Source organism: Magnolia sinica, chromosome 5 (assembly GCF_029962835.1).
Source record: "Magnolia sinica isolate HGM2019 chromosome 5, MsV1, whole genome shotgun sequence".
In the NCBI taxonomy this organism is placed as follows: domain Eukaryota; kingdom Viridiplantae; phylum Streptophyta; class Magnoliopsida; order Magnoliales; family Magnoliaceae; genus Magnolia; species Magnolia sinica.
Window position 1 is genome coordinate 2,502,498 of NC_080577.1, and position 144,179 is coordinate 2,646,676.

Below are 144,179 nucleotides of genomic sequence, written 5' to 3' on the forward strand. Positions count from 1 at the left end.
GTGGCAAGTCTTCATTTGTCTTAATCCTCTATATGATATTTCCTGGATCTTTGGTTTATCATAATGCCTGTTGTTTGTTGGTACAGGCTGGCAGGTCCACCAACTCAAATGAACGCTGTTGAAGGTGGCTTTGTTGGAAGGGTATGCAATTTTTATTTTTTATTTTTGGGTGGTGTGGGCTTATTGGAACTCCAGGATCAATAACCCTTGGATTGGAGGTCTTTTAGGGGGAAAAGGGACAGACAGAGGAACTTTGATGGATCTTATTCAATTCATTTTCCCTTCTATAAGAATCATCTGATAGAATGGTTAGGAGTATTTAATCAGTGTGATTTCCAATCATCCAAAGTAGAGTCACATGTTCCCAAATAAAGAAACTTGCAACTTGTAAATGAAAATCTTCCATGATTTCTAATCAAGAAAAAGCCTACAACAACATCTCAACAACAACTTAACATTATGTCCCCTCTTTTTTGTCTTCAAATGAAGATATACTTCCACACCCATCTTCATTGCCTCCTTGAAAGAGGAAGCTCCTACAGGAAGGACCATGAACTCCTATAAACAACAAATTGATTAGAATGCAATTGAGACGAAAGTGGTTTCAAAATAAAAACAAGGCCCAATTGAAAGGACTAGTGAACATCACAAGGCAAAAGAAGATGAACTGTATTTGATACACTAGGCATACAGACATATCCAAACAGCTTTATTGGGCCCTGCTTTATACGGTGTACAAACAAAAAAGAGTAATTCTTTGATATTATAGCAGGATGTGATGGTTCATATGCATGCACTTGAAGATTGTACATGTGGCTTACAATTAATTAAAATTAAACAATACAAATCATGGGTCCCACCTTAGATGGGTCTAAACAAAATATTAGACTAATCCAATGAATATACCAAATATCCACTAAATTAAAGATTAGGATCATTCAATCAATCTGATTGGGAGTTTGTCCAAAGTGGGCCCTACTGATTTGGACGATTCAACTTGAATTATAAAATGGAAGGTTAAAGTAAAAAGGGGTCAACGGTCTAAATTCAACGAACAACTGTCTATCAATGATTTTCGAAGCGCCTCCCAAATCCAAAACTGGGTAACTCAAGACTCTAAAAAGTTGAAACAAAACTTTCCCAGATAGAGAATATATCAACATCGGAACATAAAGAAGGAAAGAAAGCTTACAAAATCCTTGAAAATGCTTGACGGTTCTCTTGGAGAGTCCACTGATCTTTGACCAATGAACTGGGTAGCTTTAATAAACTCTCCAATGTTGGATAATGAGTCCATTATGTCCTTGTTTATTTAAGAATCACCAACATCATGCTGTCCACATTCGTTAATGTGAAAAAGGAACCGTGATACAACACAAACTCATTGTTAAGAAAATGTAAATACGACAAAATTTAAATTAGATATGGTTTAAAACCATTTAAAAACCAAATCCTTAGCCGTTCCATATCCATGACTTTGGTGTAGTGCCCGCCTGTCTGCATGCAAACGGGCGTGCTCTTTGGATTGGGTGGACCTCCTTGAAAATTTGGCATAGCCTAGAGTTGGGACAGGCACCTATTTTAATCAGGCTCTAAAACCTTGGCCAGGAATAGCCCGTGGACCGCCTGGTCAAGGGCCTTATTTTTATGGATAAAGTGAGTTTGGGCTTTTCTTTTTTTTTATACACGCACACACACTCACACACTCACGCTAGTGGAATTGCACCACTTATGATACTCGAACCCTTGACTGGGTGTTGAAACTCCTGAGAGTTTACCAACCGAGCAAGAATGAGGATCCAAGTGACTTTGGGCTTGATTAGAAAGATCCATAGCATCTCTTATACAGGATATGATAGGTGGGGCCAGTTTTTTTTTTTTTTCTCTTGCCAGCATGTCTGCTTCTTGTTTCCTCTGTTATCAATCAAATGCACATAATTTTTATTTTTATTTTATTTATTTTATTTATTTATTTTTTTTTTAAAGTATAGCCAGTGGACCGAACCGTTACGGCCCCGGACATAAAACGTGGGCCGTATCCAATACGTACCCTACTTGGCCTGATGGATTGCATGGCATGTTCTCGTGGGGCCCATATATCAGTGATCCGAAGCGTTGATTTTTTATGGGACTTTACTCACATGGCCCATGTTCCAAAAATTCCTAGATTAATTGAAAGATACCTAGGTGTATTTATTGGTTGAATTGCTGCCTACTAGAAGGTTTAAGGATTTCACACCGGGGAGATTTTGATGAATGGACCACTGACAATGGAGAACAGGATATCAACGGTTTGATTCATTGGAAAATGGTTCCCGCACTTCTGGAAATGGTAAATCGGAATGACCACGGTGTATTAACTGCTCCCTTTGTCCTGACCACGGTGTATTAACAGCTCCCTTTGTCCTGAGTGCCAAGATGCTCTCACAAAAATACGAGAGTGGTTGAACGGTGACAAACTCACAGGTTGAGGACTTGTGAGGAATCTCGAAGCGGATATTCTGCAGCTGCAACCGTCGTGGGTGTGAATTGCGGGCATCTCGCTCGTGGAGGGACCACCTTGAGGTTCAAAAACAACTTGAATGAATGGATCGGATTGAATTTTGGGATGTTTCATTTTTACGATGGTAACACACTGATGGACCGGTTGATGCCATAAAAATACCACGGAGGGCTCCACAAGGCATGTAGGTGTACGAAATTCTCCTCCACATGCAGCAGTTGTAGAGGAATAGGCGACTTTTAGAAAGAAAAGAGAAAATGACCACTGTAGATAAAACCTTTTACCCAGCGGTTTTTATGAAGGAATACAAACTTAAGTTACCAACTTAGACTAGCACGTGCGGACAGTAAGTTTGAGGACGAAACTGCCCCTCCTTTTTACTGCCGTTGCTTTTCCTCTCCCTCCCCTTCCCTCGCTCCATTTTCGAAAAAAGGAGGACGAAAACTACTGCACTACATCTGCTGCTTGGATCGCACCACGCTCTAGCTGGATCCCACCGTCTCTATTCAGCAGCGTTATCTCGTTTTGCTGAAAATGGTCCCTCCACGGAAGAAAGTACGCACTACAGGTATTATGGAGTACATTTACCTAAACGGTGTAAATTTTTTGTGGGCCATTGAACTGCTGGATGAAGCTCGAATCTTAGTTTTCGGTACATCCATGCAAAAATCATCATATGAATATGATGGATTACAAGTAAAACATCATTGTGGGGGCATAACAAGGTTTCTACGGTGGAACCACTGTTTCCTGTGCTGTGATTCACTTGATATTTCGATATGCCACCATTTTGGGCTAAAACCCTTACTTTAGATGGAAAAACGGATGAACGTCGTGGATAGTCCACATACATTCAAGGCAGGCCCAACTCAGTTTTTGTAATTTTTTTAAAAAAAAATTATTATTAATTTTTTTTAATTTTTTATTTTATTGGGTTAGCTTGTTAGTACACACCCATGTCAGTACACACACTCCATGTTAGCCACCCCTGCTAGGGATCAATACCAAGACTTCAAGTGTTTGACATGAGGTATCTCCACTCAGTCTGCCAATTGAGCTATGGACCTGGGTGTGCCCAACTCAGTTAACTCAGCACTATAAGTGCGTACTGAGCAAACTATAAATCCAAATTGTGAGAGGTTTTGGTCCATTTGACCTACTTCTCGGGTCACGATTGGTGAAATTCCCTGAGCAATTCATAAATTTGACGGAGATATCATAAAAATATGATGGGGAACTTCCACGGATTCATGTAATGTAACGGAAAATTTTATGAACCGCTCGGTCAATTTCATTAATTGCTCGATCAAATTCACCGAAGAGAATTTCATGTAAATCTCGATCAATTTCATTAACTGCTTGGTCAAATTCACTAAAGAGCAAATTGTTAGGCTAGGTCAATTACATTTAAAGTTCATTCCAATTCATGTTAGCCTCACCCAATTTCAAGCTTGCCTCGCTCAAATTCATGTTTCCCTTGCTCAATTTCTCAGTTGTCTCGTTGAATTTTTACGTTGCCTTGCTCAATTCCAAGTTTCCTGAGTATATTGATCTCCTTCATGAGATTTCTTACGCCATGCCAGACCCAACAACTCAGGATAATCTCATTTGGCTCAGCGACAAGTTCAGCGCATTCTCAGTCCGTTCCTTCTATTCTCTCCTCCCTTCCTCTGGTCCTCCCTTTTTCAGTAGATGAGATTAGGATGAAAGGTATTATCTCAACACTTCTTTTCTCTGTCTTGCTCTTAAAAATCGTTGAATCCTAAGCCCTCAAAGAAGAGAGATCTCTCCTGATAAAAAATGAGACGGATCTCTCTTCTATATTATATCTATGAGAAAAGATATAAAGATCTTCTCTGTTTTATCTATTCCTCTATCTATGAGAGGATAGATAGTCTCTCAAAATAAAGTCGTTCTCATCTTTGTTGATGATTTAACTAGCACTCAATCTATTGGTTGCCTTGCTAAATTTATACGTTGCATCGCTGAATTTATAGGTTCCTTCGCTCAATTTCTAGCTTCCCTCGCTCAATTCTTAGGTTGCCTCGCTGAATTTTCACGTTCCCTCGCTCAATTTCTAGGTTGCCTCGCTCAATTTTTAGGTTGCCTCGCTCAATTTCTAGCTTCCCTCGCTCAATTCCTAGGTTGCCTCGTTCAATTTATAGGTTCCCTCTCTCAATTTCTAGCCTCCGTCGCTTAATTTCTAGCTTCTTCTAGCTTCCCTAACTCAATTCCTAGGTTTCCTCGCTAAATTTTCTTGTTGCCTCGCTCAATTCCTAGGTTGCCTCACTCAATTTCTAGCCTCCCTTTCTCAATTTCTAGCCTCCTTCGCTTAATTTCTAGCTTCCTCTAGCTGCCCTAGCTCAATTCTTAGGTTTTCTCGCTGAATTTTCACGTTGCGTAGCTCAATTCCTAAGTTGCCTCGCTCAATTTATAGGTTGCCTCGCTGAATTTCTAGGTTCCCTCGCTCAAATTCTAGCTTCCCTCGCTCAATTTCTAATTTTCCTCACTGAATTCCTAGGTTGCCTCGATCAAATCCTAGGTTTCCTCACTGAATTTCTAGGTTTCGTCGCTGAATTTCTAGGTTTCTTCGCTCAATTCTTAGGTTACCTCGCTCCAATTTTTACGTTGCCTCGCTCAATTCCTAGGTTGCCTCGCTTAATTTCTAGGTTCCCTCGCTTAATTTGTAGCTTTCCTCGTCAATTCCTAGGTTCCCTCGGTTGCCTTGCTCAAATCCTACGTTGCCTCGTTGAATTCCTACACTGTCTTGCTCAATTCCTAGGATTCCTCGTTGAATTTCTACGCTGCCTCGCTCAATTCCTAGTTTCCCTCACTCAATCCCTATGTTGCCTCGCTCAATTTCTAGGTTGTCTCGCTCAAATCCTAGGTTCCCTCGCTCAATTTCTAGCTTCCCTCGCTCAATTCCTAGGATTCCTAGCTGAATTTCTACATTGCCTCACTCAATTTGTAGGTTCCCTCGCTCAATCCCTATGTTGCCTCGCTCAATTCCTAGGTTACCTCGTTGAAATCCTAGGTTGCCTCGCTCAATTTCTAGGTTCCCTCGCTCATTTTTGCTTTCCTCGCTTAAATCCTAGATTGTCTTGTTGAATTTCTAGGTTCCCTCACTAAATTTCTACGTTGTCTCACTCAATTCCTAGGTTCCTTCGCTAAATTCCTAGGTTGCCTCGCTCAATTTCTAGTTTTCCTCGCTCGATTTCTAGCTTTCCTTGCTCAAATCCTAGGTTGACTCGCTCAATTCCTACGTTGCTTCACTCAATTTTTAGGTTCCTCGCTCAATTCCTAGGTTACCTCATTTGAATTCCTACGTTGATTCGCTCAATTCCTATGTTGCCTCGCTCAATTACTATGTTCCTTTACTTAATTTCTACCTTCCCTCACTCAATTCCTAGCTTCCTCGCTCAATCGATAGCAGTTGCCTCGCTCATTTTTAGCTTCCTCGCTCAATTTCTAACTTCCTTCGTTCAATTCCTAGGTTACCTCATTTGAATTCCTCCGTTGCCTCGCTCGATTCCTACCTTGCCTCGCTAATTTCTAGGTTCCTCGCTCAATTTCTACATTCCTTCACTCAATTCCTAGGTTACCTCGCCAATTCCTACATTGCCTTGCTAAATTCCTACGTTGTCTTGCTCGATTTCTACCTTTCCTCGCTCAATTTCTACCTTCCTCGCTCAAACGCTAGGTTGCCTCGCTTAATTTCTAGCTTCCCTCGCTCAATTTTTACCTTCCTTCGTTGAATTCTTAGGTTACCTCGTTGAATTCCTACATTCCCTCGCTCAATTTCTAGCTTCCCTCGCTCAATTTCTACCTTCCTTCGCTGAATTCCTACGTTGCCTCGCTCAATTCCTAGGTTACCTCGCTGAATTCCTACGTTGCCTCGCTCAATTTTCTAAGTTGTCTCGCTCAATTCGTAGGTTCCTTCTACCTTCCCTCGCTCAATTCCTAGGTTACCTCGCTGAATTCCTACGTTGCCTCGCTCAATTTCTAGGTTCCCTCGCCCAAATCCCAGTTTGCCTCGCTGAATTTCTAGCTTCCCTCGCTTAATTTCTACCTTCCCTCATTGAAATCTTACATTGCCTCGCTCAATTACTATGTTGCCTCGCTCAATTTCTAGGATCCTTCTACCTTCTCTCGCTTAATTCCTAAGTTCCCTCGCTCAATTTCTAACTTCCCTCGCTCAATTCCTACGTTGCCTCGCTCAAGTCATAGGTTGCCTCGCTAAATTTCTAGGTACCCTCGCTCAATTCATATTTGTAATAAAATTCATCGACATACTATGCAGCGGTTGCACCTTAGAGGGAACAGATATGTAAAAATTCACTATACATTAGAGGAAGTCGATAGCGTATGATTGTTTGTCTGTAACCTGTAAATGATACTTGTTGTAGGCATGAGATATATAGTGTTGTATGTACCCCACACAATTTGTATTTCAGAAAATTTACAATGAATTAAATTTCATAACATGTAAATGTTTCCGTCACTCAACTTTCATGCTTGTTTTGTTTAACTTCTAGTTTGCCCCGCCTAATTTCAAGTTTTCCTATCTCACCTTATACTTACCCTCGCTCAATTCCTATGTTGTCTTGCTCAATTTCTACGTTGCCTCGCTCAATTTGTAGGTTGCCTCGCTCAATTGCTAGGTTCCCTCACTCAATTTCTAGCTTCCCTCGCTCAATTCCTACGTTGCCTCGCTCAATTCATAGGTTGCCTCGCTGAATTTGTACGTTGCCTCGCTCAATTGCTAGGTTCCCTCACTCAATTTTTAGCTTCCCTCGCTCAATTCCTACGTTGCCTTGCTCAATTCATAAGTTGCCTCGCTGAATTTCTAGGTTGACTCGCTCAATTTATAGGTTGCTTCGCTCGTTTTCTACGTTGGCTCTAGGAACGGTGACTATTAATTGCAAATCGAAATCTTGCGATAAATCCCCACATCCGTTTGAGTTTAAATATTGGATAGTCCCTTATCTGACCATGGGGTACCCATTTCATAACTCAGATGGGCCAGGGGCCATCAGGGCAGCCCGATTTACCATATATGGGCCCAAAGGGCCATCTCAGCTAATAAGTGGCACCTAGGGCCAACTGAACTAAGCTGCAGGGTATATATAAACCTTTAAACCCTCTCTCCCTAACTCCCACAGCAAATTTACAGCAGCTGAGAGAGAGAAAATAGAGAAGGATGGGTTTGAAAGAGAGAGAGGATTGGGGAAAGGGTGTGAGTGCTTGGGGAGTAGGAAATTGGAATTCCCACACTCCTACATCCGTCATTCGCTGGAGACTGCGGCCCTACCGCCATAAATGCGAATTGTGGCTTATAAAAGGTAACAAATTTGAGCTCTCTTCCATTTTTCTTAGCTATGGCCGCATGCATGTGTCCTGACATGCGATTCCTTAGGCACAGGGCCCTTGCAAAAAGAACCCTAGGACAAAGAGGTGAGATCCGACCCTTGACCCAAACCCTAGGCTAGTCGGGTTTTCTCTTTCCAAATATCCTTATAAACTCCACATGTTAGATAGGTTCAGACGACCCAAAAACCAAACCATATGTTAATCGGGTTTTCTCTTTCATAATTCCTTTATAAATGCTATACATATGTTAAATTTGATGATTATATAAATGCGCAAACCCACCGATGTGTTTTATGTTCGACGAAATCCCTGTGTGGGCCCGACAATAACATTATGCTAGTATCGCAGCGGTTGTCAAGCCACGGAGACACATAATTTTCAAAAATTTCATGGGAATCTCAACTAACCACCTGAATTAAGGAGCGGCCTGATCCGAGCTGGCCACAATTGGCTTGTTCGATCCACTTTAGTTGAACTTGATTGACTTGTTTGACTCCATTTCCAGATAAGAAAAAGAGGAGTACCAGGTGGCATAAGAAGCCTGGAATAAGAAAAGAATCCTTGGTAAGTCTTAATCCATACTCATTTGTTTGACCTCACTCACATCATGCATAAGCCACCAATAAAATGAGAACTTAAATCTTCTAGTTCTGACACAGTTGCATCTCGAAGAGGCACACATGTGAAAGCAAAAAATCAACATGCTAATTTGTAGCAGTGTAAATAATATAAAAAAGAATTGATTTTCTTGAGGTTTTAGGCAAGTGAAACACAAAACTCATACTACTAACCCATTCACTAGGGCTACTTACAGGATTTCTTAACTCAACGATGACATTCAACAACCCTTGCTCCTAAATCCCAGGATCAAGCTATCCTTTTCTTATCAGTTGTAGCAGCCACAAGCCACTTCAAGCATAATTCCTCGTAAATCATTCAAAACGTCAAAACTCCCAACATTTATGCTTATTAATAGCCCTTGACCTTGAGTCAAAAATTGAAATACGAAAAGATTTCACATACACCAAAGTTGGTTTTTGCCTTATTTTAAAAACTTGTTTCTCCAGTTTCAATTATTATAGGAATAAAAAACGATCTCAAATGTTTGGGGTGTGAATGCCATTTGCTGGAGTCGACCAGGTTTCCTCGCTCATTTCTAGGTTGCCTCGCTTAATTTGTATGTTGCCTCGCTCGATTTCTAGCTTCCCTCATTGAATTCCTAGGTTTCCTCGCTCAATTCCTATGTTCTCTTGCTCTATTTCTAGGTTGCCTCGCTCAATTCCTAGCTTGCCTCGCTCAATTCGTGGTTCCCTCGCTCATTTCATGCTTGCCCCGCTCGATTCTTAGGTTGCCTTGCTCGATTTCTGCTTATCTCGCTCGATTTCTAACTTCCTCGCTCGATTCGTAGGTTGCCTCGCTCGATTTCAGGTTGCCTCGCCGAATTTCTAGCTTCCTTGCTCAAATCCTATGTTCCTTGCTCATTTTCTAGGTTTCCTCGTGAATTTCTAGCTTCCTCGCTCGATTCGTAGGTTGCCTTGCTCAATTTCTAGCTTCCTTCGCTCAATTCGTAGGTTGCCTCGCTTAATTTTTAGGTTGCCGTCAATTTCTAGCTTCCTCGCTCAAATCCTATGTTCCTCGCTCAATTCGTAGGTTGCCTCGCTCGATTTCTAACTTTCCTCGCTTAATTCGTAGGTTGTCTCGCTCAATTTTTAGGTTACCTCGCTCAATTCCTAACTTCCTTCGCTCTATTCGTAGGTTGCCTCGCTCGATTTTTAGTTTGCCTCAATTTCTAGCTTTCCTTGCTCAAATCCTATGTTCCTCGCTCAATTCGTAGGTTGCCTCGCTCGATTTCTAGGTTTCCTTCGCTCGATTCGTAGGTTGCCTCACTCGATTTTTAGGTTGCCTCATTGAATTTCTAGCTTCCCTCACTCACGGTCAATTCGCTTCACTTCACGGTCATTTTCATGCATTTAAGGGTCAATCCTGGCGATTCCGTTTTGCTTCACGGTCATTTCCATGCATTTCATGGTCAATTTTCTTCACTTCACGGTCATTTCCATGCATTTCACAGTCAATCCTGGCGATTCTGTTTTAATTCACGGTCATTTCCATGCATTTCACGGTCAATTCCCTTCACTTCACGGTCATTTCCATGCATTTCACGGGCAATCCCGGCGATTCCGTTTCATTTCACGGTCATTTCCATGCATTTCACGGTCATTTCCTTTCACTTCATGGTCATTTCCTTTCACTTCATGGTCATTTCCATGCATTTCACGGTCAATCCTAGCGATTCCATTTCATTTCACGGTCATTTCCATGCATTTCATGGTCATTTCCCTTCATTTCACGGTCATTTCCATACATTTCATGGTCATTTACATGCATTTCATGGTCATGTTCCTTCATTTCACGGTCATTTCCATGCAGTTCCTGGCAATTCCCGAGACTTCAACCCAAGCCCAACCCAAGTTTTATTGAGTTGTTGTTTGTATGACCCAACCCCAAGACCAAACTCGATACATCTTGACCAAGCCCAACCCAATGTCGGGTCGGTCACAGGTTGGTCGGGTTGAGCCTGCCCAACCTTCAGCCCTAAAATTATATATGGTACGTCAAGTAACTAATTTTGGTTTAGAAAATATTCTTATTATATGAATAAAGAAAGAAATGAAAAAAAAAAAAGAGATTTTTTTTCTATGCTTATATTTACATATTTATATAAATATGTGTTAGAAAAAAAATGTAGGTAGAATAAAATTCTCCATGTATTAAAAAAAAAAAAAAAAAGGTGCGTTGGGATACGGCTATAGCTATGGTTATAATCCGTAGCCATAGATCGGGGGTGGAATCGCGAGGTTCACGATTAATCGCCGATAGGGACAGCAACTTGCGGTGGCTATAGCTACGGTTATAATCCGTAGCCATAGATCGAGGGTGGAATCGCAAGGTTCACGATTAATCGCCGATAGGGACAGCAACTTGCAGTAGAATCATGGAATCCACGATTGATCGCCGATTTACTGCTATAGCTACGGATTATAACCGTAGTTATATCCGTATCCCTGTCCACACGCCATTACCATTCTACTTGAACGTCTACCGTTGAAACCCTTTTAGGGGCCACACAAGTTTTGGATCATTACGAAAATTGTTTTGCCTCTTCATCCAGGTCTTTGTGGCCTTATGAATAGATTGGATGGAAAATAAATGTTATGGTGGGCCCTACAAAAGTTTTAACGATGAAAATCAATTTTCCGCTGCTCTGTGTGGTGTGGCCCAGTTGATCTTTGGATTTGACTTTTTTTTTTGGATAATGCTCCGAAATGATCTCAAAATATGGATGAACGTTGTGGATATAATAAATACATAACTGTGGGGCCATGTTACTTTGATCTCTTTTAAGCGTTTAATACATCTGTCAGTTGGAGGTGTGTCAGCGCTCGTCTTCGCAGTGAAAAGGAGGGGTAGTTTCGTCCTCAAAGTCGCTGCCCACACGTGCTAGTCTAAGTTGGTAACTTAAGTTTGTATTCCTTCATAAAACCGCTGGGTAAAAGGTTTTGCCTACAGTGGTCATTTTCTCAAATAAAGTTAAAATATTTTAGAGGACCATGCAAAGCATCTTCCGTATTTTCCGTTTGGAAAGTGGGGCCCATGCTTTAGCTGACCAGACCGTTGATCTGATGGGCCCATAGAAAACCCTGGCACAAGATCTCACTAATCTTTGACATTTTTCTAAGAATCAAGGATATTCCTATAGCTGAATTCCTTTTCTTAACCGTTTATCTGCAGGAGATTTCATCACATGGCCATCCATAGTAGACCGGTTGGATGAATGGTTTAGATCACCAAGCAATCGGGCCCACTTGCACCAGACTACATACAAGGTGCTGACGGTGCCATGACTCTTCTCGGTCCCACAGGCGTCTGTTCCGTTTGATTTTACAATGCACTGGTAAATACGGAGTAAAAGAGTAATAATTATTTCCGGTGCACCGGTAAATACTAGGTAAGAGAGTAATTATTATTTCCCGTGTATTTACAATATATCTGATTTGACTAGTAACTTTCTTACAAGGAATCCAAAAGCATTACAAAATATATGTGGGTCCATTGTGATGCATTTGGCTTATCCACACCGTTCATTTATCATGTCATTTGAATTTATAGTATGAGGAAAAAAATGAGTTATCCAAAACTCAATTGGACCATATCATACGAAATAGGGAATCAAATACTTATTGTTAAAAACTTTGTAGGCCATTGTTTCTTTTGATGTGGGTCATTTGAGTATTGTATTACTTCATTTTTTGTCTCATGCTTCAAAATATTGCAGTAAAATAAATGGACGGAACTGATAGATCATATACATTATTATATCATTCAAAAATTAAAATTACCTTTTTTAACCAGTTTCAATGGCACAAATGCCTACGAATTTTCAAACATGGTAAAATGTAATAATTACCTATTTTCAGGATAAACACACGGGCTTTCAAAAAAGAGAAACGTTCACGTGAAACAAGGTACATATGGAAACTTTAACAGACGACACTTTCTTTCCCACCAATGCATACCTTAGTTATCAAATCTGAGCCGTTCAAAAGGTGGGATGAATAATAAAGATTACCTTGTTCGAAAATCAAGATGGTTCATTCTTCAAATAGACTACACAGTCGAGATCAATGAACAACTGATGGATTATTAGATGTGAGTTTATGCCCCATCCAATCAGTGGATTATTTGTATTTTTCTTCAGCATGGTCTTCGTGATGTGGCCTACCATTTTCACGGGTCAGATGGTCCACCAAAGCGATGCATTAGCAGAAATAAGAGATCATATTGATTATGGTTGCTGGGATGTTCCTCTCACAAGTGATACGGACAGCACGCTTACCAGAAAAGAAAGGATGCTTGCTAAAATATTGCTAAAATATAGCAATGGTTGGTGATTTAAGTGCATGGGAGGCTAACTGCAGGTAAACCTTCCCATGCAAGTAGTTGCATTTGGACCCTTGGCATCCACGTGTCCTATCTGAACCGTCCATTAGGTGCAACCCCCTTTCCATAGCCTGTCAGACAAAAATCATACGGATCAGATGATCCAAATCATCCAAATTCGTGGTAATTAGAAAAAGAACGGATAAGATCATTCACAGAAAGAAGTTCGATCAAGAATGACTAGGGTCATTTCATTGCTGGCTGTTTTTGCATGGGAGTGACAGATCATGCGATCAAGTGCCCACCTTGCGTAGATGTGTTGGTGAGTGTGTGGCGTGGATGTATGTTAAAACAAAATAGATTAGTCCTTTAGCAATTAAAATATGTAAGTAGGATTAATATAAATAGTAGAAACGGGAATGCATGAAACCAAGCTTAAGTTGTGTTGCTAATCTCCAACACTAATAACAATGAAAGGAGTCGTGTTCTGCTTGATTTCGCTCTTCCTTGTTTTCATAGAAGGCCGCGTGGCCCAAAAGAAGACCCTCAAGGTCCAAAGCACATGCAAGCGGCTCGTGCTCTATTACCATGAGGTGCTGTTCAACGGCACGAAAGTGGCGAACGCGACATCTGCCACGGCCGCAAACGCGACCGAGCTCGACAACTTCAAGTTCGGCAAGTTGGTAGTCTTCGACGATCCCATGACAAAGGACCACCACCTTCTCTCCCCTCCGGTGGCACGTGCACAAGGCTTCTATTTCTACGACATGAAGAAAACATACAACGCATGGTTTGCGTACACACTACTGTTTAACTCGAGCGAGTACAAGGGGACCATTAACCTCATGGGTGCAGACATGATGGATCAAGAGACCAGGGACATCTCGGTCGTCGGTGAAACTGGGGACTTCTTCATGGCTAGAGGGATCGCCACCCTCCGGACGGATACCTTTCAAGCGGCAGGATACTTCCGTCTCCAGATGGACGTCAAGTTGTACGAATGCTACTAGATGATGATCGTCGTTCTTTGATTGGTGGTGGGCCACTTACGTTTTGTTTTTTTTTTTTTTCAGTGAAGTGGAATTGATGGGCCCTGATGCTGATGCACCAAAACATGAAGAGTATCCTGATGCGCTCATTTTGTACCAAAGAGGACGATGGATCAATGATCCGGACCATTGATTAGGTGGCCTTATGATAGATGGGGAGCCCCAGAAATCTTACAGAGTGGAAGATCATGACCATCCAATCTGAAGGAAGGGTTAGGCTCTTCCAGTCTAGGAGATTTTTCACTCCCATGTATCTTCGGGCCCATCAGAACGACGGTCAGGATAACGAACCGTGGGCCCTAGTTATGAGTGCATCATGACACTACAATTCCCCTTTAGTTATCAGGAGTGTGTGTTTGCTCTGAGAAAAATAATGTGAATTAAACCCTAGTCTTCAGACAGTAATAAAATCCATGCATGTATTATGCAAACGCGTACTCAATATCTGAAGCGGCTGCTCGTGAATTCAATATTACTAATACTCTCTATGACTGATCTGGGCCTGATCCTAGAGGTCCAATAGGCCCGAAAATTAATGTTCTAAACCAAGACCGCCTGGTGTTGGCCGAGCTTTCATGAGCCCAGGGGTCCATGTGGGAACTAGGCCTGATAAATAAATGGATTTGAGCCCTGGGCTCTTGTCTGACTGGTTGTCGCGGTTGTTGCAACCCGTTTAGATAGATGAGCTTGTGTGACTCGTGACCTGTCCATCAATCTGGTGGGTCCAATAGATGGACTGACCTTGGATGTGCCACAACGCGAAAATCACATCCACAGTTTAAAAAACTGACTCGCCCAAGTCAACTCGACTCGACCATACTTCATCACGACTCGATAAAAGCTCCATCTGGTCATGACTCATTCAAAACTCGAGGAGAACTCGACTTCATTAGGTAAAACTCGACAAAAACTTGAAGAAATTCGATAAAAGTAAACTCCGCGCGACATTGTGTTCGTGTTTCTAAACCATGGTCGCTTCAAAACACGTTTTAGCCGTCCACTTGTGCAGATTCCTGTCATCCAACCTGATCTGATCGATGACTACATCAACGGAAGCGGATTGGTGGTAACCCCAACAGCACCTATGAATGTTGGGGACTGTGGGGCCCACCATGATGTATGTGTTTTATCCATTCCGTCCATCCATTTTTCCAGATCATTTTGGGCTAGCAGATGAAAATCTCAAGTGGATCACACCATGGGACGCAGTGGGGATTAAACGCCTACCATTGAAAACTTCCTAGGGGGCCATAGAAATTTCGGATCTAGCTGATATTTGTATTTTCCCTTTGTACATTTCTGTGTAACCTTATGAACAGGTTGGATGACAAATAAATAACATGGTGGGCTCTAGTAAAGTTTCAACGGTGGCCGTTATTATACCCACTGATTCCTGTGGTGTGGTCCCCTTGAGCATTAGATCTGCTTCATTTTTGGTTTAATACTCTAAAATGATCAAAAAAATGAATGGACGGCGTGGATAAAACTAATACATCACAGGGGGCCCACAGAATTATGCCACCTAAAAACTGTACGGAAGTCGGTGCTGTGTTCTACACTGCAATACGCAAGCCGCGCCCCAACATAGCTGTTAACCCGACCTCACCCACTCTGCACCCAATGTGCATGGGAGGCTACAGGAGAACCTTCTCATGCAAATAGTTGCATTTGGACGGTTGGCATCCACATGGCCCATTTGGACCGTCCATTAGGTCCAATCCACTCTTCATAGGCCACCTTGCAAAAATCACACCCATCGGATGATCCAAATCATATCCAAGTTCATGGTGATTAAAAAGGGCGAAAAAAAAGGATGAATAAGTCCAATCAAGGATGACATTGGCCGTTTGATTACCGGTTTTCAGCATGGGAGTATAAGAAAAGTGGACTGGATCTAATGGACGGCCAAGATAGGCAAGGTAAATACCAACGAGTCCAAATACAACTACGTGCATGAAAAAGTTCTCATACAACTACCCCAATAGACCATTGGCAAATAAAATATGTAAATAGGTTAACATAAATAGAAGAACTAAGAGAGCATGCAACCAAGCTTGGGTTGTGTCCTGATATCCAACAGTAAAAACAATGAAAGGAGTCATGTTCTTCTGCTTGATTTCGCTCTTCCTTCTTTCATCGCAAGCCCGTGTAGCCCAAATGCAGCCCCATAGGGGCTACACCCCTTGCAAGCGAATGGTGCTCTACTATCATAACGTGTTGTTCAACGGCACGAACGCCGCGAATGCAACGTCCGCCATAGCTAGAAACCCGGTTGGGTTCGGCAACTTCGACTTCGGCAAGTTGGTCATTTTCGACGATCCCATGACCAAGGACCACCACCTTCTCTCTCCTCCAGTGGCTCGTGCGCAGGGCTTTTATTTCTACGACAAGAAAGATACATTCAATGCATGGTTTGCATACACACTAGTATTCAACTCGAGCAAGCACAAGGGGACACTTAATCTTATGGGAGCAGACCCGATAAATCAGAAGAGTAGGGACATTTCAGTCGTCGGTGGGACCGGGGACTTCTTCATGGCTAGAGGGATTGCGACCCTCAGTACGGACACCTTTCAAGGGACGGCGTACTTCCGCCTTCGGATGGATATCAAGTTGTATGAATGCTACTAGATGATGATTGGCCGATATCTGATTGTTGGGCCACTTAATTAGGTAGTGTTTTTTCTTTTAAGTGAAGAGGAGTTAATGGGCCTTGATAAGGAGTTTGTGTTTCCTCTGAGATGAATAATTGGTGTATCAAATGTTGAGATTTAATCTCAATTTTGAAATTAGTTAAATTAATATAATAGAAATGTTCTTTTAAAGTTCATGGACTCGCATTTTTTTTATTTTTTTGCTCTTTATTAAAAGATGTTTGAAACTTAGTTTATAAAAATGATACTTTTTAAAAGTTCTTTAATCCTATATTAATTGGAGAGAAAAGGATAAAGGAGTTTATAGGCATTGAGTTTTCTAATATTTTTATTTGAATTTTGTAAAAAGTAGGCTAGCTTGCGTTTTTTAGTGTAGAGCACTAGAATGCATGCGCGCATGAGGTGTAGGCAATAAGGTTGTCGTTGTGAGAATCGGTTTGGCCAATCAATTGCGTCTCTTCGTTCAAAATGAACGCCCATAACCATTTTGAACAGTTACAGAAATAACTTTTCAGAAGCATCTTTTTAACAAAATCTCGCAGCCCTTTATAAAACTTAATAAAAATGAAGGATTAAACATATATTGCATTACTCTTTCAAGAGATCAAAATTTTAAGTTTATATTCCCTATCATTTTCTCTCTACAAGCACTAGAAGGGAGTCATCTGTTTTAAAAAACACAGTTTGCCAGGATTGAAAAACTACGTTCCTATCATAGGTTTTTTTTTCCTAATTGCTACATGCAGAATTATCAAGTCTTGTTATATTCTTGAAACGGTTTGCTAGCAACTCGACAATGATCTCATACTGACAAGAAGGGCTGAATAACGCTTTAACAAAAATGCACCAAACATGTAATTCGAGCTTAGTTTGGAGTTTTTTTTATTTTGTCAACATCAAACCCTAGTCTGCATCCAGTAATAAAACTTATTTATGCGTGTTATGCAAATGCAGGCTCATTATCTGAAGTGGTTTTTCGTGTATTCAATATCACTGACTCTTTATGACTGAGCTGGGCCTGATCCCAAGAGCCCAATAGGACCGATAATCAATGATCTAAACAAAGATCGGCCTGAGCCTAGCCTGGTATCACCTATTCTTTTCATGAGCCCAAAGGCCCATATGGGACCCAGACCTATTTTTAGGCCTGATAAATAAATGGGTTTGGGTCCATGTTCGTTTCTAATCAACGGCCGAACAGCGCCGGCCGGGCCAATGTATTTAATACAAATTAGCTAAGTATAGGCTACTGGTCTGGCCCCAGCCCAGAACCTATTCCTAAGATCCAAACTTCATGAGCTGGGCAGGGCTTGTAATTGGGGCCTTAGCTCATGGATAAGGCATGGACGCTCCAGGTTGCCTCATCGAGTGCGCCATGCGCCATTTTTACAACCTGTAAATACGATCGATGTTCAGGATTATAAACAATCTTTGCTGTCCAACCGGTGCCATGCCCATCTATTTGGCGTGTCCAATAAATGTATTGCACTTGAACAGGCCACAATATGAAAATCACATCCACGGTTCCAAAAACTTGACCTTGACTCGTCTAAGTCAACTTAACTCGACCAGATGTCATGGGCTTATTTGACATCCTTACTCTAATTCAATAAGAGTTACTCTAAAAAGCTTTTTTAGTTTGTTCTAGCTTTTATTTTAAATAAGTTTGTTTGGTAAATTTTTTTTTTTTTTAAAAAACTATTATTTAAAATAAGCATGTTTGACAAAACATTTAAATAAGAGCTTTTTTAGATATACTTGTGTCATTTTTAAAAATTACAAAAGCTTCATTATAGGAGCAATTTAGATGGTTCTTTGTGTGGATCTCACCATAAATGGACCATACCCCAAATGGCAAAAGAGTAGATAACGACATACAATTTTCATGTTTTAAGACATTTAGGGCATCCATTATGTTGGCTATTGGATGTGGATCATATATCATATGGAGCCCACCTTTGATGTGGACCATTCATCGTGTGAGCCAAACCTTCAAAATGGGCTATCCATCATACAAGGCCCATCTTGAATGTGGACCATTCATAATGAGGGGCCCACCTTGATGTAGGCCATCCATCACGTGGGGCCTAATATCAATGCTAATTATCCTTTATATGTGGCCCCTCAGTGGTTACTACCCATCACCTATTACGTGAAGTCCACATTTGATGTGTCCATAGTGTGGGCCCTACCTTCGAAGTGGATTGTCCATCATGTGGAGCCCTCTTTTGATATCCACCATTCATGAACCATGTGGGGGCGCACCTTCTATGTGGATCATCCATAATATGGCCCACCTTGGATATGGGTCATCCATAATGCAAAACTTTGGATGTAGACCATCTATTATGTGGGCCCAGTTGATGTGGACCGTCCATTATGAGGGGCCGCACTTTGATGTGGGCCATCCATCATGTGAAGCTCACTCCGTCCGTTATATGGGCCCACCTTGATGTGGACCATTCATTGTGTGGGGCCCCACCTTCAATATGGGTCGTTCATCATGTGGGCCCACCTTCAATGATCATCATCCATCATGTGGGTCCCACCTTTGATGCACCGCCCATCAAATGGGCTATTGGATGTGGATGTTCCATCATGCTGGGCCACATTTTGATGTAGCCCATCCATCATGTGGGATCCACCTTTGATGCGAGCTGTTCATTATGTGGGCCTACCTTGATGCGGACCATACATCATGTGGGCCCCACGTTCGCTCATCATGAGGGGCCCACCTTTGATGTCCACCATCCATCATGTGGGTCCCACCTTTGTTGTGGACCATTTATCATGTGGCCCCCACTTGATGTCGATAGTTTGTCATGCGGGGGCCACATTTTGATCCGAGCATTCCATCATGTAGGTCTCACCTTTGTTGTGGACCATCCATCATGTGGAGCCCAACCTTTAATATGAGTCATTCATCATGTGAGCCCACCTTTAATGCCAACCTTCCATCATATGGTTCCACATTCAATATCTACCATCCATCATGTGGGCCCTACCTTTGTTGTGGACCGTCTATCATGTTGGGCCACACTTTGATGCAGGCCAACCATTATGTTGTGCTCACTTTCAATGTGATTGTGCATTATACAAGTCTACCTTTGATGTGGACCATTTATCATGTGGGGCCCCACCTTCAATATAAGCCAATCATGTGGTCCTATTTTAAAGAAATTGTAAAGAGGAGAAGAAGACAAGATGGGAATTACTTGAATAGTTCAAGGACAAACTTAATAAAAGAAACTTAACTAAAAATGTCTATCGGTTTAAGTCAAATAATTATTATTTTTTCAAAAAATAATGCCTCTCTAATCTATAAAATCAAAACTTACTTATACTTTCTAAATAAATAAGCTTTTAATTAGATTTTTACTAAATAGTATATATTTTTTTTTTAATAAGTTAATAAACTCGTATTCTGTAGAGGTGCGAAACGACCCAAGATTCATGATTCAATAAAAGCGTCATCCAGTCCTGACTCCTGAACTCGAGAACTGACTCCATTAGGTAAGACCCGACAAAAACTTGAACAAATTCCTGTATTTAAGCCATGGTCCAACAAAACACATTTGAGCCATCCATTTGTGCAGATTCCTGTCATCCAAGCTGATCTGATCGTTGATTACATCAAAGGAAGCAGATTGGGTGGGGACACCAAACACCCATGAGGTTGGGGACTCTAGGTCCCACCGTGATGTATTTTTGGGCTAGAAGATCAAAAGCTAAAGTGCACCGCAACCACAGGGCGCAGTGGGATTAAACGCCTGCCATTGAAAACTTAAGTGCCATAGAAGTTTTGGATCAAGCTGATATTTGTATTTTCCCTTCGTCCATTTCTTTGTGACCATATGCACAGGTTGGATGGCTAATAAACATCATGGTGGGCTCTAGTAAGGTTTCAACAGTGGCCGTTGTTATCTCCAGTGTTTTCCTGTGGTGTGGTCCGCTTGAGCTTTGGGATCTGCTTCATTTTTTGACTTATGCTTTAAAATGATCTGGAAAATGAATGGACTGCGTTGATAAAACACATAAGTAATGGTGGGGCCCACTGATTTTTGTCACCTGTAAACTGTACGGAGGTCCGTCCCAATACGCAATCCGAGTCCCTACATAGGGGCCTCATCCCGCAAGCTGTTAACCTGACCTCACCTACTCTGCGCCCAACATGCATGGAAAGCCAAGTGCAGGGCAACATTCCCATGCAAAAAGTTGCATTTGGACCGTAGGCATCCACATGGCCCATCTGGACCGTCCATCAGGTCCAACCCACTCTTCATAGGCCACCTTACAAAAATCATACCTATCGGATGATCCAAAACATCCAAGTTCATGTTGCTTAAAAAGAAAAGAAAAAAAAAAAAGATGGATGAAATTAATAATCCACAGAAATAAGTCCGACCAAGGATGACTTGGTCCGTTTGATTGCTGGATTTTCTGCATGAGAGTATAAGAAAAGTGGACTGGATCTAATAGACGGCCTAGATAGATAATGTAAATGTCAACAAGTCCAAATACATGTATGTGCATGGAAAGGTTCCCAACCAACTAGCCCAATAGACCACATCGTGTGAAGTTCTCACAGTAAAAGTAAAATTTTTGAATATATAAGTATTGGACCAATATCTAAACAGATTGGTAACAATATAGGCTCATATTAAAGCAAATCAAAATCAAGAAAATATGAGACCAGGATTTGGTGAATCCAGTCCCACTAGTTTCACAATTAGGACATGATAGGAAGAAGGGTGGAGATAGCTTTGATCGAGCAATTTTTAGATGCAGCATCGTCGTAAAGGTATCCAATAAGAGAGCATTAATGTTAAATTAGATATCTGAATACCATGATTTCATATTTATGAAAACCCCATATGGAAGACAAGATCAAAAATCCCATGTATGCGGAGGATCTTGGACCATCAAGGAAATGTATCAAAAGTTTTGTCGCCTTGAGAACCTATAGAAAGGAGTATGTGACGAAGAACTTGAGGACTATGCCAAACACAATCTAATCTTTACATTTATCTTTACATTTATCTTAAAATAACCTAGTTTTAGCATACATTGCTATTGTCCAACGCCATCACTATAGTACCATAGAGAATATTAAACATTCATAACCTTATGTTGTTGGACCCCGATCAACCAAGTTCTAATATTTGGTCAAATCCTATTGACCATCTCCCTGGATTATTTATTCAAGCGGATGAATTGGGCGTTTATTTTTTTTCATTCTCCCTATTTGTTTTTACTTTGTCGATTATAATGACTTTTATTCAAATATTAATAAAATCAATATTGCATAAGGGCCTGTTTGATTTTTTGGCTCAACTGTAATTACCATGCAAATGGGTAATAATTATTTACCTAAGTAATTACCACGTCTTTCCCAGTGCAAATGTGACAACTTATCCTTTTAACACTAAGATCGAGAAATTTACAAAATCAATGTGGGGCTCATCGTGATGTATGTGACTTATCCACACCGCTCATTTGTTATGCCAGCTAAATTTAGGGCATGAGCAAAAAAATGATACAAATCCAAAGCTCAAGTGGACCATACCACAGGAAATAGGGGGAATTGAACACCTACCATTAAAAACTTCTTCGAGCCCTTAAAATTTTAGAATCAATCTGATATTTGTGTTTTCCCCTTATCCCTGTCTATATGACCCTATGAACTGGTTAGATGATGAAAAACCTCAATGTGAGCCCAGTGAAGGAAATAAATTTCAACGGTGGACAAATTAAGGTCATTATTTCCTTTTGTGTGGGCCATTTGAGTGTTAGATCTGTCTCATTTTTCGGCTCCTGCCACAAAATGTTCTAATAAAATATATGAATGGAACGGATATATCATATACATTATGGTGGGGTCCACAAATTTAAGCCAAAACTTTTGTATCGATTTTTGAGGTGAAATTGCTCTCGAATTTTCAAACAAGGTTATTTTTAGTTTATTACTTATTTACAGGGATTTACCTTTACCATGGAAAATCAAACAGGCCGTTAGCTTTTTTAGTTTATCTGCTCATTTTCCTTCTTCCGAGAAATATATTGGTTACGATTAGTGGTGAAAGAAAAGTCCTTAACGTAGGGTAAAAAGAATTCATCAGAACTAATCCCTATCCTTTCGCAAACCGTTTGATCATCGTCACAATCTATGGTTGAAATGACAATTGAATTTTTTAATCAGGTTTTACTCAGACATCTTAATGAGGCACAAGCTTTCAATCAAACATTGAGTCGAGTATGACCCTGGCATACTTGCACTCTCTAATCGCACATATAAACCTGAGTATAGGCCAACAATCGACCTTGTGGAAACAATCACATCTAAACACATTTTAGCCATCCATTTGTAAAGATTCCTATCATCCAAGCCGGTCTGATCAATGGCTGCATGAATAGAAGCGGATTGCGTGGTGACCCCATCACCACTTAGCTAGGTGGTGTTGGGCATTGTGGGGCCCACCATTATGTATGTGTTTTATCCATGCCGCCCATCCATTTTGTCAACTCGTTTTAGAACATGGGCTCAAAAACAAAGCACATCAAAAGCTCACGGTGAACCACATGACAAGAAACATTGGTGATTGAATGCCCACCGTTAAAAAACTTATTGTGGTACAAAAGTTTTGGATCAAGCTGATATTTGTGTTTTTCTTTTATCCAAGTCTCTGTGACCTTATTAACCTGTTGGCAGGCAAATTAACATTGCGGTGGGCTCTGAAAAGGTTTCAACTGTGGGTGTCATTGTCCCCACTATTTCCAGTGGTCTACTTAAGCTTGGGATCTACTTCATTTTTTAGGCTCATCCCCAAAATGAGCTGATAAAATGGATGGACAGCAGGGATATAAAACACATACATTACGGTGGGCCCTACAGTGCCCAACACAGATCACCACCCAATCCACTCCCTTACATCAATGGGCCACAACAATTGGTTACACTTTCATATGATATGGTGCACTTGCAATGGGCTGGGATAGAGACCAGCACTAACAGGATTTTGATGGTGGCGTGTTCTTGTGTACCAGCTTACCAAACATAGTACCATTGGAATCTTTGTTTGGTGGACCACCCACAACTAACCAGGAAAGGACAAAGAACTATCATTTCTGATATTTGCACCCATAAATTGTTATGCATGCACCTGTTTATCGTTAATATCATCCTCAGATTCAATTGGAACCGATGGATCCTGAAGAGCACGGTGGACCCGCAACTGAAGTGTGGCACGGGGAGCGGTGGATCTGGATTGTCCAGGTAGTGGGTCATGTCCGTAGATGGCCTGCAGTTAAAAATCACACTGAATTGATGGTGCAGTCGATCTTGATGGTGGTCTTTAAACATACGGTCAAGATGAACATGAACTCAAATGGGCAATTGTTGGATAGGATCATTATCCCTGTGTTTTTCCAACCAAAGGATGTCTACAGACAGGAGTGGACGGCCTAGATCAGCTCCCCCACCTAACTTCTCTTCTTAATCCAGCTCCTATACACCCACGTACAAGTTCGCTAATGCACACATCACCACATATGCCCAAGTGGCAGACAAGTGCAATATCCACGCCATCCATCAGAAGAGTGACACTATGTAGAGTCCCTACCCAAAGAATCAGATCTGTTCACTAGTGGACAATGATCAATTGAAAAATTGTACGGTTATGAAAAAACATCCTAAGTATTCTTACCCGTCCACTTATTTCTAATTTCATGGCACACCTGATGAATGGACCGCATATACGTTGGGGCATAACACCTGCATAGTAAAGTTTATATGATGAATGGCTTGGATATTTCACATGTGTGCCACACTAGCTTTATATGGTGGCTCGAGCATTGGCAGACTTGTACAGCCATGTCGGCTTAGAGAAACGCGTATTGCCTAATGACCCCAACTCCACCTAGCTAGGTGCCGTTAGGACTATGGGGGCCCACCGTCATTTATGTGTTTTATGAACGGCGGTGCATCGTTTTTTTACCACAACACACAAATTACCAGCCGGGGTTGAATGCTTTGTATTTTAACACACGCACTCACATCCCGTACACTCCCCTACACGCCCACGCTACAATGGTTTTTCACAAAAATGGTTACCGGAACCCATAACCTTGTGTTGAAGCTCTCGTGAGTCTACTACCCTGAATGAAAGCAGTGGGTTTGAATGCCTAACAACTGAGGAATTATAAGTTTCCAATATTAGGCATTCAATTCCAAGTGTTTCCCTACTCATGCCTCAATGGGACCAGAGTCTCAACACTAGGTCATGGGTTCAGCTATTGTAGTGAAAAACTACTGTGGTATGGTATGACTGCTTGGGTGTTTGCTTAGGTGTGAGTGCATGTGTAAAAATAAAATCCCAATGTTTCATATGGTATGGTTTACTTGAACTTTGATTGTTATTAAATTTTTTGACTCATGCTATAAAATGTGATGGAATAATAGATGAACAGTAGATAAAACTATAAATCATGATGGGCCACACAGAGTCCTAATATCACCTAGCTAGGTGGTGTTAGGGTCACCACGCAATCCATCCATCTGTGCACATATATGCATTGAATAAAATATATAAAACACGGTGTGTCCCACGGAGTCCTAACATTACCTAACAAAGTGAATATGGAAAATACTAAATAATTTCCAGAGATGAGAAAATTAAGGATAGTTACCAGAAATACTAATTTAATTTATAAATAATGTATCATTATTTAATCAAGCATAGGATTTATAAATTATTTTTTAAAAAAAAATTGTTTAAGTATCATTTCCCTCGTGTTTGCTAATTACACGCACGTGTGAGAGCTCCCATCTGACGTCCACATACAGTAATGTGCTTGATCCGAGCTTTCCATAAGGTGAACTGCACTGTTTTGATCTTCTGTCTGAAATCTGACATTTCACACCTCAGGTGGGCCACGGCATAAAAAACAAACGGAGGGCTAAAAAATTGTTTAAACCTTCAATTAACTTGGAATATTTTTGGTTCACATGAGAAGCGAAACTGCATGATGTCACATGTGCATATGAAAGAGGTTGGTGGCCGCCTCAAGGGACCATTCTGCCCTACGTGGATTTGGTGGATCTTTTGGGATTTATACAAATTAATGTATTTTTGTATAATGTGGAAACCGAAAAGTGCAAAATAATCAGAAATCAAGACAGGCTGAAGCACGTCTGAAACGATGTCCTTAAAGCGTTATTTGCCCCTACTCAAGTGAATTGAGTATGCTGGTAGGTTACAGGCAAATAGTTTTTAGGATACGACGAGCCTGGTGTGGGTCTGCGTTCAACAAACACGAAGGCCCGCCAAATAAAACTCAATTACACGCTTTCTGGCAGTATTACAGTATAAAGGAAAAAATTTCAAAAGAAGAAGAAAAAAAGAGAAAAAGAGTTTTGACTTCTGCACAGGTCAGTTCAAATCTTCAGCTACTGGTTCAATTGAACCATTGTAGACCACACCGCTGGTTTGTTCTTCAAGCTAAGGTTTAAGCCTTGCTATGTTGCTGGAAATACTTGAATATATGAGTGAAGAAGGGCTGGCTGTCTCAGTTCGTATGGGTTTGCTGGAGTGAGTTGAGATGGTTTGGAAACCCATCCAGATCCTCCTTTTATAGGCTATGATGGCTAGGGAGTTATGGTCCAGAGACTTAAATTCCATTAAGCCATTTCTGGCTATTGGAAAACTAGCCGTTTTATGGCCGTTTTCTGACTGTTGTGCATGGACCATTAAGCTGCTGCATGCTAACTGTTGTGAGACAACGGCTAGCCGTTTTCTAGCTGTTGGGCCAGCCATGCAGCAGTTACAGCTGGACCCTGCACTAATGGCTCAGCTGTTACAGTTTCTGTTGCAATAGCTCTTTTAAGTCCCTCTATTTATACTGAGAGATTTCTCTCTCAATCCTTTAGTCTCTCTGCTAACTAGTCACCCGCCATAGCCACTTAGTCGCACCGCGACTCGCACACGTCTCGCTCCGGTTCGCTCAAGGTCGCGAAGTGTAAAGTGCGCCACTAGCGCCTCTACAGCCACACTGCCTCACATGCCCACGCCCTCGCACCGAGCCCGAGACCGAGACCGAGACAGAGTCCGAGTCCGAGCCCGTGCCCGTGCCTGAGCGCGAGCGCGCACGCGGGTACGCACTGGAACATGTAAGGTCCATAGTCCACGGACTAGGTAGGTAAATATTATAATACTCTACATCCTTTATATAAACCACAGGTTTTTCTCCTCTTTTCCATGTAGGACTATTTTCCAAAACCCGCAGAAAAGTGTTTTTTCAAAATAACTTTTTATATTATATATTATTTTATTATTAAAATATATTTTATTAAAATCAATATTTTTTGCAACAATCCCCCACTTGATTTTATAAAATTATTTTCTCGGTTAAACAATACTGCCAGAATAATCAGCTTATATGCATAAAGAAAGATATCTTTCGATTTTAATCTTTCCTTAGTGTAAGTATTTCAAAACTCTGTCGAAATGACTGGTAGCCGCAGCTTTGAACCAGTTATTCCTAAATAACAGAATTGAAAATACCACACACATATTCGTTATGTGTTTGTTAGAGTTTCCACAATCTTGCTCAGCACAATTAATGGCCATGTGCTTATCCTAATTCGTGAACGATCCCGAGAGAAAACTCCTAACTCTCATGAGAGACGGCACCATCTCTACGTTCATATAGGTGAAATCCTTCCAGTGTCTCCGTTACTATAAGATACTTGTCCTTATAGACTGGATTTCATTAAGAGTTCTAAGACTCAACCCTCTATCGTAACGCTCAACACTTATCTATTATGGATGAGGTTTTATAATTTAGTGCTGAAAACTTTCCACATATCAGTGACTTGTTCTTACCCATTAAACCCAAAATTAGAGATTTTCTGACTTTAGGTTGGGTTACCATCACTGGTGGAACTTTGGTTGAAGAGTTTCAACCCCATCCCTCTAGATGTAGCCTTTACTACCTCTCTCGGTAGAGGTTTAGTGAAAGGATCTGCCAGGTTATTGCTTGATTTCACATAAGAAATAGCAATGATTCCATCTCGAATCAATTGTCTGACATAATCATGTCGAAGACTAATATGTCTAAACTTACCATCATAAGTGCCGCTATAGGCTCTAGATAATGTGGCTTTACTATCACAATGTAGTGACACAGCCGATATGGGCTTTATACAGAAACGAATTTCTAATAGAAGATCCCTTAGCCACTCAGCCTCTTTGCCTGTTGCAGCCAGGGCTATAAATTCAGACTCCATAGTCGAATGCATTATGCAAGTCTGTTTCTTGGATCCCCAAGATACTTGTTATCTCTTGTGAATACCCACCCTGTAGTAGACTTGTTGTCCCCTGCACTCGATATCCAGCTCGCATCGGTATATCCTTCCAATACGGTAGAAAACTCTGAATAAAATAGTCCTAAGTCTTTGGTTGCTTTTAAGTAACCAAGGACTCTACTTATTGCATTCCAGTGTTCAGTACTAGGGTTACTAGTAAACCTACTAAGTTTACTCACAGCATATGCGATATCAGGTCTAGTGCATTACATAACATACATAAGACTCCCTATAGCACTCGCATATTCTAATTGTGCAACTATTCTTCCAGTATTTTCTTTTAGCTTGATACTTGGATCAAATGGGGTCTTTGCTTCTTTTATATTTAGATGGGTAAACTTGTTTAGTAACTTCTCAATATAATGAGATTGACACAAAGCATAACTCCCACAATATTTTTTAACTTTGATACCAAGAATGGTATCAACTTGTCTAAGATCCTTCATTTTAAATACGGAAGATAGAAACTTTTTTGTTTCAGTTACATCTTCTATTTTATTATTTATTATTAACATGTCATTAACATACAGACAAATAATAACAATATAACTACCATCTACTTTAGAATATATGCATTTGTCAGCTACATTATGCATGAAACCATGAGAAAGTATTTTGGAATCAAACTTCTCATGTCACTGTTTTGGTGCTTATTTTAATCCATATAATGATTTGACTAATCTACATACTTTGTTTTCATTTCCTAGTAGAACGAATCCTTCAGGTTGTTCCATGTATACCTTCTCGTTGAGGTCACCATTCAGGAATGCAGTCTTTACATCCATTTGGTGGATGTGAAGATGATGTATTGAAGCTAGCGCAAATAATATTCTGATGGATGTTATCCTAGCTACATGAGAGTATGTGTCAAAGTAATCTATCTATTCTTTTTGTCTAAAATCCTTAGCTACTAGTCGAGTTTTAAAGGTTTGGATAGTCCCATCAGTGTGATATTTCTTTCTAAGTACCCACTAATAACCTATAGGTCTAGAACCTGGAGGTAAGTTAACTAGTTCCCATATTTGATTTGATAGTATGGATTCCATTTCATCATTTATAGCTTCTTTCCAGAAAGTTAAGTCTCTAGAGGATATGACCTCTTTATATGTTTTAGAATCATCTTCTATAGTCATTACTATAGGTATTTTTCTTATAACATTTTCTCTATCTCCTTATACAAGATGAAAAATGACACGTTGTGAGTCTATATAGTCATCTCCTAGACTCTTCTCTATTCTTGTTCTTTGACTCCTACAAGGCTCAATAGAAGCTTCCACTATCTGTGGAGCTGTGCTATCTGGTTCTTTGTTAGGAGTTTAGATTTCATTATCCTTTGACTCCAAAGATAGTGAGTTCTCAAAGAACTCAACATATCTTGATTCTATTATTGTATTAGACTCTATGTCTAGAAGTCTATAAGCTTTACTATATTGTGCATACCCTACGAAGGCGCATTTAATAACTCTTGGTCTTAACTTAGTTCTTTTTGGATCAGGGGTTATACAATATGCAAGACACCCCCACACTTTTAGATATCCTAGGTCAGGTTTTCTACCTCTCCATGTTTCATATGGAGATATTTTATATTTTTTAGATGGAATTCTGTTTATTATATGGCATGCTGCAAGCAGTGCCTCTCCTCATAAACTTAGTGGCAACTTTGCTCTTATCAGCATTGAGTTGACCATTTCTACTAATGTTCTATTCTTCCTTTCAGCTATTCCGTTTAGTTGAGGTGTGTATGGCGTTGTACATTTATGTATCAGTCCATGTTCTTCACAGAAGTTATCAAATTCATTGGAGAAGTATTCTCCTCCTCTATCGCTACGGAGAATTTTTATCTTCTTATTCAGTTGATTCTCTACTTCTGCTTTATATATTTTAAACATGTTTAATGTTTCATCTTTGCTCTTTAATAGGTACACATACACATACCTATAGCAATCATCTATAAAGGTTATGAAGTACCGTTTACCTCCACGAGTAAGAATGCCGTTTAACTCACAGATGTCACTGTGCACAAGATTCAATACTTGAGACGATCTTTCAACACTTGGAAAATGTTTCTTTGTCATTTTGGATCTTATGCACACTTCACATTTTTCGGTTTCATTATCTGTGTATGAGATTAAACCATTCTTAGCCATGAACTTCAAGGTACTATACCCTATATGGGCTAGTCTATCATGCCACAATCCAGCAGATTCAACCATATACGCAGAAGTGCTACTTTCATTCAGAAAAAACTTAACCATTCCGTTACAAGCATATCCCTTTCCGACAAAATTTTCATTTTTGGACAGAATCAGTTTACCTGACTCATGCACTACCCGTATGCCTGATTTTCCCAGAAGATCCCTAGAAACTAAGTTTCGCCTCATGTCTGGGACGTGCAGTACATTAGTTAGAATCACTTTCTTTCCAGAGGTGAATATCAGTTCGAAAGTTCCTTTGCCGACGACCTTCGATCGGACTTCATTACCCATTTGGACTTCTTGACCATCGGTCAATTCCTCATAGGTTTTGAAGGCTGATTTGTCGTAGCACATGTACGGTAGTGGCAGTATCATACCACCAACCTAGAACTTTGCCTTGGATGGTATTCACCTCAGTGATCATAGCCACGATATCGCCTTCTTCTACTGAACTTGCCTTTTTTTTTAGATTTGCGATAGCGGCATACTCGAGCATAGTGCCCGATTTTTCCACAGACATGGCATGGGCCCTTGAACTTTCCGTTATTCCTTTGGGTGTTCTTCTTGAATTTCCCTTTATTAGGTTTCAGAGAATCATCCTTCTCGGGATGTTTGTTATTGGTGTTTTCTACAGCATGTACCTTGGACGAGGTATTCCCATTATCATTTTTTCTATCACGGTTACGGGATTCTTCCTCAATCCTGAGGTATTTCTGAATTTGTTCCAGTGTGTAGTCCTTGGTTTTATGCAGCAACTTCTTTCTATAGTCTTTCACATCGGAGGAAACTTTGTGATAATAGCCCCGACTTAGAATGATTTAGGAAGATCAATCTTAATGACTTTAATTTTGTTTACTATTAGCCGCAATTCTTGGATTTGACCTAGCAACCATTTGTTATCTACCATATTATAGTCGAAGTACTTGGCTATCAGGAACTTGTTGGTACCTTCTTTTTTAGCTTTGTATTTGAACTCAAGGGTGGTCCAAATTTCTTTTGCAGACGATGTTTGTGTGTACAGATCGTACAGGCGGTCGGAGAGAGCGTTCAGAATGTGTCCTCGACATAAGAGTTCGTCTTCGACTTTTTTAATGCGGGCAGCTACTTGTTCAAGTGTGTCGTTGTTAGATGCTTCAGGTAGTGCTTGCAAATTTGGATCTAATCTGTAATAGATCTTCAGCGCCATCAGGAGAAATTTCAGCTTGTCTTGCCATCTTGTAAAATTGGTTCCATCGAACCGATCAAGACATATCAAGTCCTGATTCATCAACTTGATAGATGAAACACTGTCGGCTTCCATCAGAAAAATAACGCTTTAAGATTTTTGGGATTTATACAGATTAATGTATTTCTGTATAATGTGGAAACCGAAAAGTGTAAAATAATCAGAAATCAAGACAGGCTGAAGCACGTCTGAAACGCTGTCCTTAAAGCGTTATTTGCCCCATACTCAAGTGAATTGAGTATGCTGATAGGTTACAAGCAAATAGCTTCTAGGATACGACGAGCCTGGTGTGGGTCTGCGTTCAGCAAACACGAAGGCCCACCAAATAGAACTCAATTACACGCTTTCTGGCATTATTACAGTATAAAGGAAAAAATTTCAAAAGAAGAAGAAAATAAGAGAAAAAGAGTTTTAACTTCTGCACAGGTCAGTTCAAATCTTCAGCCACTGGTTCAGTTGAACCGTTCTAGACCACACCGCTGGTCTGTTCTTCAAGCTAAGGTTTAAGTCTTGCTATGTTGCTGGAAACACTTGAATATATGAGTGAAGAAGGGCTGGCTGTCTCAGTTTGTATGGGTTTGCTGGAGTGAGTTGAGATGGTTTAGAAATCCATCCACGTCCTCCTTTTATAGGCTATGATGGCTAGGGGGTTATGGTCCAGAAACTTAAATTCCATTAAACAATTTCTGGCTGTTGGAAAACTATCCGTTTTATGGCTGTTTTTTGACTGTTGTGCATGGACCATTAAGCTGCTGCATGCTAACTGTTGTGAGACAACAGCTAGCCGTTTTCTAGCTGTTGGGTCAACCATGCAGCAGTTACAGCTGGACCCTGCACTAATGGCCCAGCTGTTATAGTTTCTACTGCAATAGCTCTTTTCAGTCCCTCTATTTATACTGAGAGATTTCTCTCTCAATCCTTTAGTCTCTCTGCTAACCAGCCACCCGCCATAGCCACTTAGTCGCACCGCGACTCGCACACGTCTCGCTCCGGTTTGCTCAAGGTCGCGAAGGAGCGACCCTTTGCGACACGATGCGGACGTGCGAAGTGCGTGAAATCCAAAAATGATGTTGATCCAACAGCCAAATAATGGAACCCAAAAATAACGTTGATCCAAATCTCAAGTGGACCGCACAGTGTTGATTGAACGCCCAACATTAAAAACTTCTTCGGGGCCACGAAAGTTTTGGATCAAGCTGATATATATTCTTTCCCTTCATCTAAGTCTATATGACGTTATCAACAAGATAAATGCCAAATAACCATTACAATAAGCCCTAGGAGGTTTTAATGGTGGACATTCAATCACTAATGTTTTCCCATGGTGGGGTCCACTTAATATTTAGATATACCTAATTTTTAGGATTAAGCCCTAAAATTATCTTTCAAAATGTATGGATGGCGTGGATAAAACACATACATTATGGCGGGGTCCACATAACACCGACCACTAGCTACCTGTACGGTGACAGCGTCACTAGCCAAGCCGCGTCCCCAAAACGAAGAAGATCTGAATCTCAGGTAGACCATCCCACAGGAATCAGTAGTGATTGAATGCCCACCGTTAAAACTATCTATGGCCCACCGTAATGTTTATTTGCATCAAACATGTGGATAATGTTACACAGATTTGGAGCCCACAGGAAACAGTAGTGATTGAATGCCCACCGTTAAAACTAATTACGGCTTAGACTCAATTGGTCTTGACTTGAGCATGGAGCCCAAAGAAAATCTAGATTGCAGCTACCTCCCCTCAATTATATAATAATAATAGACACTTCCCTTCTATTTTTAATTATTATTGCAGATCTCCCCTCAGATACCTTCCATTGCGAGACTTGAGAGGAATTAATATGCCCTCCATTGGGTACAACTGTACAATCACATTAGATAGTTTGGGGCCTCTATGGTGTATGTTTGGACAATAATAGACAACCATGAAAATAGTCTAAATCTATGTGGTGGTCCACTTGATGGTTGGATTAACTTGGTTTTTTGTAGCGTCCCATTTTTATAGTGGGGTGACCTAGTTGAACAGTTGGCTGACAAACAAACATGAGGTGACCCCACATGTGTTTGCAACCATTTGGGGGTGAACAAACCAGACTGAGTCCTACTGAGTTCAGATCAACTCACATAAGATCGGACTCATCCAAGGCTCTACTAGTAGACATTGATTTCTTGCCTTGTGTATTTTCAGGTGAATCCATCAAACTGTAGGGAGGTTATCTACAATAATGCAGAAATGAAGGACAGGCAGATTACAAATAAGGGGGAGGTAGGTAGATGCAATTAAACCAATAAAACATTAGCACCCAGTTCATTAATTGCCACCTCCAGTGCTGGGCACTTTTCTCTCAATAGTAATATCCTATTATATATTGTTACTTCAATTTTACTGGAAAAGGAAAGACAATAAGGCCCACTATATGCACCAATGATCCATACACCAACGGGTCCTTAAAAGGCAAGAAATGATCATACCCATATGTTTAAAATTGTTAGGATAAGTGGACCGTGGAATAAAAATCACTCACAGATCTTAGTTATTTGTACCCATATCTTTAAAAGTGTTAGGATTGTTTGATCACTTTTATTAATGTTCTGTGGCCCATTCATGGTCGTCTATAATGGATGAAGGGTTTGGATCATCATACTAGTTGGGTTGTGCCTTGAGAAACCAATATTACGTTGCCTTTTTTACTTTAGTTAATACATGATACATTTATTTAGTCATTAATCATATTAATGTCTGGAACGTAAATATTCATGTTGGCTTTGGAAGGATTCCTCCGGCTGTACTTGGACACTTAAAATTGGATACAACGGCGGCTGCTAATACATGATGTTGGTTGCTTTATGTGAGAGGATTGACTAGGTTTTAAGATGGACGGTCTTCGCCATTTAAAACTTCCTCAAGTTGGTATGCCTATCACTATTTTACATGAGAGTACGAGTGTGAGTGTGTCATGTATATATAAATAAATAAATTTATTAGGCTCATGATTCCTTACATTGCTAAGATTAATTGCAAGTATTTGAATTGTGTGTTTAAAAAAAAAAAAACTTGTGAATGCACTAGCTCTAATGACTCCCTAGACTTAAGGAAGTGTGGATGAAGAAATTTTGATTGAATGTGCTCAAGCTTTCTCTACAAGTTTACCGTGTAATTGATAGAAGTGAATGTGGCTGGGCACAGACATTTAGGGCCTATTTGGAATTGTGTATAGTATTGTATTGTATTGTATTTGGGTACTGTTCATGTATACATTAGACGGTTTTCAAAATACATCCAAATCAAGCAAATACTAATCAATGTTTGAATTGTAGGTATTGGTAGACATAGTATACAATACCTTATATATATATCAATGTTTTGATAGGATGTATTAAAACTGAGTACTGTACAATCATACAAATTTCAACTCTACCAGTACGAATGGTCAACCCACGTTTGGGTAGCAACCCACCTGTGATATGTGGACCCCTAAACCCTAATCTACCCATCTTCGGTGCAAAATCTCAAGGACGGTCGATGACGAATCCGATGATGGATGAATTTGATGGAAACCGTGGGTCCGTCGGTGCACATCTTGCTTCACTTCCGAAGCTAACAACCTCAGATGCAATGCCATTAAGAGGCAGCAATTCTCCAAGTTGGGGTGATGGAATTGGATTGAATGATGGTGATCAAGGTCATTTGAAGACTGTCAATGAGAATTATGGGAATCCACAGCAGGTTAATAGCTGCAAGATGAACGTCACAGCATCGTCGTGTGATTTTCATATAGAGAAAGGGGCAGAGAATGCATCTTCAAGAGGTGAAGGTATGGTGGATTCATGGATCTATTCTTCTGATGAGAACAAGATAGAGCAAGCAATAGAGCATAGGAAAAAGAAAAAGAAAAAAGAAAAAAGAGGAGATGTTCGTCCACTTCGTTTTGCACCATCATAACTATAAAAATGCAATACTCTTTATTATTCTTCTACAGCAGGTTAGTAGCTGCAAGATAAACTTCACGGCATCGTCGTTTGATTTCCATACAGAGAGAGGGGCAAAGAATGCATCTTCAAGAGGTGAAGGTATGGTGGATTCATGGATCTGTTCTTCTAATTAGAACAAGATAGAGCAAGCAATGTAGCATAGGAAAAAAAGAAAAAGAAAAAAGAGGAGATGTTGGTCCACTACCGTTGAAAGCTTCCCGGGCCACAGAAGTTTTTGGTCAAGCTGATATTTTTGTTTTCCTTTCATCCATGTCTCTCTGATCTTATGAACGGGTTAGATGACAAATAAACATCACTGTGGGCCCTAGGATGGTTTCAATGGTGGACATCATTACACCCTATTTCCTATAGTGTGTGCACTTAAGCTTTGGGCATCCTTTAATTTTGGACTCTGACCTAAAATGAGCTGAAAAATTAGATGAACGGCGTGGATAAAGTACATACATCACGGTGGACCCCACAGAGTTTATTCAGCAGGCGATAGCGTGCGAAGTTACTCAGCACGCAATCCGCATCCATAAAGATGCGTGTGGAGTGGTTGTATCATGCATGTGGGGTTAGAAAATTTCATGATGGCCTGAGTAGTGGGTCGGAAGCAAAGGTGTGAATAGAAAATAGCAATAGAAGATTTACAGTATCTCGATGAGACATAGGTTCTCATGATGGCACACGTGGACCCTTGGTTCAGTTATCCATTCCATCGATCCGATGGGCCCCTCCGTGGATTGGATTCCCAAAAAGCTTCCACATTGCACGATACTAACCTTTTGATCGATTAGGAATAGAAAAAATAAAAGTGATGCTCCACATCCAATATAAAACAGGCCAAAGATTGAATGGATGTTTTCTTCAAACTGGGAGAATTTTAAGTAATTCCCCAAAAAAGTAGGGCCCATCAGGTTAACGGTCTGGATTGCTGGGCCATAGTGCAGAAATCAAGTGCCCTCAGCAAAACCGCACTCCACTGTAGCCGATGGCTCTATAATTTCTCCGTGGGGAGTAATTTGATACTCTGGCTGTGTATAGTACTTGATACGCAGGCAGTTAGAAATCATACAAATTAAACCGGTTAAATTAGGGAAACAACTTTCTTCAAGGAGAATGCCAAAGTTCAGATTTGTTGAGCAATTTTAACTTCTGATTTGAGGACACTTGTTTGGTGAAATTAGACCATTGGATATTCTCCATTATCTACCGTTCAATGTCTACTAACCTGATTCAATCAAATAATTGTAATTACTAGGTCATGATACGACTAACTTTTTAATTTGAATTGTTTGTATGATGTATGTACAATTTTAAAGTAATTTCTAAGTGCCTGCAAATCATATATCACCCGTATTCAAAGTTTCTCTTCCACTTTGCCCATTGAAAGGACAATGAAATGATATGATACCTTGGAAGCCAAGAATCACTATTAGTAATTCATGGTATTATGCTTCAATACAAGCATCGTAATTAAATAGAAGGTCTCAAGTCCAACTGGCTGGACCACAAGCTACAGTCCACTGAGCCAATAGCACTCAACATATTAAGTGAATACAAAATCCAACCGTCGAATAGGTTGGCTCCACCAAGAAGATCAAATTACATAAAAATCAGCCATAAATACTAACCAAGTGGGCCACAATTCGATTTTACTATTTATCAATGGCTAGAAATTATTGTTTGTGGTGTAGCCCAGATGAGTGGATGTTATTGATTTTTACACTTGGTAGTGGAAGCAACCTATTTGAAGGTTTAGATGTAATATGCAAATAACAGGTTGGAAGTTATTTACTGGATATGGACAGTCATTTGTGGTCCAACCGACTGGACTGCAGACCTTCTCGTCATACAAAACCCCATATATATTGTGAAAAGAGATAGCAAAACACCATCTCTCTCTTTCAACCAAGAAAATGGAGAAAGCAATGAAAGAAAATAGGCTAAGTTCCATTCTCTTCATCGTCCTCTTCTTATGTGGGTCCACATCTATGGCCCACAAGCCCTTCCGGCATCGTCCACAACCGTGCAATCACCTGGTATTCTACTTCCACGACGTCATCTACAACGGCAAGAATGCGGGAAACGCCACGTCAGCGATCGTGGCCGCACCTTCTTGGGGCAACCATACAATCCTAAGCAGACTTAACCATTTCGGCGATATGGTAGTCTTCGACGACCCAATCACCTTAGACAACAACCTGCATTCGCCGCCGGTGGGCCGCGCGCAGGGAATGTACTTCTACGATAAAAAGGAGATCTTCACCGCATGGGTGGCGTTCAGCTTCGTTTTCAACTCGACGAAACACAAGGGCACCATCAACTTCGCTGGCGCTGACCCATTGATGAACAAGACTAGGGATATATCGGTAATTGGTGGGACGGGCGACTTCTTCATGGCGAGAGGGATCGCGACATTGTCGACTGATGCTTTCGAGGGAGAAGTGTATTTCCGTCTTCGGGTTGATATTAATCTTTATGAATGTTATTGATTTTTTATGATTTTGGTATTTGGTTTATTAGCCTTTGGTGGTTTTTGTCTAATTTAAATGGTGATTAGACATTAACTTTTGTGTAATTAATAAAACGGGTTTGAGGTGAAACCTCTCTCTTTGGTTTGTGTAAGAAATGTCTTTGTTTGGTTTGAAATTTTCGGTATTTTCAGTTGTTGGTTTTTCTTTCTTTCTCTCCCAACGCGATTCAAGCCATAACATTGTAAAAGAAGATGCTTCCCTGTGAGTGAAATGTGTAAAATGCCTTCACTTATTATTTTCTTTGAAAGGTGATATAGTCAACAGATTGTGGCCCCCTGTCGTTGTTTTTTTTTTTTTTTTTTTTTTTTTTTTAAATTACATCTAAACGAATGCAACGTAATGTATGGTTTCTATCCACACCGTTAATCCATTTTTACCTATCATTTTAGAATATGGCTCCAAAACTGAGGCAGATCCAGGACACAGGTGAACCACACAATGGGGATTAAACTCTTACCGTTAAAAAATTCTAGGGGCCACAGAAGTTTTTGATCGTGCTGATGTTTGTATTTTCCCTTCGTCCAGGTCCATGTAATTTTATGAATAGGTTAGATGGAAAATAAACATAGATAAAACGTATACATCACGGTGGCCACTCAAAGCTCCTGCCGTTCCCAGCCGGAGACAGGGGTAGGACGCAATCCGCGTTCCATCTAACCCGTCCAAACTGTCAAGATCGTTCATAGAAGATAGGACCATCTGATTTCTGTGGGTTTTATGAAAGATGATTAGACTAGATCTAATGGACGGACCAGATTGGCAATGAGAAAGATGACAAGTCCTAGTGCAACGGCGTGCATGGTAAGGTTTCCACACACACATCCCAGGAGACCATTTCTTTTATCTCTGATCACAGTCACGTGCCAGTATGGGACGTGCGTGCAAGATCTGGGTCGTTCATCTAGTGAAACCCAAAACACGCCGGGCCAGTCCAGTCATAAGGTGGACCTTACAAGAAAATGGAAAGTTGAGAAGTAACCAATGGTCCGCACTCAATGTATGTGTGTGGCCCACCTGATGCAAATACGTCGCATATCCTACCAAATTCGCAGAAGTGGAGAGAGCAGGTGTGGCTCCTCTTGAAGCAGTTTAGATGGTTCGGCTGATACTTTATTCTTCCAGTTGTCGATAATTAGCTTGGAGTAGGTCGGGGCTGTTATGGTGGTTTGGCCTCGCGTTGTCGTTGATTGATGCCCGAAGGTGTTTTGATTTTTTTAAATTTGTAAATGACTGTAAATAAATCATAATTATTTACATTTGCAATCACATGATCAGCCTTCTCAGTGCTATGTTGACAGGCACCCTTTGTTTTAAGGTAATTGAGGCCATATGTGTGTGTGAGTGTGTGTGTAACTTATTCATGCTGTCCATCCCTTTCAGCAGCTCATTTTAGGGCATGGATCAAAAAAATGAGGCAGTTCCATAGCTCAAATGGACTACACTAGAAGAAGCAGTGGGAATTGAACACATTGAAAACTCATTTGGGCCTAAAAGTTTTAGATTAAGCTGATATTTGTGTTTTCTCTTTATTCACATATCTCAATGATACTATGAACAAGTTAGATGACAAACAAATGTTAACATGAGCCATAAGAAAGAAAAAGCTTTCCTTGTGGGATGTTTTTGAACTACTATTTCACGTGGTGTGGTCTACTTAAGTTTCAGATTTGCTTCATTTTTTGGCTCATGCCTAAAATTTTCTGGTTAAACGGATTAACAGTGTACATAAGTCACATAGATCAAGATGGGGCTCATAAATTTTAGTCAGCCCTAATCAACCAATTTTCGAGGAGCTTTCTATTTCTCACTAAATAGGTTAGAAATAATAATGTCTTATTTTTGTGTATTTTCTAAGAGATTGTTTAGATGCCTATAAAATCATTAAGTTATAATTCGATTATAGGTGTAAATTATTACAGCATGTCTTATTTGGCTTCAAGGTATAATCTAATTACGGGTAAATAATTGTCTATATTTGGATAAGTTATAATCTGTTTGCAACATGTAACTATTTATTCATACATGACAAAGCTTGGAGTAATAAGTCTTTTAAAAAGAAATCAAATGACATATAATGTGTTAATTTAAGATGTATCATTATCATGAGCCCAAGTTAATAAAGCTTGTGGCTGATCCTTATGCAAAACAAATCATTTGATGGACCACAGAAGTGGGCCCACTTTTTCAAATTCATTTTTATGATGAAAAACTATTGAATAACCAACACCAACATGAATACAATCCTCCAACAACATCCCCCACCCCAATACACACACACAATCATTAAAATTTTGTCGCACTTCAAGTACCTGTTAAAGACAAGCTTCCAAACTACGCTTATCCTCCGTTTTATCAAAGCAATCACCTGCAACAACCTTTGTCCTATCCACAAATCTATAGAGGCTCATAAATATAATACAAAGACCTTTTTACTCTACATGTCTTCCCAAAGCCAAATTCCAATCACCCCAACTACCCAAAAGCCATCAGAAACTCTCCTTATGCTTTACACAAATGCCAAAATCCAACAATAGGTGGTTTATGTTGTTGCGCATTGGTTGAACAAATTCCCAATTTAAAGTTTAAGTGAATAAAAAGATGCATTAAGTATGACAATGTGCCAAATTACACATGCAACCAGCCTGGGACTTTGTTAGTGATTATAGAATATACAATGGTAAAAATAAAATAAAATTTGAACATACTAGTCTTGTGGTATTGCCAAAGGCTCAAAAAATCTGACCTATCAAATATATTCCTTAGATGGCCTTCTAATTACTTTCTGAAAAATTAGTGAACAAAAATACTCATGCTTAGGAACTTGGTGCCCATGGAGAGCTTTTTTTGTTTCTTTCTTTGTTGTTTTCCTTGGATTCCTTCTTCCTTTTTACACCTCATTTTTGAGGTTGAGCCCAAAATTGAAGCATATCCAAAACTCAAGTGGACCACATCACAGGAAATCAAGGTAATAATGATTTCCTAGGGCCCACAATGATGTTTATTTGTTGTCTAACATTTTCACAAGATTACACCGACATCAATGAAGGGAAAACACAAATAACAGCTTGATCCAAAACTTTTTATGTGTGCCAATAATTCTTCAAATGTAGGCTTTTGATTCACATTATTTTTGTGATGAAGCCCACTTGAGTTTTATATATGATTCATTTTTGGGCTAAGCCCTAAAATTATATGATAAATTGGATGAACAATGGATAAAATACGTACATTACGATGGACCTTACATTATGTTCCTGAGCTGAGATGCTAAATAGGCCCATCATGACATTTGTCAGAACCATTTTTTTGAGCTCATTTTTGGTTATCCGAACAAAAATGAAGAGATACAAAACTCAAGTGAGCCACACCAAAGGAAATTAGGGGTAAAATGCCTTAATGTTGAAACCTTCTTTGGTTCCACCTTGATGTTTTTGTGTCATCCAATCCACTTATAAGGTCATTGCCATTAGGATAGAGTGAAAACACTAAAAATTTAGTCTTATACAAAAATTTCGTGCCCACACGAATGTTTCAATAGTGGTCATTGAATCCCCACTAATTTGTCTCATCTGGCCCACTTAAAATTTGGATCCTCCTCATTTTTTGTTATATCTCCTAAAATTAGATTACAAAATGGATGGGCCAAGTAGATTTCTGTGAGAAAAATCATGATGACCCCACTTAGCATCTTCTTTTGCAGGAAATCGTGTCCCATTATGAAAATGTCCTTGGGCAATGAGGGAAGTAGACACAGAAATGTTATGTGTCTAACCCACTTAGGAGTAGGCTAATTGGATACTCAAGTAATTGGGTAAAATTTTTTGAAGCCATTAAAAATCCTTCTGCTATATCCAATTTTCTCAAGTCCGGTGTATCAGGCAATGGATGAACAAATATCCATTGCTAACTTGTACTTTCATTATCACCGTCCAATGTAATTTTTGGGTTAATCCATCTATAATATTCCACCATCTATGTGATTTGGATTTGAAGTAAATACCATATATGTGGCAGGGAAGTCACTACTATAGTAGTTGTGGTGCAACATTGAACACAAATAGGCACTGTCATGCCTGGTGTAAGAAATTTGAGGCTGATAACTTTTCTTTTTTTTTACTACTTACGGACTCATTTGAATGACCCTGTCTACAACTAAGCTATAGAGACGGACCGAAGTTGATAACTTAGCTATAGGATATTAATTCAATTTATATATAATTAATTAAAAAAATAAAGACAATATATTCCTAAATTTTAATAGTTAATAAAAACAACATATTTATATACAGTATTGCATTGTATTATATGTTTGACTGTTTATATTTTGCAATTTTTGTTTTTTATTTTTTATTTTTACCAGCCACATGTTTCATTATCAATCTTCAAACTTATCATATATGCCACATGGATTAACAGGCATATGTGTCAAAGTTGTTCCATGTTCTATAATGTATCTTTTCTTTCTTACCCAATTAAGATAATAATATATAAAAATAACTAGTCCAAAACAATACAATTAGATGAACAAATTCATATGCCTTGGAAAGCACTTTTAAGTTTTACTCTATTAAGAACAAACCTGTATGTGAGAATATTGTATAAGTCTAAATAATTTAGCGGGCATTGTTCATGAGATATGAGAGTTATTTAGCTCAAAAGTTCATCTGGTCCGCTCATCAACTGAAAGGGGTATATACAGTTGCAAATAAGGTAACAATGGTCCACCTTCAACATACGCATGTAGCAACTTGATGTATATATAGGCCTCTCTGATGCTTGGATTAGGATACATCCACCAAGTGGCCCACCAGATGAATGGTCGTTGTGATTCTTATACGTCCTTTGATTGAGGAAGAATTGGTACTAAGTTAGATATCAGGCATTCAATATCCGTACGTGCATAACTGACACGTGCGAGATCCAAAACCTTTCATGTGTTGATGCCCACAATCGGTGCGCATGGCCCAAAAATTCACACCAGTCAGTTGATCAAACGCACTGATCGAAGGACTATTCAGATTTCAAATGGGTGGTTAGGAAGAAATCCAGCCAGCAACCTACTGAAAACTGGCAAAAACCTCTAAATAGATGGCTAAGATCATCAAACAGACTGGTATGATTTGTGGCATATTACCATCGAACATTTGGCACTGGACACGCGGAGGGTTGTTGCTATGCATCGACACGTGTGGGGGCCGATGTGACGTAAAGGGCCCACGTCCACTCTGTCCATAAGGTTTGCCCCATAAAGTTCTACCGGAAGACCAAAAAAATTCAGTGCTATCCCAAAGCTAGGTGAGTCATAGGGCATGGAACAGTTGGGAAGGGGAAGCCCACCGTTAAAACCTTCCAGATTGAGTGTTGGCCCCACTGTGCTATTTACATGCCATCCAATCCATTCATAAGATGTACCCCATTAGGATGGATGGAATTCCCAAAAATCAGGCCATTCTAAAAGTAAGGTGGGCCAAACAACCTGATTTTACATGCCATGGCCCACATTACTATTGGATAGGCCTGATTTTTTGAGATAACATGAAAACATGAATGTGATCACATGATGGACGGAGTGGATGTCCTTCACTCATAATGGTGGGGCCCACCCACGTACTTGTATATGAGCTTATCATACAAATGTTGCTGAAGAACAGGCCTCTTCAATATTCCCCGTGCGTTTTTTCTCTTTTTCTCTAGTATTGGGAGAACCAGAGGGTCTAGAGCATTGTCCATCCACACACAAGCACACGTGCCAATTTGGAGCGCGTGTGCAAGATCTAAGCTCTCTATCGAGCCTGCACACTTATTTGATCTTCAGGCTAAAAAAAAAATCATGCCTCTTCAGTGCTCAGATGAGATTCAATGTACATAACAAATGGACAATTCAAACAAGATTTTTTTCAGCCATCCATTTATTCTGTACAATGTTGTGGCCCAGATGAGGAGTGAAACGGCCGGTTCTTTAGGATCTAAGCCACATGGCCCAACTGATGTTGCTTCGGATCTCACGTATGCTTGTTATGTTGGGCACATGTGCTTGCATTTCGATGAACGTGGTTTTGTAATCTTTCAAATCATGTTCGAGAAACGTGATTTCTAGGAACAGTGCCGACGGTATCCAGGCTTGGAATGGATGGCAAGACCATTTTGCAGGAGGCCCCACTTATCCAACGGTCTACGATGACTGCAGATTCGCTAACCTGGTCCCACAAAGGAATTAATGAACGGGAATCTATCATATCATTTATTCTCCAGTGGAGAAATTTCTGATGCTGGGAGGCGCCTGTTTGTCAATGGAATTTTCAAGTACGCCTAGATGGATGGAAAGGATCACCGTCCACCCGCGCACGTGGAAACGTTTCAAACGTGTACAACATCCGAATCGTCCAAAATGCTGCTCGCACTGCACAGCTCATTTTTCATACATACTGTGTATTACGTAGACGACTGGCCGCGACTGTTTTAGAGTAATGGTATTCCGTCCACTGTTTAGGGGGAATGCTGTCTATTGGCGTGGGGAGAGATTGAAGAAGTGATTGGCGGCCAAAACGTCACAAATGTTGAAAGGTCCGCTTATCTCTCTATGTGGGGTCTATAATAAACATACAAGGGACCAAGATCAAGGTGTCCTACTCACCGAGCTAGAGCCCCACATGCGTGTGGAGAGTGCGCGAAAACCTCTAGAAATGCTAGCTTATCTTCTCAGATTTTGACTGCAAAAGGAAGTCTCAGTAAACGTAAGGTGGAGAGAGAGATCTACCCAATCACTATAAGTACTTTGTGTTGTGTTTTATATAATAAAAATAAATTTCAAAAATAAAAATTATTTTTAGAAAGTAAATAAATTTATTAATTATTTAAACTTTCCATAAATAGTGTGTAAGGTCAGTCGGTAAGAGAATGGGTTTTTGCTTATGCAACCAGGGTTCAAATCTCCTCGAGAACAGTGTAAAGCACCACCCACGCACATGGCGTGAGCTGTAGGGCTGCTTGGGCGCTTTTTGGCTCTTTATTAAGCGCACTTAGCACACGGTTCAAACTTTTTTCGGCCATGGTTCGACTGGTATTGAACGGGAGTCTACCCTGATGTTTTATTACCTTTTTTTATGATTGAGAGTAATTGTGACATGATTGTACACATGGCACCTATGCCACATGTCGCTTATGTGGATACAGTTTTTCCTATTGGATAACTGCTCTTGTCTGAATGAGTACAAAAATAATTGCCATAGGATAAAGAGTCATGTCCTTTTATGGAAAGACAATTATTTACTGTGAATGAGTATGGATTTCTTGAAGAGGCTCTTTAACACCTCTTCAGGAAGAAATCCATAACCTTTCAATTGATATAAATCTTGGATACTATAATCCAGAAGTAGAAACTCTTAATCCTTAAGGTTATATCATCTTCTGTGCAATTACTCTCGATCTGATGTCTTGCTGAGTTTTTTCTGAAGGTCTTAAGGCATATCGTGTCAAAACTAGAGATCTGTTCAACACTTAAATATGCAAATTTTTGTGTTGAAAATCGGATTGAGAGTTCATTGTATCCTGAAGACAATTTACGGATTTCCTTCGTTTGCACTTGCTGGAACTTCTAGAAAAATGGTAGCAAATTTGTCTTGAGAAATTGACTATTCAAGTCGAGCCTTGAACCCGATAGATCTGATTGTTTCGTTATCGTTTTCTTCTATCCTCCGTTGTGTACAAGAAACACTTACTTTACCAACACTTTGATGTTTGTTTCGAATAAGTTGAACATTCACTTTTTTCAGTTGTACTCCCTATCTCTGATTCTGGTTTTGTACACCCCAAGCTAGATTGTTAGAAGTATATGAGACTTCTCTTTCTCTAAGACGAAATATACCGTGTTTGGTGGAGTAGTTTGTGCTTGCAACCATTCACGTGCCCCACCTTCCCATTAACCAAACCAATCATCATCCAGTGTTCCTTCTCAACCGGGCCACACTCTAATAATTCAAGAACAATGAGCTGTTTCTTTATTGGGTACCCGAAAAGGTCAAAGGACTATCAATTCTACTGTCATTCCCACTCTATTATTATTGTTAAAACTGGGAATACCAAATTTATTGAGGACACTAAAAATAGTGGAAGCATGAACCGAACTTTGTATTTGAGGAAAAAAGAATTGTAATTACGATCATAGTCACTCCAGATCATGCGGATATAAATGCTGCAGTCGAGCCCGCAACCACTGTATAACACCACGTTGAACCTCCTGCACAACTCATTGATGTGGGAAATCAAAATCACACTCGAGAGGGTGATCCATTGAGAAGACCTAAAAGAGAGAGAATGTCAATAAATCGAGACAACTACATCATATACTTACAGGAACACGAATGTGACATAGGGGTGGAAAGAATCTGCACTAAGGTCAAAAGCTATGGATAAAAACCATAGCTAAATATCTATGGCTATGATTATCGTTCGTAGTACAATCGTAGCCATTGATACCGTAGCCATAAGTCTTAAAGATATAACTACGGTTTACATCCGTAGTGATATTTTCCATGTCTCAAAAGAAACGGCTTAGGATTATATTTGTAGCTAAAAATAGGCTGAAGTTAGTAATTGCTACAGGTTTCATGTGGCTACGGTCAATAACTATAGTGAATGCCTTGAAAAAAAAAAAATGGTATCTCTTACCATTGAAGTACATGCCCTAATAGAAATTATAGAATCATCAGCCCTACCAAGAACCCTTGGTCCCAACCATCTACCCCAGCAATCTGAAACAATAAAACATGCTAAGATCTACATACACGAGCCTCAAATCAAGACATGCATGCAAGGCTAGAAGTTAAGCCACAACGTGTGTACTTCCATTGTGCTTTTTTAAAGCAGGGAAGGTTCTTCTTGAAGCATGAAGCAATATCTCTTGGTGGATTCCAATTTTGATGCCTAGCCAAACAAAGAGATACCACATTTCAGTATTAATTTTGAAATTGCTCCCTAAAAAATGATAATTAGACCAAGACCAGTGGGGTACCTACATTGCTTCTAACCAAAACTCCAAGCTTGAACTTGTATCTGAGCAAGGAGCCCATCGGTAATCCAAAGAGATAGTAGCATCCTACATTTACAAAGGCAACTAAGGATTGCCAACCTGCACCTATTGCTACACCTGCAAATGGAAGTATTTGACTGTGTCAGATGGCAACAAGGAATTTCTAATGCCTGTGATGAATTATAGGACTCTCAACCTCTGGATTCGAAATGGTTTTCAGTTAGTTCATGTGGAGTGGTCCATTGCATTGTATGTCAGTCCTCTTATTAGCGACAGAATAAAGAAAAAAGCCCAAGATTGGTGTGGCTAGGATCTTCTAATCAATCAGATTTTTAGGTTATGTTCAATCCACGATGGGATGTGTTAGACCAATGATCTGGACCACTGAACAATGCGCCCCAACTTGAAAAAAACTGTGAGACGTCGAGTATATTGAAACATATCAAGGGCTGAAGATCATACATTTAATAAATGCTTAATCCCATCTGTTGGAGCTCTGTTTCTGATCTGAGTTCTACAGCCATGCCAGAAAAGTTATGTAGAACAGGTTGAATGCTGTTGAGAAAAATCATGGCTGCCAGAAGATACCCGAGCTTGATTGTTTCTCTTATGACCTCTGGTTTATCAGTGAACAACTTTGGGAAGTAGCTCCTGGGGATGAGAACTGCAGCTGTGAAGAGAATTCCAAACAATGCCAACATAGAAACAGCCACCACTACCGAAAACTCTGCTGCTTTTGGACGGCCAGCCCCTAAGTTCATTCGAGACACGCACACTGCAAGGAAATTGAAATTAGATAAGAATATTGACACGAAAATCATGAAAAGAGAAACTACACTGCCACAAAAAGGTGCATATACAAGGGAAACAAGACCACCCAAGACTTGTTTAAATGAATCCAAGCATATTAAGTTAGATGGTTTCAAAAATGAATCACAGCATGCTCAACTCATAATAAAAAAGCAACCTCAGGGGCAGGCTTGGTAGTACTAACTGCCGTCAGTTCTACACAAAAACATGCACTTCACACGTACGGCAGCAAAGCCATCTAGATGATATCTAAACTGAATTTGTGCTGGTAGAGACAAACCTGACTTATCATTTATACAAGATGCTTTGTTGGATACAAAAGTCATACAAGAGGTGCAGGTACATCCATATGACATTTACATGATTAATCGATCATTCCATGTAAGAGTCTTGCCAATGTTTTGAGTGCTATGCAGGGAGACAAGGGACACATTGCCGACATAGGCATAGACGAGGAAGTGCTGCCCATGCTTCACACAGTAGCCTAAAAGGTTTGCGATTTTTGGATGCCTTAAATGAGATACATTGCTAATTACATACAGAAATAGGTCTTCTTCACGTAGAGACAGCGGCACCATCTCAATAATATTCACAACCAAAATCTGGGAACCTAAAACCTCACAGTCATATCTATTATCTATTGAGAATACATCTTACAAAAAAAAAAAAGGCCTTCTTTACATATATCTTACAAAATAATACCTGGCCATCAGGGAACATGCCTTTGTAGATGGGACCAACAGTACCCATTCCAAGAAGGTAGTCTTCACTGAAGTTGTTTGTAGCAGCTTGCAGTTCTGTCACGTTGTATACTGTCGCAGTCATTGGTGGGGTTTTATTTCTTGTCGTGTAGTTTATCCTTCTATAGAATGTTTTAGATCTAACTTCTTGAAAAAAAAAAAAATCTCATTCATATATAACTGGACAGAAACTTTACAACCTCTAGACACATTCAGGCCTCCTCCCGGAAGGACCGGGAGGGACCTATCATAAAGGAGCAAAACATACAAAAGAAACAGAACAAAACCGCAGACCACCTTAAAGTGGTTGCTGTCTGATGGATCCTAGCCCTACCCTGTCCAGGAAGACCAGCCCGTGGATCCTCATAGGAAGATCTGAAAAATTGCTGAAATGGGTGATGGACCACAGTTCTGTCACGTTTTAGATCTAACTTGACAAGTGATGGGCAGAGGCGTTGGACTGGCCAAAAAAGAAGAATCAACAGACAAGTGCTCTGGATTCTCCGTTGGTGCTGCAAAAGAGAAGCCCACTGAAGCTACAAGATACAAAAACCAATTGGAACTGCTATTCTTTCTATTCAAACATTTCCCTTCAAAGAAAAAAAAACAATCATGAAATTTAATAGAAGACTAAATGGTAAGGGCATTACAAATCAATAGAATCGAGGCACATTTAAAGAGAAATTTAACTTTTCATTTAAAAGATCAAAGAGCAGGGGAAAAAATTTTAACTTTTCATTACAAATCAATAGAATCAAGGCACAAGAACATAGTCAGTTGCAAGATGCATGATTTAGTTCATGATCTTGCAATCTGTTGCGGGAAGTGACTGTTCCCTGGTGGATATCAGAGAGCAATCCTCACTGAACCTAACCAATGTCCACCATTCTCTTTTAGTTGTCAGCAATGAAGACGGTAATCAAGTGGCTTCCATTAGGGCCACCTTGTATAAGGCTAACAAGTCGCGGACGTTGCTATACGTCAAAAAAATCTCCAGGGCTAGGGTGCCAAACAATTTATTTCATCACTTCAGATACCTTAGGGCATTGGACTTGAGATTCACTAGCATTCAGAAATTGCCCCAAACAGTAGGAAAATTGAAGCAGTTGAGATATCTTGATTTATCTTGGACAAAGACGAGTTGCCTGAGGTAGGAAATAGATGAAATACCTCAACATTATTGTATTTCCAAAGCTTATGAACTCCATAATCAACTACCTGCAGCCAAAAACCAGCTCATGTCAACCAACAACTCTACATATGTCATTTTTTGAATAAGCATCCATGTAAAAATCAAATCGTAGTCGACATCGACGTCTTCGTCATAGCCTTGCCTCCCACCTATTTGGGGTTGGCTAATAAGTAAAAATCAAACCGATGCGAGCATAAAATCTAGCTTTATTTCTGGAAAGAGAGTTCATGAATCGGGAGTGGAAGAAAACTTTGCAAGTTAGAATCTGGTTTCAAGTTAGAAATAAGAGTACAGAACAAAAGATTGAAAAAATGAGGATGTTTTTCTCCAGGACATCATGATCCATACTTTTATGCAACGATGCAGGTTTCTCAGAGATGAATGGCTAAAATAATAGATTCAAATTTCCTATAGATAAAACAGAACCATCCTTAGAACTCAGAGAATATGGCATCACTTATCTCATGATTGGACTAAAATAAACTCTTTTGTACATGCAACTGAATGTATTAGAGTATCAAAATTCAAATCAACACACCTTGACTAGTATGTTGTAAGGGTCACTGATTGCTGATCAGGATGTGGCTTAAGCTAGAGAAAAAGAAGCCCAAAAAACAAGAACACAACAGGGATAAGAAGCTGGAAAACAACTGTCCTTCAGTCTTGACGAGCAGAGATCGCCCTCTTTTTTAGTAGAACACTGGAATGTTGCAAAAATGTAGACCATGTAATGCTTCCACAACTACAGCATTGAACGTTTAAGAAGGTTATGAAACTGAAAAATGTAGTAAAAATTATACAACAAACTCTTGCCACAGTAGAAAATATCACTCCCGAAAGCTTCTTATAATTCCCAAAAAGTAGTTTGAAACCGGGGGCCTTCTTTTGAGGATAATGATGGGTGGCTTCAGAAACCACAACATCAGGCCCAAAATGAGCTTTATTATGGTCAATGTTTTCAATCTCACTGAAATCACATCCTGCAACTCTCAGAAACAGCTCCTCCAATGTTGTGACAGAGACACCATAACTCTCAATACCAAAAGAGCATTCATCCTCATTACTGCTGCTTCAGAAATCACATCCCACTAACATACTTATGAAAATTAAACCACTGATCGGAATTTGAACTTGAACCACTAACAAATGAATAACACCATCTGCTTGTGATTTGGGCCATGAACATATGGATAATGAGAAGTACATATCATGAATAATGAGAAGCACATAAGAAAATCAAACCAACAAACTATAGAAGTGATTTTTTTAGGAAAGCCCTAATCCTTTTCCCATTACAGATTTTAGGAAACCGCTAATTCCAATATTGTTTCCTCTATAATCTGCGGATTTGTAGATCAGTAAATAAAAACCAAAAATCTCCATTTGAGAGAAATGATTACCTGCCAGGAAAGATATGAAGGGCGGGAGCTGCTGGCCGCACCAGATCTGGGGACAATAAAGGTGGCAATGGAGACGATGCGCCGAGAGGGAGGGAGAGAGAGAGGTATCACGAGACAGGGAGAGGGAGATGGAGCACGAGACGGGGAGTAATTTGATACTCTGGCTGCGTATGGTGCTTGATACGCAGGCAGTTAGAAATGGTACAAATTAAACCGATTAAATTACGGAAACGACTTTCTTCAAGGAGAATGCCAAAGCTTAGATTGGTTGAGCAATTCCAACCACTGATTTGTGGACACTTGTTTGATGAAATTAGACGATTGGATATTCTCCATCATCTACCGTTTAATGTCTACCAACCTGATTCAATCAAATAATTGTAATTACTAGGTCATGATACGCATGACTTTTTAATTTGAATTGCTTGTATGATGTACGTACAATTTTAAAGTAATTTCTAAGTGCCTGCCGATCATCCATCACCCTCCACCAGGTACTCAAGGTTTCTCTTTCACTTTGCCCATTGAAAGGGCAGTGAAGAATCACTATTAGTAATTTATTGTATTATGCCAACCATCGTAATTAAATATAAGGTCTCAAGTCCAACTGGCTGGACCATAGGCTACAGTCCACCGAGCTAATAACACCCAGCATATTAAGTGAATGCAAAATCCAACCGTCGAATAGGTTGTCTCCACCAAGAAAATCAAAATATAGAAAAAGCATCCATAACTACTCACCAAACGGACCACATTTCTGTTTTCCTATTTATCAATGGTTAGACGTTATTGTTTGTGGTGTGGCATAGATAAGTGGATGTTATTGATTTTTACACTTGGTGGTGGAAGCAACCTATTTGAAGGTTTAGATGTCATATGATAATACAGGTTGGGAGTTGTTTACGGATATGGACAGTCATTTGTGGTCCAACCGACTGGACCGCAGACCTTCTCGTCATGAAAAACCTATATATTGTGAAAGGAGAGAGCAAAACACCATCTCTCCTTCTCTCTTTCAACTAAGAAAATGGAGAAAGCAATGAAAGAGAAAAGGCTAAGTTCCATTCTCTTCATTATCGTTTTCTTATGTGGGTCCACATCCATGGCCTTCCGGCAACGTCCACAACCGTGCAATCACTTAGTATTCTACTTCCACGACGTCATCTACAACGGCGAGAATGCGGGAAACGCCACGTCAGCGATCGTGGCCGCACCTTCTTGGGGCAATCTTACAATCCTAAGCAGACTTAGCCGTTTTGGCGATATGGTCATCTTCGACGACCCAATCACCTCAGACAACAACCTGCATTCGCCGCCGGTGGGCCGTGCGCAGGGGATGTACTTCTACGATAAGAAGGAGATCTTCACCGCATGGCTGGCATTCAGCTTCGTTTTAAACTCCACGAACCATAAGGGCACCATCAACTTCGCTGGAGCTGACCCATTGTTGAACAAGACTAGAGATATATCGGTGATTGGTGGGACGGGCGACTTCTTCATGGCGAGAGGAATGGCGACATTGTCGACCGACGCTATCGAGGGAGAAGTGTATTTCCGTCTTCGGGTTGATATTAATCTTTATGAATGTTATTGATTTTTAATGATTTTGGTAATTGGGTGATTAACCTTTGGTGGTTTTTGTCTAATTTAAATGGTGATTAGACATTAGCTTTTATGCAATTAATAAAATGGGTTTGAGATGAAACCTCTCTCTTTGGTTTGTGTAATAAATGTCTTTGTTTTGTTTGAATTTTCAGTATTTTCAGTTGTTAGTTTTGCTCTTTATCTCTCCGAAGATGCTTCCCTGTGAGTGAAATGAGTAAAATGCCTTCAGTTATTATTTCTTTGAAAGGTGACATACTCAACGGATTGTGGCCCCGCCTAGTATTTTTATTACATCGAATGCGACCGTGATGTATGGTTTCTATCCACACCGTTCATCAAGTTTTACGTACAATTTCAGCGCATGTGCCCAAAAGTTAGGCAGATCCAGGATAGAGGATAACCACACAATGGGGATTGAATTATTACCGTTAAAAACTTCCTGGGGCACAGAAGTTTTCCGATCGAGCTGATTTTTGTGCTTTCCCTTCATCCAGGTCAATGTAACTTTATAAATAGGTTGGATTGCAAATAAACATCGAAGGGGCCCTAGGAAAGTTTCAACGGTGAGCATCATTATCACCGCTGCTTTCTATGGTGTGTTTCTCTTGAGCGTTATATCCGCCTAATTTTTTTGTCCAATTAATTAAAATGGCACGAAGAAATGGATGGACGGTGTGGATGAAATTTATGCATCATGTTGGCCACTCAAAGCTCTGGCTGGGATAGAACGCAATCCCAAGCCAATGGCTGGTGGTCGGTGCACTGTGGGCCCCATCATGATTTATGTGTTTCATCCATGACGTCTATCTATTTTTTTTAGATCATTTTATGGCATAAGACCAAAAATGAGATATATCCCAGTCTCAAGTGGACCACATTACAGGAAACAGTGTTGAATGAAGGTCGACCATTAAAAACTTTTTGGGGGCCATGAAAGTTTTGGATCAAGATGATATTTATTTTTTCCCTTAATCTGAGTCTGTGTGACCTAATAAACAGATTGGATGTCAAATAAACATTACAGTGGGCCTTAGGAGGATTTTAATGATGGATAGCCAATCGCTATTGTTTTCCGGTAGTGTGGTCCACCTGAGTTTTATATCCCTTTCATTTTTAGGAAAAAGTACGAAAATGATCTGTTAAAATGGATGAACGGAATGGATGAAACACATACATCATGTTGGGGCCCACAGAGCACCGACCATCAGCCACGGGGCTGGTGGCAGGGGGAGTAGCCAATCCGTTTCCCCAACATGTGGCCTAACTGATGTTAACTTTTTTAATGGATGAGCGCTTTTTAGTCATCCGACACGCACCATACGCGGTAAAAATTTCATGGGGCTGAGTGCATGGGAACCTTACCATGCACATACTTGCAATTGGACTCGTTGGCATCCACATCATCTATCTGGACCGTCCAGTAGGTCCTCTCCGCTCTTCATATGTTACCTGAAAGAAAAAAACTTATTGATCAGATAATCCAACCCGTTGAATCAGTAGCTTATAGAATTCTATAGACAAGATCGTTCATATATAGAAGAGAGGACCATCCGATTTCTGTGAGTTTTATGATAGATGATTAGACTAGATGTAATGGACGGATCAGATTGGCAATTTGAAAGATGACAAGTCCTAGTGCAATGGCGTGCATGGTAAGGTTTCCATACACACAGTCCAAGAAACCATTTCTTTTAACTCTGATCACAGCCACGTGCCAATGTGGGACGTGCGGGCAAGATCTGGGTCGTTCATCTAGTGAAACCCAAAACACGCCGGGCCAGTTCAGTCATAAAGTGGACCTTACAAGAAACTGGAAAGTTAAAAAGTAATCAAATGGTCCACTCAATGTATGTGTGCGGCCCACCTGATGCAAATCCGTCGCGTATCCTACCAAATTGGTAGAAGTGGAGAGATCAGGTTTGGCTTCTCTTGCAATAGCATCAGCCTTCTGCGTGTTACACGTCTACAGGCACCCTTCTTCTGTTTTTAAGTTGCATCGTTTACAGGCACCCTTCTTTCTTTAAAGGTACACGTTGACAGGCACCCTTCTTATTTAAAAGTTAAATAAGGCAGAAAATATAAAAACTTGTAGAGCACACCATAATGGATGTGACCTAATCCATGCTATCCACCTCTTTTGCCGGCTCATTTTAGAGTATTGAGTCAAAAAATGAGATAGATCTGAAGCTCAAATATAGACTACATTATAAGAAATAGTGAGAATTGAACACACGGTTGGAAACTTCCTGGGCCCCTAAAAGTTTATGATTAAGTTAATATTTGTGTTTTCTCTTTATCCATGGATCTCAATGACCTTATGAACAAGTTAGATGACAAACAAATGTTAACATGAGCCATAAGAAAGAAAAAGCTTTCCACGTTGGATGACTTTTGGACTACTATTTCATGTGGTGTGGAACACTTGAGCTTCAAATCTACTTCATTTTTTGGCTCATGTCTAAAATATTTTAGTTAAACAGTTTAATAGTATGGATAAGTCACATATATCAAGGTAGGGCTCATAAATTTTAGTCAACCCTATTAACCAAATTTTGAGGCAATTTTTATTTCTCACCAAATATAGGTTAGAAATTAAAACATCTTATTGTGTGTATTTACTAAGGGGTCGTTTGGATGCCTATAAAATTATTAAGATGTAATTCGATTATAGGTGTAAAGTGTTTACAGCCTGTGTTATTTGACTGTAAGCTTATGATATGATTATATGTGAACAATTGCATGTGTTTGGATAACTTGTAATCTATTTATAGCCTGTAGCTAAGTATTCATGCCCGACAAAGCTTAGAGTAATAAATATTTTAAAAAGGAATCAAATGACATATAAAGTTTTCATTTATGATTGATCATTATCATGAGCCTAATTCAGTAAAGCTTGTGGCCGATCTTTACACAAAACAAAGCATTTGGTGGACCACAGATATGGGCCCACTATTTTAAAATCAGTGAGAGTAATTTCATTATGGTGATTTTGTATATTGATGACATTCTGTTGACCAGTAGTGACATCAAGATGTCGATCGACAACAAGAAATTCTTATCTCAAAGATTTGAAATGAAGGACCTTAGTGATGCCTCTTATATCATCGGCATTGAGATTTGCTATGACAGATCATGTGAACTGCTCAATCTGTCACAGAGAGCCTATATTACTGTGGTACTCGAAAGGTATGACATGTAAAATTGTGCTCCTAGTCAGTCGCCCATTGTAAATGATGACAAATTTAGCTAATTCCAATGCTTAAGAATGATTTGGATAAAAATCGAATGAAGAAATTTCCATACACATCAGGAGTAGGGAGCATTATGTATGCTCAAGTCTGCATGCGACTAGATATTGACTTTGTTGTTGGAATGTTAGGCAGATATCTATCAAATCAAGTAATACTGCATTAGATAGCTATAAAAAAAGTATTGCGGTATCTATAAAGAATAAAAGACTTCGAACTCATATGTAGAGGATCTGATCATTTGGAGTTGATAGTATACTCGGATGCAAGTCCACCTCAGGCTACATCTTCATGATGGTTGGTGAGGCTGTCTTAGAAAAGCATAAAAAAGTCAACCACAGTCTCATCCATCATGAAAGCGGAATTTATTACTTGGCATGATACATTTAATTCGATACTAACAATATTGATAAATGAGATTGTCATAACATTACCTATTTTATCCAACAATTATATTGGTTAGTTATTTAGATGTTTTCTCAAAACAAAACAAAATTTCAAAAAGTTTTTAAAAGATTAATCATTAACATTGATCAATGTGGCCCAAGTTAGAGAATGCAAGAATCCTATAAGGTGAGCCTTATTGATCAACAATCTAGATTAATCTAAAGGTTAGATAATGTGATCGAGTGCACCAATGGGCCCCACTAAGTTGTGATGCATTCATAAATTCATGTAAGGTGTGAACTACTGCTACAATTGTAATACACACACGGTATCTTAGAGGAATTGGGATTACCAATTCATGTGAAGCCTTTCATGGAGAAGAGTTTTAATGGGTTTCAAACTCCTCTGCCCTCCATAGTATAAATCATAACTGGGTCCCAATCCAACATCATGGACAGAAGTTTAAGCCCATCGCGTCTTCTCTAAGGGGTGTAAGGAAATGAAGATCTCAGTTGTCCGATTTAACAGCAATGGTGGCACAAATAGGTAGGCCATCTTCTTCATCGATCATTCATATCCAATGCCCAGTAGATCCTCATCTAGATCTTACATGTATGTGATACATGGAGCAGTGCATGAGTGGGACCCCACCTGGTCAAATGATTTAAGAAAACTTGCCATACGTACGCATTCAATTTACTCGTGTGGCCCGCTAGACAACTCGGACAGTCTGGTTTTCGCATCAGTGCTTTGCACAGTGGGACCCACCTTATTTACGACTCTCGAATCCAGACGCATGCGATCGATGTTAACAAGTGTGTGCGCGAGGTGTAAAGGTGGGATGCGGATTGCATGTTGAGTAAACTTTATGCAGCCCACAACGATGTATGTGTCATATCCATGCCATCCATCCGTTTTTCGAGCTAACATTAGGGCATGAGCCCAACATGAAGCACATCCAAAGCTCAAGTGTACCACACCATAGGAAACAGTGGGAATTGAACCACAACCGTTGAAAGCTTCCCGGGGCTACAGAAGTTTTAGATGAAGCTGATATATGTGACAAATAAACATCACTAGGGCCCTAGGAAGGTTTCAATGGTGGACGTCATTAGCCCTTGTTTCCTGTAGTGTGTGCACCTAAGCTTTGCGTATCCTTCAATTTTGAGCTCCTGCCTTAAAATGAGCTTTTAAAAATAGATGAACAGCATAGATAAAGCACATACACCACAGTGGACCCCACGGAGTTTACTCAGCAGGCGATAGCGTGCTAAGTTACTCGCACGCGATCCGCGTCGGTAAAGATGCGTGTGAAGTGGTTGTATCATGCATGTGGGGTTAGCAAATTTCATGATGGCCTGGGTCGTAAGCAAAGGTGTGAGTAAAAAATCGGAATTGAAGATTTACAGTATCTTGATGAGCCATAGGTTCTCATGATGGGCACACGTGGACCCTTGGTTCAATGATCCATTCCATTGATCTGATGGGTCCCGCTGTGGATGGGATTCCCAAAAATCTTCCACATTGCACTATACTAACCTTTTGATCGATTAGGAAGAGCAAAAAAAAAAAATTAAGTGATGGTCCACATTCAATATAAAACATGGCCAAAGATTGAAGGATGTTTTCTTCAAAATGGGAGAATTTTAAGTAATCCCCCAAAAAAGTAGGGCCCATCAGGTTAACGGCCTGGATTCCTAGGTCATGGTTTAGAAATCAAGTACCCTCGGCAAACTGCACTCCACTGTAGCCCATGGCACTATAATTCCTCCGTGGGTAGTAATTTGATACTCTGGCTGCGTATGGTGCTTGATACGCAGGCAGTTAGAAATGGTACAAATTAAACCGATTAAGGAAACAACTTGCTTCAAGGAGAATGCCAAAGTTCAGATTGGTTGAGCAATTCCAACCTCTGATTTGCGGACACTTGTTTGATGAAATTAGACGATGGGATATTCTCCATCATCTACCGTTCAATGTCTACCAGCCTGATTCAATCAAATAATTGTAATTACTAGGTCATGATACGCCTGACTTTTTAATTTGAATTGCTTGTATGATGTACGTACAATTTTAAAGTAATTTCTAAGTGCATGCCGATCATCGATCACCCTCCACCAGAGTATTCAAAGTTTCTCTTCCACTTTGCCCGTTGAGAGGACAATGAAATGAAATAATACCTTGGAAGCTAAAAATCACCATTAGTAATTCATTGTATTCTGCCAACCATCATAATTAAATAGAAGGACTCAAGTCCAACTGTCTGGACCACAAGCTACAGTCCAACAAGCTAATAACAGCCAACATATTAAGTGAATGCAAAATCCAAACGTCGAATAGGTTCTCTCCACCAAGAAGATCACATTATACAAAAAATCATCCATAACTACTCACCAAGTGAGCCACACTTCTATTTTCCTATTTATCAATGGATAAGCGTTATTGTTTGTGGTGTGGCCGAGATGAGTGGATGTTATTAATTGTTACACTTGGTGCTGGAAGCAACCTATTGGAAGGTTTAGATGCCATATGCATATTACAGGTTGGAAGTTATTTACTGGATATGGACAGTCAGGTTTAGATGCCATATGCATATTACAGGTTGGAAGTTATTTACTGGATATGGACAGTCATTTGTGGTCCAACTGACTGGACTGCAGACCTTCTCGTCATGAAAAACCCCTATATATTGTGAAAGGAAAGAGCAAAACACCATCTCTCTCTCTCTCTCTTTCAACCAAGAAAATGGAGAAAGTAATGAAAGAGAAAAGGCTAAGTTCCATTCTCTTCATCGTAGTCTTCTTATGTGGGTCCACATCCATGGCCCACAAGCCCTTCCGGCAACTTCCACAACCGTGCAATCACCTAGTATTCTACTTCCACGACGTCATCTACAACGGCGAGAATGCGGGAAACGCCACTTCGGCCATCGTAGCCGCACCTTCTTGGGGCAACCGTACCATCCTAAGCGGACTTAACCATTTCGGTGATATGGTCGTCTTCGACGACCCAATCACCTTAGACAACAACCTGCATTCGCGGCCGGTGGGCCGTGCGCAGGGGATGTTCTTCTACGATAAAAAGGAGATCTTCACCGCGTGGGTGGCATTCAGCTTCGTTTTCAACTCGACGAACCACAAGGGCAGCATCGACTTTGTTGGGGCTGACATATTGATGAACAAGACCAGGGATATATCGGTGATTGGTGGGACGGGTGACTTCTTCATGACGAGAGGAATCGCCACATTGTCGACCGACGCTATGGAGGGAGAAGTGTATTTCCGCCTTCGGGTTGATATTAATCTTTATGAATGTTATTGATTTTTAATGATTTTGGTAATAGCCTTTGGTGGTTTTTGTCTGATCTAAATGGTGATTAGACATGAGCTTTTGTGTAATTAATAAAATGGGGTTTGAAGTGAAACCTCTCTCTTTGGTTTGTGTAATTGTTTTGTTTGAAATTCTCGGTTTTTTCAGTTGTTGGTTTTGCTCTCTGTCTCTCCCAACGCTATTCACGCAATAACATTATAAAAGAAGATGCTCCCCTGTGAGTGAAATGAGTAAAATGCCTTCACTTATTATTTTCTTTGAAAGGTGACATAAGTCAACGGATTGTGGCCCCGAATAGTTTTTTTTTTTTTTCTTTTTTTAAGGGAATTTGATCGTACCTAGCTATATATGGTCAAATTCCCTAAACGTAATCAACCTTTCAAATATTCCGACCGTCGCTTTCTGACCAGCTTCGGAAAGAATTTCAGACCAAAATGCCATTATCCCCTTATTTCACGGGAAGCCTTTTTTGTGTGGGCAAGGCCCAACTCGTGGGGACCACATTGATGTATGTTGATAATCCACGCTGCCCATCCTTTTTGCCTTGTCATTCTAGGGATAAGGTACAAATATCAACTTGAAGTAGAGCTCATGTGGGCCATATAATAAAAAATAATTGTGACAATGGCACCCATTATTGAAACTTTTCAAGCTCACTGTGATGTTTGTTAGAAGTGAACACCGCCCCAATCAGGACTTTTTAAGCCCACGGCGAGCTAACCGACAAGGTGAATGGAACGAATCATCTCATTGTGGGCCTTAAGCTATGGTACCAATGATTATCCTTTCATTTAATAGTAAAGGAAGTAAACATGTAATAACCGCGACCCATATAATATGACAATCACGACCAAGATAACATTACAACCACGACCCATATAACACGACAATTACAACTCATGACAACCACGACTCATATAAAAAAATTGACAACCACGATCGATATAACATGACAACTACGACATTGACCCTTGCTCCATTACAATTAGAGCTGGGCAAAACAGACCCGATCCGGTGGATCCGACCCGATCAGACCCGATCCGACCCGATCAGAACCGAACCGACGGTCTAAATCGGTGCGGATCGGGGTAGCCCCATCCAGATCCGAAATCTTTTCGAGTCGAGTTCGGATTGGCCCTGATCCGACCCGACCCGACATAAAAACCCGATCCAAATGGATCCGGACCGATCCGATTCTACCCGATCCGGAGTAGTTCTTATTGATCCTTCAACTTTTCCTTGTGGTATAGTCCGCTTGAGCTTTGGATATGCATCAAATTTGGGTTCAACCACTAAAATAATCTGCAAAAATGAATGGATGACGTGGATAAATCACATGCATTCAAGGTGGGCCCCAACAGAGTTTACTGTATACAATAACAAGTGGATTTGCTTGTGTACCATACACATCTATGTAGCTGGCTGTATGCGTTAGCTGTGGGTACGTGTCGTGCCAAGACTAGCACTGACACTCCTCGAGCTCCAAGTTGTACGAACGGTTCAAAGGATATCAAAGTTACATGGGCCCCACAGTGATGTATTTATTATATCTACACTGTTCATATATTTTTAGAGATCATTATAGAGCATTGTCCAAAAAATGAATAATATCCAAAGATCATCTGGACCACACCACAAATAGCAGCAGAGAATAATTTTCACCATTAAACAATTTGTGTGGTCCACATGATAGTTAGATCATTCTTATTTTTAGTCTCGAGCCTTAAGACAAGCTCGCCAAATGAATGGACAGTTTAGATATAACACATACCCCACCATCAAACCTAAAAAACTTGCTAACCTCAATATAGCAAGTCACAAACTTGCGTGAAAAAAAGTCACTGCACTTCCGTGCAATGCACGTCAATATAATACATCTAGAGAAAGCGCCACTTCTTTCATAGTCATGTGGGGCCTACCTTGATGTATATGTTTTATCTAAGTTGTTCATCCATTTTGCGTATTATTTTAGGCGTTAAACACAAAAGTACAATATATTGAAGACTGAAGTGGACCACACCATAAAAAACGATTCGAATCGTACCCAACCCGATCCGACTCAATTTCTCTGACCGAGTCGGACTCAGTTCAGGTCAAGTCAATCAAGCATCGGATCGGTCAGATTTAGGTGACCCGGACTGGGCCTCGGATCGGATCGAGTTCGAGTCAGACTATTGGAATTTCGGATCGGACTAAGTTAGTTAGGCCCAACTCTAATTACAATCACGACCTTAATCTGTAGCCTTTGGTTCATTTTTGGTAATGTAGGCAGTGAACAAGTAATAATCCATCCATTGGATTTAGAATCTAATTTAATTTCATGGGCCAAAAAAAGAGTTATATCCAAAAATTATATGGCCCCCAAAAGGTTTTAAATAGTAGGTTTTCAATTTATATGAGTCAGGGTTGTTGTGGTTGTGATGTGTTAAGGGTTAGGGTTGTAATGTGTCAAGGGTTGAAATTGTTACTTGTTCACTACCTACACTACCAAAAATAGATCAAAGGTTATGGATTAAGGCCATGTTGTAATGTAGTAAGGGTCGAGGTCGTGGTTGTCATGTTATATGGATCATGGTTGTCATGTTATATAGGTCGTGGTTGTAATGTGACAAGGGTCATGGTTGTCATGGGTCGTTGTTGTCATGTTATATGGGTCGTGTTGTCATGTTATATGGTTCACGGTTGTTACATGTTCACTTCCTTTACTACCAAATGAAAGGATAACCATTGGTACCATAGCCTAAGGCCCACCATGGGATGATCTATTCCATTCACCTTGTCAGCCAACTTGCCTCGAGCCCAAAAAGTCCTGACTTAAGTAGTCACTACAACAAAAACGTGCTTACTCGGCACTCTGGGTGCATCTTTCAGCGGCGCTATGTAAAACGGTTACCGCGCATTTCACTGTATATATAAAAACCCTAATCCCTCGTTTCGCTCCTAGCCCCCGACTCTCTCCTTGTACCTGCCTCGACTCTCTCTCTCTCTCTCTCTCTCTCTCTCTCTCTCTCTCTCTCTCTCTCTCTCTATTTTTAGGGTTTTAATCTTTCATGAACGTACAAAAACCAGATCGAATCTCTAATGGTGGATTCAAGCACCAACAATGCAGGCGCCACGACTCCATCTCCTCGCCATCCCGTCCTCCTCATGCGACGCATTCCGGCCGTCGATTCTGCTGCCGTCTGATTCCTTCAAGGGTCGTAGGAAGGGTTCCTCAATCGCACGTGCACATTGATGATCTTATCAACCTCCTTCATGGCTCCGACCCCGTCAGGGTCGAGCTCAACTGCCTCGAGAATGAGGTCCAAGGTCGGGATTTCCTCATCTTCTGTTATATTTCGGTTGTGGATTCATTGGTTTTTTGCTCGATTTTGTGGGGTTTTGGGGGTTTAGGGCTTGATTGGGGCAGGTTTAGGGTCTTTGAGGTGTTTTGGATGTGTCAGTGCACGGCTGCCCAACCTCCATCGAAAGCTGCTACCATCATAAGAGGCCGCCCGTCCCTCATCATCAACAACCAAAAACATCTCCACCTGCAATCGTCCACCATCAGTTCTGATTGGTATGGATTTTTTTTTATTATTATTATTAGGGTTTTGATTATGGATTTTTGTTTTGAGTTTTCTGATGGATCGGCATTTAGGTCAGGCTTTCGATTAGGGTTTTTCTGTTTTGGGACTTATTATTAGGGCTTTTTCAGTGTTTTTATTATTAGAGCCCTCACAGCTGATACCTTCGCAGACAAAGTGAAGGAGATGATGAGCCACTATTTTGTTTGGGTTTTTCTAGTGCTTTTTTTTTTTTCAATTTATAATGACTATAGAACTTAGCAGTTAACCATCTGTATGGTATGAAGCCATTGCAAACTCCTCGACTTCTGTTTATCATGCATGATTCATTGCTCATTTGGATCTATGTTCAATCATTGATTCAAGCTCTGTTATTATTGAGGATTTTTTTTTCCTATTGGATCCAGTTGATTTTTATTTATTTATTTTTTTTATTTTATTTTATTTTTTTCAGATTGTCCATATTTTGTATTCCCATGTGATTACTTAAATTGCAAGTCATTTTGTTTTCTACATTTCTTGCTTATATTTGGAGCAGTACTTTTCCAGTGCTATTTAAGGAGAGATTATATGTCATGTTTCTGTTTAGTGCATTTCTTGGTGCTTGTTTGATTTCTTGAATGTGTGCAATAATATTTGTGTCAGCTGACCTCTTTGTTGTTGCTATGTAACAAGGCTCTATTACATTTCCTTGATCCAGAGAAATTCAAGAATAAAGATGATTTTGTTGAAAAATACAAGAATCTAAGCTCCATTAATGACATTGAGGTTTTATCACTTACCTTGCACTCTCAGTTCCATGTGGTATATTTTGTTTCCATATGTAGTTGAAGTTTACTGGTTTTTCTTTAGCTTGCTAATCTTCACAAGGAATTGAGGCCTCACATTCTTCGAAGAGTTATCAAGGATGTGGAGAAGTCTTTGCCTCCAAAAATTGAGCACATCCTCCGGGTTGAAATGTCTCCCCTTCAGAAACAGTAAGCACACTGCCCTTAGCTTGTAAGGGACTACTTATAGCACTTAGTATGTTTGCTAACTTGGAGTGTGTCTGTTTATGGTTGCATCCTTCCAACTATTACAAGTGGATTTTAGAATGTAACTTTCATAACCTGAACAAAGGAGTCCGCGGAAATCAAGTTTGCACCTATTTCAAATATTTAGGGCCCGTTTGTCATTGAAGAAATGAGCACTTGTGATCCTTAAAAATCACTTATTAAGCACTAAATATGTTTGAGTTAATACTTAATTTGTTGCTTAATAAGCAATTTCCCCAATAATCGCAGGTTTCTTAAATGCCCAGGGGGTCATTTCCCAACTTAATAAGCAATTGAGTACTTTTCATTTAACTGTTCATATGTTGGCCACCAATTGGTGGTCATAGTCATCCTTTAATTCTCTTTTCATTCATTCCTTCTTCTTCTTTTTTTTTCCTTTTTTCTTTTTGGTTATGAGCTATGACTCATCTATAGTGTGAACCACTGTTTTAAAAAGTTGAAATAGATGTACAAATGTGCCAACTGTAGAGTCAGTAAGACCTGTTGAGAAAATTTTCAAGAAAATGAAGAGTGGTGATTAGACAATTCTGACTGTGAAAACAATTCCCTATAGGAAATTTTTTCTTTCATGTATGTTTACGAAACAATTTTCTTTTGTTGGCATAAACATTTCTCAATAACATCTTAGAAGAAGCAAAAGACTTACTGAATCACTGGACGTTGTCACCCATCTAAGAAGCAAAAGGCTTATCTGAATCACTGACTGTTGTTGTCAACCACATAATGGTCTGCTAATGAATGGGTGAACAAATTGGCAAAAGATGGGGCCTTGTGTCAAATTGGCTTTTTTCCCCCCTAATAATATTCACCCATTCATAAGGAAAATCTAGAGAATTGTTTATCATTAATCAATTCTCATTCTGCACGCCCTCGGGGCAATGCAAAGGAGCCCTGTTACAAGGGTTGCAGGAAACTCACTCTCTTCTCTTAAATGGAGAATATGAATAGGAGACTTGTATGTGGGCCCATTGTAGGAAGATAGCCTTGGAGAAATTCTAATCACCAAATTTCATAAGCATGCTAATTTAGAAATGCCATTCATTCATGAATCCAACCCATTCACTAGTTAGCACACACCATTGTATGGTTGTTGGCTCAAAATCACATGGCCTGATGTTGCCTTAAATAAGTATACTAGTTTTGTTGAATTTTCTTCTTCTTCTTCCTCTTTTTTTTTCTCCCTTTAAGCAGTCTTAGCACATTAGTGAAAAACTCAGGAACTTTTGATTGAGGGAAACCTGAAAACAATCTAAAGGGCCTCTTGCTTATTTGAGAAATTTGTTGTTGTTTCTGATTTTTCTGGAACACTATAATCTCCAAGATCAATTCATGGGGTTATTCTACCATAAATTTCTTTGCTCCAATGAACCGCTATGCTAGTTCTGACAAATGGTGAAAGCCTTGCATAATGTTGGAATTGAGGTATGGTAGATCTTCCATTGTTTTAGGCAATTTGCTTTTTCTCTTAAGGATAGTTTCTAATCAGCAGTCTGTTTGACATTAATTTTATTTGTAATTCATGACTTCTCAATAAGTAGCTTGTGATTTTTGGGTTAAAGCATATTAAGATACTTTTCATATGTGAATGGCATCTATCCTATGTAATATTCTCCTTTTAACAAAGCTTGGCAATGGGTTGGGCCTGGGCCAGCAAAATCAAATTTTCAAAATCAAAATCCAGGCCAACCTTCGACTATCATGAAGCAATATAATTTTGTGCATTACGATTCCTCTTTCATTACAACTGTGGCCAACATCTAACAACATTGATCTTCGGTCATGCACATGCACAATCAGGGACACTGTCAAACAAACTCGACTTTCTGCATGAACTTTGTATTGAAGCATGTTGAATATCTTTTTACACACCTATATGTGCATTTTCATGGTTTGATAGCTCCACCCATTTGTTAGCTGTGCATCTACAAACATTTTGAAAACAGAGCAATGATCACATTCATCAGGCAAATGAACTTCCGCATTTGGATGAAACCATTGGATCATATAATTTTTATTATTATTATTATTTTATGCCAGATCCATACCATGATGTGCATTAGCACCCCAATAATTTGCTTAAGCATCATAACCAAGAATTGAGATTCACTCTTCCAAAAGGGAGAGAATCTCTCTTAAGAATAGAAAAAAAAGAAGAAGCCTAATTCTATGTTCGACTATCATCAAAGGAGGCTCTACAAGCATGTATAAGTATGGAAAAATCCCAACTATCCATACAATCTAATTGTAGTCATTAAAAAAATTCACCTAAGCAGTCCCTCACATTTTTCTACTTTTGCATAAAATAAAAATAAGACCTAACCATATTCTAAACAAATTAGAAGGCCAGTTAAAAACCTCAAAACTATAATCCCATTGTATTCTTGTACCCGCCATACTTTGGCAATAACTTCCTAGAATCATCGAGGGATCACATTATCAAGGAATCATTTTAATGCTAACTCAAAATGCTTTCAAATGGGAATTTTATTTTATTTTTTGAATTCCTCAGCCAGACATCGTTTCACACCCAAAAGAATTATGATGCCCCATTGAACACAACTTTTTTTTGCTTGGCCAAGAAACTATATAGGTGGGGCCCTTATGGTGACCTAGAAAGTTCATTTGTTGGGCCCATCATTGACAGACGATGCTTTGGAAATCTAATTAGTGACATGGAAATGGTGGTGACATGGAAATGGTGGTTTAGCCAATGGTTCACATTCAATGACCCAAAAAAAAAAGAAAAAAAAAAGAAAAAGAAACTATCCAGCATATGGATATATTTTTTTTATTATTTTTTTTTGCTTCCAATGATGGATGAGATATTTGGGATATGCTCATTCAAGATGAGTCACATTTGATGAACCTCTTGGATTGTAGGAAGATTAATCTGCCTGTATGGTTGCTTGTCAAAACAAATGTTGTTTAGTCTAGTCAAACATTGTATAGTTCACGTTCTTCTCTTTACCTCCCTACGAGATGCCTGTTTACCTCCATTTGTACAACTTTTCTCATCTTTTCTTTTTTCCTTTTTTATTTTCTTTTTCTTTGGTAATTTCCCTTGACTGTTTTTTTTTGATAATCTTGTAATTTGAGAATTTAGAATAGCTAGAAGCCTTTTAAAAGTCAAAATCAGAAAAGGCTTTGGAGGGAAAGGAAGTGTAAGTAATAGAAGCATTGATTAGACATTGTGTTTTTGTCATTCTCTGTTTGCACTGTCTTGATAAGTAGAACTTTTGAAAAGATCCCCTGACACATAATTGCTGACAATGCATCCTTATATATATATTTTTATTTTTGTTATCAAGTACCTTATAATTTTGTTATATGCTTGCACAGGTGATTATCCTACAAATGTTAATAAGCTCTGTTTTATAGTTTTGTTATTTGAATCACCATTCCCATTTTCTGTGAAAGTGATTAATGCTTATCCATTACATTTATTTCTCAAATTGGATTGGCGATGTCTCCATTGAGCAACAACTCCTTGTTTCTGGAATATAGTTTTGCCGCACAGGTTTATTTGATTTCAATTCCTGCTATTTTGTCCAAACATCCAAGGTCAGGTCACTTAAAGAGTGATACTTTTTCAGGTATGGAAGCTCACTGCTTGTGATCCCTGTGAGATAGCAAGAAATTCAGCTCATCAATCTGGATTTTCCCATGCAGCAAAGGTGTGAAATCTCAAAAAATGTTTACTTTTTTGCTTTCTTTTGATGGATTTTTAGTTTCTTTTAATAGTACGTGTTTTTACTTTTTGGTTGTTAAGCTATTAGTGGCTCTTACTTTTTTGGTTGGAGAGCATTCTGATTACAGTATATCCGCATCCAACATGACTATTCATTTTCTGAAATCTAAAAACATGTTTACTTCTTTGCTTTTTTTTTTTGTTGGATTGATGGCTATATTTCCCCAAAATCAAGGAATTGTTACTAATTTCCACTGTTTTACTACTAATGACCTCCATCCATTTCCTCTAAAACTTTTAGAAATTTAGTTAATTAAGTCTTCCTTTTTTGTATGGACTTTAGTAAGCTGAATTTGCAGTTAGTATGGCTTGCTAAACAAGAACTTTAAAAAAAAATTAAAAAATAAAAAAAAGTGGAAACTAATCCCATTTGCTTGGAAACAAATTGTGGCTGCAATCATTGTAATAGTACAAGTATTGTTGTCTCATGCTACCAAGCAAATTGTTAATTCTAATGTTTTGCTTCTCAATTCAAGTGCTTCAAATGTGAGGAAATCGCTTCTTTAAATCTGAAGCATTTTCAATGTGGATTTATATCTTATATAATTTTTTTCTTGGACCAGGAGATTGTCAATATTTCTCTTTTATGCGCAATTTAAGTCTGGAATTCATCTGCTGACCCATTCATATATGCTTGTTCAAGACATACGCATGTGGCTGGGGCACTGAAAGTACCACTTCACATATTCTTTACTATGCCTTGAACGTAAGTCTTATTGTTTGAGTAGAAATCAAATACTCTTAAAATTATCAGAGTCACCACCTTATCATTATATTATTGTTGTTGTTGTTGTTGTTGTTGTTGTTGTTGTTTGAAAATTACCAGGAATGGCCCGCATCTAGGTATTTCTTATCTATTAAATTGATCACACCCCTTACAGGGTTGGAACATTAAAAAAAGATGCTATTGAATGCACGCAGACTACTAGATGCATACATTCATGAATACTCATATACCCTAATGTGTACATGCATACTTAGGAAAATATACTCGTTTCAAATCTTGTAGCTCCCTATTCGAATTAACCCCAACGGGGCAATATACGATTGTCTATCATGTGTTGATAGACCCAATAGCTGTTACATGGTGTGAAATCATATACCATGATGCATTGTGAAATAGAATTAGTGATTGCTACCTTAATTTTCATATATGAGAGTTGATAATATCTCCTTCAATGCAGGTTGAGGTTGCTCTGAGAGATCTTATACTCTCAGATTATGCCAAGAAGAATAATATAAACACCTCGGCACTGACACAGTCTGAAATTTGTGATATAATATTGGGGGTTGAGATAACTCCACCTTCACAACAGAGGTAACAGATTACGGAGATTGTGAAGCAGATGATGTGTTTAATAAAAGTCTATCAAGATGAGAAGCTTCTTAATTTTTAAGCAAAAATCTTCATGTGCAGGCGAAAGAAGCAAGCTAACTTATAGTAGTCACAACAAGGACAACAATTGTCTATGGCAATGAACTCATTGTCACCACAACAAGCCCCTATAAGCAAGCAGCATTTGGTTCTAAAACTGATTGGCGTGTGTAAGCAATCTCAGCGACGAATTTATATCTTAGAGTCAAATCATATTTATGTAAACACTGAGGACATTAAGGTAAATAATTATGGCTATTTTCCATTGTATGCACTTTTTAACTTTCAAGGTTCTGGAAAGTGAACTTATGTGAGTAATTCCTGGTTACAGGAGACAGGCTGCACATACATCATGCCTAAGAACATTTTGAAGAAGTTTATTTACATAGCAAATCTTCGGACTCAAATTGCAGGATATTTATATGGCATAAGCCCCCCAGATAACCCTCAAGTGAAGGAAATCCGTTGTATTAGTTATCAATTAACATTAATTTTTTTTAGCCAACTCATTAAATTGAAGATGTGTATTGTAATAAATATTATATTTTTTTTATTGCCTAGTAATATCAATTTTGTTTAATATTCAGTTTTATTTGTATGGCATCATTTTTATATTTCAAATATTTTAAAAATACAGGATTCGATTGAATTATATATAATAAAAGAAATTACTGGCATGCGGGCTTATCAAATCTATACAAAATCTTTAGTGGCGCTTGTGTAGAAATTTTACTGCGCTTTTTCATGAGAAAAAGTGTTCAGAAACCACTTATACCAGCGCTCGGAGCAACTTTTATCGGCGCTTATTCGCATCGGGAAAAAAATACAATTATTGGCGCTCAAACAAGCACCGCTAAAACTCACCTAGCGCCGCTAATACTTTTCCCGACATATCCATTTATCGGCGCGTGGTTAGCGCTACTATTACAATTACCGGCGCTTTAAGTGGGTTTTAGCGACGCTTTCGAGCGCCGCTAAAGCTCCCTATTGTTGTAATGAGTGTCCACGTCTAACAAACATCACAGTGAGCCTGAAAAGTTTTAACAATAGGTGTCATCGTCACCATTATTTTCTATTATGTAGCTCACACAAGCTCTTATTCAGGCTGATATTTGGGCCCTAGCCCTAAAATGACACGGTAAAAAAGATGGGCAGCATGGATTATCCACATGCATCAATGAGGGCCCCACATGAGCAAGGCCCAACTCATGGGGCCCACATTGATGTATGTGTATAATTCATTGCCTGGTCATTTTAGGGCTAGGGCCCAAATATCAGCCAGAATCAGAGCCGTGTGGGATGCTTTATGTGCCAACATAACACAGGTACCCAAATCTAGGCCACTCATCAGGTGGGCTATGTCTATGCGCTAAAAAAACTGTCTGCAAGCTCCATAAGACAGCAGGGTCGCTTCATGTGCCAACATGATACAAGTATGCAAATCTGGGCCACTCATCAGGTGGACCATACCTGTACGTTGACTAATACAATGTGGCGCATATGAAGAGTTGACCTTCTTAATCATGGAGAGAGGAACACCCGTGATGGCCAACCTGTGCCGAATCTCTTCGTTCTTCAATCTATCCCATGCGGGAGTCTCCTTACCACTTAGTAAGAGAAGCACCGGAACTTCGTGGCCCCGGATCCTTTACATGTGGCATGTGTCTATAATGATCCTAACCCTGCAGTTTTCCCCCAACTAATCTGGAACGTCTATGACAATAACCATCCTAGATGACCTTGTCTTGCTAAACATGAGCAACGGCTAACAAGAGTTTCAACACGAGTTTTAACGCGAGGTCATGGGTTGGAGTATTCGTTGCGGTGAAATCCTGCCGCTGCTATGTGAGCGTGTGAGTGTGCATTGGTGTGCTTGTGTGTGTATAAAATAAAAACTTTCATCTTTTAACAGGATAACACTTAAAGGGCTAGGATTGTCCAAACAGCGACTCTTGGACTGCAGCCCATATACTATTTGACGTCAACGGTTTAGATCTAGTCCTCAAATGCCACGTGTACAGCAATGATGCCCAGACATGTGAGTGCAACTTGGCTGCGACCAGAATCAGTGAAGTGGGTGCAACCCTGACCATAGGGCCCACCTTGATGTATGTCCACGCCATTCATCTCTTTTGCCAGCTTATTACAGGGCATATTTCCAAAATTGAAGTGGGTAAAATTTCAGGTGAACCACACCACAGGAAACAGAGGTTATTGGCTATTAAAAACCTTTTGTGGGTCACAAGTTTTATATCAAGCAGATATTTGATTTTTTGGACCTTAGGAAGTTTTTAATGATAGGTATTCAACGACTGCTTTTCCTGTGGTGTGGTCCACCTGAAATTTGTATATACTTCATTTATTAGATAGCTAGGATCGTGTCATCTACCTCAAATCCATGCTAATATAAATTAATAATGTAAAAATTTATATTTCATATATTTGTATTTAATGTTTTAAATATAAATATTATTTTGTTGGATAAATTATGAAAGGAATTTGTACATTTTTAGGTTATCTTTGAATAAAGGCATGCTTTCAAAATATTTTAAGTAAAATGCTTAAGGTTTACAGGCCGTCATACACTGTTAGAATTATATACGATTTTAAAAAATGTATTTTCAAAATGACAAAAATTGTCCTCGCTTTCTCTCATTCAATTAAACCATCCCTACATGTTTTTGGACCGAGATTGTCACTGGCTAGTGGATGCTGCTCTATGGCCCTAACATGATGTACATGTTTAATCCACGCTGTCCATAAATTTTCCAGCTCATTTTAGGGTATAAGCCCAAAAACTAGATAAATAAAAATCTCAAGTGGACCACACTATAGGAAACTGTGGTCATTGAGCACCCACCATTGAAAAATTTGTTGAGGGTACAATAGTTTTGGATCGAGCATATATCTATGTTTTCCCTTCATCCAGATCTCTGTTACCTAATCAAGGGGTTGAATGGTAAATAAACATTACTGTGGATCCTGGGAGGTTTTTAATGGTGGGTGTTCAATCACCACTGTTTTTTTGTGATGTGGTCCACCAAATACTTTGATCTCCCTCATTTCTGGGCTCATGACATAAAATAATCTTGAAAAATGGACGGAGGGCATGGATAAAAATAGAAACCATGGAAGGGCCCACTGAACACTGTCCAGTAGGTGCATTCGGGAGGGAGTCCGGGCCAAATCGGATTAGATACTGAGTTACTAAGTAGGCTTTTCAAGTACTAAGTAAACTATGGTGGGCCTGTCATGAATGTATGTGGTTTATCGACGCTGTCATATGTTTTTACAACTCATTTTAGAGGTTGAGCCCAAAATTGAAGCATATCTAAAGCTTAAGTGGACCACACCACAGGAAATCATGGTAATAGTAATTTCCTAGGCCCCACAGTGATGTTTATTTGTGGTCTTACCATTTCACAAGATTACACGGACATCCATGAAGGTAAAACATAAATAACAGCTTGATCCAAATCTTTTGTGGCCCCCAATAATTTATCAACAGCAGACTTTCAATTCACATCGTTTCCTGTGATGTGGCCCAATTGAGTTTTGTATATGATTCATTTTTGGGCTAATTCCTAATATTATATGATAAATTGTATAGGCACAATGGATAAAATATGTAAATCACGGTGGACCCTACAATGTTCCTGAGCTGAGATGACGTTTGTCAAAAATACACTGGGTCCACTCATTTATAGAGCTCAATTTAAGTTATCCAACAAAAAACGATCACAAAAAATGAAGCAAATCCAAATCTTAAGTGAGCCACACTAAGAGGAAATTGGGAGTAAAATGACTAACATTGAAACTTTTCCAGCTAGGCTCTACCTTAATGTTTGTCTGCCATCCAATCTTCTTATAATATTATTCTCAGTACGATGAAGTGAAACACAAAAAACTTAGTCTTATAAAAAAAATAATAATAATAATTTGTGGCCATGCGAACGTTTCAATAGCAATAATTAAATCCCCACTATTTCATCTCATCTGACCCACTTAAATTTTGAATCTTCATTTTTTGTTGCATCTCCTAAAATGATATTACGAAACAGATGGATGGGGTCGATGATTTCCGTGAAAAAATCACGATGGCCCCACTTACCATCTTCTTTTGCAGGAAATCATGTCCCATTATGAAAATGTCCATTGCTAACTTGTACTTTCATTATCACCACCCAATGTAATTTTTGGGTTAATCCATCTATAATGGTCCACCTTCTATGTGGTTTGGATTTGTAGTAAATACCATACATGTGGTAGGGAAGGCACAACTATAGTAGTTGTGGTGCAACATTGAACACAACTAGGCAATGTCATGCCTAGCATAAGAAATTTAAGCCTGATAACTTTTATTATTATTATTACAAACGCACTCGCCATATGAGGACTCGTTCGAACGACCCTGGCCACAACTAAGTCATAAAATCGAGCAGAAGTTAATAACTTAGCTATAGATATTAAATCAATTTATATATAAAATTAGAAAAAATAAATAAATAAATGGGACTATATATATAATTTGATAGCTAATAAGGACAACATATCCATATACGGAATTGCAGTGTATTATATGTTTGACAGTTTATATATAGCAATGGATAGGAGCCCCATATTCCACTATCAACTTTAAATTTTTTATATATGTCACCGGGGTTAACAAGCATATTTGTCAAAGATGTTTCATGCTCTGTTACTTATCTTCACTTGCTCACACGATCAAAATAATAATAGATAAAAATAATTAGTCCAAAACAACATAATTAGATATACAAATTTATTTGCATCCGTAATCACTAGTTTTACTCTATTAAGAACAAACCTGTGAGAATATTGTCTAAAGTTTAAATAATTCACCACCGGGTATTGTACATGAATCTGGCCCTTTATCACATGGCCCACTAATTATTTAGCTCAAAAGTTCGTCTGATCCGCTCATCAACTGAAAGGGGTATATACAGTTGCAAATAAGGTAACAATGGTCCACCTTCAACGTACATATGTATCAACTTCATGGACAGGCCTCTCTGATGCTTAGGTCAGGATACATCCACCAAGTGGCCCACCAGATGAATGGCTGTTGTGATTCTTATAGCGTCCTTTGATTGAGGAAGAATCGGTACTAAGTTAGATATCAGGCATTCAATATCCGTACGTGTAGAACTGACGCGTGCGAGATCCAAAACCTTTCTTGTGTTGATGCCCACGATCGATGCGCCCGGCCCTAAAATTCACACCAGTCAGTTGATCACACCCATTGATCGAAGGACTATTCAGATTTCAAATGGGTGGTTAGGAAGAAATCCAGCCAGCAACGCACCGAAAACTCGCAAATACCTCTAAATAGATGGCTAGGATCATCAAACAGACTGGTGTGATTTCTTTACCATCGAGCATTTGGCACTGGACACGCGGAGGGTTGTTGCTACGCATCGACACGTGTGGGGGCCAGTATGACGTAGGGCCCACATCCACTCCGTCCATAAGGTTCACCCCATAAAGTTCTAATGGAATACCCAAAAATTTCAGTGCAATCGCAAAGCCAGGCGAGTCACATCACATGGAACAGTTGGGATGGGGAAGCCCACCGTTCAAACCTTCTAGATTGAGTTATGGGCTTCACTGCATTATTTACATGACATCTAATCCATTCATAAGATGTACCTCGTTATGATGGATGGAATTTCCAAAAAACAGGCCATTCTAAAAGTCATCTGGGTCAAACGACCTGATTTTACATGCTACGGTCCACATTACTATTGGATCCGCCTATTTTTTGAGATACCATGAAAACATGAGGGTGATCACATGGTGGACGGAGTGGATGTCCTGCACTGATCATGGTTACGCCCACCCACGTAGTTGTTTATGAGCTTATTATACAAATGTTGCAGAAGAAAAGGCCTCTTAAATATTCCCTCGATCGTTTTTTCTGTTTTTCTCTAGGATTGGGAGAACCAGAGGGTCTAGAGCATTGTCCATCCACACGCAAACACACGTGCCAATTTGGCGTTCGTGTGCAAGATCCAAGCCCTCCATCGGGCCTTTACACTGATTTGATCTTCAGGCTGAAAAAAACATGCCTCTTCAGTGCTCAGATGAGCGTCAATGTCCGAAATAAACGGACAATTCAAACAAGATTTTTCTACAGCCATCCATTTATTCTGTACAATGTTGTGGCCCAGATGAGGAGTGAAACGGCCTGTGCATTAGGTTTGAATATCTAAGCAACATGGCCCAACTGATGTTGGTTCGGATCTCACACATGCGTGTTATGTTGGGCACATGTGCTTGCATTTGGATGGACGTGGTTTCGTAATCTTTCAAATCATGTTCGAGAAACGTAATTTCTAGGAACAGTGGCGACGGTATCCAGACTTGTAATGGATGGCAAGGCCATTTTGCAGGAGGCCCCACTTATCCAACGGTCCACAATGACTGCAGATTCGCTAACCAGGAATGAACTGGAATCTATCGTATCATTTATTCTCCACTGGAGAAAGCTCTCATGCTTGGAGGCGCGTGTTTGTCTGTGGGAATTTTCACGTACGCCTAGATGGATGGAAAGGAACCGTCCACCTCGCGCACGTGAAAACATGTCAAACGTGTACAAAATCTGAATCGTCCAAAATGCTGCTCGCACTGTACATCTCAGTTTTCATACATCATGTGTAGATTGAAATAGACGACTAGCCACCACTGTTTTAGAGTAAGGGTGTTCCGTCCACTTTTTAAGACAAATGCTGTCTATTCGCGGGGGAGAGATCGAAGAGGTGATTCGCGGCCAGAACGTCACAAATGTTGAAAGGTTCACTTAGGTCTCCACGTGGGGCTAATAATAAACATACAAGGGACCAAGATCAAGCTGGCCTGCTCACCGAGTTAGAGCCACACATGAGTTAGATATAGATTGTAGTTCGGTTTTCCTTAATCGTACATTTTTTCAACATACACGCGTGGTCCACCCAATGAACGGATCAGCCTGAGTGTTGAATCAGAGCATGAATACGGTGGAAACCACCTGATTAATGTCACGGATCTTTCACAGACGTGTGCTGTGACTCACTCTTCAATCTCCCTCGCGAATCGCCTTGCGCTTGTCTGTGAGTCCATTCTCGGCTTCTACCGCTGGATGGGAAAATATTGTTCGCCGCTGGATACCTATCCTTCAAAGATATAAATCTAAAATCCACACGGTCCATATAGTAATCTACCATAGATCATGTTATTTAAAATATCATAGTAATATCCAACTTTCAATAATATTTGGTCGTCAGTTCTTTCTGTCCTATCATTTATTCAGTTAAAATACGAAGCTAGATGATATTTATATTATGAGTATGCACTAGATTAACGGTCTAGATTCAGATCTCTACGTTCCAATGGTCATGCGTTAGGGGACGAAACAACCCCAATGATCCATCGCGCTGAGGGAAAACTACCTAGGTAAGTTTGTTGAACGGTCTATGATTTCATGCAGCGCTAACCCTCAGATGATAATTCTAACAGCTTGATTTTTTTTATCGTCATCATTCTGATAGGATCCCTCTAATGAACCGCTCAGATTTTACACAAGCTTTCTAGGGTGGTACGTGTAAACGTGCGTGTGGAGAGTGCGCGTAAACCTCCGAAAATGCTAGCTTATCTTCTCAGATTTTGAGCGCGAAAGGAAGTCTCTGTAAACGTAAGGTGGAGAGAGAGAGAGAGAGAGAGAGAGAGATAGAGAGGAGAAATGCAAACCCTAACACTCTGTGAGAGCGTGTTTAGGGCAAAATTACATCCTTCGGATGGAAAACCCTTGAAATCTCTGAATTCATCTCTCCCTGCTTCTCTCTCTCTGAAGAAATCGAAGCATTCTCATGAGAATTCCCGTCTCCGTTCGTCGAGGTATCTTCGATTTTCACTCTCTTTCACTTATTTCTCAATGATTTTGCATTTTCCGCCTTTTCAGATTCTAGAAATTCTTTTCAATTATTATTATTTTACTTGTCTAAGGGTGCGTTTGGTTGCACCGCATGTCCTGATATTTTGATCGAATTTGGTCGAATTTCAGTGGAATTTAGTTAAAGGGGGTTGTTATATCCTGTGCACCGTGCGCATTTGTAGTTACCGTGTGCCCCCACAGAATCAGAGACGTGGCACAAGGATCTGGCTATTGGACCGATTATCTGGTGGGCCCCCTGTGGATAGACTGCATTTTCAAAATCACACGAATTGAAATTTCCTAGCTATCTGATCAGTTGATATTTTCTTCTGATGGGTGTGAATCCTTCGCACATTTGGACGGTTGAGATTGTCTAATCCATGGTGGTGCGCACTAGTGGAGTGGTCTGGAGAGCTAGACTGTTGTGCTACATGTCTGATTCTTGTTGGAGCACATGATAAGTGGCGTTGTGCAAGGTGCATATGTTAGATTTTTACTTAGTTCCACCATTCCTTCCTCAATGATTTCATTGAATACAAATGAAATTTTGTGCAGGTATTCAAGTCCACAGACTCAATATGCAAATGTTGATGAGGATTTGCTTTGGAAATTTCCCCGATCGTCTGCAGCTGATCTGCAATCCTGTGTATTTTTTACTTTTCCTTTGAACTACCCAATCACTATCTGTACTTTGCTGTTTGTTTCGAAGAAGCCCTACATTTACTTTTTTCGGTTGTAATAAGCATGATCTGTTAGCATGCTCTGAAAGCTAGATTGTTAGACGTATATAAGACCTCCCTGTCTCTGATTCTGGTTTTGTACCAAATTGCACCCCTGTAATTCTCTTTCTTTAAGAGGAAATATACCGTGTTTGGTGGGGTACTGATTTGCACTTGCAACCATACAGGCGTGCCCCACCTTTTCATGAACCAGACCAATCATCATCTAGTGGTCCATCACAATTGGACCACGCCCCAATAATCTCCCCCATCAGAAAATCTTAACCACCTGATCAGTGGATTTCTCTCTCTTTGAGTGTGCACCATTATCCCAAAATGTCCATTTACAGTCAAACAATCAGAGAGTTAGGATTATCTGATGGAAGAGACTTTCTGCAGCACTGGTCCATCTTTAACGGGGACCACAAACAGAGTGGTCTGGATCACTGAATGGTGGAGCCTACCTCTACAGTTATTAGACCAAACAAAAGCACCGTTGATCTTGAGCATAGAATTGTGATGTGGGCATGTTCTTCTTGGTCTAATATACCACTACATTAGCTCTGACCTGCATATGTTGAGGCTGTTTGCACAATAGGAACTCATGTCCATTGATTGTACTACTTACGAGTCACGAGTATTTTGACTTGCATAAGTTGAGGGTGTTATGATAAGACTGCATGGATCGATGTGCTTCCCATACCAGATCTCATTGGGTGCTCTGTTCAAGTCTCAGGGCAGTGCCTTAAGTGAACATTGATGGTTACTTGGTTTAACTGCTTGGTTGCAGGAGCTCAGTTCCATATTTGACTTGTAGTATTTGAAATTTTGTATATGGATATGCAGTTGAGGGAAATTAGTATTTTCCTTTGCATGCTGATAACCATTTCTATTTCCAAATACTATGATACATTGATGTGGTAATCTATCTAATCATAATGGCACTGCTAGCATTTGTTTTGGTGTTAAGACAGTTTTAATATGGCTGCAGGAGCTCAGATTCCTTGATGATAAGAGTAGCAATTCAAAATATCTTGCAGATAGTAGCCCAAGGAGTGAAGCCCCCTCATCCACGTCTTTGGAGCATGATGCTTCTCCAATTTCTAGTGCGTCATTTCATAATTGGCTAAAACTTGCAGCTCTCTTTGGATTGCTGACTTTTCAAGGCACTCAACAGGCAATGGCTGGTTCAGAGTTTGTTAGTGGGATGCAATCCATTCCTTACATAGGGGATCTTGGTGACATTAGTACAGGTTTTGCTTCGGTTAGGAAAACCTCCTTGTAGCTTTTAATGCCAATTTTGTATTTATAATAGTTTCCAAATCATCATGTATGCATTCTATCTTGAAATGCCATTAGAACTTATAGTAACTTCGGTAGAAATTTAATTGGGATTTGCCCATTTGGTATGAATAAACCGATGTGCGCTAGTACACAGATCCAATTGGATTAAATACCAATTACAAGAATTAATAATGATAGAATACCCCCAATCTCTTTTCTTAAAAGATAAATCAGATGCGTATGATACACTGTAAGATTGTGCAAAGAATCTGTTGATAAAGATACAAACATACACTGAATGCCCTCAAATTGATAAAGATGGTTCGTAAACAGTTGGTTTATCTACCAGAATTGAATGGGGTATATTTGTGTATAAATAATATCCAACCTGTCCAGATAGATACCCCCATCATAAATATTGGATACCAAAAAAATCAGGCTAATTCAATTGTCAGGTGGGCCACGCCCACCTGAAAACCTCCATATCTACATGGTGGGTCACCTGATGGTTGGATCAACCAGATTTTCAGGTTTCCAATTTTCGTGGAGTGACCAAGCTGAATGGATTTGATGACATACACTCAAATGGCAGTTCCTGAGTGTGTTGAAATAGTAACCTATAACATTGGGGTAAAACAGCCAATTTTGCAAAGACAACAGTGCTAATAGACCTGTGTGGGGGAATCTGTAACTAATCTATCAATCAGAGCAATAATCTGAATGAGAGACGTGTGTGTGCATGCGTGCATGTGTGAGAAATGGTCGCCATCCAACCAGTTGGACAAGTAAGTTGCTGCCCACCCACCCACCCACCCACCAAAAAACTTCCAACATGTTGTCTACATCTGATATCCAACTTGCCCCACTGAGTAGTTTGACCCCACCATGAGGATCACCTTCTGTGAAAACCAGCCCCATTCAGTCATCAGCCAGACTACATTCATATTTTGTTTATCAGTGGCCATATGTTGTTTTATATGGTGTGGCCCACCTGATGAGTGGATAGGCTGAATTTTGCACAAGGCGATCCTCATGGTTTGGCCAAACTATTGGATGGGGTTCATGTCATACACATTTTAGGTTGGAAGTTATCCACTGATTAGATGGCAACTTACTCGTTCAACAGTTGGACACGAGCATTTCTCTATATATAATGCCAAAATTCAAAAAGATATGATCATGAAAGTTTTGAGAAAATAGTTTTGTCAATGTTGCTAGATATGCATGTCTGGCATGGGCATCAGACAATTTTTAAGAAAGACAGTGGCTTTGTTTCATGGTTCTTGCAAATCTCAATTTACCAATGTGGAAACTAATCCTTTGGAGCAGATTATTTATAAAATTAGTCGAATGACTACCATCACCTATTTAATTATATTTATGTTGCAGGCCTTCTTGCTGATATTTTTTTCTGAGCTAGGGGATAAAACATTTTTTATAGCGGTAAGTATTTACCTAGTTCTCTTTATGCTAATTCATTACCATGTATAATGTTTGACATTGAGGTAATGAAGAAACACATCAAATTCAATTAGGATTTCTATAGTTTTCAAAGTGATTTGCATGGAGAACTGTATATGTATGTCTGCACAGGTTTGTACATGCATGCTTCATGAATTTTATACATGCTCAGAATAATCCAATAACTGTAGCAACTTAAGAAGAACTCCTTTCTGACAAGGTCTTGTTGGTTTTCAGTTTTCACACATGACTCGATGAATTAAATGCCATGGTTTTAGATTTTTTTAATCTTTATTTTGGAAAAGCAGAGTATTGCAACAGTACTCCCAAGATAAAATAAACTCACACTAAATCCATCACTGAGTGAAGAGTAGGAACAGCTCAAGAAGTTTCTCATTTTATAATTTCAATCTAAAATGTTTAATGTGCCAGTACCACTTAGTTACCTTCTGTGCATTGTTTTGTGACACTTTCTAATCTTGAATCTGGATTATCTTTCTCCCGTTCTTGATAATATTAGATTAAACTCTTTTACAAAATGCTTTGAAAAAGAGTAATACCGACATTTCTATATCCAAAGTTGAAACATAACCCCTACTAATTTGTGTTGTTTTCCTTATTCCTTGACCAGGCACTTTTGGCAGCTAGGAATTCTGGAGCTGTTGTTTTCATTGGGACATTTGGCGCGCTTGCGTAAGTTATTATGTGAAACTTAATGGTGTTTTTGTGTATTCTTTTTCTTCACAAGCTTATGTAAATGTCTGTTCTTTGATACTGCGCATGCTACTTCAAGAATGTGCTTTTTTAGCTTCCAAAGCATTCTCAGCTATAACTATAGGAATATAACTCCTAAGGTAGCACACTCATTTAGCCTGGAAACTGGTGTGTCCTATGAGAAATGTTTAAAATTCAACAACTCATACTTTTTGGACAAGCTGCAAATTTTTATGCCAGTGATGAACATCAACATGCATAGGTTACTAATGTTATGTTTGATGACTGATTTGCCTATACAAGTCAAGTGGTATGCCTTATTCACCCATGAGAATGTGTTTGATAAGCATCATAGTCTTTAGAATTCTCCTAAAACCGAGGATGGATTGTCGTCATTCTCAGTTTCCAACGAAGTAGGAATCTATGTTCTTGAGACTCTAGGTTACATTGGATGCATTATCTAATTCAACTGCAATTCTGCAGTAAAAAATAGCGGGATGTAACCAAATTGTAATTTCCCTAGCAGTCGCATTAAGGGACTGGGCTCCAAATCTCAATTACATTAATCTCTAGGTGGAGTGGAAAGGTTTGTAACCGCAATTTGAGGGCCACTTCCTCATTATGAGTACCATGGAACATTACAACTTTTCATCATTTCATCTTCATCCAAATGCAGGCTTAGTGAACAGATTCACTATTTCTGGAAACTATCATCTTTATAATACTCTTGATATCTTTTCCCCGATAAAATCGTCAACTCTTTGATTATAATCAACCAATGTAATAGGCTATTGGATAGAGCTTGATTGCACTCAACCTATGTAATAGTCGATTACATTGTGCCTCTGGGAGTTTTGTGCTCTGATTGCAGGTCCCCAGCCCATAAAGGAGGACGGTTGCGTCAGTCTGACAGCTGGTGTCAAACTTATGCCATGGCATCATGAATCCGAACAATATGACCTTCTGAAATCATGCTAGGGTGTTATGTCTAACCCTTGATTGAGTGGAATGGTGGAGCATGATTCATGTAGCCGACCCCAATTAATTGGGATAAGGCTTAAATGATGATGATGATCTTTTCCTGGAAAAACGGCAACCGAATACTTCTGCCTTTCTCATGGACAACGGGATCTGTTATGACACGAATTGCACTCTAGCTGCAATGGTACAAATATTCTTGTTGGCTATGGAAGTGGTACAGGACCCATGTTTCCTCCATTGAAGCTGGTGGCTGGGTTGTTTGAATTTGAATTTTTATTTTTTCCCCTTCATGAAGATTACAGAAGCAATTTCATTGAACATCGAAATTTTAAGCTCCATTGGACAGGAAGAGTAATGTCTTTAGATACTTAAGCAGAAAAAAATCTTTATTTGATCCATATCACATGTCCAGAGATTGGGTTTCTGTTGTTACCTGAGAATAAAAGTTGTCTTTATCATGGACAGGGCAATGACTATTATATCTGTTGTTCTTGGCCGCACCTTCCATTACATTGATGATATCCTTCCATTCAGGTAATTTAACTGCACTTCTCATATGATGATAACTTTAGGAATTAGTTAGTGTGCACGGATATTTTTCCACGCCAGCTTTTTGTTCAAGAAATTTCTACCCCTGGCTATGTCTAAAATCAATCTATGACTCACAGATTCGGCGAGACAGATTTGCCCATTGATGATATTGCAGCAGTTTGCCTTTTGGTAAGTTTGGTGAAGCGCACATACGCACCTGCACTCCATTTCAGGAATGTACACCTATCACGAACAACCCCCACCCATCATGCAAGTGCATGCACATCAATTACCTATGCTTGATGGAAACATCAGAAGGATGCTTATCTCTGGCAATTGCAGGTATATTTTGGGGTTTCCACCTTGGTTGAAGCCGCTTCAAGTGACGGTTTGAAAGCAGAAGAAGAACAAAAGGAGGTGGAAGCATTTAACTTACCGTCTCTTCCCACTTTCATTAATGACATTTATTTTGAGCAAGTTAAATAGCCCATTTCTCTTTACATAATGATAAGTTAATGAATCTTATGGTGGTTCAATAAATAAAAATTTTTAAAAGAATAATAATAGTAACGACAACATCAACAACGAATCTTATTTCAGTAATTTTATTTACTTTTTTCAACTTTTCTTATTATGAATTTTTAGTGTGTTTGTCTTGTTCAGATAGATATAAAGGGGATTACCCACTTCCTTTGTATATTTCTATACTCTTCTATCTTGAAATTTTTTGCTCAAAGTAGAGCCACACCCTGTCGTGATTGTAATATAGCTTGTCTCCATCTTTGAGTTTTAGCTTTTAGTACCCACCTAAACCTCACACCTGATCTTGAATTTTGATATCAGGCTGAGCTAGCAGTGTCCGACTTTTCAGGAAATGGTGCTGGGTTATTGTCAGCTGCTAATACTGTGATTAGTACTTTTGCACTGGTTTTTGTTGCTGAATGGGGTGATAAATCTTTTTTCTCCACAATAGGTGAGCCTAAAGAAAATGTCTATATGATACTCAGTTAAAAGAAATGGTTTTTATTTTTTTCCCATTAAACCGCACAAGTTACTGGTGGAGCCCAAATTTTGGTAACTTCAGCCATTGATCTGGTGGGCTTTATCATGGTTTGCCGATCCCCTATCCCCCCTATCAGATGGTCCTACCCATTTTGATGGAAGTAGAACATAACATCCCATGGTCCACATTTAGTGGGGGCCCATTCAGACTGTTGGGATAATCAGATGGATACATTTTTGGGTGTCCATCATCCACCATGGAGCCCACCATACAAAAAATTAGTCTTGCCAAGCGGTGTGCTCCTGTGTAGTTTATGGGGGCTGCGGCAAGCAAATGCTCAATCAATAATATTATGTGTTGCCTCCAAAAAGAGCTGTCTTTTGGATTGTCGAATGGGTTAATCCCGAAGTTCTCTCGTCTTCTCTTTGCAGCACTTGCTGCAGCTTCTTCACCTCTTGGAGTCATTGGAGGAGCGCTGGCCGGTCATGCTGTTGCTACTTTGGTAGTGCCAAATTTTGAAATTGCCATTCATTCCACTCTAGAATTGAGCAACTAAATTGGTGTATTCATTTTCCTTTAGATTTAGTTAAGCATGAAATCACAAGATCATTTCTTCTCGTGCAGGTTGCCGTCTTGGGGGGTTCTTTATTGGGTACATTCTTCTCTGAGAAGGTGAGCTCTAGCTTTTGATCACAAGTTGACTTCAACCAGCTATGCAATGAGGCTATGATGACGGCTACACTGAAACATTAAACTGCAAAATGGATGGCAGCCCATCCCCCCACCCCTTTATTTCTGAAGATCACCTGTGGGCCCCACCATGAAGATCACTTGGTTCAAAAATCAGTCTGGTACACTCATCAAGTGGGTCACAAAGTCGAAAGCAGTGGATGGGCAACAACCCAATGAATGTACACTCATTAATCACCAGTTTGCTGTCTGCACAATCAGCTCATTGGGCTGAGTTGCATCCTGGAGATAGTTGGACTTTTCTAACAAGTGGGATTTACCCAAGAGGAGACAGTCGATGAACCCCTACATCATTTTGGGTAATTTTCCCAAAAGCAACGGTGGGTCAACATTCAACTGAAAACTGGCCCAAGATTGGTGGCTGGGTTTTTCAATCTGGGAGTTTTTGTGGCATGGTCCATCCAAAGTGGAGACCAAAAGAACAATGGTCTATAATGAACCATGAACACTGACTGTACAAAAACTGAAAGCCAGAATATACAGTGCTATCCTCATGGCAAGATTCATTCAACTCTAGATTGGGACAGATTTCTGGAATTTCTTGCTGATCTGTTTTCATTGCATTCCAAATGCTTATTGAAGGGCTTGTTGACCAGACTATTATTATTTCCAACAGTTACTGACATATGGTTTCCTCACATACTGTAAGAATCTAACTTCGACTGCCATAACAAATGCAGGTAATTGCCTATGTGGGGGGATCTCTTTTCCTAGTCTTTGCGGCGGCAACATTGATTGAGATAGTCAGTTAGCAAGGAAACAGGCACAAGAAGAGGTTAGACTAGCGGCATTTTCCATCAGTGGCAGCATTTCTTTCCCTATTTATATGTTTATTATTATTATTTCTTTTTGGAAGGAGAACAATACTTTCATTTCTAATCTCGGGAAATACAGTGACAAGCAGGAGAACGTTGCCAATTGCTAGGAACCACGTAATGTATATCTTGTATAGCTACATTATATTGGTGACCTCAATGAAACCAAAAATATGAGGAATGGGGAACTCAAGGGCCCCACTATGGACAGTCATCGTTACCATCAAAGCCTTATGCCAACTAATTGAGGTTAGCTATCCTGGCACACGATTCTGAGGTTGAAATGTAGTATTATTATCAAGACTCGTGATATCCAGGCTTGGGACTGGCAATGAGAACACAAAACTCCCACAGGCACCATGTGATAGTCAGTTACATAGGTTGATTAAAATCAACTGAGTTACAATGGATGGTCCTTTTTCCAAATATCATTGGACTGTCTCACTCATTAAGGTGACCAAAATATTGGCAGTCATTCTTGTTTTTTCCTTTTTTCTTTTTTTCTTTTTTTCTCAAGAAGAGGATCTGGATTTGACCAATCATCTGGGCCTTGTCAGTTAATGTTTGAGGCTTTGAGCATCGCCAGATGAGTGATCCGGATCTTGTACATGCCTGCGATGTGTGCCTATTGGAACTCATGCTGTAGGCTGTATATTTGGCATTTTCTTTATTGATATATGCTTTACCTATTTCAAAGTATCTGGATATCAAGGAATTGTGGAATCTTCAACCTAAAGAACTGCATAATACCTGGGGTCTCAATTCTACCACGTGTGGGCCCATGGTTAAGCACCCTACAGGGACGCGGATTGTGTAGTAACTCACCACACTATAGTGTGGTAAGTAAATTCTGTGGGGCCCGCTGTGATGTATTTGTCATTACACATGCCATCCATCTGTTTTGTCAACTCATTTTAGGGCACAAGCCCAAAGTTGACTTCTATCCAACGCACAAGTGGACCACACCACAGAAAACAGTGGGGATAACACTGTTAAAACTTTCCTAGGGCCCACAGTGATGTTTATTTTTCACCCAACCTGTTTATCAGGTCACACAGACATGGATGAAGGGAAAAACACAAATATCAACTTTATCCAAAAATTTTGTGGCCCCTAAAAAGTTTTCTACGGCAGGCATTCAATTCCCATTGTTTCTGTGGTGTGGTACATTTGATCTTTGGATGTGCTTTAATTTTGGGTTCATGCACTATAATGAGCTGGAAAAATGGATGGACAGCGTGGATAAAACACATACATCACAGTGGGCCCCACAGAATTTACTCACTAAACAATTCGTATCAGTCCATTGATCTGTTGCTGGCCACCATCGATGGACCATGCTGCAAAATTCTGTTAGATTGGAAGATCCTAACCACTGGTATTTGTGACTTTTAAAAAAAAATTATTTACAGTTGAATGTGGATCGTTGTAATATCTCTTTTCTTAATCATCTGTATCGCCTGAATCGAAAGGTTAGCCTTGTCCTATTGAAATTTGAATATATTTTCAGGAGCGTCCATCGAAGTTGCCGCCCAAGAGGTACGCTGTTTGGAGTTTTTTTTTTAAATAAGAGGGTATTATTCACATTGGAGCAGAATTCCTATTACGGCACCATTGGAGCCTTTAGTTTGCAGGAATAATGTCGATGGTTAAGTAATTGAAACTGCTGATATGATGGGCCTCGAGGTGGATGGCGATGCACCGGTTAAAAGTTCCCCAAAATGGAAAAGCCTTAATCCTTCATCTTAGGTGACCAATAGGCAATAAATACAAGGTTAAAGAAAGAAGACACAGGAGAAGACCACATTCAATCTAGAAAGTTTGAACATTACAACTCGGGGATTTTAGGGTGCATTGGCCATCCATTGTGGGACCCATCATTCCAACGGTTTCTATTACAAAACCATTGGCTGCGCGTTTACAATCTAACAGCCCAAGTGCATTTTACGCACTTTTCCTCTGTAAACAAGAAGCCAAAGCACGACATCTTCTTCGTTGTCATCATCATTCAAGTCATATCACAGGTAATTGAGGTCGGCTACGGGAATCTTATCCTACCCAGTTAACCATATGTATTTATTATTTTATTTTATTTTTACTACCTCGAACCAACTTGAACTAACTCAGTTTTTAACTCTTGCAATCTGCGATGTACATCCTTCACTGAATTACACTTATTACGGGAAGCGGATTGCCTGTGACCCCGGGCACAGAGATGTATCTGTGCCCGAGGCTGTGTTGGGCCCACACAGATGTCACGACAAATCCATTCCGTCCATCTCTTTTTTGAAAGACCACGATAGGACAGGATTATAGAAAACAGGCAGATCTAAAACTCAGGTTGGCCACACCAACAAACCATCTTGGAGCTCACCATTACGTATGTGTCATCCAAACCGTTCTTAGGGTTATTACCACTCAGATAAACTGTATGCATAAATATCATCCTGCTACAAAACTTATGTCACCCACAGGTGTTCAATACCGACCGTTTCGTGTGGAATGGCCAACATGTGTTTTGGATGTGACTGATTTTAAGAATCTCGACCTTTTGTGGTCTTGCAAAACAGACGGACGGAGTGGATTTGTCGTGGATATCTTTGGGCCCCACATGGCTCCGAGCACAAGTATATCCATGTGCCATGATGAGGTGTATGGTACATATAGAGTTACCCGATAGTTGAACCGAGTTGAGCTTGCCGCAACTCAGCTTGGCTCGGCCAGTAACCAAACCCAGCTCGAATTCGGCTGGGCTTGGTCCTTGAGCCTGACTGTCCAGCTCAGCTCTGATTGGTCAGTCTTTCAAGCCGATTTCGGAGGGGGGCGCAAATAGAGAGAGAGAGAGAGAGAGAGAGAGAGAGAGAGAGAGAGAGTGAGTGAGTGTGTGTGTGTGTACCACAGGAGGGCTCGTCCTCATGCTTGATGCTCGCAGAATCCAAGGGATTGGCCGGAACTTCGAAGAGAGAGGGAGAGGAATGGGTGGGGTGGTGGGTTAGGGGTCGGCTGTCCGCTAGGTGTTGGAGAGGAGAAATGGGGGTGGGTTTGGATGGACGCTTGGTAGAGAAGGGAAAGGGCTAAGGGGTTTGTTTTCCGAAATTAGGGCATGTTTGGGAGCGAGGATTTGGAACCCCTGGATTTAAAAACCCCAGGATTTGAAAGCCTCCTATTGTATTTTAAATTACAAGTCTTGGATGGGCCACAACCGCCTAATTTGTCCAAGTGATTGACCAATGATTTTTACATGCTTATTTACACAAACAATGTTTGGACGGTGTTAATCATTATATTAAAGTAATTGTAGTGAGGCAATTAAGGACATCATTAGTAGGCCATGTGCACAATAGAATAATCGCCCGGTGACATACATGTTGCACATGCAACTCTTGGAAGGATTTTAGATGTAATCCAACATCTCATAATAGATTTCACCTCCTCTTTGAGGAGTAGATTTGAAATACCCCCATTACTTTATAGTGTCAAACAATTAGGAGATTTGAAATCCCCTCAAATCCATGGTGCCAATTGACCCCTTAGGGTTTTAAATGACTGACCAGATATTTATACCTGATCAAATGGGCCGAATCCGATCTAAGTGGAACTGAGTGAGATTCGGTCTACGGACCAAGTCGAATCGAGCTCAAAATTTGCTCGATTATATTCGAGCTTTCAAAAAATTAACTCGACTCAGCTCGAGCTCAAAATTTGCTCGATTATATTCGAGCTTTTAAAAAATTAACTCGACTCAGCTCGAACCTAATTTTAAGTCGAGCTAAGTTCGTATACAGCTATGGGTAGGTGCATAGCATGCAGAGAGAGAGTGCAGGGGAGAGAAGGAAAGAGACACGGTACCTATTTTTTCCAATGGTGTGTCCACTTAAGATTTAAATCTGCCTGGATTTTAAACTGACTTCCCAACTAAATGCAGCACAGAGTGGATGCCACACAATCATTACGGTGGGCCCCACACGGACTTTGTTTACTGCACGTGCTCCTAACAGTACCGTCGTTGCCATCAAACGCTGCCTCGACCATCAAAGTCTCCTATGTCCGCTATTTCAGATCCAAACCTTTGCTAACGAAGACCCAAAGCTCTATCGGCACAAAACCGTCCATACGGACCCAAGCCCATATGTAGTGCACTATCATATCCCAGCCCATACAACGGATATACATGGTTCGGTGATCCCAGATTCTAATATGAAGGGCTCACACTAGCATCAGCTGCCTACCAATAGATAAATTAATAATAATAATAATAATAATAATAAAGCAACGGTCCATGTTCAAATAGGATCGTGACACATCACTCATCTACAGTTTACTAGCGCTGGGGTTCCGCACAAATATGGCCCACTTTTTTTTTATTAACGAATCCATTTATCTGATAGGGCCCACATTGGATGGAGGATGCCTCCAAAATCTTCCAGATTAGGATATATTAGCCCTTCCATCGACGGACTAAAAAAAAGACACGATTAACGAGAAATACAAAAGCAGAAGATCAAACGGTCGAGACCTCTCTAGAATCTGGTGGCCCATCAGGTCAACTGTTAGGATCGCCAAAACATGTGAGCGTCCCAGCCCAGTCATCTGCCTCAAACTATACAATTTGCCAGGCTGGTTGGAGATGCCTTCTCATCTATTCATACCGTTCATCCAATGGACCCATGGATGGCCCGTTGTGATAAGTTCCCAATGATCGGAGATCTTCGCCGTCCATAGCAAAAATTTCAAGACATGGACATCCGTTTGTACTCTCTAGCCGTCCTTAATACGAATGGTGGAGACCTCTGTTGAGCTGGATATTTACCATGGTGGGGCCTACACAAAACCACCATGATGCGACGTAGCTGGGCACATGCTTCCATTCCCTGGCGCGACTTGCCTGTAACCCGGGTCGCGGCTTCCCTGTAGCCCATAGCTCCGCGAGGTCCACTGCGGTTTTTATGGTTTTTTTTTAGCTTGTTAGTACACCCACTGTCAGATCACACTTCTGTTAGCCACCCCCAGGAATCGATGCCAAGACCTCGGTGTTGAAACGAGGCATCTTTCGCTCCGTCTACCGCTTGAGCTGTGGATCCGGTATCACTGCGGTGTTTATGTTATATCCACTCCATCGATCCGTTCGCCCAGCTCATTTTAGCACATGATACCATATACGAGGGAGATATAAAACTTAAGTTAGCCATACCATAGGAAACAGGAGAGATAGGGAAACCAACAGTTTTGTTTTTTTTTTTTTATTTAAACCACACGCACACGCATCCCCACACACTCGCGCTTTCAACACTTAAGCATGCTCGGACCCTTGACCGGGTGTTGAAACTCCTTAGAGTCCACTACCCGAGCATGAGTAATTGAAACCTTACCGGATCCACAGTGCTGTTTAAAAGCCATCCAACCCTTTCATAAGGTGATTCCCACCTCGATGATGGGAAAACATAAATATAACCCTGATTAAAAACTTCCTTGCCCCATTAAGGTTTCAACGGGTTTCGTTCATTTCTCACTCGTGTGGCTCGTTTGAGTTTTCGATCTCCATCATGTTTGGGATAATGTGATAAAATAAGCTAAATAAACAGATGGACGGAGTGGATGTAACACAAACATCTTGGTGGGCCCCACAGAGCTTTGCGTTACAACTGAGCTGCGTCACCTTTCAGTCGCGATGAACCGTGGTCGTAAATGAAAGTGCAGAACGGAGAGAGAACGTATGCCGAGTTCGTCCTAAGATTCAATCAAGGCTGCGTCCCCAAAACCGAGCAGCTTAGAATTCACGCTTTCGCCCTTTTCTCCACGGGCGCCGATTGCGTACTACCCACGCCCGTCCCTAGCTCCGAACGGGCAGGTCTGTGGGCGGGCCCACCGTGATGTATCTGTACATCCAAACCGTCTATCCCTTTTCTCAGATTATTTTAAAGCATCAAAACAAAAATAGGCAGATCCAACGATCAAATGGACCACACACAGATGACTCGTGCATTTAATGCAACTGACATTTAATGCTTTGTGCATTTTAATGCAACCAAGCTTGTTATTTGGTGTGGCCCACTTGATCGTTGGATCTGCCTTATTTTCGTGTTTATGCCTTAAAATAATATGAGAAGAGGGATTGACGGTTTGGATGTACAAATACATCACCGTGGGCCCGCCCACAGGCCTGCCCGTTCGGAGGTAGGGACGGGCGGGGGTAGTACGTAATCCGCGTCCTTTCTCCACAACGCCACGTGTGTGGGGCCCACCATCCGATACGTGCAGCACATTCCCAACAACCTTTATGTGGGGTCGGGTCCCTTTTTTCCTCTGTCGCGGCTCAGAATCCGGCGTGCGTCGCTGTCAACCAGATCCTACATGCTGAGTGATTTGATGATCGGAGCCGTCCATGTTGTGGGACCCATGCTTTGTAGCCATCGTAAGAAATGGGACATTGTGATTATCACTATCTTGAGGTGAACTTAGAATAGTGAAAAGAAGATTTTGAATGGCTAGCATTCAGCTGTAAAATCAAGGGCTAGGATCATCTGTGAAGCGTGGTTATCGGAAGATAGGTTATGTATGGTAAAGAGAACACGAACGGTTCAATTGATACGACCATCTCAGTATGTGGGCCCCAGTGGCTGGCGAATCACGCTGGTTCTTGAGTCACGACGGAGGCAAAAAGAACTCGCTTGGAAAAGCGACTTAAGAGTTAAGAGTCGCCGCCCAGATGATTGATTCGTGTGGATGGGCCACAAACTCCAGTCGCTGTCTTTTCCATTTGGGGATCGTACGGTTTCCGCGGCCTACTTCGTGCGCCACGTGTCCCACTTCCCGTACCAAAAAAGGGTGATCGTGGACCCTGGGAAAGGAAGGACGCTGTTCGCAGCAGCGCATGAAGATGCGACAAGCACGAGTCACTCGCACATGCCGACTTTTCCCCGCGTACGAGATCTGGGTGCCCACACATGCCTCAGGACAGCACACGCTCCGGTTGGCCACACATGTACCTCAAATGCGGATTGCTACTCATCATTTTCCTAATCATACACGTGTGGCACTCTTGATGAGATGAATCGCATGTTGACACTGCCGGTTGCCACGTCGCTACTGGACGGTGCACTGTGGGCCCCACAAAGATGCATATGTTTTATCCACGCCGTCCATCCAACTTGGATCATTATTTTAGCACATGAGCCTAAAAATGAGACAGATCTAAATCTCAGGTGGACCATACTAGAAGAAAACAGCAGTGAATGAAAGCCCACCGTTAAAAACTTCCCAGGGCCCACTGTAACGTTTATTTGCCATCCAACCCTCGTTTGGCCGGGTGGATTGGAAGGGATTGAATGGTGTTAGGGTGGATGGCATGGATTTCAAGGTAATGAGAGTGTTGTCAGTGGATTGTCTTAAGATCCATGGGATTGCTATATCCCGGGATTGCTATCTCGAGTCTGTTTGGCACGTCTGTTTGGCACGTCCTTCCAATCCCGGGATTAAACCTTTCCATCCGTTACAATCCCTCAAACCAAACACGTCCTAGGTAAAATGGAACGGATTAGGGTGTATTGGATGGGATTTAAAGGCAATGATGGTGTTGTCAGTGGATTGTCATAAGATCCATGGGATTGCTATATCCCGGGATCAGATCACCCAGTCTGTTTGGGAGGCCCGGCCAATCCCGGGATTTAACTTCCAATCCCTTCCAATAACATTCAATCCCTTCCAATCCGCCCGGCCAAACGGCCTTTAGGTCACATAGACCTGGATGAAGGAAAAACAAACATCAGCTTGATTCAAAACTTATTTTTCCAAAAAGTTTTTAATGGTGGTTATTCAATCACTACTGTTTCCAGTGGTGTGGTCTACCTGAGATTTGGGTCTGCCTTATTTTAGAGCGACCCCTAAAATAGGTCCACAGAACACCATACAGCAGTGAGTCGTTGCTACCGGCAGTGTCTGCATGCAATCCGCGTCCAAGGCCCGGATACTGTCCAATGAGGGAGCTGTTTAGGTGCGGCCTTACCGTGCATCCCACCTTGATGTATGTATTATATATGTCTTCTAATCGTTTTTCGTATCATTTTTGGGCGTGGCCCCAAAAGCAAAGTAGATCCAAATCTTAGGTAAAACGTATTATAAAAACCAATGATGAATGAACCTAACATCATTGAAAACTCCATAGGACCCACCTTAAAGTTTCCACAACGTTTATTTGCCATCAAACCTGTTGGTAAGGTCACACAAGCTTGGACGAAAAAAGAAAACGCAAATATCAACTTGATTCAAAACTTTCGTAACACACGAGACTTTTTTAATGGTCAATCACCCTGTTTTTTACGTTATGGTTCACCAGACAGTTAGATCTACATCAAGGTGGGATGGCCACACCATCTTGGGTGAGGTCGTGGCCGCACCTAATACCCCCCGTCTAGGTATCCCTCATGAACTGTGTAGATCTGCCCACGTTTGTCACTTGTTTATGGGCATTGTACGTTGTAAGTGGTTGGGTTTGGGCCGGGTTTAGCCAAAGCTAAACCCATTCATTTGCTAAATGGGTGTAGGTTTAAATTTTAGACCCAGATACTATTATTAAATAGAGAGGCTTGAGTTGGGTCTAAGTCAACTCCATCAAACTCATTTATAAAAAAGTATAGGTTAGTAAAAGGTGATTCACTTAACTACCACTTATAAATGAGTCGGTCTAACTAATTTAGACTTTTCAGGTTACTTATTAAGGTATACAATCCTTTTTTTGGAATTTAAAACGAAGTATGACCGTGTCAGAATATAGATGTGTCCTTTAAAACATATATCTTGCAACATAAATCAAACCAGTCCATTTACTAAATGGGTTTCGGTTGGGCTTAATATTAAGAAAATCAGATCTGGACTTATTTAGCAACTGAATCTGATATTGGACCTACATTGTACCATTTAATAAATTGGTGGGTCTAAATTGGCCGATTCTGGGTACCCATTAGGTCCGCTGACCCATTTACAGCCGTAGGTGTGGGTAGATATTCAGGTGGAAAGATATTCGCAGCAGCAGATCATTCTTCACAAAATTCGTCTGAGAATAAAGATGTTCGGGTGAGGAATCGGGCTGTAGAGTCGCGCTAGGGTAACTCGCGCAAGAACCTAAGAGGTTACTTTCACGGACCTACAGCCACATGTATGGATCTCTCGTGAGATCCACCCCGTCCATCAGGTAAGATGCCCCACTTAAGTTTCAAAACTCATTTTGAAATGCGTACTAGGATTCTCCCCCACGACTGTTGAATGGTGGTAGATATGTAAGCACTGGATCTCTGTGCACACCCAACCCAGACGCGGTTTGGCTAGTGACCCCAGCTCTCACCAGCTAGCTGATGTCAAAGCTGTGTGAGCTCCATCATGATGTATTCGTATTATCCACGCCGTCCATCCATTTTTCCATATCATTTTATGGCATGAACACCCAAATTTTAGGCAGATCGACATCTCGGGTGGACCACACCACAGGAAACAGTGGAAATTACGTTTACCATTGAAAACTTTTTGGGGGCCACCGAATTTTTGGATCAAGCTGATATTTACGTTTTCCCTTCATCCAGGTCTTTGTGACCTTATCAACAGGTTGGATGGCAAATACACATTACAGTGGGCCTTGGGAATTTTTAATGGTGTACATTCAATCAATACTGTTTTCCTGTGGTGTGTGTGCTCCACCTGTGAGTTGGACCTGCCTCATGCTTTAGATCATGCATTAAAATAAGATGGAAAATCGATGGAGGGCATGGATAAAACACATACATCATAGTGGGGTCCACAGAGCTTTGACATCACAGAGCTTTGACATCACTTAGTACATTCAAAGGGTAGTTATGTGATACTCTGGTAATGCAGGATGCTAAATACGCAAGCACATGAAAATTGTACACGTGTTATATCAACTCAAATTAAACCCCCTAAATTGTAGAAACTACTAATATATATATATATATAGGGAAAGGTACTATGCGCTCGAACTCACGATAAGCTCCCATGAGGTCGAGCTGTGTGGGCCCCACCATGATGCGTGTCGACCATCAACACCGTGCATTTGATGGGTCCCCTCTAAATTATAGGATATCCTAAAAATCAGCCGTATACGGAACTCAGGTGGGCCATACCATCTAAAATCATGTAAAGACACCGTTAAAACATATAAAAGTACTTGGTGGAGCCCACCTGAGTTTTGAATGCTGCTAAAACTAGATCTAAACCCTCATCCAAGTGGGACACATATAATGGATGGGCTGGATTTGCAAACCACATCTTGATAGGCCCAAAAAATGATTATGAATTTTTTAATGGTGCACAGTCCCTCCCCACTTTTGTATGTGGTGTGGCCCACACAAGTCACGGATTGACTTGATTTTTGAGACCTAGGTCCACGATGGAATGATGCATCTGACTGACGGGGTAGATGTTCGAAAAACATCACGGTGGGGCCCACACAGCTCTACCTTATGGGACGGACTTGTGAGGTTGAGCGCATAGTACCCTTTCCCATATATATATATATATATATATATATATATATATATATATATATATATATATATATATATATATTACAACTAGATTACAATCCCAAAATCATAATTATTGGACAACCATATCCTTAATTTGTGGACACTCGTTTGCCGGAATTGGACTAACAAATATGTTTCGTTTGACCAACCATCAAGTCTTTTCTATTTACGGTACATTTGATTGTGAGCCATATTTTAACTAATTATCATAAACACAATTTCAACCCTCAGTATAATTTCTGATAAGCGCTACATCACTTATAATTTCTATATCATCATATGCCATTACCACTGCTGCAATAATTTTTTGATTTTTGGTACATATTCTGATCTTTCTTTTACAAGTTTAAGATGCTTAGTGATCCACGTGGAGCAACAAATGCCACCACGTCGGTGCCTCCAACCGTCACAAAGTCATAAAAGGACACCTATATATTCTGATGCATGCATAGCTTATATGAAAAGGAACGAGTGCAAGGACGGATTTTCCAAAGATTGCGAAAGATTATAGAATATTAGACAAGTACGATGTATTCTATGGCCGAGTTGTCAAAAACCCGAACAAGTTTTGTATAGGGTCGATGGATAGCATGAATTAATAGTTTATGGTTGATCTAAGTCAACTCAACCTAATCCCTAGTTGAGTACCAAGTTTTTAAACAATGCCTTTTGTAAATATTTATTTTAAATTTTAAATTATAGGATTTTATGAGAAAATTCTTTAGGAATACTCTATTTATTGAAAATTTGCTATATAAATCAAAACACCTACATTGAGTTTTTGAGGAAGGAAGTTATCAAACTACACTCATGTATGGTTGTTTTGTTTTTTTAATGTAATGAAGTAGAAAATTTTGGAGCCCACACGGAATGTGTATGACATCCAATTATTAAATATATAAACCCATTCTTTATAACCACATTAACCATAAATCCTTCTCATCAAATCACCAGGTAGGCTACACCTGCATTTTGATATTTTCAAGTGGTGGTGTATATAATTTTTAATGGTGTGACTCACCTTATATTTAGATCAGTCAAATTTTTTGTTATTCTAAACATCATGATGGATCGAATCACCAAGTAGGCTACAGGTGTGGAGAAGGAGATTTGTCATTATGCTGGCATGTGCAATTAGAATAAGCATATTTGAAAGGTTTTCAAAGGTGTCTATTGCAGTCTTGAGAAGGAAATCTGATGGCAAGATTTTGCCCAGCTCAACGGATTGTAGATTTCGGCCACATGTTCCGTCGATCCAAGTTCATATGGAAGGTCCCGTAGTGGATGGGCGACACCACTAAAGTGTTCCAGTGTAATGATCCCAGCCTTTCGTTTTTGTTCCCTCTAAATTGTGTACAGTTATAATTATCTGTATGCATCGAATATATTATGGCATGGATCTATCCTATGATAGAACTACAGGGAACGATCACATTAATGGCTTAGGTCGTCAAGTGGTGGACCCCACCTCTACCTTTGCTGGGTTGAAAACAAACACGGTCTCTCCATCCTGCTACATTGCAGTTGGATACATGGCGTCTTTAGCCATTGGATCGGGATCTTTTCAATAGCCCAGACCGTTTTTACTATGGGCCTTACCATATTCGGTGAGCCCGGTTTGGGTAGTGCCCCCGCCTGTATGGAGCTCGGTCCTGCGAAAGCTCCGTGGGCTCCACCATAATGCATATGTTTTATCCATGCCATCCATCCAGTTTTTCAGCTCATTTTAGGGATGATGCCAAAAATGACACAGATCCAAATCTGAGGTGGACCACACCACCGGAAACAGTGGTAATTTAATGCCCACCATTAAAAACTTCTTAATGCCCGGTGTAATATGTATTTGCCATCCAACCGGTTGATTAGGCTGCACAGGCCTTGATGAAGGGAAAACGTAAATATCAGCTCGAAGAAATCGGATAGTGTCCTGAGTAACTCATTATGCATTTATGTTACGAGTAAACTCTGCTAGGCCCACCTTGAAAGTACGTAGTTTATCCACACCGTCCGTCCGTTTTTACAGATCATTTTAAGGGTTAAGCCCCTCATTGAAGCATATCCAAAAGCTCAAGTGTACCATGCCGTAGGAAACACTGGGAATAACGATTTCAATGATTTCCACCGTTGAAACCTTCCTAGGACCTACAGTGATACATATTTGCCATCCAACTTGCTCATAAAATCACATAGACATGGATAAAGAGAAGACACAAATATCAACTTGATCCAAAACTGACGTCGCCCCCTAGAATTTTTCATCGATAGATGTTCAAATCTCATTGTTTCCTATGATGTGGTCCACTTGAGCTTTGGATGTGATTCATTTTTTGGATCAAGCCTTAAATTGTTTGGTAAAATGGATGGACAGGTGAATATAATATATAAATCATGGTGGACCCATAGAGTTTCCTTTAGTGCACAACCGCTTCCAGCTTGATCCAAAACTCTTGTGCCCTCAAGAAGCTTTTAATGGTGCGTTCAGTCGTGGTGGAGTCCACTTGAGATTTGGATGTGCCTCATTTTTTTACTCATGCCATAAAATGAGCTGAAAGATAGATAAATAACGTGGATGAAATACATACACCATGGCGGGGGTTAAAGAGCACTAACCAGTACAGGGCTTGGTACTAGAGGTATCTGTTATTGTTAGAATCTGGTCAAACAATAATAGACACCTCATGCTTTCCGATAGATTTGTAAAAATAGAAAAAAATAATAATAATAAGCAACGTAGGGTGCCGGTAGCCTAACTGTGGACCCTTTAATGCTTAAGTTAGATTCATAGAAAATGATTGCAATGAAGTATATTAGGGCTTAAGATGAGTCACTTCTCTTTTTCTCCTTTTTTACCCCTGGTTTAGAGTATGTGGTCGTATATGTAAGGCGTGGAAGAAGGTTCTAAATCTCTAAATCCTACTGTGTTATGCCGGAGGATCTCTGATCTAGCGAAATTCTTATCCTAAATATGTCGAAGTTATCTTTGGCCAAGATAAAGTCGGATCCTTCTCTTTTGGATCCATGGCAAGATTCAGCCTGGATTTGTCATCTGACCTCTCTCACAATGGTCAACCTAGCTAGCTCAGGATGTTAGAGGGCTCAGGGCCCAAGCTCCTTCCCTACCGGTTCCTTACTCATGTTATAGACATTTCTATTGTGATGAGTCCTCTCCTACCAAGATTCGTCCTTTGACAAATCAGTTCGACGGCTTGTCTTTGAGCTGAAGGCACAACTCGACCTATATCACGCCCTGAACTTGGAAACCAGGTTCACAAAATTCCCGATCGCCGAATCCGGCGCTGACAGCCTCCATAGAACCTCATTCTCGGCTCCCGGCACCCATTTACCAGGTTCCGATCCTAAGATCCTAGAAAGAGGATTTCTAATATCAATTTAATTCGTAATGAGCATAACCAAGAGCATAACCCACGAACAATAACCACAAGAACACCATTACAAAATCCAGTATGATCAAAAACTTTTAAGTACAAGGCGTATGAAAGGAAAATACAATATAATGAAAATAACGGAAACTCCAAAATCTCGGCTGCACGCTCCTGCCGCGACAAGGCTACGGCTGCGTCCTGACGTCACCTGCACGCATCAATCGTGCATAAGCTTATAAAAAGTTTAGAGGGTGGTGTAAGTGTGTGCGCAATATAAGCGTGCTCAGAATGTATGGTCAGAGTAATGCAGAATCATGGTGATGAGTACATGAATGCAATCAGCCGTACCAAGGCTATGCGGTGCAAGATATGAATGCTATCAGCCATAACACGTGCGATGCGAGATACAACTCAAGCAAGTCAATCATTATAATGTATCAATACAGTTCTCATTATGGATAATCACCGGGATTTAGAACACTCCAAGTGGCACTACCGCTCTCCTAGCCGCACAGTCCAAGTGAGAGTAAGAAACCTCACTATCCGCCTGGCCAATAGTCTACCAATACCCATCCGTCATGTCAATAGCAGACCCATTCACAAGCTGGTTAAACTCAGCCTAATATTGGCCCCTACCCTCGGGTGAGTAAGGCCACACCCCTTTCCAACCGACCACGACACAGTGAGAGACGCGGCCTCCTGGTATACGGCCCTCGTGCACTCATATATCCACTCGGTCTCGACGTTGGAGTCATCCTCTGGTACCATTGGGTTTAGGAATTTTCACGTAGGGATATCTATGGCGCTCCGATGCTTAGTAACAATATTTTTGGTATCCAATCCAGCCACCCACGATGTGTTTGTGGCGGCTATGGCCCTGATGTCACTAAGGCATATAGTAATCACAATCACACTAATGCAAGTGCATGAATCATACTATCAGACATGCAACAATCCTGCGCATACCGAACGCTCATGTGGGGCAACTCCACCTGTCAGGGAGCCCATAAACGATCTGCCCGAAGGCATATGCTATGATCAGTCACTTCTCATGTCAGGCATACATATGATGCGTATGATCATGAATTATGGCCCCTACCCTCGAGCGAGTAAAGCCACACCCCTTTCCAACCGACCACGACACAGTGAGAGACACGGCCTCCTGGTATACGGTCCTCGTGCGCTCATATATCCACTCGGTCTCGACGTTGGAGTCATCCTCTGGTACCATTGGGTTTAAGAATTTTCACGTAGGGACATCTATGGCGCCCCGATGCTTAGTAATAAATTTTCGGTATCCAATCCAGCCACCCACGATGTGTTTGTGGAAGCTATGGCCCTGATGTCACTAAGGCATATAGTAATCGCAATCACACTAATGCAAGTGCATGAATCATACTATCAGACATGCAATAATCCTGCGCATACCGAACTCTCATGTGGGGCAACTCCACCTGTCAGGGAGCCCATAAACAATCTGCCCGAAGGCATATGCTATGATCAGTCACTTCTCATATCAGGCATACATATGATGCGTATGATCATGAATTATGGATCTATCCTATACATGTTATGTGGTGATGGGCTCTGATCAAAACGAAGATGGGCCTAGACGGCCTATATGCTACGGGTATGGGCCTATTAATGGGCCCTAGGGAGAGAGTGACAATGCGGACATTTAACCAACATCATCCTTACAATGTGGACATCAAACCATCATTGCTCCCAAGGCACGGCCTGCCATAAATCACATATTGCAATGGGCCTTATATAGATCTTGTTGGGCCTCGACTGAAGGGCCCAAATACATCAAATGGGCCTCAAACCATGAACTCATATATCTCAAGTGAACCTTAGTGGGCGGGCCACAAATACATCAAGCTGGGCCTAATCACATGAGCCTTGCATACGTCACAATGGGCCTCATAATATGGGCCTCATACGAATCAAGGTGGGCCTCAACATATGGCCTTATACAAATCAAAGTGGGCCTCAATGGACGGCCCACAAATACACCAAGATGGGCCTCAACACAAGGCCTTAAAATAATTTTCAAAATGATTGGACGGTTTGGATGAAACACATGCATCATGGTGGGTCCCATAAAATCCCACCATCATATATATGTATGTATATATAATATAATATATATGATCAATATAATGTATATATATATATAATATAATATACACAATAAAATGCATATATACACATGCACATACACGAGGTGCAGCCCCACACGGGGGGTTTGGTCCCATATAGATGGACGGCATGGATGAAACATATAACTCATGGTGGGGTCCCCCTGCCCGTCCATCAGCCACGTAAAATGGCTGGAGGGCATAGATAAAACACGTACATCTGGGTGGGCTCTGACGGTGTGAATAAAACACTTAATGTCACTGTGGGCTCCACGTGGGGCCCACCATAATGTTTATAAGTCATCCAATCCGTTCATAAGGTCACGCAGACCTTAATGAACAGGAAAAACAAATTTCGTATTAATCCAAAACTCCTGGGCCACCTAGAAGGGTTGCAGCGGCAGACGTTCAATCCCACTATTTCCCGTGACGTGCGCCACCTGAGTGTTGTTTACGACTCATTTTTGGGGTGGCCCACTCCCCAGAGGGGACCCAGCAAATGCACGGTGTGGATGATCGAGACACATCAAAGTGGGGCCTACACATGGGACCGTGATCCCTGCCTAGCCACCCCTTCGTTAGGCGCAGGCGCTGCCTACGCGTTCTGCAGCAGCAACGTCAGCGCTGCCTCCTTCTCTTTTCTTTTTTTTTTAAATCAGTTTTCCTATAGTTTTTCACAGGTGGGGCCTACATCAAGAAAATCTGCCCCGCCCATTGTATTCTCCGGCTTGATACCGTCATACAGGGTCCAATATCCATTATGATTTGGCGAGTAAACATCAATGCGAGTTTTTGGACGGTAATAATACTGTTTCCTAAGGTATGGCCCGCTTAATTATCGGATTGACTCCATTTTCCGGCTCAACGCTTAAATTAGGCTGAGCAACGAGGTAGACGGCATGGATTGTGTACATACATCGAGGTGGAGTCTGCATGAGTGGCCCACCATTCCCTTTATTTTGGTTAGCTCGTTAGTACACTCCCATGTCAGTACACGCACTCCATGCTAGCCAACCCTACCATGTCCAGCGTCCAGAGAGGCTGGACGGCATACAAAAAAATGGACATCATGGTGGGTCCCACATGCACGTGGCCCACCTGTTTGATCCACCTGATGTTTATGTTTTCCTTCCCTCTGGGCCCGCTAATGGGCTGGATATCCAACACCCATTCATAAAGTTACATAGTCCTGAATGGGAAAACATATATATCAGATCGATTCAAAACTTCTGTGGCGCCCAAGAAGTTTTCAACGGTGATAATTTAATACCCATTTTCTGGCACACCCGTTTCTTATACCCACCCCATTTTTGGTCTCCTATCATAAAATGACAAGGAAAAATGGATAGCTGGTGTAGATAAAACCCATACATCACAGTGGCCACTCGGAGCTCGTGCCTGTTCCTAGAGACCGACGGGGTAGGACGCAACGATATAGCCTGTATTTTTCTTTCCTATTCTTTTTTTCCTCCTTTTTTTTTCTTAAGATTGAAGTCTGCGACAGGAAACTAGGTGAGGCCCATCTAGATGTTGGTGAGAAATCCACCCGTCCATCCGTTTTTCAAGATCATTATCACGGTGGTCCGATGGGTCCCACATGAAAAATATGATTTATGGTGGGCCACACTCACCCCTTCATCATTATCACCATTCAAAGAGAGAGAGAGAGGGAGAGAGAGAGACGGTGATAGAGAGGAGGGACCCCGCCACTATGGGCCCTCCATTGATACATCACATACATCGAAATGGGTCTCATTGACAAGTGGGCCCTTAAATCATGAAATCAACGGTAGAAACTCAAAGATCACCCACCTCTAGGCCTCCTCCTTGCTCCCTTAGCCTTCTATACTCCTTGCATTCACTTTTGGTGGTGGTTGATGGGATTTTGATGGTGTGGATGAGAGATGAGAGGGTGGGCCACACTTGTGGTTTGGGAGAGAGGAGCTTGGACGTGTGAGAGGTTGTTGCTTGGAGAGATTTTTGAGAAATGAGGAAGAGAGAGAAGTGATGGGTGAAAAGGATGGGTGAGGTGTGATGGGTGATGGGTGGAGTAATGGGTTGTAAGAAAGGGATGGGTGGAGAGAGAGAGAGAGAGAGAGAGAGAGAGAGAGAGAGAGTTGACTTTGGGTAGCTTATGTGAGAGAGAGGTAAGGATAGGGTATGGGTTGCTTGTACTTGACTTGATGTGTGATGTGTACTTGATTGATGGGACATGTCGTAAAGATTCTCTCGGAATTCGTACGCGCGGCGTTTTCTTCTAATTGAACGTAGGCCTACATCTTCTACCTTAGGTATCGGTTTGGTGCGCGAGTCGCGGCGTTGGAAACACGACGATGGCACGGTCGACAAGGTACAGGTTTCGGTTCGAGCCGACTTCGGTATGCAAGTCTCGGCTTAAGATCGCGCGCAAACGTCGGATACGATGCGAAGGTTTCCGGAATTCGACCGGAATGACCGCGGAAGCCAACGGAACGGTACGGACTAGGATACGGGTCTTACAACCTATGCCGATGGCCATTCTGCTCGGACCTCGGTCATCCCACCTTGGAGTGTCTTCCTCGACTCAGAGGCATATCACTTGTAGATAACGGTTGCTCTTCCTATGTGAGGGACCAATTCGGTTTTCTCCACAATAGTGTCAATCAAATATCTTATAGTGCTTCATCGAGCTGGTAGGCAAAAGTGGATTGGCTGGTGTACCACACACCGTCAACCTGACTGGTGTGGGTACGTGTCTTGTGAAGATAAGCGCTGACGCTCCTCGAGCTCTGAATTACACGAACGGTTCAAAGGAAATCAAAGTTATATTGGCCCCACAATGTTGTATTTATTATATCCACACTGATCATCCATTTGGCAAGATCATTTTAGAGCTCGAGCCTAAAAATGAGTAATATCCAAAGCTCAAGTGGACCACAACACAAATAGCAATGGGGATAATGATTCACACCGTTAAAACATTCATAGGGCCCATAAGGCCCACCATAATGTTTATTTTCCATCCAATCTCTTCATGAGGTCACACAGACCTGGATGAAGAGGAAAAACAAATATCATATTGATCCAAAACTTCTATGACCCCAAAAGGGTTTCAATGGTAGACGTTCAATCTCCCACTGTTTTTTGCAATGTGGTCCACTTGATCTTTGGATTTATCTTGTTTTCAACTCAAGCCTTACAATGAGCTCGCCAAATGGACATCAACACATGCCTCATGATGGGACCCACAAAACTTGGTGACATCAACACACCAACTAGGTCGGTGGCGTGTGTTACACCCGCAATCTTGCCTCTGATATCCTATATTTGATGGTCGGCTCATCAAATCTCACCATTATTTAGAATTTATGCTAAAATTAGTAGAGATCAAATGATGTCGGGTTGATTTGATAGGTAACACAACTTTCAAACATACTTGGCGCAACTTACCAGCCTCTCTCTAGACTGGGTAGCCCTGAGGTTCACATTAATTCATTTATTTTATATCCAAGCCATTCATCCATTTTTTTTTCCAAATCATTTTAGGACATGAGCCCAGAGATCCAAATCTTAAGTGGACCATACTATAGGAAATAATAATAATGATTGAACTCCCGACCATTAAAAACTTATTTGGCCCGTCATAATGTTTACTTGTCATCCACTTGTTGATAAGTTCACATGAAACCAGATGAAAGAAAAATAAATAAATATTAACTTGATTCAAAAAATTTGTAATTCATTAATCACTGGTCGTTTCCTATGGTATGGTCCAATTGAGAAATGGATTTGTTTCGTTGGTGGGCTCATGTCCTAGAGTGATATGAAAAAAATAAAAAATAAAATTGAGCGGTTGTCCAGTTGTTCGGTCGTTCCTAGAATGATATTAAACAAAATTTGAGTGGACCATTAAAAACTTATTTGGCTCGTCATAATGTTTACTTGTCATCCACTTGTTGATAAGTTCGCATGAAACTGGATGAAGGAAAAATAAATAAATATCAACTTGATTCAAAAAATTTATAATTCATTAATCGCTGGTCGTTTCCTATGGTATGGTCCACTCGAGAAATTGGATTTGTTTCGTTGTTGGGCTCATATCCTAGAGTGATATGAAAAAATAAAAAATAAAATTGAGTGGTTGTCCGGTTGTTCGGTCGTTCCTAGAATGATATTAAACAAATTTTGAGTGGACCATTAAAAACTTATTTGGCCCGTCATAATGTTTACTTGTCATCCACTTGTTGATAAGTTCACATGAAACTGGATGAAGGAAAAATAAATAAATATCAACTTGATTCAAAAAATTTATAATTTATTAATTGCTGGTCGTTTCCTATGGTATGGTCCACTTGAGAAATTGGATTTGTTTCATTGTTGGGATCATGTCCTAGAGTGATATGAAAAAAATAAAAAATAAAATTGAGCGGTTGTCCGGTTGTTCAGTCGTTCCTAGAATGATATTAAACAAATTTTGAGTAGACCATTGAAAACGTATTTGGCCCGTCATAATGTTTACTTGTCATCCACTTGTTGATAAGTTCACATGAAACTGGATGAAGGAAAAATAAATAAATATCAACTTGATTCAAAAAATTTATAATTCATTAATCGCTGGTCATTTCCTATGGTATGGTCCACTTGAGAAATTGGATTTGTTCCGTTGTTGGGCTCATGTCCTAGAGTGATATGAAAAAAATAAAAAATAAAATTGAGCGGTTGTCTGGTTGTTCGGTCGTTTCTAGAATGATATTAAAAAAAAATTGAGTGGACCATTAAAAATTTATTTGGCCCGTCATAATGTTTACTTGTCATCCACTTGTTGATAAGTTCACATGAAACTGGATGAAGGAAAAATAAATAAATATCAACTTGATACAAAAAATTTATAATTCATTAATCGCTGGTCGTTTCCTATGGTATGGCCCACTTGAGAAATTGGATTTGGATTTGTTTCGTTGTTGGGCTCATGTCCTAGAGTGATATGAAAAAAATAAAAAATAAAATTGAGCGGTTGTCTGGTTGTTCGGCCGTTCCTAGAATGATATTAAAAAAAAAAATTGAGTGGACCATTAAAAAAAATTTTGGCCCATCATAATGTTTACTGTCATCCACTTGTTGATGAGTTCACATGAAACTAGATGAAGGAAAAATAAATAAATATCAACTTGATTCAAAAATTTTGTAATTCATTAATCACTGGTCGTATCCTATGGTATGGTCCACTTGAGAAATGGATTTGTTTTGTTGTTAGGCTCGTGTCATAGAGTGATATGAAAAAAATAAAAAATAAAATTGAGCGGGTGTTCGGTCGTTCCTAGAATGATATTAAAAATTTTTTAAGCGGACTACGTAGATATAAAAAACATACAACGATGTGAGTCCAAGGAAAGAGTCGCACCGTGTTTACTAAGGCCGAGTCCTCACCTGCTCCGCTCCCAGTCAATCACGCCACGACGGTGGACCGTTGAAGGATGCGAATTGGGGACGCGGATTGCGTCCTACCTCCGCCCGGACGGTAATCCGTCCGGGCAGGGCTCTGTGGAGCCCACCGTGAAGTAAGTATTTTATCAACACTGTTAATCGTTTTGATATGATAAATGTAAGTTATGATACAAAAATTGAGGTAGTTTGAGGCTTAAGTGGACCACGAAGTGGGGATTGAATTTCCACCATTAAAAACTTCTTGGGAGCTGGAGAAGTGTCTGATCAATCTGAAATTTGTGTTTTCACTTCATCCAAGCCTGCATGACCTTATTAATAGGTTAGGTGGTAAGAAAACAACACGGTGGCCATTATAAAGGTTTCAACGGTGGGTGTCATTATCACTACAGCTTCCTTTGATGTGGTCGACTGGAACTGTGTATCTGCTTCATTTTTTGTATGATACCTTAAAATGATATGAGAAAAGCGATGAACAGTGTGGATTAAATACTTACATCACGTTGGGCCCCACAGAGCCCTGCCCAGACGGATTACCGTCCGGGCGGGGATAAGACGCAATCCGCGTCCGCGAATTGGGCGCTATCCACGGGACCTGGTTAGAGACGGACGGTCGGCTCTTTTGGGTTGACCGTGATATATGTGTTTCATCCGCACCATCCGTTGAAATAAAAAAAATAAAAAACATATAAAGTTCAAGTGGACCACACTACAAGAAAGATTAGATACGGAATGCTTACCATTGAAAATCTCTCTATGCACAGAAGTTTTAGATTAAGCCAACGTTTATGTTTACACTTCATCCAGGTTTGTCTGACCTTATGAATAGTTTGAACAGCACATAAACATAACCGTGGGCCGTAGGAAGGTGTCAACAGCGGCCATCATTGTCAATATTGCTTCCTATAGTGTGGTCCACTGAAGCGTTCCATCTGATTCTTTTTGGGCCTCGTGACATAAAATGATATTTTAAAATGGATAGACGGCGTAGATAAAACATATACATCACAGTGGGCCCTACATTGCCTCTGCCACGACCGTCCGTCTCTAGCTCGGTACTGTCGGGGTAGTACCCAATCCGCGCGCCCACTACGCAATCCGCGTTCGTAGTAACGACAAGAACCACACTCAATGCAACCGGTAGAAGTGTGTGAGGAAAGAAAATGTGTCACCTCATGGGCCTACATGCAGAGGTGGCCAGAAAAATCTAACCGTCCATCCTATTGCCGCTATTTTGAATGGTCTGTAGTTCAATAATGATGTTGAAAGGACCATCCTTACCATTGGTTTATGGAGTCTATGGTAGACCATTGAAATTCTCTTTTACGGTCCACATTTAACTTACATATCATTGGCCAGAATCATTCGCTCAATGCGAGTTTCTTGCCGTGGCCTGTCTATGCCAGCACGCAAAAATGAAAATATCCCACTCTCGATTGCATGTAGGTCCCACCATGTTGATGTACGGGACCAAAATCAAGCAGGTGCACTCGGAAGTACGTTGGGTGCCAACGGGGTCAATCAAATCTGTTTTAACTGTCCATTACTTCGCCAGATGTGCGGCCCGCCTGGCCGGACTTAATTTTGGAAAAGGGAATTTATCTGGCGGGGGCCACATGATGAGCAAATAGATCTCATGCACGTGTGAAATTCTTGGCACATGTGAGCAGCTGGTAGCTAAGAAATGCAATTAGGAGAGCTGAAAAATGACTAATAAAATCCAAATTATGAAAAGTGTCCTGATGCACCGGTCTTTACAAACGGTGGATGTAGTTGGTGATCCAAACCATTGATATTGTGGACCCTACCATGGATCGGTGATTACTGAAAAGAAATCCAATATTGGAGGTCCCTCCTTTTCTTTCCAGTCAGGAGATTGAGTTAGACAGTTCAAAATACAGAATTGGTCTACGAAAAAAGTCAATAATTAAATGGCTATGATCTTCAAATATGAAGAAGGTTCGTGTCATCTCTCATCTTTGGTTGGTGGTCCCATATGATCAACGTTCTGGATCAACAAACCATAGGTGGGATTTCACCACCTATGGATACTAGAACCCTTGACCGGGTGTTGAAACTCCTTAGCGTATACCATGTGAGAAAGAGTAAAGGATCCAAGAGCGGTTTGGCCTCCCTCGCTCATAACACGCTTTGGTTACGAGGGGTCCACCGTGATTCATGAATTTATCCACACCATCCATCCTTTTTTCTGTATCATTTTAGTGTGTAATCCAGAAACTGAAAAGGATTCAAGGCTCAAGTCGAGCACACAGTGGAGATTAAAAATCCCACCATTAAGTGAGACCCGGCCTCACGGTGTGGGCCTTATCATCGGGTTACTCTAGGGCCACCGTTGATATATGTATTACATATCAAATGAGGCAAATCCAGAAGATCATTTCAATGTATTATTTAAAAAATGAAGTAAATCTAATTATCAAGTAGACTATACCATAACAAAGATTAGTGATTGGCTATTAATAAGCCACAAAAGTTTTGGATTAAGTTGATAGTTATTTTTAATCTCCATACACTTTTATGTAACATTATAAATAGATTGGTTGGTAAATAAATACTACGGAAACATTAATGTACGGCTTAAGAAGTTTTTAATGGTAAGATAGTCAATCATCATTGTTTCTTATGGCTTGTTTCACCTGATAATTGGATTGCTTCATTTATAAGATAATGGCCTAAAATGATCCGGGAAAACAACGAACAGACAACATGAATACATATTGCATACATTAAGGTGGGCTCCAAGATAAGGACTGCACTATCTTAGTTAGGCCCGGGTCTCATTGAATACGCTCTACTCTGATAGACGGCCCAATTAAATTGGAGCAGATTAGATAACATCCGGATCCACCGAGGTGGGTGGGACCCTTGGCCTACTGTGATGAATGTGAGTACATCTATGCTGTCCATCTATATTAAAAGCTTATTTAGAGCATGATCCAAGAAATGAAGTAGATCCAAATCTCAAGTAGGCTGTAATACAAGATACAGTGGTAATCAACCATTAAAAATTTTCTCATGAGCCTCACAAGTTTTGGATCAAGATGATATTTATGTGGTCTCTCCATCTAGATCTTTGTGACCTTATCAACAGGTTGGATGATAAATAAACATTTCGATGAAGCCCATGAAGTTTTTAATATCGTAGATTCAATCACTGCCTTGTTCCTATGGTATGGTCCACATAAAACTTGGATCTACTTCATTTTTAAGATCATGTCTTAAAAGCCCTTTCAAAATAGTTGAACGCGTGGATTTAAGGCACACATATAACTATAAGCCCCACATTGAGGGGTCCCACCCACCTGGGTGGATCCGGTGTCTCACTGCTCCCAATTAAATCCGGGAGTGGATTAGATACCGCTGCCTCACCGAAGGCTGCGCATCCCTACCTTGGGCCCACCTTGATTCATGTATTCTATATCCAGGCTATGAGCCCAAAAAATCCAGCAGGTTCAAATCTTAGGTGGACCATACTATAAGCAAGCAGGGGTTTTTGAATATGACATGATTGAAAATTTTTTGAAAGCTTACACTAATATTTCCAATCTTTATTTCCCATCTAACCTGTTTGTAAAATCTTATAAAACACTAACTTATACTAAACTTTAGATAATGAGTTATTAATAATCAATAACCATTGTTTCCTATGGTATGGTCCACCTAAGATTTACCTTTTATATTTTTTGTAGTTCATGCCTTAAAATGATCCAACCAAATAGATGAACGGGTGAATATAAAATACATGCATAAAATGTGAGCCCAAACATATAGGCTGCATTTTCTTGGATGATGCTCAATTAAATCTAGCCATTTTAATCCTTCATTGAAGTTGATGTTTCTTTACTATAGTAAAATAGTTATAAAGCGTAACGTTGCCAGCTTGATTGGACTGTTTACTGCGACTTTCAAACATACTTTCCACGAACAACTTCCTAACCGTAGTTCAACAATCCAGTGCCAGATCATCACACAATCTGCCCTCCATGCGACGGTAGGCCTGTCGGGGAAAGAATATATGTCACTTCATGGTCGACGTGCCGAGACGGCTATAAAAATCTAATTGTCGATTATATCACCACTACTTTCGAATAGCCTGTACTGCAATAATGGCGCTGAAAGGACAATCCTTACTCGAGTTGGGGATCGCGTGGAGTTAGACCCGACTCGATCTGATTTTAACGTAGGCATGACCCGAGCTCAAACCGGATTAGTACTGTGTCCAGCATGCATAACCCGATCGGATTTGGCGACTAATCTGGACCGAGTCCAACTCAGTGAGAAGTACCGAGTTGACTTGAGTCAGCACCAAGCCGAGTCCAGTGCAGCAGGTATTCACGTGCTGAAATCACCACTCAAAGCCTAGATTCATTTGCTAAAATTGCAGCTTTTACGTCAGCTACGTGGCATCTCATATTTGGATTATGTATATGTACACACACATATATATGAATGGTCATCGGCGCACCGATCCGCACAGCCTTACATACGCACCTCGTCAACAACCGTTTTTTTTTATTTTTTTATTTTTAAAGGATAGAGCCAGTCCGAGAGAGGGGGGTGTGCGTGTGAGATAATCGAAAAGTAGATTTCACGTGAAAGCCTTTCACAGTAAGTTGCTAGGGTGGAAACCTTAGTAGGGCCCACTGTAATGTTTGTGAGAAATTTAACTCATTCATCCGTATGTAAGCTCATTTTAGGACATGGGTCAAAAAATGAGTAATACTCAATACTCAAGTGAGCGAAATATTCGTAAGGCCACAAGTTTTGAATCAGGTTAATATTTGTGTTCTCAATTTATCCTTATGGTAATGATGTTATAAATGGTATGGATGTATCCTATCCATGCCTTCCATCCATTTTTCAAACTATTTTATGTCATGAGCCTCATAAATGTATAAGATCCAATTCTCATATGGACCATACCACCAAAAAGAGTGGTGATTAAACACTTGCCATTAAAAACTTCTCAGGAACCACAAAAGTTTTCAATGAAACTGATATATTCGTTTGCTCTTCATCCAAGTGTGTGTGACTTAATCAATAAGTTCGATGACAAATAAACATTAAAGTGAGCCTCGGGAAGTTTTTAATAGTGGGCATTCAATTGCCACTATTTTTTTGTGGTGTGGTCCACTTGAAATCTAGACCTCCTTCATTTTCAAGCTAATAATCTATAATGATCTGACAAAATACATGGATGGCTTCAATAAAACGCATATATATATATATATATATATATATATATATATATATATATATATATATATATATATATATATATATATATATATATATCATGTGGGGCCTACGTAGCTCTGTAATAGCAGCCTCACTACTAAGGCTGCCAAGACGTAATCCACGTCATGATTTTCTTGAAACTTTTCACATTTCCAAGGCAGCTTAAAAGAAAAATAAATTAATTAATAAAACAATCATGAGAGGGTCTTGAATTTGCGACGTGCATTGACAGGTTGGATTTCTCACAAACATTGCGGTGGGTCTCACCTAAGTTTCGAGGTAGGAACCTCTTGCTAAAGGCTTTCACGGGAAATCCGCATCCTGATTATCTCACACACATTCCCCCTTCTCTCTCTCTCTCTCTCTCTCTCTCTCTCTCTCTCTCTCTCTCTCTCCTTTAAAAAAAAAGAAAAAAGAACACTCTCTTCTCAATGAGAATTCCACCCAAACCTCAATTGTTCCTTACATCTAACTGTTGTGGATGAGATGCGCACATAAGGCCGTGTGAACCGGTGCTAGGTGATCATATATATATATATATATATATATATATATATATATATATATATATATATATATATATATATATATATATATATATATATATATATATAGACACATACACACACACACGAGTTAAGTTTTAGATCTAGTCAAGTTAGTATTGAGTTGGATTTCTAGTTGAGTCGAGTGGCATTACTAGGTGACTTGAACTTGACAAGATTTGAGTTATGATTGAACGAAGTAAACTCGATTTGAATTGACTCACCCACTAAATCAAAACAGATCTAAACGAGTTAGATGGTTTAAGTTTTTCAAGTAGAATTGTCCAATGCCTAACTCTAATTCTTACCATTGATTTATGAAGTCTATTACAGGCCATCTAAAATTCTCTTTCACGGTCCACATTTAACTTACATATCATTGGTTAGAATCATTCTCTCAGCTTGAGTTTCTTGCCATGGCCGGTCTATGCCAGCAAGCAAAAAAAAAAAAAAAAAAGGACATTTCCTGTCATCTGATCTCGACTGCATGTAGGTCTCACCGTGATGATGCACGAGACCAAAATCAAGTAGGAGCATTCGGATTGGAGGCCTCATAAGTAGGGCTGTACATGAACCGGGCTAGCCCGGTTAACTCGCTCGACTTGGCCCAAAAAAGTTTGACTCGGCCCGACCTGGATCTGAGTTCGGGTCGGGACGAACCATTTTCAGTAAAATTATAATATATCTTCTCTCTCTCTCTCTCAATCTCTCTCTTCCTCTCTCTCAATCTCTCTCTTGACTTCTGGAACAGTTCACCGCTCATCTTTAAAGTGACAGTGACTCATCCACCTCATAGACATATAACTTGAACGGCCTAGATTCATCCAAATACAAAATTGAATTATAATGTCCTGACTAGTTAAATTTTTTGTGGAGTCCATAGTTCAACACTATAAACCGTTGATCAAGGGCCTTGTAATGGGACGCGGATTACCTACCAAAGTTCTTCCCATGAACTTGCTGTAAGGTTCGAAACTGGGCCGAGCCGGGTTTGGGCTGGGTGTAGCTGGTGACCTGGCCGGGTTGGGTTGAGCCCAGTTCAACTCGGATCGACTCGTGTACACCCCTACTCATAACTACATTGAATGTGAACGGGTCAATCGAATCTGTTTTAACCGTCCATTACTTTGTTAGTTGTGCGGCCCACCTAGCCAGACTTAATTTTGGAAAAGGGAATTTATGTGGTGGGGACCACATGATGATCAAATAGATCTCATGCACCTGTGAAATTCTCGGCACATGCGAGCGGCTGGTAGCTGAGAAATGCAACTAAGAGAAGTGAAAATGACAAATAAAATTCAAATTGCATTTGATTATGAAAAGTATCCTCATACACCTGTCTTTACAAACGGTGGCCATAGTTTGTGATCCAAACCATTGACATTGTGGACCCTACCATGGATCAGGGATTACTCAAAAGAAATCCAAGATTGGAGGCCCCTGTCTTTCCAATCAGGAGCCTAAGTTGGTTAAAAAAACAGAAATAATCTCCAAAAAAGTCAACAATTAAATGGCTATGATCTTCAAATACGGAAGAAGTTTATGTCATCTGCCATCTTTGGTTCAATAAAACATTGGCCCCACAGTGATGACTGCACTTAGTCGGCTTCCCTTTCACATATGCTTGGCGTGGACGCGGATTGAGTACCACCCCACTTCCAAACCTCGAAACAAGGTTGGGCTATGAAGGGGCCACTGTAATGCATTGGTTTATCCATACCGTCCATCCATTTTAGGAGTACTCAATACTCATCTGTTTTACATAGCAATCTCTGACAGCCGGCCTAGACAAATTTAGGAGTGGATGAGATGCAGCCCCTGATAAGAGGCCTACTTTGATGCACTCATTCTATGTCCACATCATCCATCTATTTTATCAAATCATTTAAAAATGAAGCATATTCAAATATTCGGTGGACCATATTAGGGAAAAATGTGGTGATTGAATGTCTCACCATTAAAAAATCTTTAATGCGTGCATTAATGTTTTTGTAATGTTTATTTGTCATCCAACCCATTAAACCCAAATGAAGTGAAAAACAAATATCATTTTGATCCAAAACTTTTAGATCTATTATAAGTTATTAAGGGTCAATCACTATTGTTTTTTAGGTTATGGTCTACCTTATATTTGCAAAAACGTAGTGGGAGATTAAATGGCTACCATTGAAATGCTCTTGGGGTCACAGAAGTTTTGGATCAATATGATATTTTTTTTTTCTTAATCATCGAGATATTTATGACCTTATGAACATATTAGATGGAAAATAAATATTATTGTAGCCTTACAAATGTTTTAATAGTAAAAATCATTATACCAATGCTATGGCCTATGGCCAATTGAGCTTTGTATATGATTCATTTTTTGGCTCATGCTCGGAAATGATCTCCACAAAATAGGTGGACAATGTGAATATAATAAATACATCATTTCGGGAGTGGGTAACTTTGATATACTTTGAACCATTCGTACAGTGCGGAGATGGAGGGGCGTCAGCGCTTTGCTTGTCTTCACACCACACGTGCTTACACCAGCTATACAGGCAGCTGGTGTGTGGTATACCAGCCAATCCGGTTCCATCAACGTCGGCCACCTGGTAAGGGAAGCAGATTGGCTGGTGTACCACACACCAGCTATATATACATGATGTATTGACATCCAAAAGTTCTATGGATCCCATCACAAGATATGTTTTATATCTAAACCGTTCATCTATTTGGCGGGCTCATCTTAAGTCTTGAGCTTAAAAATAAGACAGCTCTAAAAATTAAAAAGAGCACACCGTAAAAAATAGTGGGGGATTAAATGTCTACCAGTGAAGCCTTTTTTGGGCGCAGAAGTTTCAGATTGATATGCATTTTTTTTTCTCCGTGATACCATGAGAGGATCCCGCACACGATATCGGGAGAAGAATCCTCGTACAAATAAATGCTCCAGCAGCCTATAAAAGAAGGACCTCCCTCGTCTGGTAGGGTAAGGCAAAAATTCTATCTCAAAACCCCTCAATACGCTTAGACCAGAATCGGGCCCGACTTTGGCACGGAGGGTCCCCGCTTAAGTCGTGGTCTCCTTTGTCCTCTTTTTGTGCAGGGTACACGAAGGTCTAAGAGGGCGAACCAGATATTCGCATCAACACTTTGGCGCCGTCTGTGGGAACTGAAAAGAAGCCATCTCATACTTCTATATTGAGTTCCATGGTGATGACTAGAAGGGCGGTCCCAGAAGAAGATTTGAATGAGATTGCGATTACGGGGCCAGCGGGTCCACGCGGTCCCCGCAGGCCAGAACCCACCTAACAACCGCCAACGAGGAGCGACCAGAACAAGAACAATCAACGGGTCGCGACGATGGGCGGTTGGACAAGGAGGTTCAAGAAATCCGGTCCGATATGAACATGATGAAGCAGATGCTGGAATGATGGAACGAATGTATCAGCAGCAAATGCAACCACTCCCGCATCCTCAAGGGGAGATAGCGCACGTACCGACTGCGCGGTTGATCCTCAACCTTCGGCGCCAGTCTTTGCGGCCGAGCCAACCCCAAGGCGAGTCAGAACCATCTCCAGCGGGCCAACGCTTCCCTGCCCCGACCGATCTTCGACACGAGATAGATCGAAGAAGGCGCAACCGCCCTTCCATGGAAGGCACTGCAGAGCAGAGAACCTTGGAAAGCCGATATTCAAAATTTTAAAAGAGAAGTGCGGAAGAAATGGCGAAAGAGATGGCGGACATAAAGCATGGCCGGAATATGTAATTCGACCATATCCGAAGCAAAGGCGTCCCCCTTTGTGGACTCGGTAATGAAGGCTCTGTTGCCCGAGAGGTTTCGCTTACCTCAAATCACTCCTTTCACCGCAAGACCGACCCGACTGAGCACATCGAATGCTTCATAACCTATATGGAGCTCCACGATGCCTCGGATGCGGTGAATGTGTCGGGCCTTTTCTCTTACATTGACCGATGTAGCTCGACCGTGGTTCAAACAATTGAAACCAAAGTCCATCAGCTCATTGTTGAGCTGAGCGACGCCTTCCTCACAAACTTCATCGGCGGAAAAAGAAATTGAAGCCCCCGCACATTTGAACAATATAGTTCAAAAGCGGGAGAGCTATTGAAAGATTATATCAAGCGTTTCAATTTCGAATCCCTTCAGGTTCGAAAACATTCAGAAGAAACGGCTCTCAATGCGCTCATGCAAGGAGTTAGAGATAAGCCATTCCTGGCATCTCTAGACAAAACTCCGCCTGATACTCTGGCAGAATTTATGGCACGGTCAGATAAGTATGCAAACGCCGAAGAAACGTGAATTCTGCGTGAAACCAAAACTTTGGTCAAAGAGTCGGCCAAAAAGGAAGCCGACTCGGCCGGAGGAAGGAAACGCAAGGATGATCAAGCGCATGATGAGCGAAGGTCAGGCAAACGGCCAGATCGAAGATTTTCCATATATACCCCCCTGAACAAGACTCAGGAACAGGTATTGATGGAAATCAAAAGCGAAGGCTTTGTCAACTGGCCCAGTAAGCTCAGGAGTAATCCTAATCGGCGGGACAAGGATAAATACTGCCATTATCACCGTGATCACGGGCATAACACAAGTGATTGCCGTCACCTAAAAGAAGAGATCGAACGACTCATAAAAGACGGCCGACTCAGAGAACATATGGTTAAAGCTGGGGCAGCTGAGGCACGCCCGACCGAGAGTCAGCCTATGGAAGAAATCCGGACGATTATCGGCGGTCCACAAGGTGGGGGCGACTCAAACAATGCTCGAAAGAATCACGCGAGGAAGCTCAGTCAGCCTAAGTCCGAGCTTATGATTATAGATCGGCCACCAAAGGAGAAGAAAAGGGAAAGATATTGCATCTCGTTTACAGAGGAAGATGCCCGAGGTATCTATCACCCCCACGATGACGCATTGATTGTCACCCTGACTATCGCTAACCGAAAAGTGTTCCGGATACTCGTCGATACGGGGTCATCTGCAGACGTGTTATTTACACAGGCGTTCGACAAAATGGGGATCGAACGATCCATGTTACGCCCAGTTCGGACCCCGTTGATCGGTTTCTCCGGAGGACAGGTACTGCCCGAAGGGATTGTCTCGTTACCACTCACTGCTGGTAGTGCCCCACATCAGACGACGATGATGGTTGATTTCTTGGTCGTCGATCAACCCTCAGTATACAACGCAATACTCGGCCGACCTTCATTGAGTCTCCTCCAAGCCGTGGTATCCACATACCATCTTTCACTGAAATTTCTGACTGAGTCGGGAGTAGGAATTGTCAAAAGAGACCAGCAAGATGCGAGGCGTTGTTACATGATAGCTGTAAAGGGAACCGCCGACAAAAGTCCGATCAACATATCAACGATCGAATCATTAGACCCCCGGGGCGAGAATCATGAACGAGGGCAACCGGCCGAAGATCTTATCTCAGTCCCCTTGGTCGAAACAGATGAATCCAAGACGGTACGAATTGCCTCGTCCTTACAGTCCCCCTTGAAAGAAAAGCTGATAGCCCTGCTCCGTAGGTACGCCGACGTATTTGCATGGTGTCATGAAGATATGCCCGGGATCGACCCCTCTGTGATGACTCACTGACTCAACATCGATCCGTCGTATCGACCGATCCGACAGAAGCGACGACCGCTCGGCCCTGAACGATACGCCATCATTGAAGAAGAAGTCAATAAACTCCTCCAGGCTAATTTCATAGAAGAAATACACTATCCGTAATGGGTCGCGAATGTCGTGCTTGTAAAGAAATCCAACGGAAGTGGCGAGTCTGATGTATTGACTATACCGACTTAAATAAAGCCTCCCCAAAGGATAGCTTTCCGCTTCCGAGGATAGACCAGTTGGTAACATCCGGACATGAGCTCCTTAGCTTCATGGATGCTTATTCGTGGTATAATCAAATTGTAATGCATCAAACAGATAAATCAAAAACTACCTTTGTCACCGACAAAGGCCTTTATTGTTACCGAGTGATGCCATTTGGTCTGAAGAATGCCGGCGCAACTTATCAAAGATTAGTTAACAAAATCTTTGCTCGGCTTATAGGTCGAACCATGGAAGTATACATTGACGACATGCTCGTCAAAAATATACACGCTGCAGATCATGTGAATGATTTGGAAGAAATGTTTCTCATCCTACGGAAGTTTCGGATGAAGCTGAATCCGAGTAAATGTGCTTTTGGAGTGGGCTCTGGAAAGTTCATCGGTTTCTTGGTTAGTCAGCGAGGAATAGAGGCAAACCCTGAGAAGATAAAGGCTTTGTTTGATATGGAATCCCCTAAAACCATTAAGGACATCCAAAGGTTGACTGGACGAGTCGCAGCACTTAATCTGTTCCTGTCCAGAGCCACGGATAAATGTCTCCCTTTCTTCAAACAGTTGAAAGGGAGACAAACAATGAGTTGGACGGAAGAATGTGAAGCGGCATTCCAACAATTAAAATCATATCTCGGTTCTCCACCTCTCTTATCAAAACCCGAATCAGGGGAGTCCCTGCTCCTTTACCTAGCAGTATCCGAGGCAGCGGTTAGCTCGGCTTTGATACGAGAATCCGAAGGAAAGCAACTGCCGGTTTATTACGTCAGCAAAGCGTTATTGCCAGCAGAAACGAGATACCCAAGCTTAAAAAAAGTGGCCTTGGCTTTAATAACTTCCTCTCGCCGACTCAGGCCGTATTTCCATGCCCATACCATCATCGTGATGACCGATCTTTCGCTCCGCCAGGTGCAGAAACCCGAAGCTTCCGGCCGACTCACGAAGTGGGCTATCGAACGAGTGAGTTTGACATTCAATACAGATCAAGGTAGCAATCAAAGGGCAAGGCGTAGCTGATTTTATTGCCGAGGGTACACCACCAACCGAACTCCCGGCCAACGATATGCCAAAGGATGTTGCGGTTCCAGCAACGACCACTCCCCCGACCCGTACCTTTCCTGGAAACTGTTTGTCGACGGTTCTTCCAACTCGAAGGCAAGTGGGGCGGGGGTTGTGCGAAAACCCCGATCATACCTATATACGTATGCCTTACGACTTGGATTCCAAGCGTCGAACAATACAACAGAATATGAAGCATTGTTACTCGGCCTCCGACTCGCCGCTAGCATGGAAGTCACGCACCTAAATGTTTTCAGCGACTCTCAGTTGGTTGTTAATCAAGTTACCGGTGTATACCAGACACGGAAAGACCAATTAAGAGCATACATGAAGAAAGCGAAAGAACTTATCAATGGATTTCAACTCTATCGTGTCACTCGGATCCCTCGTACAAAAAACGGCAAAGCCGATTTATTAGCAAAGCTCGCCTCCGCCGATGTAGATGATATACCCAGTCCGTCCCTGTCGAATACGTCGATAAGCCGAGTATAAATGAACCAATTAGCGAGGCCATCAATACAATCGACTCGGAACCATCCTGGACCGATCCGATCCGCCAATACCTTGACAAGGGAAAGCTGTCTGAAGATCGTGCCGAGGCTCGACGAGTTAAGATCCGGGCCTCCCGTTACACCATACTCAACGGAACCCTTTATAAGAAAGGGTACTACGCCCCGTTGCTGCGTGCCTCAAACCCCGTGAGGCGAACTATGTATTACGTGAAATCCTTGAAGGAATCTGCGGAAACCACTCTGGAGGGTGATCTCTCGCCCACAAGGTTCTACGACAGGGATATTACTGGCCCTCTATCCAATACGACGCTCGCAAGCTCGTCCAAAAATGCGACAAATGTCAACGGTTCGCGGCAATTCCGAGGCTAGCCCCCGAGGCACTGACGCCGATGACTGGTCCCTGGCCCTTCGCACTGTGGGGTGTCGACATCATAGGTCCACTCCCTATGGGAAAAGGTCATACCAGTTTGCTGTGGTAGCAGTGGATTATTTTACAAAATGGGCCGAGGCGAGCCATTAGCTAAAATAACCGAGCGGAAGATCACCGAATTTGTGTGGAAAAACATTATCTCGCCGATTCGAGTACCCGTACCATTATTACGCAATGGAAGGCAATTTGATAATAGAAGCTTTCGCGAGATGTGCGACAACCTCGGAATCAGAAACGTCTATTCTTCGCCTCATCATCCTCAAACTAACGGACAAGTAGAAGCGGTTAACAAGATTATCAAGCAACATTTACGAACCAAGCTTGACCGGGCCAAAGGAGCATGGGCCGAAGAGCTCCCAAAAATTCTCTGGGCTTACCGAATTACAGCTCGAACCGCCACAAGAGAAACGCCCTTTTCACTCGCGTATGGCTCGAAAGCCGTCACTCCCGTTGAAATCGGATTACCCTCGGCTCGAGTCACTTCGTTCAATACGGAAGAAAATGAAGAACTCCTTGCACTCGGGCTCGACCTTTTGGACGAACAAAGGGAAGTGGCGCGGTTGCGCACGGAGGCACGACAACGACAAGTGGCTCGGTTCTACAATACCCGAGTTAAGATCAGGAGGTTTCGAATGAGAGATATGGTTCTCCGAAAAGTATTTTCCAATACCAAGGAATTTGGATCGGATTACGTTGGGACCCAATTGGGAAGGACCCTATATCGTCCTCGGGCACCATCCGACCAGAAACGTATCGGCTAGAAGATCTAAACGGATAATCATTGCCTCATCCTTGGAACGCGAGCACCTCAAGATTTACTATCCATAGCTCGGTACTCAATGTTTAAAAACTCTGAACTAAGAAAGATTGAAGCCAAGTCAAATGAATAAAACTAAGTGTTTTCTTTCATTTATCAACCACATGCGAGTACAACATGTGAATACATCGATTTAAAAAAACAACACAAGGGGCCCTGGTTACCGTCCGGTAGGAACGATACCCCAAGCGTTCTCGCATATACCGGCCTCATCCCCAGCAGTGACTTCAGCAGCGCCGCCCGGGTTCTCGGATTCTGAGGCTCCTCCTCCCTCGATTTCTGAGAGATCAAGGTCAGGAAAAGATTTCTTAATGTCCTCGACGCATTCCAGATATCCGCTTTGGAACAAGCGGTCCCTCTCATCCTCGAACTCCGCCGACTCAAGAAAAGCTTGGACGGCTTGGTCCCTAGCCTTCTCAGCCTCCCGAGTCTTCTCGTTGGCCTGCTGAATATGCTCCGCCGCCTCAAGCTTAGCCCGAGCCAAGTCATCTGCACAAGAAGCATGGACTGCGAGAACTCGTCGGTTCTCTTCTTCAGCTCTGGATAGGAGAGCCAATACCCGAGTAACCTCGGCTTGCGCTTCATCGAGGGCTCTCCTGGAGGAAGCCGCCTCTGCCTTTGCGTCTTCGACATTCGGGCAAGGGCCGCCTCGCCTGTCAGAATGCCGACCCGAGTTTCGGCATCCTCGCGTCGCCCTTCGGCTTCCGACAGAAGAGTCTGCAGCCGATGAGTCGAAGATAACTCTTTGCTGGCCTTAATCAAGCAGGGAGCGAGTTCAAAAAGCACCCTTGCTGCATGGCCGACGGTTTGCGATGAAGGAGCGTTGTAGAGGCTGATGAACTCTTTTTCGCCCCCATGGGCTAAGGCCCAGGGAACCATCCCCGACACCACCTTCTGCAGGACGGACGGCCCTTCTTGGTTCGTTTCCTCCCCTCTGGAGGATGCAGTCCTCGTCTCTTCTTCCCCTCTGGAAGACGCAGCCCTAGCCTCTTCCTCCTGTCTCGGAACATCCGTCGCAACGTGTCCCGAGTCGGGTGCCGCCTGAGGTTCCGAGGCTGCGGCCACCGCCGCTTCCACCCTTTCTTCCGGGTCAGAAATTACGACGACAGAAGGGGCTGAATAACTCGCAGGCTCCTTCTCCTTCCGCACCACTCTTTGCCTCTTCGGCGGCCGAGGCTCCGATAGAAGAACTGATCGCGGAGGAGCCTTTAACTTCGTAACCGCCCTAAGAGGAGGACGAGCTCCAGTCATTTCCGAGGGAGCCGGTTCGGGAGCAATCCTGAGATTGGGTCGAGCTTCGGGCAAATCTAAAAATAATAATAAAAAAAAATGAAGTAAGTCAGGGAAAATTCAGAAGATGCATGAAGATACATTTTCAATTATGCTTATATGCAACACGTGGTGGCACAGAGTTCGCGCTTAACCATCATACAAAAATGAAACACAATAGCCATATTCATTTCAATCGCTTTCACCTTTTTCATTTTGCCGCTTCTTCTAATATCTATTGTTCTATTGTCTTCCTTCTCAGTTGTCAAAAATAAAGAAGGACAAGGGAGAAGACCCAAGTCACCTGCTCTCTGGAACGCCCGAGGAACACGAGCCTCGCAGGACCCGGACTCAGCCGTCTCCCAGCGACCACAGGCCCAAAACCAACGTTCTCTCCAATGTTTGTTGGAAGTGGGAGGGTCAGTTATTAGGGAGCCGCCTCCGCCCCGCCAAGCAGCGAAGACATAAAAGCCGGGGTAGTTCGGGTTCACGCGCACTTGGTACAAGTGGAGAAACTCGTCGACTGTTAGCAGCGGTTGTTCCATCTCATCCCACAACACCGCACACCCGAATAAGTTTCTCCACCCATTCGGAACTATTTGCCCCGGGCTGAATGCGAGACAAAACTCCCCGGACAATGGCCTGAAGGGGCAGACACAAGCCGCATTGCATTGAGACTTGGTAGATCGCGACCGCCCCAGCAGGAGGATGATCCGGCAAGTCATTCGAACGGGGGAGATAAGTGATAACCGATTCGGGGATGTGATACCCGATTCGGATTCTGTCTAAATCCGCCTCAGTCAAAACTGAAGGAACCGGGCCGCTTAGATCATCCCCCGATCCTTCTCCTTCAGACTCGGCGTGTGCCGACTCATCAACAGGAACCGACCCAGAGGTTCCCTCGGCAATCAACATCTCCTCTTCTTCCTCCTCTTCTTCCTCCATGCCCCTTGAAAAATTAGGCCTTCCCGGGCGGGTCAATAAAGACGACCCACCACGAGAAGGATCAACGGAAGCAGGGCGCTCCGCCGGAGCTTCAGTAACCCTCTCAGAAAGAAAAGCAGCGTTCGCATCAACTGCTATCTCTGTCAGTAAGGAAGGCGATTCCGCAACATTCCAAAAATGTTGCGCTTTGCCTTCATCTCTGGAAACTCCCTCCTGGGGACTTCGAGGACCTCTAGCCGCCATTATCACTAAATAAAGAGGAAGGAGAGACTCACCGGAGGAAGAAAGGAAAACGGAAATGGTGAAAGGAGGCGCTGGTAGTTAAGAGAGAGGAAAGGAAGAAGACGCAAGACCGAAAAAGCTCCAAAGGAAAAGCAAAGCGGGAATGGCAGTAGAAGTTCGAAATGCGGGACCCCCACCATTTTATAAGATTGCCATGTAGCGGAAGCAATTAATGGGGAAATGATTCGACGCCTGCATCGACTCCCCCACTCGACACGTGGCGCACGTCTACTGACGACAATAATGCCCTTGCTACGTGTCCAACCCTCATTGGCGGGGTGAGCGATTTGACGGCTGACGGCGCATGCGATGTCAGAAATTGAACCGTCTCCCGTCAAAGGCGACACAGAATGCATTAAATGACTACTTATTGTCTCGGACTGAGCTATGAACCGACTCAAAACTCGCTACTCCTAAGTGTCATATGAAACACACGGAGTAAGGGGGCTTACTGTTGGGGACAAAAGATACGGAGTTCGGAGACTCGGACTCTATGCCTCGGGTCGCCAAAGGATGTGTCGGATCCGAGGCATGGTTTACTGAGCCGAGACAGAAGTTGAGTCGGCTCAGACTACACATCAGCAATCCGGGCATGCATCGGGCCGATCTTCTTATCGGATTGGCCAGCGCAAGATAAAGCCTCATTGTGAATATAATAAATACATCATTTCGGCAGTGGGTAACTTTGATATACTTTGAACCATTCGTACAGTGCGTAGATGGAGGAGCGTCAGCGCTTTGCTTGTCTTCACACCACACGTGCTTACACCAGCTATACAAGCAGCTGGTGTGTGGTATAACAGCCAATCCGGTTCCATCAACGTCGGCCACCTGGTAAGGGAAGCAGATTGGCTGGTGTACCAGACACCAGCTATATATACATGGTGTATTGACATCCAAAATTTCTATGGATCCCATCACAAGATATGTTTTATATCCAAATTGTTCATCTATTTGGCGGGCTCATCTTAAGTCTTGAGCTTAAAAATAAGACAGATCTAAAAATCAAGTAGAGCACATTGTAAAAAATAGCAGGGGATTAAACGTCTACCCTTGAAACCTTTTTTGAGTGCATAAGTTTCAGATTGATATGAATTTTTTTTCCTCTTCACCTATGTATATTTTACCTTATTAACAGATGGGATGAAAAACATATGTTTTGATGGGCCCTATGGATTTTTTAGCTGTGAAAATTATTATCCTTTTTGCTATTTTCAATGTGGTCCATTGAGCTTTGGATATGATTCATTTTTTATATACTACTCTAAAATAATCTTCAAAAACGGATGAACAGCACACATATGATAAATACATCATTGTGTAGCTATATAACTTTGATCTCATTTTAACGGAAACGGATTGGCTACTCCTCCAGACGCCAGCTATGTGGCTGGGGGTCGGTTCTTTGTGGGCCCCATCATGATGTATGTGTTTCATCCATTCCGTTCATCCATTTTTACTGGTCATTTTATGGCTTGATCCCAAAAATGAGAGGGATATAAATCTCAGGTGGACAACACCACATGAAAACAATTGTGATTTGATATCCACCATTAAAATCCTCCTAAGGCCTACTTTATTGTTTATTTGACATCTAATCCGTTGATTAGGTCATACAGGCCCAGATGAAGGGAAAAAACAAAATTCAGATTGATCCAAAACTCTTATGACCCCCAAAATATTTCTAATTGTTGACACTTATTCAACATTGTTTCCTGTAATGTGGTCCGTTTGAGATTAGATATTACTCATTTTTGGTCTCATACCTTAAAATGAGATGTAAAAATAGATAGACAGCATGGATGAAAAACATATGTCGTGATGGGTCCACAAAGTACGGACCATCAGCCATTGGGTGGGGCTAGGGGAGTAGCCAATCCGTTTCCCATTTTAACCGTTCGTACAACTCGGAGCTCGAGGAACGTCGGCTCTCGTCTTCACACGACACGTATCTACACCAGCTATATAATTGGTGGGTAGTACATCAGCAAATCCGCTTCCCATGGTTACGGCCGCACATCAACGCGGATTAGATACTGACAGGTTGAGTAGCCAGTCGGCTACTGAAGTGACGCCATGAAGTTCTATAGGCCCCACTTTGATGTATGTGTTGTATCCGCACCGTCCATTCATCTTGAGATATCATTTTAGAGTATGAACCAAAAATGAAGAGATAAAAATCTGTAGTGGACCCCACCATAGAAAAACAGTGGGGAGAGTGATTCCCACCGTTGAAACTATCCTAAGGCCCACCATAATGTTTATTTTAAATCCAACCTGTTAAAAAGTTAAAAAAGTCGTGAAAGAAGGTAAAACACAAATATCAGGTTGACCTAAAACTCTCTTGGCTTTTAGAAGTCTTTAATGGTGGGCATCACTGCCCCACTGTTTTCTATGCTGGGGTCCATTGGAGCTTTGGATTTAACTCATTCTTTGGATATTACCCTAAGATTATCTCTCAAAATGGATGGACGGCGTGGATACAAAACATACATTATGGTGGGGCCAACGAAACTTAGTGACGTCACTTAAGTAGCGAGACGCGCTACTCAACCTGTCAGTAGCTAATCCGCGCCCGCCGCACCTTCTCGAATAAGACATGAGACGCACCAAATCCGCTCCCATCAAATCTTGGCATTGTCGATGCATGTTTCATTGAACTTGACACAACGTTGCGAGTTAGAGTGGAATGCGTGCTGCAACTTTTAAACATGCTTTCTGTAATTGGCTTTCAAACGACGGTTCAATCAATGCCGCCGCGTCGGACCACCACGCAGTGACAAGAATCACACTCAATGCTTCCGGTAGAAGTCTGGAGGAAATAAAATATATCACCTCATGGTCCCACATGGTCAGAAAAATCTAACCATCTATCCTATGGCCGCTAATTTGAATGGCCTGTAGTGCAATAACGATGCTGAAATGATGATCCTTACGATTGATTTCTGAAGTCTATTGTGGGCCATCGAAAATTCTCATTCATGGTCCACATTTAACTTACGTAGCATTGGTCAGAATCATTCGCCCAGTGCAATTTCCTTGCCGTGGCCAGTCTATGCCAACACGAAGAAAATGGACGTATCCGATTATCTGATCATGACTGCATGTTGGTCCCACCATGTTGATGCACGGAACCAAAATCAAGCAGTGCACTCGGATTGCAGGCCCCACGAGCTCATTGAATGTGTGCGGGTCAATCGAATCTGTTTAAACCGTCCATTACTTTGCTAGATGTGCAGCCCGCCTGACTGGACTTAATTTTGGAAAAGAGAATGAGTCCGGATCCCCAGTTGGCCAAAAGATACGACTTGCCTGCTTTTTACGTCGTTTGCTGAATAGTGATTGATCTACCTTAATCACCGATGCAATCTCACGGTCCAATTAGACTCCAACAACTACGATTTTGCTGCTTGACGCAAACAGAAGATCCGTTACATCCGTATTCAGAATGAATTTATCACGTGCGGACTGAATGATGAGCAGGATCTCATACACGTTTAAAATTATTGGCACATGTGAGCCGCTGGGAGATGAGAAATGCAACTAGGCGGGCTCAAAATTGACAAATAAAATCCAAATTGCATCAGAAAAATGTCCTTATGCACCCACCGGTCTGTACCAAGGGTGGCCATAGTTTGGTGATCCAGACCATTGATATTGTGGACCTTACCATAGATCGCGGACAACTCCAAAGAAATCCAAGATTGGATGTCCTGGCTTTCCAATCAGGGGCCTATGATAGACAGCTCAAAATACAGAAACTCTCGACGATAAAAGTCAATAATTAAATGGGCGCGGTCTTCAAATATGGAAGAGGTTTGTGTCTATCTCACATCTTTGGTCGGTGGTCCCGTACGGACCAACAAACCATGGGTCCCACTTGTACAAAATGGTGCACGGTATGTACATTCTCGAGCATGAGGACTACAAAATGGCTTCTCACAAGTCCACACGCACGTGCCAAAAGCAGCCCATCCATGCGTGCCGACATGGCACATGGTGCAAGATCCAAGCAGTCAATTACGTGGATCCTGAATGTTTAAATGATGTTGCTTAAAGTCAGGCTGGTCCACTCATCAGATGGCAAAAATATCATAAAAATTGGACGGCTTAGAGAAACTTTTTTCTGGCCGTCCATTTGTTTCTTCAACCATGGCCTCCCTGATAAGTGGGCTAGTAGTATTTCAGGGTTAGAGCATCTTCAGAGTCAGACTCACCTCATGGACGGCTTAGATCTCATATCTGTAGATCATACCTGCAATATACATGTACCTCAATCCTGCCCATCCGAATTGTGGGTCCCATTACACGGATCATTGCTCAAGAATCACACGCTTTGGATTATCCTAACCATCCAAATCCAAGTCGTAAACCAGATGGTTGAAATTATCCCTGGGTTGTGATTTCGTAGCTATGCTCTATCCACGACAGGGCCCATGGACTAGAAAGTTGGAATCAGCCACATCCACTTATATGGTGAACCAAATATTATTTATCAACGGCTAGATATTATTTTCTATGGTGTGGCCTGCCTGATGAATGGATGTGGCCTATTTTTGCACAAGTTGATTCTCATGGTGGGATCAACCTAATTGGAAGGGTTGGATGTTGCAAACACATGAAAGGTTGAAGGTTATCCACTCGGTAGATGGTATGTCATCGTCCAACGCGTTGGACAGAATGAACTTTTTGTTCACGGATTGGTTCGATATGATCTTGCAATGGCCATCCAACGCATCTGGCAACAACCCTGCCGTTCGTCGCAGATGCACGTGCATCATACTTACAAAAGATTGCTCGAAGAGGTGCTCGGGTGTCACATCCCTGCGAAATCCAGGCCGCTCATTTGGTGAACCCACCATGCACATACCCTGGCCCCAAATTAGTCAGTTCCACTCATCAGTGGGCCACCTGTGCATCAGAAAAATGCCGGGATTCCCCTCCTTTTATCCGGACTGTGATTGGCTAGTGTAGCAGTGGTAAAAGCTCCGTGGGTTTGATGTATGTGTTCTATCGACCATTCATTTTTCCACCCTATTTCAAGGTACCATACCAAAAATGAATTAGACCCAAGTAAGTTCTTTCGATGCTAGGTCGGATCTACTTCGAAAATTGTCAGAAAACCACCCGGTTCTCCTTTTTTCAGCTCATTTTAATACATGCGACGAAGAAATAAGCCGGCTCGAAAACCGAAATGATACATGAATGTTTCAACAGTGGTCACCAAAAATCCATTATTTCCTCTCATGTTACTCACTTTGAGTTTTGGATCCACCTCATTTTTAGTCTCTTGTTCTAAATTGTTATCTAAAAACGCATGAACGTGGTGGATTTCTCGCAGACATAGCGGTGAGCCCCACCTAACATCGGATTACACCTTGATTTATTTGTTTGTCCGCTTTGTCCATCCATTTTACCAGATAGTTTTAGCACTTAAGCCCAAAAATGAATCATATAAATGTTCAAATGGACCACACCATGGGATGCAGTTGATTTAAATGTCTACCATTAAAAATTTCTCAAGGGCCATAGAAGTTTTGGATCAAGCTTATATTTGTATTCACCGTCCATCCATGTCTTTATGATCTCATGAACAAGTTGGATGACAAATAAACATCACCGTGGGGCCTAGCAAGGTTTCAACATTGGAAATCATTATATTCACTGTTTTCTGTGATATGATCCACTTGATCTTTGGATATGCTTCAATTTTAGGATCAATCCCTTAAATTATATGGAAAAATGGATGGACGGCATGGATAGTACGTGTACATTTAAGGTGGGCCTAACCAAGTATATTCAGTACACTAAGAGCATACTGCGTAACTCATTACACATTTCGATTTTCCTAACATCTCAGTTAGAGGTGTACACGAGTCGAACCACTTACTGACCCCAGCTCGACCACTTGTTGACCCCAACTTGAACTTGGCTCGGCTCGGTCCTCGAGCCTGACTAGCCAGCTTAGCTCGGTTCGGTTAGCAACTCAAGCCAATTCGTGCCAAGATCGAGTTGTGTTCACCCGTGCAGCATTTTCACAAACACATAATCTGCACCTTCAAAACCTTACTGTATGTAAAACAACAGCAGTGATTTTACATGCATGTTATCAAACACCTTTTAAGCAACATAAAAATCAAAAAAAAAAAAAAAGGGTATTTTTTCATATATGTACCTTCCTTGCCACTAACCACTTCATTGAGTCATTTCATCAAACACTTAGTGAGCAACAACAATATTAAAATAATTTGAAAATAGATAGGAGATATTTTCAAGAGAACAGGAAGAGAGGAATGGCATCAGCAGTCGGGATCAATCATTACCATTAAAGTCGACTCGGTTCGAAAGGAGGAGAGTCAGTCTAGATGATTTGAGCACAGACCGCTGGGGCTAGGGATGGGTGAACGGGTAATGGCATAAATTTTTATTTTTATTTTTTAAAGTTATATATACTTGACTCAAAAATTGAACGATGGCGTTCCGGGCTGAACCGAGTTGAGTCAAACTTAATACCGAGTTGAGTCGACTTGAACTAAGTCAAGTTCGGACTCGATTCGAAATACTCCGATCTCATTAAAATTGACTTCACTCGGCTCGAACACAATTCCAATCAGTGTTGGGTCGAGCTTTTCCAAGCTGTTCCGACGGAGCTAAAGAGCTAACTCAACTAGTGTACACCTATAATCCAGTGCACAAGGTAGGTGCAATAGGCTTTCACAGAAAATCCGCGTCCGCATGGAACCAAATCCCCCTCGACCAATGCCTGGTAGACACGTCTGGCATCTTCTCACGCCCGGCATGTGCCTGGCGTTGCTCATAAAGGGGGAATCGGAAGGGCATATGCTGCGTGGGGTAAAAAGAAGAGTCAAGAGAAAATTGGTAGCCTTCCATTCTTCGCTGGAGTAGGAAGGAGGTGTCCAACTGATAGTGGAAGCGAATCTTGACCGTAGAAAGGAATGCGGTTCTCATCCTCCTTCAACCAAAACCCCACAAAAGATATCTTTTACGGAAACATTGTTTAAAAAGGCTATTTCCCAGATACTATTATAATTGCGGGCACCTATGTTTTTAATGTACAAAAAGTAAGTTTTGGATGCTCTTTTTCTTTTCGGAAATGCTTTGATACTCTGTTAGAGTGTGATGTATGATACGCAGGCACTTGAAACTTACTTAGATGTTGCATACTTGGAATAGATGTAATTAATTTCTACTAACTGTCCAAATATGGGCCCAGTTTAGATGTATCATGAACCAAAAAGCACGCATGTTTGATTATCTGGCTATTGAATTGGTGGCCATTTATTGGACGGTTAAAATGGAATTATCCAATGGTCTATTTTAACAAACAAGTGTCCGCAGATCAGAGGTTAGAATCGTTCCACCAGCCTAATTTAAAAGTTAGTTTTCAACCATTCAAACGGTTTAATTTGAGTTAACATACGTTACGTGTACACGCTTTTTAGTTCCTGCGTATCAAGCGTCATACGCTGCCTGAGTACCATAGATTCACCCCACCTCTCTTTTTCTTTACCACACATCTTACCGTAACATGCAAAAAGCGAGTGTGGAAAAGACATTTTAGAAGTACATCCAGCTGCATCTGATTTATCATGCAGCCTCATCATTCATGCAAATGTAACACTTTTGTAGGCATCCGATCCATAGAAAACAGTGGGCCCCACCAATAAGATCGACTGGTACGAAGATCGGGATGGGCCATACCTTCCAGAAACTAGAAGGTTGACCTTCTGATTCAGTGTACGGGGTTGGCCCACCTAATGAGCGGATCAGCCTGATTTTCGAGGCAGATGGTCTTTATGGTGGGCCCAACTTTTCACGGGTCAAATGTCCTGCACATGTTACACGTGGGTGGGAAAAAGGGAAATGCATGCAAAGTTACTGTAGACTCCCAGGAGTTTCAACACGTGGTTGAGGGCTCGAGTACCCATAGGTGATGAAATCCCACCACCACCATGGCGTGAGTGTGTTGTGGTGTGTGTACGCGTGTAAAAAAAAAATTTTTAAAAAAAAATACATCGGCCTGTCGTTCATAAGTTCCCGCGCGAACCTCAATGCGAATAAAAACCGTCTGAATGTGAGGTCATTCAAGACGGGGCATCTATAAGATCCAATGGACGATCTTGATTTCCTTTGCCTGTCGAATATTCTCATTTAGACCATCGATTTTGATGAAAGCAAATCGGCGGTTGGGATCATATGTTTAGTGCAGCTTTTGTGTTACCATCCAAAATATGTCCCGAGGTGTGGACGGTTTGGATTGATGCACATAAATGCCCACGTGTCACATTTGCAGAACATCTGACCGGTCCAAAATCTGGGCCCCACCATGAAGATCAACTGTCCTGGAAATCGTGTGGTCCACCCGATGAGTGGACTCGTCTGATATTTTACCAGCTGAGCTTTGTGATGGGCCCACCGTTTAGATGGATGGTCTCAGCAGGTAAAATGTTTCAAACCTAAAGCCGGTGGAGTCATCTGTTCTCAGAACACTTCTCATGATAACTCATTATTTGGGACCGTCCATCTTTTTGCCCATACTGTGTACGTTAACGGTCCTAATGATTCTAGTCATCTGACCAGTGTCCTCAAGGTAATCTATAAAAAAACAAAAGTATTTAACGGTCCGATAATTACTTCGTAGAAGTGAAGAAAGCTGATGGATTGGATTGTCTAATGGTATGATTTTGGAAATACAAGCCATCCATGAGAGGGCCCACTAGATGGACAATCCAGATTGAAAGAGCACCGTCCCACGTGAGCTGTGAAGAGATGGCTGTTCCATATTCCAGTTCTCAGGGCTCTACCGTATCATGGCCAATTCACCTAATTTGAAATTTATAAGGTCCTGATCTGATGCGGTAGTTTGTTCATTCGGAGCCTATAGTTTAGAGATCCAGGCCGTTGATCTGAAGGATCCTACGATGGACAGGCAGTGACCCAAAAAAAAATCACCTATATCAGATGATTCAGCCTAAAAATGAACAGTTAGAAGGGGACGTGGCAACAATCCAAATAACAGCCTACGGATAGGATTGATGAGATCACCCTATCTGCAAAGTTTTTGGGCACTAATTATTCACGGAGGGTCCTATCGTCTCAATGATCCGGATCACCGGTTAGTCGTCCTTTCTCGTACCAGAGGTATCTTACGCAGGCTGCATTGAGATTTGAGTGAGGGGAGTTAATTGATACTCTGGCAGTGAGATGGTTGATACGCACATACCCATGATCTATATATGGGGCCCGCATTGTTTCAAATTAAACTGTCCCAATTGTGGGACCCACTGTGGATAGGTCATCATCCCAGAATCAGACTGGCTGAACGGTTTAGCTGCTGGTTCGGTGAACGCAACTGCAGGACTGTTAGCTCTTTTTCTTATTAATTGTGAAGTATATGCTCGGCAATATTTGGTACTTTAGTTAATGTAATTGAACTGTCCACATGCACCAACTGTTCTGACATATTAATTTGAGCTACTTGTGTGCCGCTTGTGCATTTTAATGCTGGTACGTATCTTGCGGCAGCAACTTTTTTTTACGCTTTACAATGTCGTCCTGCCGATCGCATTGACCGTGAGAATCTCGTCTTGATTTTAAGTATAGTGCTGGTGCCATGTGTTAGCTTACTAGCCATCGAATCTAGTATGGTTGGATCAGGTGTAAACAATGAGTAACAAAATTTTATTATAGAGAGTAAATATGATACATAAATTTAGTAAATGGACAATGATTTAACTCCATCCATCCGAATGAATGAAGACACTTCCATCAACTTTGTAACTGAAAATGTTTCATGTTAAAGAAATGGTATAGTTCCTTTAAAAGCACCATAAGTCATAATGCTCCTAATTACATTGAGATAATTAGATAATCAAACTTGTTGATTGAAAAAACCGGTACGTCTCCTTCCGTCCTCTCACCTGCACAAGAAGGAGACAAGGGAGACCCTGGCTAGAGCCGAGGAACCTCCGATGCTTAAGTTAGTATGATGGACGTAATAAGAGGTTTTCATGAGAGCTTTCTGCATACCTTTCACCTTAGAGGTCCCCTGTATTTATAGGAATGAGAGGGCCCCGACGTGCAGGGATTCTTTTCCTGATTTCTCAGAGATTTAATTTTGATCTGTATTTAAACTTCATCTGATCCCGAGATCTCTGGGATCGAAGATTCTTCTACTGAATTTTTGGAACGGTATTTCTATTTACATCATCTTTTCCTTGTTTGTCTCGGTCCTAACCGACTCTGATGACGAGTGGGCCTCGGCTGACTACAAGGATAAACTATTCGCCATCTGTCGGATGAAACGGAATAAACCCGTAATCGATATCCTTTCTTAATCTGATAGCCGATTCTATAACCGACCCAAACATGGGTTGATTTTATAGTCGATCAAGTGGCTTCTAAGCTTTGGGCCTTTATCGGTCTCTTTAGATGTTGCTTCCTCGTTTGCCAAGTCAACATTATGCATCTTATATACTTAGCCTTGTGGCTCATGACTTTGTAAGTTTCAGTCGGGACTTATTTCCCGGAACTCGAGCTAAGTCTTTCTTTTAAGCTTTTTGCTTACCTGCCTCGAATCGCCGGGCAGTGTCAGTAGAGTTAGTCCATTTCATAGCCGAGCCTTCAGACTTGTACTATTTTTTCCCCAACAGTAAGCCCCATACTCCTTGCATCAACGTTGTTGACGCTATGGAGTAGAGTTATCGTTGAATCGGCTTACGCTGGGACTGACTTTATGATGGACCATTTAATGCTCGCAGGAGTGTTATGTCGTCCAGAGCACGCGACGGTTCGTCGATCGAGGTCGCACGAGCGGGTAGCCGTCGGAACGCTTCTTCCCGCTTATAGGCGCTGGACAGGTGGCGATGACGGCTGTTGCGTCGTTCGGAATGCGCCACGTGTTGGGCGGGAAAGTCGAAACGACTGTCGATTTGACTCGTCCTTAAATGCCCTAACCACGTGGCGCGGCTATATAAGGAGGAGAGGGACTCGCATTTCCTATTTCCACACGTCTTCCTTTCCCTCTGGATTCCACTGCTTTCCCGTTTTCCACCGTTTTCACTTTTTCCCCTTGGATTTTTGACTTTCGCTTCCACGTTTGCCTCATTTTCAGCCCTCTTCGCTATCTCCAGTGAGTTTCATACTCTCCCTCCCTTTCATTTTTGGTTTTGATAGCAATGCACGGCTCCTCAAGCTCCCGAGAGGGAGTTTCTGGTGAAGAGGGTGAAGCGAGGCGCCTCTGAGATGTCTCGAAATCACCTTCATTGCTGGCGGAGATGGTCGTTGGTGCCAATGAGGCTTTCCAGCACTCTGAAAGGGTGGCTGGATCCTTAGCGGAGTGTCCTATTTCTGCGAGTTCCTCCCGCGGAAGGGCGTCTCTGGCAACTGCCCCAGGCAAACCCAATCCTCCTGAGGTGGAATCGGAGGAAGAGGATGAGGATGCCGAAAGAGCCAGTGATATAATCTTTCAGCAGCTCTTCCTTCTTTTGAACTATGTTGTTCAAGTATGCAGGTGGCTTCAACTTTTTCCTTCCACCAATGAAATTGGTGAGGAAGGCATTGCTGAACTCTGCAAACGAGCTAATGGACTTTGGTTTCAATTGTTTGAACCAAAGTCGAGCTATGTCGGCTAAAGTAAGGGAGAAAGCTCGGCACATTACAGCGTTAGAGGCATCGTGCAGCTCCATATATGTCCGAAAGATTTCAATATGCTCGGTAGGATCGGTCTTACCGGTGAAGGGAGTAATCTACGGAAGATAGAATCGTTCCGGTAGTCAAGCTTGCATTATCTCTTCTATAAACGGAGATGCTTTTGCCTCGGGTCTTGTTGGATGTGCATCACGGCCTTTCTTCATGTTAACGATCTCTTCTCGCGCTTCCCTCCTGCAGTCCTGGAGGTCAGCTTTCCAGGGTTCGTCACTATCGGTCATACCCTCAACCGGAGGCTTGTTGCGCCTCCTCCGATCTATTTCGTGTCGTAGATCAGAGGCTGGCAGCAGGGCGGTCACGGAATGAGCGGGCGTAGGCTCGGCTGGACCCTGGTGCTGACTCGGCTGAGGGACAGATCGCAGAGCGGCAGACTGAGGGTTGGCGAATTGTTGCGGAGCATTCGCCCTGCTACTATCATATTGAGGCGGAACTTGCTGGCGATGGATTTGCTCCAGCATCTGCTTCATATAGTTCAGATCGATCATAAGCTCTTGAACTTCCTTATCTAACCGACCGTTTCCTCCGTTCCGTTGATTGTGCCTAGTCGAAACGGAGGTTGCTGGACGAGCGGCAGAACCTTGTCGGTTATCGGGTTGGTTCTGTGCCCCTTGGGATCCGTTCGTACCCAGCGGACCCTTAAGTGTCGGTGGTCCAGTAACAACGACCTCAGTAGGCTCGTTTTGAACAGTTCTTCTGGTTCTCGCCATTGAAGCTTTTCGATAGAACTTGAAAAACAAGTTTTCGTATCGCTTCCCATAAACGGCGCCAATCTATATATGCAAAAAACCGGTGCGTCTCATTCCGTCCTCTCACCTGCACAAGAAGGAGACAAAGGAGACCCTGGCTAGAGCCGAGGAACCTCCGATGCTTAAGTCAGTATGATGGACGTAATAGGAGGTTTTCAGGAGAGTTTTCTGCGTACCTTTCACCTTGGAGGTCCCTGTATTTATAGGAATGGGAGGGCCCTGGCGTATACAGATTTTTCCCCTGATTTCTCGGAGATTTGATTTTGATCTGTTTTTAGACTCCATCCGATCTCGAGATCTTCGAGATCGAAGATCCTTCTACTAGATTTTTGGGGCGATATTTCTATTTACACCATCTTTTTCTTGCTTGTCTCGGTCCTAACTGACTCTGGTGACGAGTGGGCCTCGGCTGGATATAAGGATAAACTATTCGCCATCTGTCGGATGAAACGGAATAGACCGGTAATCGATATCATTTCTTAATCCGATAGCCGACTCTATAACCGACCCAAACATGGGTCGGTTTTATAGTCGATCGGGTGGCTTCTAAGCTTTGGGCCTTTATCGGCCCCTTTAGATGTTGCTTCATCGTTTGTCGAGTCAACTTTGTGCATCTTATATACTTAGCCTTGTGGCTCATGGCTTTGTAGGTTTCGGTCGAGACTTATTTTCTGGAACCCGAGCTAAGTCTCTCCTTTAGACTTTTTGCTTATATGACTTAGTAGGGCTTATTGCCTCGGATCGCCAGGTAGTGTCAGTAGAATTGGTCCATTCTATAGCCGAGCCTTCAGACTTGTACTATTTTTCCCCAACAAAACCCATTGATTTAAACTATTCACCAGGTTCACATTTCTTAAGCTAGCATAGAAACATCACTCATATGGAGCAACTATTAACCATTTGATGAATGACCTTATATATGGATGGTTTATGGCTTGTTTGGTTTATGGGATTAATACCATTCTTGCATAGTGATTGCATGTTTGGAAATACCATGGTATTTAGGCCAACCAATCCCATGTTTGAGATAAAATTCTTGCTATGGGAAAAATATTGAATTACACAAAATCCTGTTTGATGAACCATGAAACTATAATCAATGAACCAAATTCACATATGCATTAATGTGGGGCCCACATGCATAGTGAATTCCAAAAATTATTGAAGATTACAAATGTGATCAAATGCAATTCCACCTTAATCTCAACTATTCTCATGCTTCCCAAACACCGGATGGAATTTGCATGGGACCAAATACAATTCCATCTCACGTAATAAGCCCACGTACTAAATAGGCCCTTAGACATTTAGACATTTACACAAATAAGTCCAATTATCAATTTCATCATAAGGCCGGCTTTGATGGTTGTGTAATATCTACTTTGTACATATATTAAATTATATGAAAAAATTAAAAATAAATAAACAAAAAGCTCAGATAAATTAATATATAAACAAAAAAAAAAAAAAAAATCAAAGATAAAACCCTAAGGTTTTTTGCTTTCTTTCGTGGTAACAAGCACCTGCACTAAATCAAAATTTTCCATTCCCATCAAAAACTCTCCTCTGTTATGATTCCAAAGATCCACTTTTGTTAGGCAATTATAACCATCCCATGGATGGCCTAGATATATGATGGCTATAGAAAATAAGACCAAATCAAGGACTGATTAGATCTTCCAATCCTTACTATTTTGCAATGGTAGGCAATGAAATTATACTTAGTGGACAAATGATGAATTAATTGGACTGTATTCAATGAAACTAAAGTTAGTGGACAGATCACTCGGTCCAGATGAATCGAATGGACTGTCCAAGTGAACCGATGCAACTAGGAGCACCATAACTATAGTTTCTTTCCCGTACAGTGAAAATGTAACCCACTCTCTTCTTCCTGAAAAACGATCTCAACAGTTAGAAAAATGTCCACGAACGTAAACAGCTGACCATCGTATGATTTTTTTCCCTTTGAGATTGAAATCCTGAGATTATTTGGTGGGAACTCTTGCTTTTCCCATAACCTATTCACGCTGGGTCCCATCTCTTGAGCGATTCCGATCATCCATTACGGATGGCCCAGGTGGTTAACTAAGAATTCATTCAAGTAACCCGCGGACTACAGACCATAAAATTTCCTCATGAGAAATTTGGGATTGTGGACCCTACCTTTTATCCAGCTGTTTTTATGAAACAATACAAACTTAGTGTGGGAACTTCGACCTGCTCGTACGGACAGCGAATTTGAGGACGAAAATACCCCTCCCTTCCCTTCGTAGACGAGCGCTGACGCTCCTCCAACCGAGAGTTGTACGAACGGCTCAAAAGAGATCAAAGTTACGTGGCCCCACAGCTATTTATTTATTATATCCACAACGTTCATCCATATTTCGAGATCATTTCGGAGAATTATCCAAAAAAAAGAAAAAAAATCATATCCAAAGATCAACTGGACCACACCACAGAGCAGTGGGAAAACTGATTTTCACCGTTAAAAAATTTTGTAGGGCCCATCATAATATTTATTTTCCATCAAATCTATTCATAAGGTCACAAAGGCCTGGATGAAGAGGAAAAATAATAAAATTTCATAATGATCCAAAACTTCTGGAACCCCTAAAAAGGTTTCAATGGTAGACGTTCAATTCCCCACTGACTTTTACAGTGTGGTCCACTTGATAGTTAGATCTGTCTTATTTTACGTCCCAAGCTTAATGTAAGCTCGCCAAATAGATGGATGATTTGGATATAACACAGACCTCATGATGGGACCCACAAAAGGTGGTGGGGATTACAACAACAAAAAAATAATAATAATAAAATAAAATAAAAATAAGCAGTAGTCTATGGCTACGCTTTTTCTATAGCTATGGATTATAACTGTAGCCCTGGTTTTTCGATATGTACTGAAATTCTTTAGATATATTGAAAAAAGTCCAGAACTATACAGTAAATTAGCCTTAAAAATCCTGCCGTTTTCTATATGGCTACGGATTATAACCGTAGCCATAATTGTAGTCCGTTACAATCTATGCATTTTTTTAATTTTTTTTACCTGGAAAACTTTATTCTACCTACAATTTTCTCTAGTACGTATTTATATAAATATGTGTATATAAGCGTATAAATTTTTTTTCTCTCTTTTAATTCACTTCTGCCTATTTATTCAACAAGCATATCTCCTAAACTAGAATGATTTACTTAATGTACCAAATATGATTTTGGGGTAGGAGACGCTAATTTAGCCAACAAACCTAGTCAAAAATCCATTTCATTCACTTCGTGGTCAATTTTAATCACTTCACGGTCAAACTGAAAATTCAACGGGGCAAAAATGAAATTAATCGAGGCAAACTAGAAATTGAGCGGGGCAAACTAGAAATTCAACGGGGCAAACATGAAATTTAGCAAGGCAAACTAGAAATTAAGCGGGGCAAACATGAAATTGAGCGGGGTCAACAAGAAATTCAATGGGACAAACATAAAATTGAGCGGGGCAAATATGAAATTGAACGGGGCAAACACGAAATTGAGCAGGGCAAACATGAAATTGAGCAGGGCAAACATGAAATTGAGCGGGGCAAACATAAAATTAAGCTGGGCAAACTAGAAATTCAGCGGGGCAAATATGAATTTCAGTGGGATAAACATGAAATTGAGTGGGGCAAACACGAAATTGAGCAGGGTAAACATGAACTTGAGCGGGGCAAACTAGATATTGAGCGGGGCAAACATAAAATTGAGCGGGGCAAAATGAAATTGAGCGGGGCAAACCATGGGAAACAAAATATATTTATGTTTTTCCTTAATTAATGTTTAAGAGACTTTATGAACCAGTTAGATGACAAATAAATATGTTAGGCCTAGGAGCACTAGTCTATCTGGAGCTCAAAACTGGCAGGGCAGTACTTAATCCATCATTAGGCTTTCTTAACATGTTAGCGCCTCAAATGATCGCGTGTTGTGCCGGAGAGGGAAGCTGATTGGCTGGTGTACAGCTGCTGTAGGTACGTGTCGTTGGAAGAGGAGCACTGACGCTCCTCGATCTCCAAGTTGTACCAACGGTTCAAAGGAGATCAAAGTTACATAGCCACATAGTGATGTATTTATCATATCTAGATTATTTTAGAGCATTATCTAAAAACTGAATCATATCCAAAAATCATCTGGACCACACCATAAATAGTAGCAGTAATAATGATTTTCACCATTAAACAATTTGTAGGGCCCACCGTAATGTTTATTTTACATCTAATCTTTTCATAAGGTCACAAACACCTGCATGAAGAGTAAAAACAAATTTCATATTGATCCAAAACTTCTGTGACCCCAAGAAGGGTTTCAATGGTAGACGTTCAATCCTCTACTGATTTTTGCAGTGTGGTCTACTTGATAGTTAAATCTGTCTTATTTTTCATCTCAAGCCTTAAGACAAGCTCCCCAAATGGATTTATGATCTGGATATAACACATACCCCGTGATAAGACCCACAAAACTCTCTCCCATAACCACTCCCCTATATAAAATGCATTCGGTCCCTACCATAGACATCATGTTTGCCCCGTTGAATTTCATGTTTGCCCCATTGAATTTTTAGTTTGCCCCGCTGAATTTCATGTTTGCTCCGCTCAATTTCTAGTTTGCCCCGCTGATTTTCGACCATCGACTTGATGGAATCTTGAAAAATAACCAGGTTGGTTGGCTAAAGTAGCTTCTCCTACCCCAAAATCATATAGGGTACGTCAAGTAACTAATTTTGGTTTGGAAGATATTCTTGTTAAATGAATAAAGAAAGAAATGAAAAAAAAAGAAAGAAATTTTTTTATACGCTTATATATACATATTTATATAAATATGTATAAGAGAAAATTGTAGGTAGAATAAAGTTCTCCATGTAAAATGAATAAATAAATAAATAAATAAAATTTGCATAGACTAGTTATAGCTACGGTTATAATCCGTAGCTATAGGTAAAATCACCTTCAAATTTTGCAGGATTTTTGAGGCAAACTTACTGTACAATTCTGGACCTTTTTCGATAATATTGAAAGACCTTCGATATATCAAAGTACATATCGAAATACCTTCGATATATATCGAAGGACATATCGAAAAAGCAAGGCTACGGTTATAACCCGTAGCAATAGGAAACCTAGCCTTTTGAAATCACATTTCTTTTGTGGGTCCCATCATGAGGTTTGTGTTATATCCAAACTGTCCATCTATTTGGCGAGCTCATATTAAGACTTGCGACTAAAAATAAGATAGATCTAACTATCAAGTAGACCACACTGTAAAAGGCAATGGGGAATTGAACGTCTACCATTGAAACCCTTTTAAGGGTTGTAGAAGTTTTGGATCATTATGAAATTTATTTTTCCTCTTCATCTAAGTCTTTGTGACCCTATGAATGAATTTAGACGGGTAGGATTTCTCACAAACATTACAGTGGGCCCCCAAAAAGTTTTCAATGGTCAACGCTCATTCAACACCGTTTCCTGTAATGTGGTACACTTGAGATTTGGATATTCCTCATTTTTGGTCTCATACCATAAAATGATGTGGAAAAATATATGGATGGCATGGATGAAAATATATCATGGTGGGGCCCATAGACCACCGACCGTCCGACATTGGTTGGTGGCAGGGGGAGTACCGAATCCGTTTCCGTGAAAGGAGGGGTATTTGTATTTTCGAACTCAAAATCGCTGTCCGTACGAGCAGGTCTAAGTTCCGAAACGAAGTTTGTATAGCTTCATAAAACCTGCTGGATTAAAGGTGGAGTCCACAGTCCCAAGTTCCTCTTTCCTCAGGTTAATAAGAAAAACTTCGACACTCTGGCAGAATGCAATGGATGATACACAGGCACTTGGAAGTTACTTGGAGATCGCACAATTCAAATTAAACTGTCGAAAATGGATACCACCCTAGATGTACGATGAACCAAAAATCACGCTCATTTGATTGTCTAACTATCGAATTCGTGGACATTAATTGGACGGCTCAAGATGGAAGATATCCATCCAATGGTCCTAATTCAACAAGCTAGTGTCGACGAATCATATAATATTATTTTTCAACCAATCCGATTTGAAATCAGAGACTGGGGATTCCACAGTTTAGTCGGTTTAGTTTGAATTATTGTACACAAAATGTACAAGTTCTTAGGTGTCTGCGTATCAAGCATCACACGCTAGCAGAGTATTGAATCACTCCACTCCTTGTGGCATCCCTGCACGGGAGGATATTTTTGTGAAGAGGCTTGTTCGGATACATCCGCACGTATCTGAATATCATATGTCAGGACTTCAGTGTTTGAATCTGTATAATCTTCCAATTATCCAGACCGTTTACATGAAGAGGCTCACTTTGAAAGGTGGAAAATCAGCAAATAAAAGCTTCATTTGATTTTTCAACCCTTTCATTAACTGGCTTTTTTGCTTTGAACATGAACGGTCAGAATAACTCTTTGTAATATCAAGGTTTAAAGAAATCAGTACAAAATTTATTTCGGAAATATACTTTTTAAATAAATTCCTATCAAATAAGCGGTTTGGATCATTACAAAAAAAAAATAAATTTAAATACAAAAACTAGAGTCACGATTAATCTCATTAGTACGTCGAGATGTATTCAAGCAGATCGCTTTTGGAAATATTTATGCGAGATGGAAGGTTCGTCGCTGGCTCCACACTCGAGTCTCCACACGCAGCTCTACAAGCGTCATACGTGCCACTATGCCACCCGAGATGTGTATGTATTAGGCGGGACGCATTGCATAGAATTCTGATAAAATACTGAGGGTCTTCAACGGTCATATAAGTTACACATGTGCGAAATAGTGGACGACTCAGAAAATTCTATTTGTTTAGGCTGTTCATAATAGTAATGCAGTCTGAAAATGATCTGACGGTGGGCCACACATGATACACGGCTTCGATGTTCTCCTCACGCGCTGTTTTGATACCTTTATCTTCGTGCAGAGGTGCGCGCGGCGCTAGCGAGCTCTTTGCAACAGAAATTTGTAGGTAGGTAGGTAGGCGAGTGGCCGAAACGGAGCCAGAACGGTCTATAATTCCTTTTTTCTAAGCAGCGTGTAAAATACCCAAGCTCGTTGGGGTCCACCTTGTTGTATACGTAAAATCCACTCCGTCCATTGGAATATAAACATTATTTTTCCACCATATGCTTAAGATAAGCGCTGTTAAAAACTCATATGCACCACAAAAATGGAAACATTGTAAAATTGCTTCCAAAGCCGTTGAAGTTCACACTGTGCTGCCCGCCTGAGCTTTTAATCGGGCTGATTTTGGTATATTGTATCCATCACGGTGATTTACACCTGATTAACGGATTTGAAGAGACATATCCACCGTGTTGGCCCCACACACATACCTATGGTTGGCATCCCATCCAATTATTTTATGTGGTGTGGTCGATATGAGTGGTCGAAGTAGCTCATATATGGCCTTGGGTTTAAAAATCATAGATAGAACCTGATAGACGGTGTGGATTTTACATATACGGCATGTTGGCTCTGCAAACCTTGGTAGTGCGCGCACTATGTAAAACAGGCGCTGCAGCTGAGTCCTGTCCGCCGCAACGTATCTGGTGGGGCACACGCGTTCGAAGGAAAACCCGCCGCTGTGAGTGCCCACTGCAGAAGGAAAAAGCCGGGCCCCCGCAGCCGGCGCACCACGGACGGTAACGAGCCGCTGCCTACGTGGAATCCGACGTCATGGATGACGTGTCAGTGCATCGCGTGCAGAAGTGCGTAC

At 41.1% G+C, this 144,179-nt stretch overlaps 7 protein-coding genes and 3 long non-coding RNA genes across 13 annotated transcripts; 9 read left to right on the top strand and 1 right to left on the bottom strand.

Annotated features, from left to right (window-relative positions):
* Positions 1–13,235: 13,235 nt before the first annotated feature.
* On the top strand, positions 13,236–14,342 carry LOC131245102 (dirigent protein 5-like). The gene has a single exon (XM_058244325.1). It carries the CDS (start codon positions 13,285–13,287, stop codon positions 13,822–13,824), a length of 540 nt encoding a protein of 179 aa, XP_058100308.1. The 5' UTR covers positions 13,236–13,284; the 3' UTR covers positions 13,825–14,342.
* Positions 14,343–15,904: 1,562 nt separating this feature from the next.
* On the top strand, positions 15,905–16,693 carry LOC131245103 (dirigent protein 5-like). Its single transcript, XM_058244326.1, has one exon. The coding sequence runs from the start codon at positions 15,952–15,954 to the stop codon at positions 16,492–16,494; it is 543 nt and encodes a 180-aa protein (XP_058100309.1). The 5' UTR covers positions 15,905–15,951; the 3' UTR covers positions 16,495–16,693.
* An 18,119-nt stretch (positions 16,694–34,812) lies between these two features.
* Positions 34,813–35,480, top strand: LOC131245105 (uncharacterized). Its single transcript, XM_058244328.1, has 2 exons — positions 34,813–35,038; positions 35,295–35,480. Exons 1-2 carry the CDS (start codon positions 34,835–34,837, stop codon positions 35,415–35,417), a joined length of 327 nt encoding a protein of 108 aa, XP_058100311.1. The 5' UTR covers positions 34,813–34,834; the 3' UTR covers positions 35,418–35,480.
* A 1,689-nt stretch (positions 35,481–37,169) lies between these two features.
* On the top strand, positions 37,170–37,918 carry LOC131245104 (dirigent protein-like). The gene has a single exon (XM_058244327.1). The coding sequence runs from the start codon at positions 37,206–37,208 to the stop codon at positions 37,779–37,781; it is 576 nt and encodes a 191-aa protein (XP_058100310.1). The 5' UTR covers positions 37,170–37,205; the 3' UTR covers positions 37,782–37,918.
* An 8,571-nt stretch (positions 37,919–46,489) lies between these two features.
* LOC131245106 (uncharacterized) lies at positions 46,490–51,116 on the bottom strand. Of its 3 annotated transcripts, none has more exons than XR_009170780.1 (6): positions 50,994–51,116; positions 49,572–49,619; positions 48,364–48,458; positions 47,314–47,626; positions 46,838–46,968; positions 46,490–46,745 (listed from the first exon to the last, which is right to left on the bottom strand). It is a non-coding gene; the product is annotated as an uncharacterized LOC131245106 (long non-coding RNA). The 3 variants fall into 3 exon arrangements; XR_009170779.1 differs by having other exon boundaries at positions 46,850–46,968; positions 48,364–48,548; XR_009170778.1 differs by having other exon boundaries at positions 48,364–48,548.
* Positions 51,117–52,032: 916 nt separating this feature from the next.
* Positions 52,033–52,717, top strand: LOC131247180 (dirigent protein-like). Its single transcript, XM_058247608.1, has one exon. The coding sequence runs from the start codon at positions 52,033–52,035 to the stop codon at positions 52,585–52,587; it is 555 nt and encodes a 184-aa protein (XP_058103591.1). The 3' UTR covers positions 52,588–52,717.
* A 6,248-nt stretch (positions 52,718–58,965) lies between these two features.
* Positions 58,966–59,568, top strand: LOC131247181 (dirigent protein-like). The gene has a single exon (XM_058247609.1). It carries the CDS (start codon positions 58,979–58,981, stop codon positions 59,552–59,554), a length of 576 nt encoding a protein of 191 aa, XP_058103592.1. The 5' UTR covers positions 58,966–58,978; the 3' UTR covers positions 59,555–59,568.
* A 3,072-nt stretch (positions 59,569–62,640) lies between these two features.
* On the top strand, positions 62,641–64,834 carry LOC131245107 (uncharacterized). Of its 2 annotated transcripts, none has more exons than XR_009170781.1 (3): positions 62,641–63,122; positions 63,805–63,897; positions 63,982–64,834. It is a non-coding gene; the product is annotated as an uncharacterized LOC131245107 (long non-coding RNA). The 2 variants fall into 2 exon arrangements; XR_009170782.1 differs by having other exon boundaries at positions 63,830–63,897.
* A 2,358-nt stretch (positions 64,835–67,192) lies between these two features.
* LOC131247182 (uncharacterized) lies at positions 67,193–68,695 on the top strand. The gene is made up of 3 exons (XR_009171559.1): positions 67,193–67,701; positions 67,778–67,858; positions 68,496–68,695. It is a non-coding gene; the product is annotated as an uncharacterized LOC131247182 (long non-coding RNA).
* Positions 68,696–76,979: 8,284 nt separating this feature from the next.
* LOC131245108 (GDT1-like protein 1, chloroplastic) lies at positions 76,980–85,676 on the top strand. The gene is made up of 12 exons (XM_058244329.1): positions 76,980–77,200; positions 77,793–77,883; positions 78,948–79,220; positions 80,630–80,683; positions 81,333–81,394; positions 82,862–82,930; positions 83,065–83,116; positions 83,270–83,344; positions 83,771–83,900; positions 84,362–84,432; positions 84,555–84,602; positions 85,361–85,676. Exons 1-12 carry the CDS (start codon positions 77,046–77,048, stop codon positions 85,430–85,432), a joined length of 1,152 nt encoding a protein of 383 aa, XP_058100312.1. The 5' UTR covers positions 76,980–77,045; the 3' UTR covers positions 85,433–85,676.
* Positions 85,677–144,179: the final 58,503 nt, after the last annotated feature.

Bases quoted from the DNA above. Each gene is read 5' to 3' on its own strand.
- LOC131245102 (XM_058244325.1), top strand. From the start codon at position 13,285: ATGAAAGGAGTCGTGTTCTGCTTGATTTCGCTCTTCCTTGTTTTCATA.
- LOC131245103 (XM_058244326.1), top strand. From the start codon at position 15,952: ATGAAAGGAGTCATGTTCTTCTGCTTGATTTCGCTCTTCCTTCTTTCA.
- LOC131245105 (XM_058244328.1), top strand. From the start codon at position 34,835: ATGACGAATCCGATGATGGATGAATTTGATGGAAACCGTGGGTCCGTC. The intron at 35,039-35,294 runs GTTAATAGCTGC...CTTCTACAGCAG, and splicing joins ATTATGGGAATCCACAGCAG to GTTAGTAGCTGCAAGATAAA.
- LOC131245104 (XM_058244327.1), top strand. From the start codon at position 37,206: ATGGAGAAAGCAATGAAAGAAAATAGGCTAAGTTCCATTCTCTTCATC.
- LOC131247180 (XM_058247608.1), top strand. From the start codon at position 52,033: ATGAAAGAGAAAAGGCTAAGTTCCATTCTCTTCATTATCGTTTTCTTA.
- LOC131247181 (XM_058247609.1), top strand. From the start codon at position 58,979: ATGGAGAAAGTAATGAAAGAGAAAAGGCTAAGTTCCATTCTCTTCATC.
- LOC131245108 (XM_058244329.1), top strand. From the start codon at position 77,046: ATGCAAACCCTAACACTCTGTGAGAGCGTGTTTAGGGCAAAATTACAT. The intron at 80,684-81,332 runs GTAAGTATTTAC...TTCCTTGACCAG, and splicing joins ATAAAACATTTTTTATAGCG to GCACTTTTGGCAGCTAGGAA. The intron at 84,603-85,360 runs GTGAGCTCTAGC...TAACAAATGCAG, and splicing joins GTACATTCTTCTCTGAGAAG to GTAATTGCCTATGTGGGGGG.